Raw genomic sequence first — 135,974 nt, forward strand, 5'->3', positions numbered from 1 at the left:
GTATTGAATTTAATGGTTGACTTGGGAAATTTTTCCAAAAAGGAATGTTTGTCCATTATAACCGGCTGCGTGCTGCATTTATTTTATTTTATTTTGTTTTACTGGCTGGAAGGACGTGGGTACTTAAATATCCTCTCTTTCTCAAAATATTGTGGTTTGGCTGAGTGTTTCAGACTAAACTGAGGGGTTATATTGGTACTACAGATGAGTGTTTGCTTTGGTCCTTTCACCTGGGTGTTTCAGGCTGGTTAACGTGAGTGTTGGGGCTCACTGCCTGTTCCTCTGCCCAGACCCAAAATCATCCACAAGAGCTGTCACGGGGGGAAATTTGGAGATTGGTATTTCTGTGCTGCTTCTGCATTGTGCCTGGTGATCTCCTTTCCCCCCTTCCCAAGTTCTCAACGTGCACGTGTTCATCCTATGCAATAGGTTTAACATTTTATACCTGGCTCATGATCCTAACATCTGAACTAGTGCGCACTTAATCCTGAAGCAATACCTGTAGGTATGAATAAGAGATGCATAGTTCCAGGATATATATCAAACGTAGAGGTGTCTTCTCTCTCTACCTGCCTGAGCTGTATGAGATGTATCTGAAGTTTATGGTCCTGTTTTATAGCAGATATATTTTATCTCCTCAGATTCAGTAAAAATGAATACAGCAATCAGTAATCATATTTGATTAATCATTTATATTCCAAATGGCAGCACTGCATCATATGGAATAGGAGGCAACATAACTAAAAAAAAAGAAAAGCCAAAGTAAATTGCTTCTTGTATATATACTATTTCTTCTAAGTCTGTCCTAGTGCGAACATCCCTCTTGAACGCTTTCCTTTATCAGACATACTGATTACATTGTTCATTCAGCAAGCAGTAAATGAATGGAAGTGTTATTAAACTCATTTGTTATATCAAAGCATTTGGATGGGGATATATCTTCTCTAAAAAATGAACCCCAGGAAGAACATTTCTCGAGTAGCAGCGAACAGATGAATTTTGCAGGAGAAGTTTGACTTTCCAGCTGGACGCAGACACGATGCTCTGGCACTCTGGGGCTCCTTAAATACCTGGGATGAGGCTGGGATGCCTGCTTGGCGGGGTCAGGGCATTGCAGGGGCAAAGCAAGCCGCAAGCAAGCAGATGGGTAGGGTTACTGCCTGCTTCCCCTCATTCCCAGAATTAGGGTCAGCCACGTTCCACTGACTTATTTGTAGGAGAGGAGTTAGGGAAATTCATTTGCTAATCCTGCCCTCAGCCTCCCTCTTCTCTGGCTGCAATCTTCCCATAATTTCCAGATATAGGCTCTACCTCCCTCTCTACAGCTGTTTTTTGTATTTTTTATTTTTGCTAACAAAATGCTGCTCCCAAAGGTTAATGCTCAGACTATTGTTTCTTCATTAGATCCACTTCCACCTGTAGTAGATAAAGAATTTGTTCCTAATACACGAGAATCTGTAAAATAAGACTCTTGTGCTAGATTTTTCCTTGTCTAAATACAACTGTCAATTTAATCTGAAGAAATTAGACAGCTGCTCAAATAGCACACCAAATGTTCGAGAAAACTAGGGGGAATAGGAAGGTTGATTCTCCAGTTACTCGTGAATCACAGACATGCACCTTACCTTCCAGTCCCTGTGAAACAGTTGGCAGAAGTCATTTTTGGACAGGTTGGCTCACCATGCCCTCACAGGTAATCACGAGGGACAAAGTGGGGGCAGTGACTCTACAGGACATTGCTTTGGCTTCCTGATTGCATGAATGGAGCTTAATGACATGCTTAGGGCTGGACCCAATGAAAGGCTTAAGTGACTAACAAAAGACTCGTGTGTTATTAAGGTGCCTACACTCAGCATCCAAATCCACGCCTTGCTGTCTGACTCCAGGACACTGCCAGCTCCATGCCCAGGATGTCCCTGATGCTTTGTCTCTGAAGGCAAAGGCAAGATTTATGGGGCCAGAGTATGGGTGTGTGGTGTCATCGTTTAATGTACCAGGCCCTCACGTGGAAAAGAGTCAATCAAATCCATGTGAAACCAAAGATGGATCCAAAGATGCCCATCTGCTTGTCTGCAAAGCAAGTTTGTTCTCCCTTCATTTTGGCTGGAGGAGCAGGGGTGGGATCTCCAGGAGATCCCCATGCCTCCAGGAGCTTCCTGCAGACAGTGCTGGCTGAGGACATCCTTACTGTCACCCTTTTCCCCAAGGATTTGCTTTCTCAAGTCCTGGGGAGCCAAAAAACTGCTTGGTGACCCCAAAGCTGGAGGTCCCACCCATGGCCACCGTACGGTCCCACTCTGCATCATGCAGTGACGCTGGCGCTCATGTGTCGGCTCTGCACTTGAACCACTTCAGTTCAACAGCCCCGAAGAAAACAAAACAAACAGCAGCAAATCCCATGCAGAATTATGCCTTGCAAGTGAGTTAACGAGGAAGGGTAAGGATGATGAACCAGAGGGACGGAGATGCCAGTCCTCTCCCCTCTCTCCCAAGCCAAGCATTTTGGTGGCTGCATCCACAGGCTCGCACGAGGCTCTAACGAGTGACGAATGTTGGTATAACTTTATTAAAAAAAGATGAACGAGCATTTTCCTGAATGTAGGCAGCTGTCCAAGGAGTGACATACGGCCTAGATGGTGGCTGCTGGGGGATATGTCCGTACTGGATACGTTCCCTCCTAGCTTCAAATAAACTTTTCATCCCAGAGTATAAACATTTATGATTTAATCTAGGAATTAGCCCTAGGGAAACCACAAATGTCTAGTGTAAAGTCTGCATTTGTTTCAAATAATCAATTGTTGTTGGTCAGCAAATAATTAATCTGAATTAAAGAGGACTCGGTCTATTTGGGCCGAATGCACAGCTTTGCACTGCTGCACGAAAAGGATTAAGACCAAAATACAGCTCTGAACAGGGCAGGCTGTTTGGAAAAAAAAAAGAAAAAGAAAAAGAAAAAGAAAAAGAAAAAGAAAAAGAAAAAGAAAAAGAAAAAGAAAAAAAAAGAAAAAGAAAAAGAAAAAGAAAAAAAAGAAAAAGAAAAAGAAAAAGAAAAAGAAAAAGAAAAAGAAAAAGAAAAAGAAAAAGAAAAAGAAAAAGAAAAAGAAAAAGAAAAAAAAAAGAAAAAAAAGAAAAAGAAAAAAAAAAGAAAAAGAAAAAAAGAAAAAAGTCAGTTGTGAGTTAATTCTTCAGCCATTTTCCTCTCTTTTCTGAGCTGGCACTCCCTGATAGCATTTCCATTATGTGCTGTCCCTGGTGTATTGCTATCAAAGCACACAGAATTTTCCCATTGAGTGGAAAACTGGCAAGGCTTTCTTGTTTACAACTGCAAAGGTAACAACTCTGATAAAGTAATGGTCGTAGTTAGGCCACTTTTAGCCAAATTGTGGGAAAAATAACTTACCCTTCTGTTAGCCTGGCCAGTGGAGCTGAATGTGTTGTTCTCGAAACCGGGATGGATTTTGCTTTTCAGAGGCATCACCGCTCAGAGGGCTGCACTCACTTAGTGACTTCCTGGCTCCGGCATATCAAAAAGCAAAAGGGGTCCCCCCGCAAGCATAGTTCAAGTTTTTCACTGTAATCGGTGCTCTCCGTAGGCTCAGCTTTGGCAGAAGAGCATGAGGCTGACTTCATTTCTGCACCACATGTTGAGGCAGAAAGTGAAACGTTGGGCTAGAGGGTGGCCAGGTGGTGGTAGAGATCTCAGAAGACTCCCACCACAGTCCCTGCTGGCCCTGCTTTCTGTTCCTTCTTCAGACCTAGGCTATTCAGAAGCCTAAGAAGAAACACAGAATTATCATACCAAAGCTTTTCCTTTGTGGATGACAAAGTGCTTCACGAACGAGCCTCAAAACCCCACTGCAAGGGGTTAAAACATCAGTGCTCTAATGATGAGCTAATGCAGTTTCTGAGTCTCCACATGGAGATACTTGGAAATTTCTGAGCAGCCAAACACCCAGACTGTCAACCACCACTATTCGGAGCTCATGACCCCAAATAAGCACTGTTCAAAGTGTGATAGGGGACTTATTTTTACTTATCTCCTAGTAAAAAAAAAAAACAAAAAAAAACAAAGTTCCAGTGATGTCCTGCACCGGGCAAAGAACAGCGTGGGGGCCAGCTGTTTAGGTCTCCATGAACAAAAACATCGAGACCCAAGGCACAATTCATTCCCTCCAGCCTGGCTACCTCCCAGGAATTCCTCTCCCGTGGGTATTTTGGTGGGGAGGGCCCGGTGACTGGGAAGTTTGGGGCAGGAATGGGGAGAATGCAGCCACTCCCCGTTATCGTTTTGCCTGCCCGCCCTCCCACAGCGTGAAGCCTTCCTCCCACAGGAACTCCAGTACCGGCAGCTGGCTACGGCCGTGCTGACAGGGATTTGGGGGATTTGGGGGGGGCTGCAGAGGCAGGGGACCTCCAGCTCTCTGTGGGCTTCCCTGTGGCCTGCAGGGAAACTCCCGTGGTCAATGAACCTACTGCTTTGTGGGGCACGGGGAAAGGACACGGGCTGTTGGCTGATTGATCTGAGAAAGAACCATCAAGGCTTATTGGTATTGATATAAAGTAAACGAGCTGCAATTAAAGTTGCTTCACAATTTGCCCTGCCAGCTAAGGACCTCACCAACCTCGGCTAAAACCCCAGGAGAGCAGAAGGATACTGTGGTGGTGAGCTCTGCAGAAACCCCTCCAGCAGGCCAAGAGGAGAACACCACGTGGATGCTTGTGAGAAACAACTCACTTCACATACATTTAAATGTTAATGGGTTGGTGATTGAAAACTGAGAATAGGCCCAGTCATTAGTATTAGGTCAAATAGATCCTAAATGCATCGGACCATTGCATTTTCTTTCTGGTGATTTGAGTAGTGCAGCACCTGCTCCGTGTCCCTCCTGCCTGATGGCAGAACCCGCAGTCTCTGCTGAAGAGGAGTTTGGCACTGAAAGAGTCGTGATATGTCAAATCGGGAATCTGCAGAACCATGTGCACCATTTGCCCAGAGTTGCCTATTTCTTGCCAGCAGCAGGATTTTGTTCTCAGAAGCGCTGTCAGCTTCTCCTTCTCCTTTGCGAGATGGCACTGGCTTAGATGCAGGTCCAGATTCTTCCTGTTTCATGTGTCCATCTAAGTTCACACACTACGGTTCAACACAGTTTGACTTATATTAATATGACAAAAGTATCTGCCTAATGAGTATCAAAACTATAAATTCAGAAGATCCACCCCATTTTTTTTTTTAAAAAGCACATGATACACATCAGCTGAGTGCAGAAATTTTCAGCTAAATCAGAATTGACTGAGCTGCTGCGAGTCATAACACTACAATATATTACCTGTATACAACACCCGCCGTGCTTTACATCTACAAATTAGCCCTCCATCATCCCAGTGAACTATAATCATATAAAAGAGCGCTCATATATATAATCATATAGGAGGGCTAAACTGCCAAAGCCTTACTGACTAAGCTAAAGCTATACAGCAGTTTGGTGACAGTGACAGATAGAAAACAAAGCCCAAGAACACTGATTTCTGAATTATTTCTCTTGTCTCTAGACAATACCTGTGTGTAATAGAGATCAGCTAAAAGAATTGTAGTGGAGCAGATCTGAGGTTAGATATGCTCAACCATTTGCTGTAGCCAGGTTGCTGTCTTTGCAATAGCTGTTGAAAAATGGATTGGTTTAAAGCTAAAAAAAAAAACACCCACAAACAACAACAGCAAAAAAAGAAGAAACCTGTAACCATATTTTGCAACCTGATTATTTTTTCCAGCTCTTTTGTGACAACTAAAAAATAAATTTGTTCCTTAAAATTAACCATACAGCGCATGAGTTCCATTTAAAATGCAATCAGCATTTAAAATAAATCTTACTTTGTCTTGATTTCAGTTAACAACCTATATTTATCATTTTGTATAGCTTAAAAGTCTCACCATAGCCAATTTAACAATTCAGTGTTTCCAGATTCTTTTATATAATATTTGTATTTGACCAGTGATTTTTACACTGCTGTCTTGTATTCAGTTTTCCTATTATGTATAATCATTCAGCAATTTAAATTATAACTGATGGAGTCACAGGACAATTTCTCCTTCAATCGCGTTAGTTCCTTATACTATTTTTCTTTCAGCTAATTCTAATTTTAATTAGTTACAGCAGCAATTGATTGTGCTGATGTACTATTCAATTAATTCCGCAGTGGTGACTGAGGTTATTTGCTGAGTGACAGCAAAATACCAGAGTACACAGTATTTTACAATAATTATGTACCAGTTCTACTGGAAACAGCAGTATATCATCTTGTATATCCAAATGATGATTTTAAAGTCACACCTAGTTACACTCACTTCCAATGTTTCCCTGAGTAACAAGCCTTGCTTAAAAACATCCTTGACAAAAGATGTGACAGACGTTACATTTGTCACACATTGTCTTCCTCCAATCTTTTAAAACAATTTTCTCATTAGAAAACAAGGATGACTTCATTTGTTAAGTGTGGGAAGCGTAAGCTCTGTAAGATTAAGAAATAACTTTAAAAACTGGCCAAGCAATTCATCTTCAAGTCAAGTTTTTCATCAGAGGCAGGTGCAGTCTTGGTTTGTTACTGCATATCCCTGGTGTTTTAGCTCTTATTACTGTAGATTTTGCAGATGCAGGGAAAATCATTCTTTCCACGATCACCTTACAGTTATGGGCTTTTTGTCTTTTCATCCTAGATTGAAATGTAGAATACAGATTGCAGTTTCCGATTGCCTGAATCAGACAAAGCAGAAATGGCTATGACCTGTGCAGCCCCTAGATGATGTTTGATCTGTGTGGATCGCAGACTAAAACACTGTGTGCCATTCGGTAACAGCCCACATTGCATGCTCAGATACAAAACGTTGCATGAAGCTAAATTTCATAGCCAGCCTGTAAAAGGAGAAAAACACTTTCAGTATCTGACCTGATTCAGAACCACCAACCTCAAATATTCAGAAATGCAGTCAGGACACCAACCACGAGATCAACGTGAAGTCCTCATTTAAAAGCCCATTGATCTTTCTTTTATCTACAGGTTTTTAAGTTCATAGGGATATCAGGCTTCCAGACTTACCCTGTCAGTCATGGAGGGTGAAAAAATTTTTTAAAGTTGAGTTTGTTGCATACCCTTATGCTTCTTGGAGCTGGGGCTTGAGGAGACACCAAATATTATGTATAGCGAAGGCAATACCACAATTGGTGATACAGTTTTCAAAGGCAATTTTTTAATAAAAGACATAGGAAGGCTAAGAAAGAGTATTGGTTTCCTTCTCTGCAGTCTAAAGGTCGTGTCACCTCATGGGACTGCCGAGTTGCCTTCACTCATGACCTGCAGCTGCTTTTCCAACCTCTCGGCCCACACCACTGCCACCATCCCTTTGCTCCGTGTGCTGTGCAATCTCTAAATCAGTCAGGCAGCCTGCTGGGGCTCCGAGTGAGGTGTGACCTGCTCTGTTTCTCTTCTGTTGCTTCTCCCTGCCTGTTTTTCCCCTCGAGAAGGGACTACCAGCCTCCGGCCCCAAGAAAAGTCCAGCGTGGGTCCAGCATCTCACCAACATCACCCACCTTGGTGGCAGGGCTCCACGTCCCGCGCAGCTCACTCTCGACTCCTGCAAGGTGCTGCCATGTGTCGGGGTTCTTCTCCCTTGAGAGATGGCTGGAAGATGCAGCACCCAGGTCGCTGCAGCCTGATGAGCAGCCAGCTCCGGATAGGACTCGGTATTTAAATGCGAAGTGGAGATTACGCTGCAGAGTCAAACCATTTAGCAGCAGTATTTTGAATTTCAGAGCTATATGAAAGATCAGTTTTAACCTTTGAGAGGAGTTCAAAAGGCGTCCCTCAGCGCGCTTCCACTTTTAAATAAACAGCGGAATCAAGGGCCCTGACATTTCCAAAGCCCACAACACGGGTTTGTTTTCCTTGCAGAAATACACTGAATCTTAGCAACTGTCTACAAAAGATAACGACAGAATTTGTCATAATAAAATGTGATCCGCTGATAGATTTAGCTTGCAGTTTTACAGCACCTTTGGGTAGCTCTGGTCCATTGAATAGAAGAATTTGGATGTATGTGGAGCTCTGAGGACGCGTTCTCCCCCTCAATGTTTTTTGTAAATGTCATTGAAGATGCAGCAGTCATGCAGCAACTGCGAAAAGCAGCCGTGTTACTGTCAGGCTGAATTAGAATCATTGTGCAAATATACTTAAGTGACTCAGCAGTAACTAATTGAGTATTTGGGATCTATTCTCCCTTGGTAGTGGTCTTGTAATTCCTCATCATGTACGGGGAATCAAGCAGATGCTTCAAGTAGAAACTACATGATGTGTAGCAATGCAAACCCTTTAAGGAGATTTTTCTTTCTTTTTTTTTTTTTTTTTTTTTTTTTTTTTTTTTTTTTTTTTTTAGGGAGAGAAAACATACTGACACTGCTTTCAGTGTTTTAAAATTTACTTAATTGTAAGCTGGTATTTTTTCTCAAAGGTGTTATTAAAATTAACCTTTTTTTCTTTTCAGATTACAGAGAATTAGAAGCCCACCTGTGTGTTTTTTTTTTTTTCCAGAGTACCTTTTTTTCCTTCACTTCTCCATCATAGTATTACAACACTGCATGTATATATGGAGTTTACTAAAATATTGTTGCCTTTAAAAGGCAGTTTTGAAAAGCAGGAGTAACAGTTTTTAAAAGAGGTATACTTGGATTTAGGTATATTTTCCCTGCAGTGAACTAACACAGAGGGGCAAAATGCCTTTGCTGTCCATATCTGATCTGGGCTATGCCGTTTTCCAGATTTTAACAGAAAGATCTTCCTTCTGACATCCTCGCAGGAACTTCTCACATCACCCTTCAGGTACCTGTATTACCTCAGAGTCTAGATTGGGCAGCTGAGAACTGAAGTATCTGGGTAAAGGTGAGCGACTTGTGCAGAATGAGGAAGGAGACTTATCTCGGAGATGGCAATCCCATTCATGTCGCTCTGAATTGTAAACGTATGACATCTGCAGGACTGGAGTTTGTGGCAGAGATTACAGCTGCGTCACAGTCCTGGGGAACCTATGGCTCTGCTGGGCAATACACCACAGGTAGCATTACACAGGGAATGCAAACGGGTGGTCAAAAAGATAAGAAAGGTAAAGAAAAAATAAAGAAATAAAAACAAAAAGGTAAGAACATAGTTCTCCAGTGTTTTGTGCAAATCACTGCCATTAAGTAGTCACCTTTAGATTTGTAGTTTGCATGTAACCCTATTCTGAGTAGTGTGAGGCAGACTGCTTCTTCTACCAAGATGGAGAGATATCTTCCTATTGCTTAACCACTTTTTCTTTTATTTTTACTATACAGTTATAGCCTTAGGCTGGGAGAAATATTCATGCTGTTCTCTCCTGTGTATATAGTTTCTAAGGACTGCGCCACTCTTATGCATATGCAAAAGTATATGCTTTGCATATTTACTTTCTTTATACAAAATAGCATGCCCACCGCATCACGCACTGCTTTCACTTCTGTGCACATTCCCCCAAATTTATCATCTTCTCATATATAGAACATAATTCTCATTCGAATCACAAGCAGTCAGATCTTTTTAATAACAGTTATTCCAGAGATAACAGCTAATTATGATATTTCAAAAAGTGTACATTAATATTTCAGTAGGCTCAACATTTTGAAATACTACTCAAAGCAACATTATGGTCTTTTTTGTTGGCGAAACAAAAGGATACTTCCAGCAGGCAATCTGAGCACCCTTCAACATATCACTCCAATCCCTTTCTACGGTGTCCTCTGTTTGTCACAAGCCACAGTATGGCAAAACCAGCTTTAATGGATCATTTCTTAATGTAATTAGATATATTTAACAACAGTATGCTTCAGAGTCCTCAAATTAGTCCTTCGCCTGAAGACAATGTCTTCATTCAAATCCTGTCTCAGAACATTTTTCGTCCATAAATCCTATTAGCATTAATCTGCCTGAGCTAGGTGTGCTTCATCATTTTTATTTTTTATTTTTTTTCCTTCGGGTACCTGAGAAGCTTTGAGCTCTGCTGCCCATTTGGTGTGTTACGCTGGTAACATTTTTGGAGGTCTCTTTTGGACTGGAGACTTGGCACTGTCCTGCCACCCTCCCCTGCACAGCCTCAGCTCAGTGGCATCGTAGAAAAAAAAATGACAAGAAAGGAGATTCTTGCATGATGAAATTAGAAAATTGTGGTAAGGAGGGACAAAACCTTAAAAAAAAAAAAAAAAAAAAAAAAATGGATTGTGCATTATAAATGTGAACTAGAGCTGGGTTATTCACCTCTCTACTATTGCCCCTAGAGTGTGTTTTATTCCGGGAACAAAAGACTTGTTTCCAAAAGTCCTTCAGCAGCTGGTCTCATCTGAATTTGGTGTAATCCTTCGCAGGCTGAAGCCTGGAGGGAGGCTGGAGTGAGGCCTCACCTTGCGGTGAGGTGGAGGCTGTGGAGCAGGGTGCTATTCCCCTTCCTGGGACCCCAAATATTTCCCAGCTCTGAAAAAGCAGGGTGAGATTATTGTTCAGAGGGGGAGCTTAACAACCCTCTGAGTCAGTCAAATCTGTGCACACAAGGACTTGAGTCTTTCTGTTCCTCCCTGAGGTGCTCACTAAGTCTTGGAAGAAACAAGAGGCCGCGCTTTTCTTTCGGTTTTATCTAGCAGGCATGTGAAAGGCAACTGGGGCTGCCGAAACCGTCAATTAAACGCTGTAAGAACACATAAAAGTTAAGAAGGGGAAGAGGGAATTATTCAAAGACTTCTGAACTATTTCAAACAGAAACACAGGCCAGTCTCGGGACATGTGTTTCTGTAACTGGTATGTGCAAAGAGTTGAAAATCTGCGTGAGGTTATCCCCACTGTTTTTTCCCTCAGCTGGGGAAAGCAGGACAGCAGTTTCTCGGCACTGATGAGTTTATTTTGGATTTGCATGTGGCTTTCTACCTACTGGACCCTGTTGTCGCTTCTACAAGGCCAAACCTTTTGTAGCTCACCACCTCAGCGAGCCACCCAGGGGTGGAGGCGCCCCATCTTGGAGGTGTCCAAGGCCAGGCTGGATGGGGCTTTGGGCAACCTGGTGGGGTGGGAGGTGTCCCTACAGAGGCAGAGGGTTGGAGTTGGGGTATTTTGGGGTCCCTTCCAACCCAAACTATGGATCTGTGGGGGTGGGATGGGGCTGGCAGTATGACAGAGGCTGTGCCTGGCACCGCCACCTCATCCCTCCCCACCACCTTTTGGACATCCCACACTCGGCCACGGGTGGCTGACCCACCGCGTGGCGTGGGGCAGCTTTTGGGACAAAAGCATGCGGCTGGGGCTTTTATTTATTTCTTATTTTTTGTGACTCCACTTCGAGAGGGGCGTCGGGGCGTCAACTTCAACACAACGAGGGGACGGCTGAGGGGGGGAGGGTGCTGAGGTGCCCCCCTCAACTCGATCACTGCCGGGGGGGGCACGGAGCCGCCCTGCCCGGCTCGGCACGGCTCAGCTCGGCTCGGCTCGGCCGGGCCTTCCTGCGGGGGGAGGAAGGGCGGCGCTCCCGCAGCGCCAGGGGGAGCCCGGGGAGCTCCTCCCGCGCCATCCCGGCAGCGGCAGCGGCAGGAAGGGCCGGGCGGGGGCGGGGGCTGGGGCCGGGGCCGTGCCTCTGCCGGGGCTGGAGGAGGAGGAGGAGGAGGAGGAGGAGGAGGAGAAGGGGGGGGGGGCGGCTGCCGGAGGAGGGGCCGGGGCTGGGGCCGCCGCCGCTGCCGCCGCCGGGCGCTGCGGGCTGAGGGCGGGCGGGGAGCGGAGGAGCCGCCGAGGCCTTGGACGCGTCCGGAGGAGGAAGAAGAAGGGAAAGGAGGGGGGAGGGAGCCGGCCCCCAGCCGAGCACGCAGCCCGCATCCGCTCCGGGGAAGGGAAGAGGGAAGCGGAGGAAAGAGGAGGAGGAGGAGGAGGGGGGGGAGCGAGCGGGCACCGCCGCCGCCGAGGAGACAAAGAAGCGGAGCCCGCCCGGGCTGGGAGCCTCCTCCCCGCCCCGCTCCGCTCCGCTCCGCTCCCCGCCGGCCCGGCCGAGGTAAGCGCGGTGGCGGCGGTGCGGGACGGGCCCCGCGCCGCAAACTTGTGGCCAACGGGGTATGGGGGGGTGGGGTGTGGGGGGGTGTCTCCTGGGGGGGGGCACCGCCCTCTTGCCCCCCCCCCCCCCCCCAGTCTAATCCCAGTCCCAATCTTAATCGCAATCCCGGTCTGCATCCGGCGGCAGCCGCCGCTTTGTGCCCGCGGAGGGGTGTGGGGGGTCCGTGGGGTGCGGGGTGCCCAAAAGTTGCCGTGAGGGGGGACCCCGCTGGGGCCGCGTCCTCGTCCCACAAGGGGTGAAAGGCGGCGGGGTGCGGGGAATATTCTGGTACACCCCCCCCCCCTCCCCCCCAAACACCATAGCCCTCTCTCCATCCCTGAGCTCCCACTTCAGAAGCCCGAAAAAGCGATGAGCAGGACCACGTCAGACCCCGAACCGTGGGGTTTCGCCATCAGCAGGACGACAGAAAGCTTCAAAACCCCAAAAGTTAACAGCTCCCCCCCCTCAAACACACGCTCAGGGCAAGGGTGCCCCACCACCTCGCTGGGTTTCGGGGTGCCTCCACAGACTAAATGTGGCCCCCGCTCGCCGCCCTCCTGTTCTTTTGTTAGTTTCCAACTTGGTCGCGTCCCAGCCTGCCTCCCCGAGCCGGACCCCGCTCCTTTTGTGTGCCGGGAGGCAACATTTGCTCCCCGGGATCACGCTGCTGCCATCGTGGCCAGCCAACGGAGGAGAGCTGGGCTCGGAGGAGAGCCGGGCTCATCGTCCACCAGCGTCCTCGACAGCCACGGAGCTCCCCGGCCTAGCCACGCGTGCCTGGTGTCACGGAGAGCCGGGGCCGGGAGCTTAACATGGAGGAGTTGGGAAGGGCTGGCAGGGCAGGAGCGCGGCAGGAATGTCTCCCGAGAGCGCTGCTCGCTTCTCTTCTCCTCCTGCTTTTGAGGAATCCTCAGCAGCCAGCACCGTGGCAGTGGCACCGTGTGAGCCCGAGGGGGGATCGTGGCTTCTGCAGGAAGATTGCTTTGTAGCTTCTCAGAAATAGCCAGGTTTACAGCTGGGGAAATTGGAAGTCTCAGGGCTGGCCCCGGTCGATTCAAGCAGCCTCGTCCTCATAGCTGACTTTCTTGAAACTTTGACAGAAGATGTCGCTTTTGGGAGCAGTGAGTGAACGTAGAGACAGAAGGCACCTGTACTGCTAAGATCAAGCCTGTAATTAGCAAATATTTTAATATAGGCCATGAAACAGATACAGACTCATTGCAACGTTAGCTCTCCTTGCAGCTTTTCTGTCGCTGTGCTGCTGTCTTTCATAGTAGCCTTTTACCTCTGCTAGATGGTATTTCTGATGTCTGTTGTGGTACAGTGGGACTCAGGATCTCTTGTGCTGTTTTTCTCCAAAACCAACAGCAGAGTTAGTCACTGATGGTTGCTTATATTGTGTCCTTGCTGCTGAATATATGATAAATCCCAAACTTCAGCCTTTGCCTAGCTGCTGCGATGGAAAGGGAACTTATCCCTTTTCTGTCCTTCCTCTCTTTTCTCTATAGTTTCCTGCCTAGCTGTGTGGGAGCGTTGAGGAAAGGTGTTTGCTCTCTTATGTGTCACGTCACATCTACTGTGTGCTAAAGAAGAGGGACAAGGTCAGCAGCATCTGCTTTGTTTCCAGCCTTTGTATTTTATTTTTTTAGCGTGGTGTTGCTGTTTACATTTGTAATTCCTTTGCTCGTGGTTCTCATGGCTTTCCTTAGCAGTTACAGTAGTGACTCAAAAGTGATGTTTGGGCAGTATTGTTTGCCGGTCATAGCCTCAAGCAGCAGCAGCAGAACTACCTGAAGTGTCCTTCTTTTTCATGTCATACAAGCATAAAACCTGCTCCAGACTCACAGAGGCAGGTGCTCTATCAATTTACCTGCTGCAGGATCAAAATCAAAACCAAGATGCCTTTGAATCCGATGCTTACGGATGTTCTAGAAAATGATTTCTGCTTGTGTTGAGGGCTTGCGGTTTCTGAACCATGGCTCTTCCCGTCCGCCGTGCTCTCCGAAAGGGGGGTTACTGGCAGGAGTTAGCAGAGATGTTTGAAGGAAGGCACCACCAAACCCCAGATGCTGCCGCATTTTGGTTAGTGTGGTCAGACCTGAGGTGAGGTGCTGGACACACCGCTGAGCTGAAGTAGGTCATCGCACGTGGTCTGCTCTGCCAGTGCTGGGAGCGGAGGTGCGCTGCAGTCAGGCTGCTTTCTACTTCTGCTGAAATAATAAACTTCCAGGCAATACCCTTAGCCTTCTATTTACCAGGAATACAGGAATGTTGCAAAACGATAGCTCCCACAGAGCTGGAGAGTCAAGGATCCCTGGTAGCTCCTGGATTGGAAGGCCCTCACAGGCTACAGGGATGGCGTTTGTCATGTGGCAGATAGGCAGATAGCATTGTTTCTTCCTCCTAAAGCACACAAGTGAGGCCTATACGATGAATTTAACTAGCATACTCTCATATGGTCTTTTGAAATAGATACTGGATGGGATCTGGTGACTTCTGCCTTTCGAAAAACAGCTTTCCTGTTTATTTTGCTTTGTGAGTGCATGAAGGTTGGCCAGCCCAGGTATCCTAAGCTATTTCCTGTTTTAGGGCGCTCCATTTAGTTTTTTCTTACCGATTCAATTAGATCCAGTAGTTTCCTCATCGTAACTTAGCCATCGGTGTTCTGCCCAGTTAAACTGTTGCTCAGTTTCGTGGTGGGTACAGTGATTCTTTCAATTGTTTTTTTTTTTTTTTTCCCTAGAGTAATCATTTTTCCTCCGTCGTGAGGATTCTTAATTATTTCATAAATGCTAATGAAGTGAGTAAATTGGAAGTGCATTGAGATATGAAATACATACTTTTATATCCCATTAAATATATATGACACAACAAATGAATTTGTCTCCCACCGTTAACAAGCCGAGTTCCTGTTTTAAAACCAGCGTAAATAACTTGGTGTGCAGTGAGGTGCCTTGGCGGCGTACGTTCCTAAGCTTTGGGTAGAGTATTGTAAATTTGGGGAGTTCATATGGAGAGAAATAAATCCTGATTAGAGAACAGCAACCCGTTGCATTTTACATTATTACAGGTATTGCACAATAAACCGCTGTCGGTGAAGTTTTAGAAATACTCCTGTTGAGAAAAATGTCTGTTAGAGTGGAAGCTCAGACATGGCAGCGTGCCCAATATCTGTTTGAAGGGGTAGAAACGCGCTGCGTGGCTTAGAGGCTTTTTCCCTCTATAGGTTTGTTGCCCTGCTTTTGGTCCTGATCTCATTAACAAGCGTTAATATGGTGACATGTAACTAATAGTCACTAGTCTGTGAAGCACAGTGGAGTGAACATGCTGGGACTCCTGACAGATACCTGAATGCTGAAAAATGTTGCATCTCTCTTAGTCGTGAGAATACAGATGCAAAATGAACGCAATACAGGTGCACTTTTGATCTGAGCTGATGAAACTTGATCCAGTTTTACTCAACCTTGACTCATTTAAGTTATTGTCTGCAGACAGCTCACAGCTATATAAATAGCTATGGAAATGTGAAAACAGGTGTTGAGAGATACCACAGGTAGAGTGTAGCTGAAACTTTACTATGAAAACCTGCTATATTTAGGACATTCACCAAATCTGATAGTAACGAGAAGCAAAAGTCAAATGAAATACATTTTTAAAATTAAAAATGATTTTGAAATGAAAGTGGTAGCTTATTACCATAGTGTTTCATCAGGTTTCAGAAACACGTTTGATAGGTAAGGCATTTTCTTTGTCTGTCGCTTAGCAGGGACCTAAAGCATCATCTCTGGAGGAGTGTGGATAGTGTTTGCTGTGTCAGGGCTGGAGCGTTTAGCCAAGATGGATTAATAACCAAAAATAAATGAGCAGGCCTGCAGATTTCTTATCCCTTTTGTGGAAAGTCAAATTTTAGCCTTAACCCTGTTACGGTTCTTGAGGTCTAGAGTGTTGAGAGCATTTGTGGGGACTTTGATAAGGAGAAATGTCAGGGATATGGAAGCAGACAGCCCAGTTCACGAGAGGAGGATGCTGAGGCCCCTTGGTGAAGCAGGGGCGCTGAGGCGTGTCCCGTTAGGGTGCGAGGAGCTGCTCCCAGCTGCTCTCAGCCTGCTCGGCTGCCTTTTTCTATGGGTTACGCTAGGTCAGCTTGGTGCACATCTGGGGAAGCAGTCCAACTGCAGGACACAGGGAGCAGGGTTAGCAAAAAGGTCTGGTCTGCGTGGTGGTTTGGCCTTCTTTGTGTGCTTTTTTATTTAAAGAAGATAAAAGCTGTTAAAAGCGAGTCCAGTTCTCTTATGATTTAACTTCGCTGTCCTTATATTAAAGAGTAGTCGCCGAGCAGAGTTTTAGAACTTGCCCTTCAGATTGGGAATAGATCACTGCAGGTTGGGAGTGTTTCAGAAGGGAATTGCATTTATTACGTATGCATAAGATAGGTTAAATCTATGGTTGTAAACATAGGATTCTCAAACTTGTCCAATTTAGGTTGACCAAAGTAATCCTTTTTTGTATACTGTTCAAGTTACTTCACTATGTAGGAAAATAGTAGTCCCTTCTCAGGTTTAGGACAGAAGAAGAAAAGAAGAGAAGGACAGAAGAGGAACACTAAATCCCGACAAAACTTACTGTACACACAGGGAGTTAAATTGTATAACTCCGAATTTCTTTAGGGCATTCTGGACTGAGCAAACATTTCAAGGAACAGCAATAAATTAAGCCTCCTGTTTAGCAAAGCCTGGCACTGATAACAGCAGGGAGGGATCCCAGGTATCGATCGGCGCGACCTCCTGCCTGTAATGAACGGGGGAGCACCCTCAGCACGGTGAGGTGTGGCTGTTTTTCCTTCCTGCCCTTGCAGTAGCCGTGTGTTGATTACCTTCCTTTTCTCCATGCCCATTGTGAATCCTGACGTGCTTCCAGTGCCACCTCGGGCTGCTGCCGCTTGTGATGAAGTTACTTCTGAGCTGACACCCCAACGCTGCTGCGGGTGGAGGCGAGGGAATTATTTTGAACTTTGTAACGTGGAAGGAAAGATAGGCGGCTGCACGATAAGATAGATTCTTGTGGCGGATTGTGAGAGCTGTCACGACAACAAATCGCATGCTCGTTTCTCTGAATGGATGGTGCGCCTCCAAACATACGAAGGGTGTTGCCCAATTTGACAGGTCTGGAAGGATGACGTGCCGGGGATCCTGGAGGCTGGGGCTGGATGAATGTCTGGCTTCACAAAACTTATTGCAGGTTTTCCTTGGTTTTGAGCTCAGGTAGAAAAACGAGTGCCCTTTGGGTTTGTTTGTTTGTTTTGCTTTTTTTTTTGTTTTTTGAATAGATTTAGTATTTGTTGAAAAGTTACTTAGTAATTTTAGTTTGAAAGTTTGCCAGATTAAGAGAAGAGAAAACACATTTGTACCTCATCTGGTCACTTTAAAGATCAGTCTGTTTCAAATGCTTTCAGTGTTTTTATTAAGAACTTCAACAAAACCAGAAGGACAAGCGTCGAGTCCAGAGCAAGCAACTTATTTAATTATCTTTATTTTTTATTTATTTATTTTTTCAGTTAGTGTTCCTGCTGTCTTGCCAGGGAGTGTGCAAACACCCCTGTGAGGTGTGCTGTAGAGAGCAGGGCAGGGAGCTCACACCTGTATAGATGGAGCAGGGACGGTGGCACAGACGTTTGGTGTGGTTTATTTTTGGCCTCGGCTGTTGTTTATTCATAACGCTGAACTTTCAGTTAGACAGCTGGTTTTGGTTTAACCCGACTCCAGAAGTCTTGTAAAGCTCAATACAAACCTGTAAATACTGATTCTGTGGATTTCGGATGGGAATGTTATGCTGGGTTATAGTCCTGAAGGATCTGGCACTCTGGGGTAGCCCTGACTCAACTGATAGGCAAACAGCAGTTTTTAATGACTAGTATTTGACTTTTGTATTATTATTATTATTTTATTTTGAGTAGTGCTTTGTGTTTTTTTTAGCAACACCGTCTGTGCCTGTACCACAAAAGAATTAAAAATAGGCACTATTTAGCTGCTGAAAAAAAGTACCATTTTCGTATCTTTAGTCTTTCCTACCAGAACTGCGTGGAACCCTGTTGATGCAGTAACTTTGGTACTGTAAGCGAAGGCACAGCATTTTTCCCAGTGAGTATTGAAATTTTGTGAAAGTCCTTGCTATTTTTGGAGCTTTGTGGTTTTAATTAAGAGTGTTTTTGTTCCAGTCATAAAAGAAATTGGCTTCGGTATATTTTGCTTAAATTTGTTTTCCTTTAATCATTACATCTTGAATAAAAAAATATGTAGATGGTGTTTGTAGGTATAAAGGCTGAAATTTTTTACATCAAAAGAGAGTGTAAGCCTTTCAGAGCATAAACATATTGAGCTTCACCGTGTCTGTCTTTTAAAAAGGAAAAAAAAACAGGTTGAAAGAAGAACGATGATCAATATCCTTCCTTTATGTTTTCAGTTTGTAGGCACTCTTCCTGCTAGTGCTGTGGGGATAACAGAAATAATTATATTGTGGGCTATTCATAAATTCACACTGTTTTGAATTCCATTTAATTCAAATAGAGAAAGAAGTTAATGCTAATATCCCAAATAATTAATGCTATAATAAAGGATCTGCCTTCCACTTGACACTGAATGACTTATGTTCCATTACATCAAAAGGCTTGAATCATTTTGAGCATTCAATATTAAAAATCTAGTTCATGAATATTAGAAATTTAATCAGATAGCTCAGTGAGGACTGTGCGGATTGTATTGGGTTTAAACACGGGTAATAATAAAGCTTGTGTTTAGCACGAGTATCAAAATATGACACATCGTTTTTATGAGCTCAGAGGCTCTTAAGGGATGCGCCGGGAATCGTAATGAACTGTTACAGGCCTCCTATGACAGGAAACTATTGAAGTCTGTGCAATGTTGTTCTTGGGGCTTTGTGAGCCTTCTGCCGCCAGTACTACCTTGTCATCCTGACGGCTGTACTCCGCTAGGGTCTTTTCCATTTCTGCTGATCAGAGGTCCTGGCTGTTTATTTTGTTCAGATATTCCCTTTGTCGGCCCGGAATACCAGGAAGACAAGTTGTTAGAGCTTAGTCACAATGTTCTTGTTTTTTTTTTTTTTTATTATTATTTTTTATTTTTTATTTTTTGTATCCCAACTTTTCCTGTTGTTACCGCGGCCCTGTGAAAACGGAGGCATGTGCTTAGCTACCGCTAGTGGTCCTATTGAAATGCCTCCCTGTGTTTACAAAACACGAAGCTAAGCCCGTAAGTCTTCTCAAGTCAAGAACCAAAATTGCACTGCTGGTCAACTATTTTTTTTTTTCTTTTAAGCTATACATTCTTTAACTTGCCAAGACACGTATGCTGAATTATGTGCTGAACTTCTGTCGGCAGTGTCACACAGCCAGGCTCAATGCCTATCCACTAACGAATGACATAATCCTAAGCATTTCCATAAAATTAGTGGGGCTGCTGGTAGTTTATCCTTATTTAATGAACAACACAGTATTGAGATAGAAAAACAAGGAGGGATCAGGCAGTGGTTGATGGAGCGCCTGCTGAAGGTGGTGGACAAAGGAAACTCCTCATTGGGAAGGACAAGGAATAGTTTAGCTTGGTGTTTAATTTCAAAATATGGAAACCTAGAATTTAAAACAGAAAAGCAGATTGTATGAAAGCAACTCAAAAAAAAAAAAGGTAAAAAACACAGTACGAGAAAAGCCCTGAAAGGCTTTGAGAATCCTCTCTTCTGGAGGAATTGAGATGTGTGTTAATGCTGATTGGGGAAAGTTTTAAAAACTGGTTATTTCAACATGTTTTAACTATAATATGTTGTTTAATAGTGTAACTAGGCATAGTTGATAAGTCTTTTCATGTTGTCCTTGTGATTTATCTGCTTTGTTCTTTGGTTTTTGTACTTCTGGATGGATAATTTTAGTGGTCAAGTAGTTGGGCATCTGGATTCCTTGGAGGTAATACAAGCTACGTGCTCATGTTATGGTATCTGGCTGAATGGATATTGTCTTACTCTTCTGCAGAAACGGCATTCGTGTGTTAGTAAGTGTGTGTAGCAACAGAAGCAGCTTAGTATCCAGTAGTTGTGCTGTGCTTGCTAAGTAGCTAGTGTCATCTTAAATGCTGCATTCCTCAAAGATGGAAATCCTGAGTCTGATGCCAGAAAATCGTGAACGCAGGTAGTCAAGGTGGAGTTTTACCAGACTAGGTTATTTTTCTGGTAGTTCAGGCTGAGCATCTGTTGCTGTATTATCAAGTCCCTTCAGTTACAAAGAAATGGAGTAGGGGGTTGGTGTGCTGTGGCAACTGCAGCCATAAAAAGTGGTGCATTCATTCAAACTGGCTTATGGTTTTCAATGTGTACGTGTCAAAATACTTCAGCATTTCAAAATAAAATCACTTGAATAGATAAATATAAGGTCAGAATATGGGTACTACAGGTTAACTTTGTTAATACAAATTCTCTAGTCTTTATTAAGCTTTTGTAAAAAATTGAAATCATGTTTTACAGGCAGTCATAAACTGTTTCCATAACTGCCCTATTTAACAGGTAATACCTAAAGATGAGAAGAGTGCTTTTTAGATGCAACTCCTCAAGGTCTTGGCTAGAATCGTGCTTGCGTATTTAAAGAGTCATCTTTCTTTACCTCCACTTTCTGCTTGTGTCTTTAGCTAACTGTAGAAAGAGCACATTTTTGAGATGCCAGTACCAGCCTGGGAAGGAGCGTGCTCTTCAGCAAAATAATTGCCGGCTACCCGGCGGTTGTGAAGTCTCTTTTGCCACTGACTACATAAAGACCAGGTCGGCATTTCGAGTTCCAGCTGCAGCTGGCGGTTTAATGGTTGTTTTCCAGTGTACAGACTGGATGTGTTTGACAAAGGAGGGGTTAGGAATCAGTAACCGTGGGACTGCTGCGTGTCACCTCTGGTCTTCTCTGCTCGTGTGGGAGGTGCCTGTAAAGGTCCAGGTCAGGGCTCGTGAGCTGCCAGCACTTCAGAAACCAAGATCATGAAACGTAGCATCACACAGCTTCAGTCACATCCCCCAGCCAGCTGCCACCCAGCAGCTCTCAGCCCAGCTGGCTTGGGCCGGGGGGAAATAAATCCTATTTTGCCTTTCAGTTTGGGGAGTTTGTGAGTCTCTTCTTTCCTGCTTCTTTTGCGGTGTTTTTGTACGTAGCTGTGAGTGGGAATAGACTTGACAGCGAGTGCATGTATTTTGGGGTTGCCTATAATCCATTCGTATGGCGGAAATATTTTAGCAATTAAAAAAAATCATTAAATGAAACTAAAAACCAACCAACCAAAAAAAACCCCTTTATATCTAGTGTAGCATATTTCTGCTCATTTAAGAAGTAAATCAGCGTGAGCTGACTCAAACGCCACAGTTAAGATTTGTTAAAAATGCAGTGGGTGAGGTTTCTGAACTGAGCACAGCTCATCCACACTTTTGAACCCTCGTTTGCAACATTTCTGTAGAATTGTTTTAAGCTGGCTCTTTCTCCCCTTAATGCCTTCTGGCACTGCATCAGGACGGTGGGATGGGCTCAGCTGGAAGGTGAGTCCCCACGCGCTTCAGTCCACAAGTGGCTTTTTCACCGAATGAAAAGCAGCGCTTTCACACGGAGGAAGAATCGTGAGGTTGTATGTCGGGTTTGTAGCGTTTTCAGCGCAGTTGTTTTAAAATGGCAGTAAATTTGCAGAAGGCTGAATCGGGGAGTGCTGTGTTTTTGTAGCAGTCCCGGGGAGCAGGCTGTGCGGCTCTGCAGCTGCGGTGCGAGCGCCGTGGCAGGACATTGTCTTTCCTCCCACCCCCTGCGGAAATCCCGCAGCCCCCGTGCCCTAACCCCTCTTTCAGAGCATCCGTGTGTGCCTCCTGCCCCCAGCCTCCCTTCTGTTTCCTCCGCAGTCCCGTGTGGGCGCTGGGCATCGCCTTAGAAATGCACGTGTTGGGATTAATTCACTTTCCGAGTGGCTGTCAAGGAGCTGAATGGCATCCTGCTGGCGTGTCAGAAGCCCCTTGTCCAACAGCCCCTCGTAAAGCCTCTGTAGAGGCTGTTACTCGTATATCCTTCACGTCCAGGGAGTCATTCCTTGAAATTAACAGCTGCAAAGGGGATTTGGCTGGAGATATTTTTGTTCTTGCTGTGGTGGCTCACTATGCTGAGCATGTAGTGCCACGCCAGCCACAGAAGCATGGTCGGCTGCTTGCTTCATCTGTTTGGGAGGAAAGTAAGCTAGATGTTCATTTTTTAGTAATATTCCTCAAGAACATTGTTATTATGAAAAGTCTGAAACATAGCCTTAGGTTTTCAGCTTGTAGATGGCCTTTAATATACTTCATGCCAGTTGCTGAGGCTCCTTAGTGCACTCCGAAACTTTACTTCTAAGGGTAGGTACAGGAAAGCGAGTTGGAAAATATAAAACTTGAGCTTAAAGAGACTGAAAAGAGGGATTCATGGTTTACGCTCATTAGTATTAAATCCTTTTGTAGCTTAAAAAAAAATTGAGCATACTTTTAAGGTTGTTTACTTCTATATTTATAAGAGGTGATTCTTGGTGTCTGCCATCTTTCGCTGCAAAGTAGGCACAACGCAGGTGGCTAAGCTGTTGACCCATATAACCAACAACTTATATATCTTCAGCTAGTTTAGCTTCACGAGAAGAAGCAGCAGCAAAGTGATTTTTATATGAAGTCACTAGGTGAATAAACTTGTTCGTGAAGGAAGGGCTTTAATTTTTCTCTGGTATGTCTAATTTTTTATCATTATGTGTGGACTTACAGAATGTGCTCAGCTGAGATTGATCACTGGTGTGTGAAATGACCAAATTATAACAATGGAGAGTTTTCTGAGGTGGGTAATATATTTTCATATGTAGCTTCCAGCAATGAGTTTAATACACCGAAGGCCACATTTTCAGTGCTTCTGTTATTGAAATGTAGTGCTCTGATCGTTTTTCTACTGAACTTCAATTTAGAGCTTGATCTGGAAAACATCCAAGGAGAAAAGCATCAAAGGAAAGTAATAAGAATTGTCTCAGAATGCAGGAAGATCTTTAAGTATAAAATTAAAATATGCAGAAAGCTTTAAAAAAAATTTGCACAGAACACCTTAAAGGCTAAATCTGTAAGTGAGAAAGGAAAATAGCTTTACTGGCTTGTACCTTGAAGTTGTAATAGTTTGCTAACCTTGAGTTCAGGAAGTGAACTTCTACGCTCTTACTGTTTATACCTTCGTTTCCCATCTTGAATCTTCTGGCTTTGCTTCAGCTCAGGGATTGTTACCATTTTAATGATAGATCTCCAAGGAGTATATTATTACTTGCAGAGCTCTGGTTTGGTTCTCTGCTTCAGTTCAAAGCCACCAGTTGAACTCTTCCAAAAATGTAATAAACCGAGTTAGGATACTTAAACCACTTACGCATGAATATATTTAGTTAACTTTGCAGAGACTTAGATTTGGGATTTTGGGAAGAAAAAACACGTGAAGAAGAAAACGGTGGTTAAGAGTATGCATAGCTGAGAATCAGTTCTGTCTTTTTAACCTTTTAGTTGTGGCGTTGTAAGAATTGCTTTTCTAGATACTCCTGTCTAGGAGAGGTCCTTAGGACCCTGGCAGGTCCTGTATTGCTGTCCCAAAGGTAGCCAGGCTAGTATCCTGTCACTGACAGCGGCTGCTAGCTTTTGCTTCAAAGGAAGGAAATCCTACAGACCAAAACCCCATTGTAACGGGAAGACAATAATCTGCCTGCAGCAGAGGGGTATGATACTCGTGTATTTATTACATCTTAATTCTGCACTCAAAGCTGTTGTCTTGCATCTTGTTTTATAAAACTTTGTCCTTCTATCCTGTTGTAGTTACTCTGGAGAGCCTTAGGACAGGCAGCTACCGCAGGCTTGTAGCCACTCGCGTGGCCAGGAGCCAGCCTAGGTGATGGCAGTGTTAAAATTCGGGTCCAGCTGCGTGCCCGTGCCCGTACGGGCAGCTGTAGTTGGAGCAATTCCGCCAACGGTGTGGAAACAGCAGTGGGAGGACGGCAGCGCCTGTGCAGCTTCATTAGCTGGCTTCTCTTCTGCTTCCCACGCCGAGGGTTACAGAATATGATGGATGGCGAATTTCAAACCCATGGCCACCATGTCTTGCTGCAAGAAGATGTCAAGAAGGAATTTCTTCTGTCTTATCCAGAAACACCTCCATGTATCGCACTGAAGTCTCTTTCATTTCAGCTTCCCGAGTGGGATTTTCCTTTCTTTGCAGCAGGTCTGGACGTGTCAGACGCAGTCTTGGGCTCTTCTTGAGTTGTTCTGGCAGCACCAGCAGGTGGTTTCCGTGCAACCTGCAAAACACATAGAAAGGGCTCTAAAGTGCAGGGGGTTTGTTTGTTTTTATTCCACCTTGCAATGAATCTTAAAGTCTTCAGGAAATCTAGCATACTTCGCTTGTCTGCTGGGCACAGGAAAACTTTGCTGTAGCGTGTGGAAACTGCTTTTCATCCCACCCACAGGCTCAGTATGCCTAAAAAGCCCAGATACTGGCTGAGGGGGAGAGGTCTGCTCATCAACCTAAATCTCAGCAGGCACGGTGACTTTTTTTTTTTTCACTTCTTCTTTTATTACAGAGGACTTGTCTGCCTGCTTTAGTTTCAACATTGTCTTTGCAGCTCAGCCCACACCTTTTTCCTGCTTTTCTAGGAATAGGTTCCCTAGATGGCAACATCAGCAGCTGGCAGCTCTGTGCTCATTACGCCTGGGGAAAAAAGCACCAGCTTTCTCAAACCCCACTGCCTCCAGCAGCAGCGAGTAGATGCGCTGTCATGGGGAGGAGATGCAAGTGGCAGCCACGCGGTAACCTCGTCTCTGGGGAGCTGGAGCAGCTGCGTGGATCCTGCTTTGGGACAGACAGGATTGATGAGGGTACTGCAACAGTGGGTGAGCAGTGGTAAATATCCCAGTCGCTGCTGCCATTAGGTGCTTTAGGTGCTCACGAGTGGTTTCTTTGGATAGAATAGAAGCGCTCTGCTTCCAAAACAAATGTTGCTGTGGAATATGCACACAGGAAGCTCTTCAAAGACTAGGATCCACCTGTCTGCAGTAAGATTTTCCTTAATTCAGGTGTGTGTGTTTCAAAAAACTAAGTACCACCCCATAGTACTTCTTGTCAGCAGAGTGACTACTTGCTGTTCATTTTCATCCTTGGGGTAAAAAGGTATTTATTTGCTAAGATAACTTAGTTTCAAAAGGTGACATAAGGAGAAAAAAGAAGGTAAAACTGAATGTGCCAGCAAAAAAAAATAAATAAAAAAATCTTCATTTATGTCTGTTGGAAAATACCATGATTTGTGATTTTGAATTTGCTAAAGAAAGTGAGGAAGAAAGTCATTCCAGTCATGGAATGGGATTTGAATGCAGCTTGCTAATCTATATTTTTTTTTATTTTTTGAAAAAGGATCGTTTAATCACAGATTGCCAATACTGGAAGGCAGGCGTCCCTGCAAAGCAGAAGTTGTAGTACAAGGATGAACTAGTTGCTTCGTACCTACGGCGCAGGACTTGCTCATTTTGGCAACAGCAAGATGTTTAGTTCAGCTCAGCCAATTTTTGGAAACCTCACCCTAAATTGCTTAGCTCGGAGACTATGTGGTTCTTTCAGCCAGCAGGAGATCTTATTTCTTTCTCGGCTTTAAAAAAAAAAATAAAAATAATCAAAATTATATCTGTTTGCTAATTGTTCTGTAATTTTTGAGTGTTACTTCATAACGTGCACCATTAAACTTTGTATGCAGGAAGGGTGAGAAGTAATTATTTCTTCTTCAGTTGCTTCACGCTGAAATAGCCATAAAACTCTTGATCCCAATTCTCCACTCTTCTGTGGCGTGTAAATCATTTACTTGGTGGCACGAGTGCAACGCATTTGTATAATTTGGGTACCAATGTTTATGTATTATTTCTGCTTCAGTCTCACTTAAGGAAAGTGTAAATAACTTCACATCGTTGTAAAACAGTAGGGAAATGAGCCTCCACGAGGTAAGGCATTAGATTTATTTTCTGAGGCGAATGAAGAGGTGCTTTGAAGCCTGATCAAAGCCCGAGCTCTCCGGTTGTGTGCGGGATGAAGTCGCTGGCATTTGGGTAGAATCTGTTGGCTTCAGGAGTTGTGGGCTTTTTTATTATTATTATTGTATTTTTATTTTTTTTATAGGGATTTTATATTTCTGGAACCGCTACTCAACATATTTCTGGAAATGACAAATGCGCTGCCATATGGCACACCAGATTTCGAGCCACTCGGAGGTGCATGTGCGAATTTTAGAGTGCCTGGAAGAAATGAATGAAAACCACATTCTCAATTTTTATCTGTTGCGGAGCTCTGTAGGCAGATGACGGGGGAGGCTTTGAAGTAAATTCAGCTTGAGGGATCGCATGCTTATTTCTGAGCTGCAGCCCTAATGCAGCAAGGTGTAGATGTAATTTATGTGCCAAAATGCACGCTAATTTCGGGAGGGCTGTCGGCTCATGCGAGGCTGTGTTTATTCTCACAGATGCTGAGGAATAGGGAGCCCATGCCCCGTGCTTCTTTTTGCTCCTGGCAGCTCCGTTACCATTTTCAGTCATTAATTTTCAACCATTTCCATGGGTTAACCTTTCTTTCAGGCTTTAATGACTGAACTTAACTCTTACATATGGTCGAACTGTTATTTTTATATCCGCGTCTCCTTCAAAAGTACCCTATTGATTGTTTTTTCCTGAGTCGCTTTCTTAAGCTCTCGTTGGTTAGCAAAAGCTGAGGAAGTTTGTCCGGAGATCTTTGTCCCAGGGTTATTTTTAATCCTGGAGACTCTGTGAAAGCTTCTGAAATGTAGAAAAGATGTTTGGGGAATTTGGTTTAGGTTAGAAAAAGCACCTCAGTTGTATGAAGAGGAAACTAATAAGGGAGTTCATTATTAAGATCAGTTGCACACGTTTTTGACAGAGTTAAAGATGATGAATTTTAACATTTCATTTCTGTGTGAGGAGGGGGAAATCTCGTGGCGTACGTAATTTGAATGATTAGTATTTTGCTTCAGAAGTCACTTAGCTGGTAGAATTTAAATTTAATTCTGTCTTCCTTCAGCAGTAAGAGACGGTTCATTGGGGAAATGGTTCCTCTACTAAATCCTCTCCCCCCATTTTTTTTAGAGCTGTTTTACCTTGCCATGGTGGTTGTTCCTACCAGCTTCCAGCCCTGCTTGTAAGCTCACCGTTGTGTGTTCGACCACCTCCATAGCTGGGTTCAGTGCCGTGTGCCTGCTCACTGCCGTTTCTGACCTTGGGAAGGAAATGTGGTTGTGCATTCCCACCGCAGAAGCAGCATCCGTGTGGAGGGGTGCTGTAAAGTGATTCAGGGCAGTAACCGTGCACGTGTGTGGAGGTACCAGCAGTTCTTCCTTCCGTGGTGTCCCAGGGGAAAAAATGTTTTTCTTATTCCTGGGAAATAATCGATTTGTTAAGCCTATGTTAATTAATACACCCGTTTGGCAGGGATGAAGCTTCTGCTCAGGACTGAGAAGCAGGAAGGTGTGGTGCCTGTAGGAGCACCAGGAGCCTCTTTGGGGCGTACACTGAAGGTTCCCCTAGTGCACCCCAGGGTGCCTTTCCCCACGTACAGGTACAGGTCACTGTTGTCCTTGCTCAGGGCACCTTATTCAGGATGGGCTGCCACTCAGCGTGCTGTTCCTGATGGCTATAAGCAGGTCCCTTTTTGAGATGCAGCTCTCAGGTTTCCCTTTGTGCAGAAAAGCTGGTTGTAAAATAGCTTAAGGGCAATGGTAATACACCATGGGTTCGTTAGGAAGGCGTTTTTCTTTGTATCCTCATCCGAAAACTCTTCTCTCACTTTTTGTAGGAAAGCTGGGCATGTTAACCTTTTAAAAGAAACTCTTAAAATTGCCAAGTGAACATGGATTCAGCCATTGGAAGAATCCCTGTATGCTGAACCTTTTCATCTTGTACCTTTGACTTGGATCAAAATTAACAACAAAAATCTCCACAGCTGTCTTCTGAAAGGCTGGCTTGAATACATTAATATCTTAGTTTGTGTTTCAGGATTAAATTTTAAGCTGTCAAATACAAAACTTCAGCTGAAACCTGTGTTCTTTCAGTGCAGTATTCAGTGTAGGTGGTCTGCATTTTCTGTACTGTTTATAAATGTCTCTAAATTTATTGACTCTTAAACTTAGATGCATCAGAAAGGATGTCCTTCTCTAGGCTCTTACCTTTATTTTCTGTCAGATTGTTCTGAATACTTTTAAAAATTGGTTATAAATAGCATTTAAATGTCATCAGCTTAATTATCAAAACAAAACTGCACAGTGCTTCTGTATGTGCTTTCCTTTCCCTTGTCTGTACAAAGGATTACTAATTGCATAAAATCTTCCTGCATTTTTTTCAATATCTTTTGGCTTACATTTTGACTGTTTTTGTCCTTTTTCTTCCTTAGTTTTTGCACCCCTCGACCTTGTTATTTATTTTCACACCATTATATTTTACGCCAGTCTCTCGCTCTGTACCTTATGCGAGGCGTGGGATCTTTACCAGTCGCTTATTAAAAGCCTAAATCTGCTATCTAAGCACTCATTTCAAAGACATCAGCGAGAAGCAATTTGGCAGATCTCTCTGCAATAAAATTAAGAAATGATTGCATGCCCATTCAAGCTTTAATCTAGATATTGCAGGTAATGACAGTAATGAAGATCGGAGAGTATGGTCTAGCAACCAGAATAGATCCCCTGTAGATTTGGTACTCTGCTTTACTCTTTGGTGCTGTTTGGAAAAGCCCTGGAGACCTGAAGCAGAACTCAGGCTGCCTTCGGGCAATCGATGTACAAATACTTTTAGTTCTGTAAGTTTTCTTGGAAGCAATAGTGTGTGTGTTGTTTTTTTTTTTAATTATCATTTGGTCGTAATTAGCCTGAGTCAGTCTCCCAGATTTTGGGGGAAATTGTGCCCGACTGAGACCTACAAAAGTTCTGTAGTTTTTTGGGTGAGACTCTACAGTCTGTGTTTTTCAGTAATGTATTTATATAGGCATGCAGGATAACTTCAGAGTTTGCAGTTGTGTTCCTTAGTCTGGTGGCTCCCTCCTTCAGTTGACTTCATAAATTTGAGCAATAGGTGCCAAGAACTTTTTAAAGCTTGTGTTTGTCAGCTTGCATACTCCATTTACTCGTTAGCAGCTCTCCTCTTTCAGCAGAAGGCCCAGCAGTTCTCTGAAAGTCGTGGGAAATAATTTTTCTGCTTGTGGATATATTAAAAGGATTGATGGGGAAGCAACGCTGCCCTCCTTTGTGGTGATCCTTCCTTCGAGAATCTGAAGCTTTATTTTGCTGGAAGGAATTTTCTTACTTTCCTTTTAGAGGAAGCCTGCCAGCTTCTAGGTGGCAAATCTGAAATTGGCTTCAGAAACATAATTTATGCCAAGTGTTTAAGGCTTTGCTATATGTTTTATAATTGTCACACAGCTTTCTTCAAAACTACAGCGCTGATCAGTAATAGCCATACACATCCATGGTAGGAAATTTTGGTGGATATGCACTCCTGAGGGTTGCTTTTTTCCTGGTCTCCTATTTCCTTTGTGTTTCACAAAATGAGACTGTAATCTGGCTGTAGTAAAAGTCAGTAATCCGGAATTGCTCTGTTCCAGCTGTATTTCGAAATGCTGAATATGGTCTTACCCTTCTTGAGGTCATTAATATACGTCACCAGCAGGAGGGTTAAGGTAATTGTAGTTGAGCAAATAAGTTTGTGCATGTAAATGTACTACAACTTAGTAAAACGTAAGGTGGGAATTGTTTTTTGGCAAAGGAACAAATTAATGGCATACCTCATAAGGAGGCAGCATTAGGAAAGGTTGGACCTGGTGCTTAGGGACATGGTTTAGTGGGTGACATGGGTTGTAGGGTGATGGTTGGACCAGATGATCGTGGAGGTCTTTTCCAACCTTAATTTTTCTGTGATTCTGTGATGTATCATTCATTTTACACTATTACTTTGTGGTGCTGTGTTTGGCTCTGATTTTTGGACCATCACCAGAATTTTGAATCCCGTTTGTGCAGGGTGTCTGTTCCTGAACTGATATCTTTTATAGTTCTTTGATACCATATGTCAGACGTGTTAAGAACTTGAAGCTTGTTTCACTGCTTTCTTGAGGTATCTGATGCTTCCAAAAATACAGGAACTATAATTTAAGCACTTAGAGCCTAAATACAGACTACAGTGTTACTGTCTTTGAAACTCCCAGAGTTTTACTGGGAACTGTTCCTTTATGTTTGTCAAGAGGAAAAACACTTGTGGCGTCTGTGATATTACTGCTTTAAATGGAAGGTTCCTCCGATTGATTTTTGAGAACCAATTTTTTCTCGAGAGAGAAAGCTCTTGTTACAGGGTCAGTATTTACCAGCATAGCCTACTGAAGGAATGGTAAAATAAAATGAACACAGATGTGATGAACGTTCTCTAGAAACGAGGGGAAATCATTCCGCTTCCTTAGAAGGAAACCAGAATTTTCCCAGTCATTTAAATATGCAACTACCTTAAACTTAATGTTTTCGGTTCCTTATGAGATTTTCAAACTGGGAGATACCCTTAGCTGTGCTTTCAAGCAAGATATTTGAGTCAGGAAGTTGACACCTCCGTATTTTTGTAGGCAAAGCCTATGTTCCTCAAGGGCTGTTACTTGGCCTTTCAGTTCTGCAAAGTGTCCAGATTTGGGCACCGCTTTGGAAAGCGGACGGAATATGTTTACCTGGCGTTCGTGTTTTAACAACAGATTGTGTGTGTAAATGTCAGTGTGACATTTTTATTTCTAGCCTACACGACAAAGACGATTTAGTCAGGTCAGCTGCTAAAGAGTGAGCTGTTCAACAGGGCTCTTAGGCATCCTTCAGAGAGAGCTCTGAGTGTGGCAAGTACTTACTGGTAAATGATGTTGAGATGTTTTTTTGTTTGTTTTTCCCCACTGAATTCCTGAAAAAAAAAGGGTATAGCTCTGAACATGTCTACCTAGTAGTTTGCTGGGTAGTGAGATAAGTTTGGAATGCTGTAATGAAAGTAGAGGGGCACGTGGTAGTAATATATCCATAAAGTAACTCCAGTGAAGTGGCAAAATGTTCAGAGCTTCTGAAATTTCTGCAGATTTACTTTGCAATATTCAGCAATGAGAGATTTTCTTTTTTTTTTTTTTACAGCCAGACAGGGTAAGAGCTTACCTTAAAAAAAAAAAATTAAAATTAAAAAATCATATTACCTTTTTCTGTGGGGTTTTGGCTTGCTCTCCCCTTTTCTACTTCCCAATCTGACGTTTCCCTGCATCGATGTGAGTGCTTACCCAGGGGAGTAGAAAAGTAAATGACAAGCAAAAAAACAACCAAAAACCCAACCAGTCCAAACCAAAGCATGATGCCTTTGAAATACAAGTTGAATTCAGTGGGTTGTGGTTGGTAGGTGTTCTTGAATTCTCCCTGGAACACGTGGCAGACAGAGACAATTTGGAGCTGCCTTTGTTATAAATTAAATTTTATTAAGCCGTGATTGCCACCTATATCATACTGTAAAGATGGCTGAAAAGCATGCTGGCGTTCGTTTTGTGCAGTTTATTGTCGCGCCGTATGGGACTTAAATGAGATCTAATAGAGCAGTAATTGGATTTGCAGTGCATGTATGACAGAGCAGGATTCATGATAGTGCTGCTCTGTGTGCTATGGAGAGCAAACGCAAAAATGAAATCTCTTGTAATAAAGAAGTGGCAACAAATAGATTCCTCGAGTATATTCTTGCTCCCTTAATAAATAAATTGGAAGCTGAAGAAATTTGTTCTCTAGGCTTTGCCTAAATGTGTCTGACAGGCTACCTGGCTGCATGGTTCACTTGGAAGGTATTTTTTGAGTAAACCGTATGGTGGGGTTTTGTCATTGTAAAATGAGAATTGAAGTAAATCATATTATTAGCAATTTTAGTTAAAATTAAAGTCTGATATTCCACGTTATGCTGTGGTATCAGAAAATGTGGCAAGTTTCTGATTTGAATTTGGTCCAAGCTGGTAATACCCCAAATTGTTGGCTTGGAAAGGGCACTCTGCACATGCCTGTAGAAGTCACTTTGAGATTAAACATATTGAGCAGGTGAGGACCATAGCTGGTCTTTACAGGCACTGAGCTCAATTAAGACTGTTTGGAGTTATATAGCACAACCCAATGTTTGTGCATTACCCATTTCTTTGCATTATTTTTTTAAAATTAGCTTCCCTTTCTCCTGAACTTGGTATCATGTTGATAGCAGAAGCACTCACCGTATATACGTGGTGAATTATATTCTTACCTTTCAAAGTGTTTATTCTGGTGATCCAGGATCAGGGTTAGAAATGTGGTCTCAATCAGCCTGGTGTATTTCATCATCATTCACTTTATTTATTTAAATGTTCATTTATCTATTTGTAATTAAGATAAAGGTTTCTGGTTACTTTTTAGTTAGCAACAATTTATATTCCTTCAGTTGTTTGTCACCTGCATTTTTGTTGGTTTAGCAGCCAATCTCTTGGATAGCTTCATTTGAAACCCTGATAAACTTGTACTTACCTATAATTTCAGAAGCAGTTACTTTTATACGCCAAAAAAAAAAAAAGAAAAATTAAAAAATCCTTCCCTTTTCTTTATCAAATTAAAAGGCTATTTGATAGTTGTGTGCTCTAAAACCGCAAATAAACAGAACTCTGCGGTGAAGTTCAGCAAGCTGCAAATGCCACATAATTAAGCAGTAGCAGACACTTCCAAAGGTAGAAGGGAAATCAGTGGCTGGAATATTTAAAGGGGAAGAATATTACTGTTGTTTTGACTGCGTAAGCTTTAGATCAATGTAGTTGGTGTTTTTGGGAAGGTAATTCCAATAGTCAGACATGCAGCCCTGCTGTACCAGAGCTCTCGGTTACTGCCTACCAGTAGCTTTCTAAAAGCCTATGGAAAATGTTGACAATCACTTGTAATTGTGGTTTGTAATAACAGCCTGAAATTGGAGTCTAGAAAAATACATTGGGAGGGGAAAAGAAGTTCTGGAAAAAAATACAGTGATACTGGAGGATGTAGAAGTAAGCAGAAATCTTTGAATTCCTGGAGTCAGTACACCTTATTTCTAAGAAACAAACCTGGAAGCTATTATCATGGGGGGCAAATTTGGACACCGTAATTGGCTTTGACCTTTTGCCAGCTGTCTAGTGGTTCTTTTTGCCTCTCCCTTGTGTCCAGATAAATGTCATGCGTTCAGGTTTCTGTTCCCTTGTTCTGGTTTCGAGTGTGGAGCTGCTTATGTAGCTAATCTGTGCTTACGATTATTTCCACTTCTAACCCCAGTAGGACTCTCTTTTGGGGTATTCAGACAGAAATGACATAATTGGATTTCTGCCCAGATACTGTATATAGATAGCTTTGGAGATGTCGTTCATTTGACAGCTGCCATAGGAAATCTTGGGGTTTTGGCTATTGTTACAAGGCCTGCAAAATTCTCACTGCATTTTCATTTGTTGCCTTTTTTCACTGAAGTGGTGTGAATAAAATGAGTGGAACAAGACACCATCAGATGTGGGCAAGACAAGAAAGGGAGAAAATCAATGCTGAAAACATCAGAAGCAAAGCTGTTGCCAAATTTTATTTGGATATTATGAGATTTGGGAATATCTAGTTATCATTCAAACACCAGTAATAGCAGTGCCCGTGCTGCAGTAGTATCAGAGCTACGTGAAGGATTTTGTTCTTCCTGTCCACCCAAAGTGAAATTTCTCAGTAAGTTCAGATAAAAAATGGTTCAACGGTTTCCGATAACAAATTTGGAAGAATAGAGGTGGTTTTAGGATCTCTGTTCTTGTGAAATAACTAAAAACTCAAGTTTTTGTTTCTTTTCTTGGATCTGATGAACCTCACAGTTTGGTTTTGATCTGCAAATTCGAGGCGCTGACTTTGGTGACTGCCGTTCTGCAACGTCCAGAAAACCACAGAATCACAGAAAGGTTTGGGTTGGAAGGGACCTTAAAGCCCACCCAGTTTCATCCCCCTGCTATGGGCAGGGACACCTCCCACCAGACCAGGTTGCTCCAAGCCCCATCCAGCCTGGCCTTGAACGCCTCCAGGGATTGGGCAGCCACAGCTTCTCTGGGCAGCCTGTGCCAGGGCCTCACCACACTTAAAAGGAAGAATTTCTTCCTGATATCTGATCTAAACCTACCCTCTTTCAGTTGAGAACAAGGCCTGGTCTCAGCACTTCCCCCTTGCTATTAAAGCAGTTGATTGCCTCTTTGCTGGGGTTGTTTGGTTTTTGGCTCTCTCCCATATCCTCCAGGTGCACAGTGACTGTGTGTACAGGGATGCTGGAGGCATTGCTGCCAGAGATCTTTTTTCTGAAGAGTATGCAAGCTCTGCCCTAGTCTATTCAGGCAAACTGAATAAAAATAAAAAGTGCAGGGGTGTAGGACTCGCATCAACAGACAGTAAATGGGAACCTGTTAATGAAACTGGGGAGAGCGGGATCCCATAATTAAATTGTAATATGTTCAAATAGCACCTGGTGGTAAAATCCAGCAATGCACTGATCAAAAGGATCTTTCTTGGGAGGTGCAGGACATTTTTGTCCCAACACAGTCATATATCCAAGGCTGGGAAACACTGACATTCCAGATTTAATATTTTTCCAAATGTCCTTTGATGGCTCAACTGAAGGAAAATTAAAAGCACAAAATCTGCTCTGTGCACTTCCTCTGACTCCCTTCATCTCCCTGGAGGCTTCAAAGACAACCACCGAGCTTGCTGTAGCCCTTCTAACATCGCTGTATCTGTAGCTGTGGCACGGAGAGAGCCATGGCGCTGCTGTCCAAAGGCAGGCAGCTCTGCCATGGCCAGACAAGTGATGTCATTGAAAGCACGCATACAGAGAAAGGAAAGGTTTTCTTTCTGACTAAGAAATAATGAGTAATTTAGCAGAACAGGAGCTCTAATAAGGGCTACAGTTGGACTTTATCATTGAATTGCCACTGAGATGAGCATGCCTTGCTCTGTTCCACCATAATAGTCACCTGAAGGCTCTCTAGAGCCCCTCTTACAGTCCATTTTCTGTTACGTCTCACCCCAGAGCAAATCTTAATCTAATTGCCTAGATGGGAGATTTCTTCGCTTACTTCAAACACGTGTCCCTAGCCAAGAGTGGTAACCAGGAGTGTCTGCTTCGTGTTGCTCTGATAATCTGCCAGTGACTAAGTGTTGCATCCTCCCGTGGTAGCTAATTCATCAGAATCTGTGGTTTTTCACTTCTCCAGAAGGCATCTGTGAATGCCTTTTTTTCAGTGGAGGCAAGCATTTTTACTCAGTTGTGCAGATCACTAGATTACCGTAAAGACAATATCGACGTGCTCTTTGTAGACATCTTCCGCAAACCTGAAATCTGTGAGTATTGAATTAAAAGCTTGAATAGAGGCATTGGGAAGAATTGGTAGATTCAGTCGGTTCTGTATGTATTTTGGTGTGCAGAACATTGAATGGCAAAGTTACAGTAGAAATAGTGGATTTGCTGGGGAGCCGCTTGGGCTGATCGCTTATTAATCACCATGCAAGTCCTGAAAGTTTCTGAAGTGATCTTCATGGAAAAGACTGTCTATGTGTGATTTTTACAATAAATTAAAATTAAAATATTAACCAGAAACAGGCTGAGGTTCCCATGGAGTAAATTGTTATGCCGTTAAGTATAAATACCGCCTTCTAGATTCTAAGGTGCTAAAGAAAGTTAGTTTATCTAGCTGTAAATTCAAAGATGTTTCTTAAAAAGCAAATCTATAGCTTGAATAAAAAGGTATCCAGGTAAGGTAAGGAATCCAGGTAAGGTATCAAGGAAAGCAAATAATTACCTAGTGTTCAAACCACAGCCTGAGAACCTTGCTAAGCTAAGCACTACATAAGGTTTGAAGTCTGATCCTTTCCTTCCTCAAAGATCCTGTGATACAGCGTTTAAGAACATCCTTGATAGGTGTTGTTGGGTTTCTGCTTATCTATCTGCAGCTCTAAGTGATGATTCAGGTCTTTCAGCGCACCTTTGTAAGGGCTTATGAGATGCCTAGAGCTGCCCTAAGCATTAATGGAGACCTTTGTTGCTTCTGTGGGCTTCAGGGATATGGATACGTGCACTTACACAGCAAGACTGCAAACTCTTAAATAAGGAAAATGAGAAAGGTTCTGAGCTCATATTTCGTGGTAGAAAAGAGTAAGTAGCTAGATGGAGATAAAACGGAGTTGGAATTTTTTTCCTTCCACCGATTGCTTTTGAATGGGAATGCTCAGCGAAGCTCTGGCTGTTTTGGTGGCACGCTGCCTTGCTTGTGTGCTTGCCGTGTGTCCTCTCAAAGCATTTGCACCCGAAGTGGGATGAGGCTCTCTGCCCTTGCTTCCGTGAGCTCTCCACTTCTGCTTTGTGGGTTTTTCTTTTTCTTGTGCAAGGACTGTACTGGAAGATTGCAGCTGAGCATAATCAAATTTGAATAAGTTCAATATCAATAAGTATCAAGGTGGAAAATCCTGCTTAAACCAGGATTTTTTTTTTCTTGTAAAGGTTTGCATATTGTAGCGAGTTTGGGTAGTAATTCGATATCAGTATTAGGTTATTTAATAGCTCAAACTTTTGAGGGAAACTACTGGCTGAAATAAACACAAGAAATGCATGGTTCCCTTAATAAAACAATGTGATTCAGTATGCTGTGTATGGTAGACTTGGCAGATAGTCAGTAATAGGCAGATACATCATTCCTCATCATTTCTAGCAAAATTAGAAAGATGCTAGTTATGCATGCACTTTGGATTGCAGCTTCAGAAGAAGCTGATAATGGAAGTTGTTTTTTGAAATATTTAAAATAAATGTCAATATTATTTAGAAAACGAACTGGCTGTGTTTCAGTAGGGGCTTAGGAGTTGGTGGTTGTGCAAGTTAGATGGAAAATATTTTTTTTGGTTTGGTTTGGTTATTGTTTTTGGAAACATACCATATCTGTGCCAGAATATGCAGAGGATAGGGATTTGACTGCAGGATTTAAATGAGAATATAGGTCAGTGCAGCCTCTTTGCTTGTGGTGGGGTCAAGTGTGACCCCACTGCATGCTTTCACTGTCTGTGTTCCTCCCCACACGCACCAAAAAAGAAGAAAAAGTACAGGTATATTATGAAGAAAAAATAATGCTTGAGTGACCAGTGATACTTAAATGCCTAATTGATGCTTCTTCACCACAGAGGGCATGGACAGGAAGGGTACTGCAGCTCTTACATCCCAGAGAGTCTGTGCCCTGTTTGGGAGATAAGCACGTTTCTTAAGCTTACTGTCACGGCCTTTGGTAGTAGCTTCAAACCAGGACCATTAAGAAGACACATTTAAACGCTGAAGCTTGCCTTTGCTTCAAGGGCTAGTCTCATTTTTGCAGCTGGCATACAGGCTTAAATCTTTTCCAGCGTTTTAAGTACCTGGCAATCTTGTCTGCGTGCAAAGCATCGAATCTGTTCTTTTGTCTCATTTTACTTCCTTACATGCATTTTAAGGAGCCACTGTCTTAGAGAAGAAAAGCCTAGCCACACAGAAGACACTAGATTTTGTTTGTTTGCTTGCTTCAGGATGTCTTAGACATTGTTGTGTAACATAGAAACTTATGACATGAATCCAGTCTTGTTTTCTCTCTGTTGTATACCTGATGTAGTGCTCACTACTTGCATTCATTTATCTGAGTTAAAGAATAGTTGCATATTTTAACTTTACCATTATCTTAGTTTCAGAAGGTAATATTAACTGTGTTTTGTGAGGTAGGTTGTTATAATATATGTTATATATTATTATATTTATTATATATTATATAAGTAGGTTGTTAAAATACTAAGGATATACTGGAATGCTGAATACATTTTATGGCTTCCTTTCCCTTCAGTCAAATTCAGGCACTGAGCTTTTGAGTGCTTATTGCTGATCTGTCTGCTCCTGCATGGCACTGGGTTGTGCTTGCCCAATTGTCTGTACAGTTAAAATATTTTGAGCATAGCATATTTTGATGTAACTTCAGTTGAAATATCTGCCTAATGGAGAAGTCTTAATGGAATACTTTAATAGCCCAAAGTGGTTACCTGCAATTGCTCTAGTGTATTTGAGTCAATTACAAAGGAAGGCAATATTTAATGTTGAAGTGGAGCTAGATGGTGTAATGAACTGGCAGATTGCCAGTATGATCTTCTCTGCAGGAGAATTTGTATTAATGTGGTGCTTTTCATTTGTTCTCCAGAAGGTCACCAGCAATACGTCAATTGTTGAATTTTATCATAGTTATCAGAGTCACTTGAATGACTTATCATTTGAGTTAAAATTCCCAGTCTGTGCAGTACAGGTTTATGGTCAGGTCATTTTTGTGTATTAGCATATTAAGTATCAAAGAGATTATTTTAGCTATTTCATGTCAGAATTTAAATAGAAGGTGGCCGGGTATTGGGAAAAGAGCCTGAGAGAATTGTCATTGAAATAGTTATTGTAAGGCTGAATCTGGATTTTAGCCATGGGGATAAAGAAAATGGGGCACATTATAGCACATTAGTGAAAGGAAAGGTGGTTAATAACTTTGGAGGTTGCTTTTAAAATAATCATTATGAGAGTACTAATTTATTCTTAGAGTTGTAATCTTCAAAGATTACACAGATATAAGGTGCTTATTTCATTAAATGCTACTAATTCTTATCTTTTGATCCTTGTTTGGAAGTACTGTCTTCAAACCCATTTTTGACTATTCAGAAGCGCTTCTAATCGTGGGACTTGAATAGTTCATGTGTTTGGAAGATTTTGGTCTAGCAAACAAATGAGTGACTGAGATTGCAGTTCATATCTAGACAGCTTTGGTTTTCTACCTTGTGTCTGTAACCACACCTGGCTCCTCTACTCTGCAGTTCCTGTTCTTAATGTTCATCTTCTGTGCCTCTGTTGTGGACCTCACAGTAAGTGTAGGATGTTGACTGAGTCGTGACCTGTAAGGGACCTTGGTATATTGTGTGTGTGAGTGTTGACAGTCTTGTGATAGTACTGCCATTAGAGAACCACAGCACCGTAGGATGGCAGAGGCTGTCAGGGCCCTGTGGAGGCCACCAGGCCCCAGCCCTGCTCCAGCAGGGCCACCCAGCGCAGGCTGCCCAGGCCCATCTCCAGGCGGCTTTGGAAGGCCTCCAAGGAGGAGACCCCACAGCCTCTCTGGGCAGCCTGTGCCAGGGCTCCTCACCCGCACAGCACAGAGCTCCTGGGGCTCAGGGGGAGCCTCCTGGGGGCCAGGTTGTGCCCAGGGCCTCTGGTCCTGGCACTGGGCACCTCTGACAAGAGTCTGGCTCTGTCCCCTCTGCAGCCTCCCCTCGGGTATTTACAGACATGGATGAGATCCCCCTGAGCCTCCTCTTCCCCAGGCTGGGCAGTTCCAGCTCTCAGCCTCTCCTCATAGGAGAGCTGCTCCAGGCCCTCCATCACCTTGGTGGCCTCCCTTGGACTCTCTCCAGTAGGTCCAAGTCTCTCTTGTACTGGGGGGGGGGAGGCAAAACTGGACCCTGCATTCCAGGCATGTCTTGGAGTTGAACTGAGATAAGACATATGGATGTGGCACACAGATGTGATACCAAAAGGTAGAGAAGAAAGACACTGATGATGTCTATAGAGAAGCCCACCCAGCTCTGTTGGGCAGCTGTGGCGGTGGCTGTCTGCCGTGCATTCATTTCCAAAGTTTCCTCGTGATTCACCAGTATGTCTTGTGGGCGGACAGTGACTTTTCCACATATATTCAAAATCTTTTTGAGTTTTGGGGAGTTTATGTTGTGTTCTCTAAGCTTAAATATTCTCGGTTTTAAATATTCCTGGCTTTATCAGCAGATACAGCCTTCTGCAGTTTGGCTGCTGGAGCACCACCAACCAACCAAAAATCCCTACTCATGGTGCAAAAACTGTGGTTCGGGGGCGAGCCATCTCAAACTGTAACCATTGTTTCCATTCACTGTGTGTGAGAAGGAAGATCTCAGACATCTCTAACTGAAATGCTGTTTCAAGGAACATATTTGGCGTATAAGTGAATTCTCTGTGGTGCAGGTTTCCACCCTTAGTTTGAGTCACTTGGCAAGATGCAGTGTTGCCGATGTAGCTTTCGGCAGGGGAGGTGTGATGGCAATAGATTCGTGTTTTGCGGGAAATGACTTAACAAGAGTCAGAGCAGAAATTTTCCTCTGGCTATTCTGTAATAAAATGAAGATTTTTACCAGGAGAAAACCAGAAAGAGAGGTCAAAATGCAATGGAATTGAGCCCCTAGAGAACAGACCAGTCTGCATCTTCTGTCTGTGCATCCAAATGTTAGTTCAGTCAAAGTGTCAGCAGGAGTGATTTTTTTGGTGTATTTTTCTCCTTTGACTCTTTGTGCTACTGCCATTAATGTGCTGAGGTACTTCTAATGTATGTTAATTGAGCTGTGAAAGTGGAGCCTTTCTTGCTGTAGAAAATAGCTGTTGTATTGAAATACAATCACGACTCTTTTTTCCTTATGTGTTTAGATAAGATTTGAACTTTTATTTTCACCAACTGTACTGCTTTTCCAGTTAACTAATAAATACAAGATTAATTTTTCAGGTATTGGTGATTATCAATCCTGGTTTTTCTGCTCACTTTCAGAGGCAAGCTCTGTACACTGACGTGTATTTGTGAAGTTGGAAGCAGTAATTGAGAAATATTGAGGTTTTTCTTCAGTGAATAGAACCCCAAACCAAGTCAGAAGCCTGGCACAGTATTTTATTTGTAGATGTTGATGGGCAGTAGATGATTTGTGAGGTGGGAGGGGAAGAAAATGATCTTGTAACAGAATGATGTGATTTTTATTTTCTCTCTTTTTTCCCTTGTTATTAACGCTGTTCTTGCCTTATTGGCAGGAAAGGAAACATACTACAAAACATTTAGCCAGCAGGAAAACAGATTTACCCTGCCTCAGGGTTTTAATGATGCTTCATTTATTAAAGTATCTTTTCCCTTTACAATACATCTTGAGATCTGTCCTGTAATTTAGAATATAGGGCAAGTTCTCATGGAGAATAAGAAAACTGTAAGTGGGGAGGAAAATTGATTTGATAAAATGGAGTTGTCTGTGTCTACTGAGAACTCGGTGAAAGCGCCAGGCTGCAGCGTACGAGGCATTTCAGCTCACACTAGTGCACAAAGGAAGAAGGGAGGGCAGGTGGTAGGTCATTCTCTTCTCCCATCTGCTCTCTGCTGTCACAGGTGTATTTTCATTCATGCAGTGAACAGAACTTCATCGCAAATTGGCCTCCTGCATTTTTTTTCCCTTGCATGTCAGGAGGGCGAGCAGCATCCCGCTTGCCTTGCAGCTGCAGTGGAGCTGGAGAGCAGGGACTCTCCTTTTATTCTTCACCCCGTAACAATTCTGACTTCAATGTTTATCAAACTGGGGTTCAGTGGTTCTCTTGCTCCCTTTGTTAAAGGGTGGAAGTCTGAATCTTGCTTTTAAATGTCTGTGGAAGGTATTTATAATACTTCATCAATACTTTTTTTTTACCACTCTTCCATTATGGTGCACTCACGAATTAGATTAATTCAAAACACAAGATGAATTTCTGCTTTTAAGTGAATTTCTTTATAGGATGCTTTTGTAGTGTGGCAACTGATTTGAATCTGTTCAGGGAAGATTTTGAACACAAACATTTGTGCATGCGCAGCCTCCAAGTGAGTCAGAGTTGTAACAGTGTGTCCTTACAAGCCAAGGGTTGAAGCACAGGAAGACATTCAGAATTTTTTCCTTCAGTTTGATTTGGATATTCATGGATTTCCACAGCCTGAATTGGTCAGACATCCTATGGAGTTAGAAGTCTCATTAGAAAATAGAAACAAACCGTTTAAATACTTTGAAGTCTCTCGTGAAATGCTATATTTATGGCTAGAAATAGTTAAAAGAGCAGTCTGGGCCGGAGGGGACCTCTGGAAGTCGTGTGGTCCAGCCTGTGGCTTGTTGGGGTTGCCAGAGCTGCGGCTCCATCGAGGAGAACTTCGAACCTCTCCAGGCAGAAGCTTCCAGAACACCTTGGATTACACGCTGTATAATCAGTGGGGAAACCCTTCTTCTTCATGTCCAGCCAGGGCGTCCCTTAGGGACTTCTCCACCGTCTGGCCAGCTTCCTGACCTCCCTCAGAGCTCGCTCGCTCTTGTCCTGGAGGGCCCCAAAGCATGCAGCCTAGCCCAGGTGCCATCTTGCAGGTGCCCCTTGGCTGGAGGCAGTCCATCCCTCAGGCCGCTGCCTGTGCTCGTGTCCCCTTACTTCGTAATCTCTTAACAGATTTGGATAGTTTGAAAACGAAATCGCCTTGATAATGATCTTCTAAGTTCAGTGCTAAAACTAAGATACGTGTTTGTTGTTTCAGATCCTTGCGTACGTAACTTTGTTGGAGAGTCCTGCCTTTCCCTGCCTGAATCCTTTTAACAGTGTGCCAAAGGTGAGTGATTCAGCTCTTATTTTTGTAACTAAAGATAAGGAGTTAACTAGATGTATTGCTTGGTTGTGCTTTCATGTGGTGTGGTACTTGTAATTTTTTTTCAAACTGCTGGATCATTTATTAAATAGCAGGTCTTTTTTCTTTCAGCAATCTGAGATAAGTCTTATTTAGCTCTTGCTTTTTTTTTTTTTAAAGCAAGATGATTAGAAGATTTTTTTTAAAAAAAGATTAGATTATTAATTAAGCACTAGATATTATTACAGCTGTTTTTGGCTCCTATGTCCTGTTACCTACTAGTTTGACTTCAGAGAGTTTTCCTCTAGAGGAGCTGTAGATGAAATATATTGGTGTGGTCAGTCCTAGCCTATTGCATATAGGCTCAGGCAGTATATAGATCGGTATTTCATTTCTTAAAACTAAGTAATAAATTATATAATACTGAAATGTTTGTATACCCCTGGTAGGCTTTTTGTCCTCTTTTTATGGTAAGAGTAGATCAGAACTGCATTTAAGATATAGAAAGTACCTTCTGGGCAAGCTCTGAGGACCTGAAGTAATGCTATGAAGCTGATATTTTCCATAGGATTCATTTCTGGGGCAATGTCTGGCTTCCTTTTGCTAATTCATGTACCTTGTTATCTGTTTCTAGTAACTGTAGTTGATCTCTGTGGTTTAGCGGAGATTTATTAACAGAAACTTTTATTAAAATGAAACATCATTACAACCGTACCAACAATACAGAAAAGGCAGAACAGTGGATGAACTTTCAGCATTGTACTGGCTGCAGCACAGAACAGGAAACCAGTAATCCTAGTTTTCAGTTCTACTTCATTACTTTAGCAGACAAATTTATTATTTCTTACTCAAGCTCTCTGTTTATAAAATAAAAATAACATTACCTTCTTCAGAAGGAAGTTATGATGGATAATTATTGACATTTTGGAGCCCTTAGATGGAAGGCAATGTATGAAGTCCTTGTGTGTCTTGATTTTGCTTTGAGCTGTGTTAAATGGTTGTTCAGTCAAGTGTTATCAGACATTAAAATTAGACTTAATTTGTTTTATAAAATGCAGTTGAACCAGTTAGAATTAAGAATTTAATCCAGTCTTAAACTTAACATCTACATATATTTTTGGAAATGTTTGGGTTTCCTTCAAGGTAGAAGAGGAAGTTCTGAAATACTTTGAAATTGGTGGGCTTTTACACTATATTTTCAGATCAGTTGATATTTGCCCATTATATTTAAAGATGCATTTATAACTCTAACTTTTGCAGCAGATCAGAGTGTATAGCCTTGAACAATAAATGAATATAACTGAAGATTAATGTTGAGAAGTCTTCTGACTTAATTTTTAGATTAGAAATGCTGGTAAGTTTTTTGTTTGGTTGATTTTGTTTTTGTGCATTATGTAGGTAGCAGACCTACATAGTAAAATTAAAAAACTCTTGAAAAGTCTGTTAATGTAAATAGAAAACAAATATACAATCCCAAAGACAGTGATTTGTTAAACTATGAATTTAGTCATAGTTAAATGACACTAACTTCCACTAAAATTTCAACTCAAAATTAAGCCTTTTAACTATGGTCCAAATCTTGTATTAATTTCAAACGTTTAACATAAAACTATATCTTTCTCGTCTTATTTCTGAGATATTTGGCTTACTGAATATTTTTCCTACTCTTCAAAACAACAACTTAAGAAAACAAACAACAAACAAAACACCACAAATACTCAAATTGAAAATGTATACAGCATATGAAGGTTTTATATACTTCCCAAACAGGCTGTAAGTAGATAATAATTCAGTAAGAGTAGGAGAGGAGGAACTTTGTCTGTCTTTGGACATCTCAATTATTGCTCTGCTCTCTGTCTATCTGTATAGGTACCCAGGACATGTGCAATGTCCAGTCAGGCAATACTTTATTTCTGTAACAAAATTAGATTTAATTTCTGTATTAATATTTAACATCTTATCTGTCCTTTGTGTGCACACGTATAGCAAAGTGTGTGTTTCTGGTGCCCTGTATTCTGCTTGGTAAAGGTGATTGTGCAGAACACAGAGCGTTCTGATACCTTTCCAAAACGGAAATTAATGTTGTAGGTTCAGTAAAGCCTGTACCTGAAGTGCTTTGCAGAATCAGAATATAATTAAGCCTTTGCCCTTTGGTCAGCATTCACAAATTACACTGCAAACGTTCTATAAACTTCACTGAACTGCAGACAATAGTGTGTCCTTACAGAGTTTTGTTGAGTCTGAGAGCTATGGCATAATTTGTATGTGGTTGCTGAATCCGCCGAGTCATCTTTTATCTAGCTGTGCACACTAGCTATTTTCAGCTATTTGTTTCTCTGGTTTTGCTTTTTGAAAAAAAGAGAACTGTATGGAAAGGCACCCTTTATTTTGTTGTTGCTTGTTTGATAAAACGTTCCGTCACTTCTGCAGTTACATTAGTATGAAGTTACCAAGTGTAATGTTCTGGCAATTTATTGCAGTCATTCAACTGCTGCAAATCTGCAACTATCCTAAAAGCATTTAACAATTTCAGAATGTGGTACTGTTTGTAATGGTATTCTGTGCTTTCAAACTTGCTAGACATTCCCTTACAGTGTCTTTAAATATAAAACAAACAAAAAGATTGCATCTTGTATTTCACAATAAAATCCTTTAAAAAGTGATCACAGGTTTAATATGTACCTTTCAGTGGTGATGCTTAGATAACATGTTTTGGGAAATTTTCTTCAATAATACAATTTTTTTGAATAAGCCTGCCTTCATACACCCTCATGGAATGTCCTGTTTGATTATTCAGGGATATATGTGTACACAGAAGGGAGATAGTTTGATGAGATGAGCGCTAAGCAGGTACAAGCAAAGTTTCCTCAGTCTTTCATACTCAGCAGGTTGGCAAACTGAGATCAGATGTCAATGATTACAGTATCATGATGCTTTGTGGAGAGTCAGATTTATATTGCAAGGCTCATAGCATCTGAAAGATCTGTTGTCATCTTCTTGTGATGAGGTAAAAGCACCATACAGATTTCAACTTGATGCGACTATCTGTAATGCTGTATCAAAGTCTTTCTTGGTGTTTTTCTGCGGCTCAGTGTGTTTGTAGTTGTTCATGGATTTTTGAGGAGTTTAAGCCTGAGGAAAAGAGTAGCTGTTCTTAATGACCCATATGAGTTGGTTTCATGGGAAGTTTTTATTCTGACAGTAATTAAGTGATTGAAAACTCTGGACTGATTAGATGTCTAGATTCCTTTTCTTAAGGAAAAAAAATCTCATGTAATTAGGTCTGTTATCCTCAGTTCCTGAAGTGTTGATTTTAAGCCTTCTGATGTAACTTCTAATGTTACTTAAAAACATTTACAGAAGTTTAGCATAGTGATGGAATTCAGGGAACACTGCTGCTTTTCTCGTGCGGGTGGCATAATACTTTCTGATCTGGAGCTGTGGCTGGTAAAGAACACTTCCATTCCATTCCCTTGCCCTTTTAACAACTAATAGACCTCCAGATATCTTGGCTTTGTCAATAAATTGCAGAATAGGTTTTCATTGAATTAAGTCATTTTTTTGTTTTCCAGAGTTTAACTATGTATTTTTTTGTTTCTCTTTGTAATCAGATTGTAGGTTTTTTTTTTTTTTTTGCATTAAAGTATGATAAATACTGAGTATATAGGGAGAAAAGTATGCTTTTATTTACTAATAATATCAAAATAGACTAAGAGGCATTTGTTTATAGGTTTTTCCATTTTTTCTGATAGCTTCAGGTGCAATTTAAAGTTATGGATACCAGCGCTACCTGTTATGACCCCAAAACAGCCTTTGTGTTAGAGTATAACTGTGATATGGATTCCTAGTCAATTCCTACTCACAGAGAACAGTTTCCAGCTTTCATCCGTAAGTGTAAATTCAGTTTAGAAAGAATGGAAAGGTGACAACATTTTCCTTGGTGGAAGTAGCTTTGTGGTCTGATAGCCGGTATGGGCTTTGGCTGTCTTCTCATCCCACGTGTCAGTTTTTTTCTGAGCCAAAAAAAAAGCTTTGCCTGCTGAAAAGAATCTAGCATATTACTTAGCTTATGAACATTGCTGTGAATTAAGCTGTACGTTCTTTATATGCCTATATACATACACTCACACACAAATAAGCTAAGATTAAGTTTGTGCCTGTTCCTGAACTGACAATGAAATACTTGGTGAGCAAACCTGGTGACCTGACCAGTGCTAACTGGAATGCTATTGGAGCGGTCGAGCCCATGTTTCCTGCGTTACTAAATAAACACCTCCCTGCATTAAACCAGTTTCAGTGCAAAGGCTGGAGCACGCACTGCACTTCTGAGGGACAACTGGTGTGGTTTACAATATGATCTATAGAAACCCTTGCTGATAGCTTATGCAGTTAAGCTGCATTAGTGGAAGAGGATTCCAGGGTGCCGAAAGCATTTATTAGTTAGGTAAGTGTTGTATGTGGGGGCATCTGTCAGGAAAAGTCGACTGGAGGGCTTGGGATGTGTGGATTGCTGGTCTGTGTGCCAGCGCTGTGCGGGGTGATAAGGCTGTATCAGCACCGGGGCAGTTCAGTAATCCGCAGCCCTCCTAAAGGAGGAAACAGATTAGCAAGGCAGCCGAGGCTGGCGTTACCAAGTTTGCTCCAAGATCTAGTTACCCAAAGAGCTCTGGCCTGCCCTTGAAGGCACTGCTGTTATCTGCTGCTTGCAAAGTTTTCCTGGAGATGCCCTCCCCTCGGTTTTCTGAGGGATGCCACATATGTTTCGGGGCTCTGCGCTTCGGGAGCTTTGGATTTGGGGCTTCACAGAGCTGGGAACACAGGCCAGCATTGGCATTGGGCCTTGTTATCAAATCAGCTGAAGAATTGTTTCTCCATTTGGTAATTGCTGGAAGACGGTTCTTCTGTTTGCGAGGTTTTGAGGGAACTTTAAGTGATTCATTGTTTGCATTCAAAAAGAAAAAAGCCAGAATAAAAATGCAGCTAAAACTATACAGCGCATGTTTTCAGTAGTGCTCTTAACAGGTTCTGTATCCAAATACATATAAATTTAATATAAAATTCAAATGATATGTTATATTAAATGTATTATGATATTAAAAAACAAGTTTACTTCCTTCTTCCTTTTAATGAATGGGAAGGGACTGTACATGCAGTTCATCTTATTTCACATCTGGTGGACAATCTTTTATGTGTTGAAGAATTCTTGGTAACTGCTAAAGTTGGTAGACTTCAAAAAGCAAAACGTTCAAAAATTGCCGTGATATATTTGCTGTGGAATTCTGTTGCTAATAACTCGGTTAATTAATCTTGGATTACAATTACTGTTTGCACTGCAGTAACAAAGCTGGGATTGTGCTAAGCAGAGGGGACTGAGAAAATGAGCTTGTCCTGTTGTGTATTTTTTTTAAGCCAGTAGTAGTAGTAAGAAGCACAGAATACCATGCATACAGATACAAACCTTTTAAGTTCTATTTTTCTGTCCCTGGTTTTAAGTTTATTGTAGGCTCCTTGCAGTCTCTTGGGTTGTACACTCCTTCCCTTTGTGCATGCCCTTTTGTTTCAGGGATCCCCTGCAGCTCTCATCCTATCCCTCTTTAATTTGGAGGCTGTTTCCCATGTCAGCTGCTCTTAGTTGTTCCTCATAATAGAGCCTCTGTGCAACATAATGCCTACCTGTTCTGCCACCTTTTTTTTTTTTTTTTTCCTCCTCCTTTCTTTTGAATGCTTTTGGAGCATGCAACAGCTGCATGCACAGTCCTTCCAGCCGGCCCCCTGCTACCATCTTTGCTATTTGCATTTTTATTTCCTTGCTGGTCCGAGTCCTTGAGTTTCTTCCTAGCATTTCTTTTTCCCCTCTGACCCCTTGTTCCCACTAACCTAGAAAACCTACCCATAGCCCGATACTTTTTGTGTTACTGGGAAATACTGACATCTTAACCAACACATCCCTATGTGCAAGCTGAGCTTTACCTCTGGTGCAAGTAGGCTGCAGGAGGCAGCGTCAGAGAAATCCTTTACCTGAAGCAGCTGGTAGTTTGGGGATCTGGATTTTCCCAAGAGGCTGATGCTGAGTTCTCTGTCTTGCACCAGAATCATTGAGTCTTTGTCCATGGTGCCTAGAACATGCCCTGGGAAGTTAAGGTGTCTTCTATCATCGGTTCTCAAGTTACCACGTACCCTTCCAAAAATGCTGTTGGGATGAGGCTTAGGCCTCTCTTTACATTTGATTAATGAATTTGTCTTTCAAGATTAAACAGTCAGAGGAAGTATTGGGTTTTGTTCTTAGTTCTCCCTGAAGATTGCTGAACGGCATTTTCTACCAGCCCTAGATTTGTATAGGACCTGGAAAGGTCTGTTCCATTGTTTCTGGACAGAGTACTGCTTTATAATGAAAGACTGAGGTATTTCATGAGGTAAAGCGTTTATCTCAGAATCAAAGGGTGTGACATCCTTAGTTTCACTTAAAAGTTTTCACTGGAACAATAAACCTTTTATTTATACATATGTGTGTGTGTATACATCTATATATAAATGTTTATAAAACTGATTTGGAAAACTACCTTGTAAACGAGATTTTGACAGTTGTGCTCTTTGGAAGTGGAAAGTTGCCATCAGTGGAAGGACGGAAACTTGCCTTCTCACATGCTGACTTGCACTTCAGGCACTCTTTGGGAGCACAGCTGCTACAACCTACTTTGTAAAACTTACACATATCTGGAGAGCCGTAAGGTGTGCTCCTTCTTCCATGTACTGCCGTCATCTTGTGGCCAAAATGGTGGTGGTGGTAGGCTCTGGTCCCATATGTGTGCACGTGTCTTAATTGTGTGAGGAACAGCTGCTGCTATTCTTAGGATAAAAAGGTGGCAGCAGAGCTATCTGTAGGCTGCTGTGGTTTAGGAGAAGCTGAGGAAAATGATAGCACAAAGCAAAACCCAGGTCAAATCCTGGCCTGTAAGTGGTGGCTGGGCATCTCTGCCTCCCGAGCCAGTAACATGACTAATTCTCTCAAATCCTTAAAAATAAGAGCAAGAAACACTGAAGGAGGTGTTTGATGCAATGCACATGACTGCTTACGTTTGTGGAACCAAAACTTGGTTTCAGGGTTGAGAATTTTTGAACCTAAATGTGTTACACACAGGAGGAGCAAAAACATGGTGTCAATTAACACCTTAGGCCAAGAACCATTCCTCAGAGCTTAACTTTCAACAAGGAGCTCAAGAACAAGAGCAAGTAAACTAAAAATGCTTTGCATTAGTCACTGGAAACATTCACAAGCTCTGTGATCCAGGAAAGGAGGTGTTTTCGTACGTGTCCTTAAGTTCTCCCTGATGTCAAGGTGGGCAGGGGGTGCTTTTATCTTCTCCCCACCCACCTTGTGTTCATCACCTTAAGATAAGTTGTGAATTTTTATATGCTTAGAGGTATATTCTTCATATACTTAGCATGCTATTTTCTGGTGAGCCAAGGGCTTGTTGCTTTCCACTCCTTTCAGATGCTTCTCTGTAACTCCAGTATTTGTGTGTGAATTCTCATGAAAAGTTAGTCGTTGAGGCCCCAGACAGATTTGATAACACCACTGGCTTCTTCACGAGGTCAAAGATACGGATAACAAAGAAATGCTCTACTTCTGCTGTAATATTCTTTACAACAGAGTTGTGGTGTTTTACTCTTGCATTTTTAGTGCAAGCAATACTAAAGTACTATAAGAAGCTGTTGAGCACTCAATACTTTATGTGGCTCCCAACTAAATTTATATGTGAAACAATGATGGTATAGTCACTTTTATTGAAATGCAGCAGCAATATAAATTTTTATTTGTATTCATCTAGAAGGAATAAGTCTGTAGCTAAACTTCCAGTTTTCAGAGCTGTGTGATTCTGAACTTGTTTTTCTTCTATTTAACTTTGTTTCTAGCACAGATACTATTCTTCAGAGACTCTCTCATGTTTGGAAATATGGCTACTACTGTTCTCCTTTCACATTTGTTGATGCGTTTTATTGTTATCTGGTGGGAGGAAGGATGAAAATGTGTGGTGAGTGCACAAATATAGGACATCCCATCCATGTAAGAGTATGTGAGATTTCTAAATGAAAGGGAATGCAATGTAGCAGCCAAAGCCAAACGTTTAATTTTGAACTGGTTTCCTTATTGCAGGCGGATTTCACTCAGAAGTGAGCTGAGGAGAAGTTTCTGGCAGAAGATAAAACAGTAGGAGGATATTTAGAGGAGCTTGAGAAGACTCAATTTTGTTCAAGCATGGGCGTTGAGAGTAGGAATAAAGAAGAAAAAAGAGCCCAGCAATGCCAGGCAGTGTTGGTCTCTGTTGGATATATATTTCATTGATAGAAACGTAGGCTCTTTTAATGACTTATTCTTGGTTAACTGTTTGTATGGAACAAGGCAGATACTCCTAGTCTCTGCCTGGTGAAAGTTGGCTTTCAGAATCTCAGCTTCTGGAGCAGTGGAGAATCACATTAGGGCTAACAGCAGAGCACTGACTTTCTATGTTATCTGTGTAAACGGTGTTAGAGCAGCTGACCCTTGAACTGAGAGGTAAGAGTTCAGTATCAAGTGCACTCCTTAGCATGCTCACGCGTTCTCTGGAGCACATTCTACAGAAATGCTTTAATAACGTCCCTGTTCTGTGAACGGTGTTGCTTTTTGGTGCTGCCTTGTAGCCCTCCCCTTTGAGGAATTTACAGAGGCTTCCTGCTGTAGTCATGTGGCAGAGCATTCACAAGTGCTGTTTCTTCTGGAAGAGGAACTCATTCGAACTGGAGGAGGACACGTAAGAAATAATTTTCTTAAATACATGAATGCTGCTGACATTCCAGACCAAGAGCTCTGTCTTGACTTCAAATTTAAATGATTTTAAGATCTGCAGGACAGGTTGGTTTGAAGCCTCTTTTATTGGGAAAAGGGGGATGGCTGGAGTTTCATCTGCATTTGTGTTTTGGGAGTAGTAAGAGTTTTGACTCTGCAAAGTTATTAGCTCAAACGGGAGCAGAGAACTTCAGAGGGAGACTCAGACAGCCCTTTTTCACCTGTGCTTATGCTTTTTGGGTTGTGCAGCATTAGCAAAGTGGTCACTGATTTGACCAGCAAGTGACTTGTGGTGATGTATCAGTGCTTATATCTCACACAACATGCAAGAAGGTCTCTTCATTTAAATCATGCCTTCTCTGTGTACATCTCTTATCAGGAAATTAAAAAGATGGGTTTCTGAGTAACTGTCTTGGGTCTGATTTTCTTCAGAACGAAGCACAAATTTACACAGGAATAAATTTAATGGCATTAGCTGTCTTTTAATGAAATCTAATACAACATCTTTCCAGCTACCTCTTTGATTACACATGGAATAAAGAATGATGATGTCTTATATCTAGTGATTATTTTAACCTGTAGCAGTCAAAGACCTTGATTCTGGAAAGTAGCTTTCTGTCTAGAGAAACTTTGTGCTAGATTTGGGCAATAGGTGTTAGGGTAACCATGAGCTCTGGTGAGATTCTGCACAGAATTGTGCTGTGAGAGTTCACTAAAGAAATATTTGTCTTCCCCCCACCACACACACACCTTTTATATTGGATAAAAATCCTGTTCCAGGCAACTTAGTAAAATAAATAAATAAAACCATAAGCGTAAAAATTGATTCAATATTTGAAATAGCAGCAAACTGGAAAGCTCACAGGATCAGAGGCTGGACAGGGACTTTAAAGTGCTGAGTTCTCTGTGAAACAGAAAGTTAAAAATTGTTTTAATTTACATATTTTTCAAAATATGTCATTAGGTAGATTGAATGAGGGTTTCTGTAAAGTGACAGATAAATTGCTTAAAACTGTAAAAGGAGCATTGCCTAGAAATTAAAAATGTCTTTTTTTTTTTTTTTTTTTTCTTAAACAACTTTTATTGGTGGGAATAAATGCTCTTTTGAACTGAAAAAAACATCTCTTCCTCTTCCTAGTTAGAATATATGATTTTTCTATTGGGGAACAGAAGGTCAGCAGTTCAATTTTATTTTCAGCGTTTTATAGACAGTTTAAAGTGAAATCCCTGGAAAAGTAGGTAGCAGTGTTTCAAGGGATTAGCTGTAAAACGTAGCAATCTACAGTGATTCTGAGCTGTGTCCTTCTGTGTAGGATCAAGGTTAAACTTCTTACATTTGAGGACTGTTCTTTGTTCGTACAGTGCATAAATGTACTAGCCCTTCTAATGAAATATAATTCATACAGATCATTGAATGTTTGAGCTAAGGGAAGAGAAGAAACAATGGAAGCAAATCACTCAAACGCTTCTTTCTGAGTCCTTGAAGGAATTAAAGCGTGTGTCCTTTATAAAATTTCATAACCTTTGCCGTGTCATAGGTGGCTGACTTGAAATTTCAAGGCGAGAGGGAAGCCTTATTGATGGCTGCTGTGAAAGTGAGACCATCAGTGCATGAGCAGCAGCAAGCTTAATTGGTTATTCCACAGAGCGTGTTTCGTCAGTCTGTCGTGTAGGTAGTGCTACCTAAATGTTGACTTGAAAGCAGTGTCTGTTTTTCTGTGACTTTGTGTGTTTGGCTTCCCACACCCCGCTTTTGTAAGGGACCGGGGAGAGGTTTGTTTGGGAAGTGATTTCTCATCTCGTCTCATCTAAACACTTCATGGGTGTTGTGTTCTTCCAGGATATTCCCTTCTTTTCTATCTTTTGGTTTTCGGCTATTTCCAAATTTGCAAGTAGATTTAAGTCTTGTCTGCTGGGAGGAACCAGGAACTAACGGTCTAAACACCAGCAAACATTAAGGTTGTCCATAGCTCTGAGTTTCAGAAACAGCCATAAAATAATTCTGAGATTGGGCCATTCATCGCTGCTGCTGTTTAGAGAACAGAGGCAAGGGCTTGTTGTCCACCTCCAACCCCCAAAAAAGTTTCCTTTAGCTAATAACCAGCTCAGCTGCACTGAGTGGCTTTTCAAGAAGTGCTTTTAAAAGAAATCAGTACAAGGTAAGCTGCTGCTCTTTTCTGTTGCTGTTGCCATATTTACCTAAGAGTAAGGCAGAGGCTGTGGTTCTGGTTGGTTTACTCCGCAGCCAAAAAAGATCTCTCCTTCGCGGTGGCCTCGTGCTGCGTGCAGCTGAAGAGCCTGAAGACCTCCTCTCTGCATGCTGTGGGGTTGCACCATCGCTATCCAGAGTGCAGAAAAGCATTGCTCGTGATGGCAGCCCGTTCAGAACAAAGCCAGAAGCAGCTCCTCGCCTGGTTGCGGAGAAAGTCACAGCACAGCAGCTCAGCTGCAGTAGCTGCAGCTGCACAGGGCTCTGGGGGGGTGGAGGAGAGAGCCCCCAGCCTGAGGAGCAGGGCCTGGCTCTGAAGGCAGGTGGGGCGAGCACGGGGAGCTGGGGGCAGAGGAAGTAATGGGTAAGAAGTGATGCAAGCTGGCTATCTGTGGTTGGAGGTGCTTTAGTGTCAGATGTTGGTTTTTTTGTTTTTTTTTTCTTTTATTTCTTGCAGCAGACTGAGACCAGAGCTAAACTGATGCTCGTTGTGTTCTCTGGTAAGTGTATAATAGAGGGACAGGAAGAGATGCAATTTTGTGTGGTCTTTAAGATACAGAGAAATACCTACTTCCAAAAACGCCATCTGGGTTGGCTGAAGCACTTCTAAAGTCATCTACAAAAATACTCTACAAAAAAACTCCACTTTCTGCCTGGTCTCCAGAAGATTGCTAGGAATGGCTGTTAATAGTTGTTATGAAAGATTAACTAATGAAATAAAAATGCAAGTAATGACAGATTTCTAAAGGAAAAAGAGAGAGAGACAAAACCACCAAGCTGAAATACGGTGTTCTGTTTTTTTTTTTTTTTTGGTTGCTGGATTGGTTTTAAATTCCTGAAGGTTGTCCTTGGGTGATCGCTTAATAGTGATCTCATCGGTAGGGAAGGACTTGAGATTGCTTTTTATTACAAACCCTTTGTCTTGTGCATAGGTGACCATCCTCTGTTAGCTAAGACCTAAGGGAGCGCTTTCTCCATAACTTCTCTTATTTTTATTTTGTTTTAAGCATAGGTAAGTTATAAGGCGCTGAACGTTAACGTGTGTTAATGTGCTCCCAGCTTGATCCTGTAGAATCCCAGCTTTTGTCTTTTGAAATCTGAAATTTAAATCACCTGTCAGAAGCTAAAAATGAACACTGCCTACCTCACAATAGGCGTGCTGTTCCAGGGAGGGTAGAGAAATACCCTTTTCAAGTAAGGCATCAGAAGATTTGTAGAACTTCGCCTTCCCAGAACAGCTCGGTGCTTATCACATAAACAGGAAAAGAAGCGTTTTGCGTTCCGTGTTTTAGAGTGTCGGGTTTGTTATGTGTTTGTGTCTTGAAGTGTCCCAGACCAGGAAATTTTGGGTCATAGCAGTATCGTTAGTTGGAAAAAAAGATAAATGTGAAATCGGGAGGATGGAATGGAGGTTATGACGTGAAGCAGAGTGAACGCCCCATACAATTAGGGCATCCCTGCGTGAATTTATAGGAGGCTGAACTGGGGTTGGTGCTCTTGGTCGCTGCAGAGGCCTCTCTGGTAACTGCCCAGTGTTTTCTCTCTCTACCTTCAGGTAGAGAAGTAACACTTTAACCTGTTGCTTTTTCAAATGAATGGTACCAATTTATTCCCTGCTCCCAGGGGTGGGAGCTGGGGAGCTGGATCCGGCCCCACCGGGCCCAGTCCCCCTGCGGCGGCCGTCCTTAGGGCCTCACCTCACGCTTTGCGGGCCGTGCTGCTCTCCTCAATGGGGAGCCCACGTGTTGAACGAGCCTTTTGGTCTGTCCCTGCTCGCTTCCTCTGGACGGGCTGATTCATGGGGCAGGCTTCACGAGAACATTGTCTGCGAGGCTTCTCTCAAACGCCTTTTTGCAGCGTGTTGTTACATGAACGTGCACGAAGCGAGGCTTCTCGCCGAGTGGTAAAAGGCCGCACGGGCTCCTTGGCAGGAAGGAAGATTTTTCTGGGTGTGTTTCGTTTGTATTCTTCTCTGCTCCTTTATGCAGCTTTTCAAAAGGCTTCTAAACCACTCTTAAGGCAGAAAACAAGCTTAACTTTTGTGCTCTATTGGAGCTAGGCAGAAATTCGTTACCGCCAAACCAGTCTTGAGGTTTCCTGTTTGCAGTTGTTTTGTAACCCAAGATGCAAGGCACCGTGGTGTAGCTCGGCGTATTAGAGATGGGGACACCAGATACACGGTAGGGCAGAGAGGAGCAAGAGCTGGTTAAAAGCTGTCAGAGGCATCCGTTTGAAGAAACAAAAAACAAAACCTCACAGCACTGTGCCATTAAACAATAGATGACAAAAAAGGGGAAGAGGGTTCGAGATGTGTGTGGGCAGGGGTTTTGATAGCATCACGATAATGTTACTTAGCTGGCTTAGTTTTGAATTGCTGCTTGATTAAGACTAATCCTTCACTTTTTTTTGAAGATGCACAGCCCAATTATGCTTCAGTAAGAACTGGCGTCTTAATAATAATAATAAAAAAAAAAAAAGGCACTTTAGTCTTTAGAGTAGACCAGAAATGGATCATTGCAGTGAACAGGCCAAAAAAATCTCAGACGTAATTAACCAGTCCACCAGGTTGTATCGCCCTCCCTCAAGCATTTATCTGCAGTTATTCTTTTTGTTCTCCAGGTGACTCAAAGCTGAGTGCTATTGTGCTGTTGTACCTGAGAGCAAATGGCTCAGGGCCTTCTGGAAGCATTGGCATTTTCTGCTGAGCCTGCCTGGGAAGTTATTCCTTGGAGCTGCCAGTCAGCTCCTGGATGTGGACTTAGGTAGATGCATAGACCTAAACCAGCAGCTGAAATGAAATATATACATTTATATCATTATGCCTGTCTTCCTGAAAACCCTTTTAATAAATACTAACTACACATCTGTAATATGTTGATATTCTATGTGTTTTTTTTGCGGGATTCTTAGTCTCTTCTTTATTTTTCTGGAGTTAGGCTTAAGCTGACTGCTTGGCAGTGTTACCAAAGACATTCAATTTGTGCTTTCGAATTAGTGGCACAGATTTAATTCTCTGGAACTTCTTCACAGCTCCACATTTTCTTCAGAGTTGATACTGAAACTGTAAAAGCTTTGTGGGCAGTTCTGCTATCTTAGGGTGTATTTGAGGATTAAGTGTTTAATTATTCTTACTATTTTTATTACCCTATTTAATGACAGAACAGAAAATAGTTGTCACTGTAGGATAATCCCACAGTGTAGAAATACGTATTGAACACTTTTTTTTTTTTAAATCATGTTTAATTTTTCTTAAATCATGTCTAAGAAACTTAATATTCTAATTTTATGTGAATTCTATTGCTAATGTTAAATTTATGCCAGACACATTTTAAGAATGTTTTGCAGTTCTTAGTTAGATGGGCTGTACTCGTTTTGATACTACAGTTTGCATTTCCAGAAAAGTTTGTGCTGGTTGTTGTCAGGCTTTTCTTTTTAGAAACAAGGAGCAAAGGGGAGGGGACACAGAAAATCTTCAGTGCTTTTGATCTCTTGTTTTTAAAAAATAGGCTGTCCTTTTAACCATATAATAGTTCTTTCATAAATGCAAAATTGTGAGAGTAGTTTAGAGAATGTAATAAAACATTCTTCCTTCAGAGTTAATCAACTTATTTACATCTTTGTTCACATTTGTTCATTACAGTTTCCATTCATCATTGTTTTCAGCTCTTGGAAACTGACCTCCTCCTTAAACCTCCTTCAGCTTCTATGGATTGTGACTGTTTGGCTATCAAATGCACATCAAATTAAATTTAATGATAATCACTTGCACTTACTTAGCTATCACTTTTAGCTCAGTAGTCAGAGCATCCTAATAAGACCTAGCATTGAAATATCCCCAAACTAACTGTCACACTTGTTTTAAAAGTCAGCAACTTTAGGCAGTCTGGGTATGTTTTTATACTCAACCATGCGTTCTGTGCTAGTATTTATCACTATCCTCCGTCCCCAGTCTGAAGCCTCCTTAAATTTCTGTTTTTTTTTTGTTTTGTTTTGTTTTTTTTTTTTTTTGTCTGTTTGCATATTTTATATGTTCTGATAGTGTTCTAGGAACTGTTTCACTGGTTTCCAGTGAGATGTGTACATATTTGTATGTGTGTGAGATATGTATGGGATTATTTGTGTGTGTATATATATGTTTGCAACAGGTATTGGTATCTGTAGTTACATAGTGGTGCTTTCAGTATGTGTATAGATATTTAAGCATTCAAATTCTGCTGTTCCTCAGTCACTAAATTAAAGTGTGAAGAGAGGTCTTTGTTCATTTTCAGCTTTTTCTTAGCTCCCCCTTTGATAAAAACAATGCATCCATTGGTTTTAAATCTCCAGTTGTGAGGTTGTATTTCGATGGCCAGCCACAGTTCTTGAATTTAAAGCTTGAGATTGAGGGCTGCTGAGCTCAAGTCCAACAAAGCATCAAACGTGAGTCTCCATTGTGGTTTCTCTTCTATCCTGTTGCAGATTTTTCTGCTCAGGTATCTGTTTGACACCTCAAAACTGCATAGTCAGATGGTGAATGTTTGGTCACTAAAGCTATTTAATTGAAACTTTCTTTAAAGAAAATGGTGGGGGAAGTATCCTTGCTATAATTTTTGTTGCACTGACCTCTTTCCAAAGGAATAATGTCTCCTGAGGTTGACTGACACACATTACATGCAGTATTAAAGTGTTAAGCTGCGGAAGCAGTTAGAAAAGGTGGCATTTATGTGATCCACCTCCACTTCTCTGAGCTCCACCAAAGAGCTGCCATGATAAAGCATGGAAAGGATTTTATCAGTTTCAGCAAAGGGCTGCTATTTGCTGTAATTTGGGTCAGTTTGTTTACTCTTCCTAAACTTCTGCATTTTGAGACTTTCTTGTAGCAATCATAGAAGTGTGACGTTGTGCTTGTTTTTTGGTAACTTTGGCTTTTGAATGAAGGAGATGGTATTTTTATGTTTTGTTTTGTTTTTCCCCAAACATACATACCTTAAACATCAGAAATGCTACACTCTACTGGAAATAGCTAACAGCATGTCCAAAAAGTGTATTCTTTTCCACAAGTTTTCATTTGAATGTGCTTTTCTGTTCTTAATTCTTTCGGAATTTGGTCTTTGACTTTAGTGCTTTCCTGATCCCCACAAGTGTAGTGAAGCTTATTCTTAATGTAGAACAGCACTTTATTGAACCCCTTCGGTATGGAATGGATAGTTTATCCATCCAGGTGCACATGTAAAACAAACAAACAAAAGAAACCACACATCCAACAGATAAAAACAACCTTAAGTGAAGATGAAGCTTTGAACCTCCTGACACAGTAGGCAGGCTCATGTAGACTGCATCTTCATAAATAGGAAGTCTTCAGTGTAATAGAGTATGTTTCAGATGAAGTGATACAATAAAAGCTATTTTATTAATTACTGAATGCAGCAGGCCCATCCACTTACTGTGAAAGAGTCCCAGTTGGAAGACGGGTTTCGAATGTTTATTTTCCACAGCTGTGTTGCCTTGGAGGACCAAGCATTGCTCATTTGCTGTGGCCTGTGGAAGAGGAAGCGAGGGGTCAGTGGGTGGCTGGGTCTTCAGCAGCACAGGCTGCAGGCTCAAAACCCGGTTTCAAAGTTTCAGGGTAGGAGAAGGGAAGGTTGTTCAGCCCTCAGGTCTCAGGGAAAACTCTGCTGTTTCATTAGTTAGCTTTTCATTCCTCTAAGACCCAAGAGAGTTGACTTAATATTGTATAGTGATTGTCTTATGCACATCAGTGTCACCTAGGAGCCTCAGTATCAGTTCAGCATAATGCCTCTCTTTTCTTAGGAGCACATCCAATTCCAGAACAGCCTGTTATGTGCATTGTCACCGCCTATTAATAGCATTTTTGCTTGTTCCCTTGCTGAGGGATTACATTTCAGCCATTACTGTCAGTCATTTTTCAGTCACGTTCCTTTTTGCAAACTGAATCGTGCACAGGGGGAGAGCAACCGCTCCTTTTCTCAGGGTGCCTTCAGAGCTCAGCCGTGCCTCCTGCGCTTGCTGTCCTCACTAACCCCGTGTGTCCCTGCACAGCCCCTAGCCTTCCTCCTGCAGGCAAGAGAAGGTGATGTTTTGCTGCCTCTTGGGCCCAGGCATTCAGCTGGTGGCTCTCTGTGCCTGTGGCAGGCTCAAGCAGAAGGTTCCTGTTCGAATGGCGCACCAGAGTGGACCCATCCCTATTTATCGCTGTGGAAGAAACCCATTATTCCTGTCTGGGGAGGAAAACAAAGAATCCTGGCCTGGGGAGCTCTGTAGAGAGTGAGATCTGTGTAACAACTTCAGGAAGTCTTGTATTGACGATGCTATCAACTGAGCAAGTAATTTATTTCATATGGCAAATCACTAGCAGCTTTACAAGTTTGTGGGAGCACACTAAGTTTCTCGACGTTGAAGTTCCCATGAATAGTCTTAAATATTGCTTGCATGGTTCAATGCTAAGAGCATTGGTTCCAAAGACCATAAGTGGGTGGTTGTCTTTCTTTTTTTTTTTTTTTTTTTTTTTTCCCAACACTGTTAAATTCTTGAAGCACTGGTAGTTATTGGATGTCACCTCTTTTCCACCTTTTCCTCTGATAAAGTCCGTGCAGGAGCAGCAGATGTTTGCCTTGTCCTACCACAGGGTTAGCTAATGTCCCTCATCTGTTTGAGCAGACTTCAGTACAGTCTATTTAAAACTGGCTTTATCTTGGCTGGGATTTTGTTCACTGCCATCCTAGCCTAGCAGAGTTTCCAGCCTCAGGGGTGTATTTGTGTTAGAACATTTGAATGTGGGCTTCTGGAGTGGTGCAGCTGCCACTGAAGGAGGACCTTGTCTCCTAACCAAGCCATCAGCTGGAGAAAAGAGACACAAAGTGTTTAGAACAGCTGAGCTCGGTCCAATGCTTACAGGCAGGTATTCCGAGTGTTGTTGCAGTTTTTCTGGAAACTGATTCAGAACCATCCAGATTTAGGACCAGAGTGGAAACTCTGGTAGCTGTTGTTTTTATGCATGAATTAGAAATCCATTCTCAATAACTCAGTTTTTTTTTTTCCATCTCACTTTTGCTTGTCTTCCTTCCCCAAGGCGTGTGTTTTTCTGTAGCTGCCAAAAGCTGCTCTTTTACTTCTAGCTAAATAATTTTTTTAAAATAATTTTCTTGTACCCAAAGACATTTTCCATGACATTTATACATCAGTAAGTTCTGTCTTCAGTTCAAAGACTGCAGCTCTTTTAGAATCACACAACATCGTGCTGGTTTGCTGTTGAGGTGTTTTATCTTTGGTTTTATCTGCTAATGGCTGCTTGGGTGAAGCACGGTGCAGATGTTACCTCTCGAGTTAGCTGCTGCCTCAGGAGCCGTAGACACAGAAGTTTGTGGAAGGATACCCTGGAATTTCGATGGTAGCATTGATAGCATTAATGAAATTGTTGTTATAGTGGAGTTGCTTGAGGTCCCCCTGAGAAGACCACTTGTCGTTTCAGTGCAGTACCCACTGCTCAGAGTTTTCTCCTGCAGAGCAGGGCACTGTAATCATCGTTTTCAACTTCTCCATGCTTCATTTTTAACTTCTGGCTGTAATCTCCAGAAAGAAACGTGATGTGTTTTCTAGAGAAATCAGGTTTAAACAGCCTCGTTTTCTGGAAAACAGCTAGCTTTTATTTTTGGGCCTCTTGCAGCTGTGTTGGGGGTATAACCACAGCTTGCCCGGTTGCTCTTGTGTTTCGGTGCTTAAGCCTGAGCAGTGAGGGGTGTGCTCCTGTCCGGTTGGAAGCCTTGCCACTTACCACTCGTTTTTATTGTTAGAGCTGGATGCCATCTCCAAAAGCCCTTGTCTGCTGAACAGGCTTGGCTTTAGCTTTTATAGTCCATGAATATTCAGTGAAAGCACAGAACTTGTGGCTTCCAGCTGATCACTTACAACATTTTGGCAAATACAGCGTTGGTAAAACCGAGTAGCTTACTAGCCCTGCTAACAAGGAAGGCAGAAGAGGGGTTGGGAGTGTTACGTCCTGTAGCTAACACTGAGATCATCTGTTGAAGGTGTGGGTTGTGGATACAGTAAGCTGAAAACCCAAGGCCACACACACGCTTTTTAAAGCAAAACAACCCTTTGTAGTGAGAAGCGGCTGTGTTGCATTCGATGAACTCGGCGCTCCTTGCATAGGTATTTCAAAGCTTTTTATCGGCGCTTTCTGAAGTGCGAGATGCTGTCGTATCTGATGTGAGGAGGAGGTTTGGTCATTCAGTGTTAGGACTTCTGAGCTTTTTGCAGAGGAACGTGCCAGTAGCTTGCACGCTCCTCGCAGCAATGGGTTTTCTTGGTATGAAAGAGTCGTGTTAACATTAGAGTCTACGGGGGCTGTGGTGGTTTTGGTTGTGCAGTCAATAAGCAATATACTGAAGAATTTTTGCCTTCTGAGTGCATGTCAAACTTAGATGGGACACTCAAAGGCTTTGGAAGATTGCATTGTTTTTTGTTCCTTACGTTTTCCCCCAGATCGAGTTATGTCGTTGCTTCTAACCCTTTGTTTGGCACATTGCTGTGCGGCAGAAATATTTCAAAACCATTTATTCTGCAGCCCCCCTCCTGGAGAACAAATGTGGCCTTATTCACGTCCAAGGAAATCTTAGCTCTGCAAATGTCACAGGAAGAACTGGATTGTCCTCGATGGAGCAAGTCGAATGAAGTAACCCTATGAAAGTAACTTTAAGAACTTTAATACTGGTCCCTCACACTTAAAAGAAAAAAGAAAATAGCAAAGCAAACCCCTCCACATGTATGCAGACAGCTTTAAGTGGACAAATGTTTAACTGCAGTTGTATGATTCCTTTTTTATAGAGGGTCAAAATGTGTCATTCCTGTCCCCTGTTGGGCAGAGATGCTTGTGCCATTAACATGAAGCAAAACCCAGATTGCTTGACTGAGTTGGGCTGTGTTTGAGCACGGCACCTGAGCAACGTGGCTATCCTACATGTCTACAGACACAAGGGGTCTGCTTGTGACGTGGTGACAGTTCTCATTCAGAGTGGCAGTCCTGTGTAACACCAAGCTGGAGCTGTGGAAATCCTGTCCCGAGGGAGTTTCCAAGGACCCTATAGTTGACCTTATCAGCCCTGACGCATGTTTTCTTCTTGCACTCTGTTCTTGCCCAATGCTTTGGGGAAAGCTCAGTGACCCTTAGAGCAGCAGACAGCTCAGGAATTTTTTTTTTTTTAGCTTTAGAGGAATGGGAGGAGTTCAATAGTTTTCCATCAATCATTAGTGCAATGTTATACCTAACGTGTTATTTTTAATTATCAGATTGTAATGTAGATAGATAATTTCAACCTGCCTGTGTTGTGAAAATAACCAGTTTAGAAGCAGAACCTGTGTGGGAGCACCAGCAGCCAGCTGCACTGAGAGAGCTTTCTCTCTCTCTCCATGTTCTCCATACCCCCAGGAACAGTGTGGATTGACCATTTTACAATTGCCGAGATAAAACGAATCGATGTAGATTGGGGAGAGAGTTTATATTGACGGCACCGGCATCCAGCACACGCTTGATTGCAGTCTCCCTGTGGCTACATCAGTGCATCGATCCGCAGGCTATCTGCCCCCTGCATGCGAGTCAGAAACCAGGGCGCGTTATGGGAGACGGCGCTCCAGAGCTCAGGCTCTGCTGTCTTTGTCACTGTCAGGCAGCATTGCTGTTTTAGGAAGGGATTTTTTTAAGGGTATAATGATTTTTCTTGTAAATATCACAATTCTATATGCACCACAGTCATTTTGAGCTGGAAGACTTCTGTTTCTTCTTCATTGTTCAAAACATCACAGCTTCCTTTTGAATTCATCTTGGGGCTGTCAGCTGTGAAGACCCGCACTCAAATTGTGTTTGTAACTGCTGTATATTCCTTAGCATTTTCTGTTTGGAAAGGTGAGCGTTCACTTACAAATTGCAGAACAGACGCGATATCACTCCTGAGGAGAAGTGGTGTAACTTACATGCTGAACAGAACAATTTCTGAATGACATGATGGATTTTAAATTCTCTGACAAGTAGACTATTAAAGCGTCCGTGTTTACCACGGGCTAGTGGACTGGTAAGAATTAAGCAACAAAGTCAAATCATGCAAAAAAGATCTTTGGACATGAATAATTTGAAGTACTCAGGAAACTGCTTCTACTAAACTGTTATTTATTGTAAATGCACAGCTTTCGCTTTTTAGAAAAGTAGTCTGCTACACTGATCTTCAAATAAATTCTCATCTCCCACTCTTTCCTGACCTCCTCCTGCACCCCCAAAAGCAAACAAACAAAACCCCAGCAATCAGAGAACTTGAAGTGACTTCTCAGAAGTTTTTCAAAGAATTTCTGGAAAAAATGATTTAACAAGAAGTGGTTGAAGGAATTGGGACTGTTTAGTGGAGAAGAGGAGGCTGACAGGAGACCTGAGAGGAGACTGCACTGAGGAATGTGTCGGTCTCTTCTCTCAAGGCACAAGTGATAGGATATGGGGAAACAGCCTAAAGTTGCATTAGGGGAGGTTTAAATTAGGTATCAGGAAGAATTTTCCATGGAGAGGGTGGTCAGGCACTGGAATGGGCTGCCTGGAGAGGCAGTGGAGTCCCAATCCCTGGAGGTATTTGAGACACGTGGGGACGTGGCACTAAGGGACATGGCTTAGTGATGGGGCTCAGCCTTTCAGGTTGATGGTTGGGCTGGGTGATCCTGAAGGTCTTTTCCAATCCTAGTGATTCTGTGATTCTAATTTAGGGGATAAAAGTAACCCTGTTTTGGTCAGCATTATAAAGTGCTGGCATGTCGGTGGTACTGGCCTGGGACTCCTCTCTTCCTTGCTCGCTATCGTGCTCGCTGATTGTCACGGAGCTGCTCTGTTCCTGGCAATTTCCTGATGTGTAGGAAGATGTGGAGGCATGCAGCTGACAAATAGCTTCTGAAAAGACAGTTCTTGCAACAGATAAGTCAAAAAGACTGCTTGTTTGGGCTTCTCTGGCACTCTGGAGAAGTTTAGGGTAGGGAAGAAATGGCAGTAGGTCCAGGAAAACGCAGTGAGTGCTCCTCTTGGCAGCAAAGCAGAAGCAAAGGCTTCTCCTAAAAGGGCACTCGTGTGCTGCCTTTACGAGGTGAGTTGGACAAAGGCTTACTGCAACAGTACCCTTTTGGTGGCAGAGATTTCCCCACTAAAATACATTACCCAGTGTATTGAATACTGAAATACTCCTAACTTCCTACCTAAAAAAGGATAACTTTAAATGCAGAGAGCTTCTAAGTAATATGTCTGCATGAGTGTGAGTCTAGGATTTGTGTATTAAGTATGAAAACTAGGGTGGAAGGGAATACATCTTTGAAATACTGCTATATTTTTCTCTCAAATCAGGACTTCAAATGCCAGGTTTGGGATAGTCTTATAACTATATTTGCAAAAACTGAATGGGGATTATAACTTACACTATATTAATATGTATCTGAATAATATTTCATATACAGCAAAGAACTTATGACTAAACTTCCTTATCAGGGTGTTGTCATATTTCAGTGGCAGAAAAAGCAAGAAAGGTCAGTGGTACTTTCCTTATTTTTAAAGGAGTTCCCTTCTGAGATTTTTATCTCTCTGTGGCTTTCTTGTTTTTCCCTTCCCTTTTCTGGCCTATTTCAGAAGAACTTGAAAAATTTGAGCAAGACTTGCATGATGTAATGTATTGATAAACATGTTACATTATTTTGTTGCAGAAGGACTCCATGAAAGATGACAGAAGAAGTTATTGTTATTGCAAAGTGGGATTACACTGCACAGCAGGACCAAGAACTTGACATCAAGAAAAATGAACGTCTTTGGCTATTAGATGATTCAAAGACATGGTGGAGGGTAAGAAACGCGGCCAACAAAACGGGATATGTGCCATCAAACTATGTGGAGCGAAAAAACAGCTTGAAGAAAGGTTCTCTGGTTAAAAATCTGAAAGACACATTGGGTAAGTCCTTTTATATTTTGGAATTTTAGTAGGCTTGCTGAGCTTCAGATTGGCAATGTGCGTGCAAATATTTTTAACATGCTTTTTTTTCTTAGGTGACATTGGATGACTGAGGGGGGAAGGAAGGAGAGAGTGTGTGGGGTGGGGGAGAATGATGTGGCCTGTAACTGGTTTTCTCACATCCCATCCAGAAGAATAATGTTTTACTTCTGTTCCAGTTTGTTAGAGGTCATATGTTTTCGGTGGCTGAAGATCAATGTTTTCATTGAGATGCAAACTGCAGAGTCCTCTCCTCTCACGCCAAGTCCTCTCACTCAGAAATACAAGGGTGTAGATGGGTTGTTCAGCATAGCTACCAGAGCAAAGCCAGATCACTTCGTGAATGGGGTTATGTAGTGTGGCCATGCACAGTGTCAGGGGGTTCTGCTTCTGTGGTCTGAGATGACAATCCTTCTGCTTACAAGTTCTTAATACGTGCTCTGTTTTATATTTGCACATATTTTTTTCTTGACAGTGTATCATCTTATGTTATAACATACCTTTCAAACACGTTGAGTGTATTTGGAAGAAATGTACTTGAAAGTCAGGTGAAATGAGTTTTTCTTGGTTTTGCAATGATTTTTTAGTGACTGAAAATTGTAGGGCTTTGCATAGGGCTGTTAACAGTTAAACGCAGTGATAAGTGGTTATTTTACGTACAGAGGCCAAAAATCCTGCTAGTGGTGTTTTAGGATGTAATAAATAAAGCAATGTACCCAGAGGTGTTTTGGAGATGTTTTTGCATGTGTTTGGATTTCTGCCTGTGTTCTGCAAACTCTTGAGTAGGGAAAACTCATTCTGCTGCATTTTTCTGTAGAAAGTATCAGCTCTTTAGTAGAAAAATAGTGTTTGGATTGGACTTCTTAGAAAATGAAAAGGTTCATTAAAACCTTTAAAGTAACATGGCAAGAGCTCATGCAGGTTTACTTCGGGTGTCAAGTGTTAGTGTTGTTGTCCAACAGCTTCGATTTCTTGGTCACTTTGTCCTTACCATGTCTTCCACTGCTGAGCTGCCATGAAGCATGTGGAAATCGAGGACAGAATGGGTTGCAGGCTATCACCAAATGTACAGTGGTAATATTTAAAACAATAGACCTTTCCGCAGTTTTTCTTGTGATAGATTCATTAAAACACCAGAAAATGTGATTATGCCTCTACGAAGAGTTGTACGAATAATAAGCTCCAACAGAAGTTAACTAGTTGAAATCCAAATCCCAGGTGGGATTTGAAGCTCCTTTCTATGGACTTACTTTAAATATATATGTGTGTGTACACGTGTGTGTATATATTTTCTGAAAGTTATGTTATGAACCAGTTGCATTTCCATTGTGATAATGCACCAAAGTGTTAGAGTAAAATGTGCAGAGCATTTACCTGATGAACATGAATGCATTTGTTATTTATACCCAAGAGCAATGTGTTCCTCGGTTCCTTCTCTTTTCTGTGAAGGAACGCAGAAGCATCCTAGCATGCGGTCACGTTTACCACTTTAACCCTAAGGGAGGTGCCCACTGCAGGGCGCTTTGTTGCGTTAAGGCAGTGACCAACAAGATGGTGTGAGAAAGAGCCTTGGTGGTTTCGTGTCTGAACCTGCCCTCGTGTCACGTCTTTAACCCTCAGCACAGACTTTGAAGTTCTGAAGGACCACAACTGCAGTCTGCCGATCCTCCTGTGCCTGTAATTTTATCTGTGTGTTAAGTTTATTCAGTAGAGGCCAAAAGAAAACCATAACAGAGGCCAGGGTTTTTCATTTGGAGTGACCACGTGTACCTGCTAAGTGTACGGAGTGCAGAGCAGCTCTCGTGCTACATCCTGTGATGGTGAGAAACTGCCTTAGCCATGTGTAGCCCACAAATTGGCTCACGTTAAACGTGACATCCCCTCACACACAGAAATGCAGATGCTTGAGTTTTCTTTCTTTATTGTTTTAGTAAAGTGAACTGCTTAGCATAACGAAACTTCAATCTGTGCCACGTACCAGACATCTGTACAATTTTCTTTTTGCCTTTCCTGAGCTGAAGTCCATCAGTAAATCTTACTGTACAGCAAGACGGGCAAGGCCTAAGGACTAATTTCCCATTCAGAACGAGGAGAGTGCGTGTCCTTCCTTAGAGGATCCTTTGTTCTGAGTGAGCAGCAAGAATGTGCTTTTTTTGTGCTTTTCTTTTCTTTTTTTTTAATTGAAGACTAATGTTTGATCTAGTGAAGCAGTTTTGGGAAGTTTTGCTGAGTCCAAGGAAACAAATTCTCAGGTTCTCCTTAGAGGAATATGTTGAATGCCCCTCCTAAGATCACAAGAAAATTCACGTTTAAAAACCCACTGACCAAGCACGGATGGGAACAGTGGTCATGGGTGTCAGTCCTGGCGATCCAGCAAGTGGTTGTGCCCCGGAGATCTGCTTCTCCCTACCTCATCCTTAATTTAGAGCGTGGCTCTGTATTTAAACACAGCGTGTATGAAAGCACTGTTATCACACAAGTGATGCAGTGCCTTGTGCAGTACAGCACAGAACCACAGAAGGGTTTGGGTTGGATGGGACCTTAAAGATCATCTAATTCCAACCCCCTGCCATGGGCAGGGACACCTCCCACCAGAGCAGGTTGCCCAAAGCCCCGTCCAGCCTGGCCCTGAGCACCTCCAGGGATGGGGCAGCCACCTCATATGTTTGCCTGTAACTCTTTGCCAGTCTTACAGTTATCCCCAGCAGTGGCTGATTTATACTTCCCAGTTGTCAGTAAATAAGAAAACGCCAGTCATAGTTCAAATTGTGACAGACCCCATAAGATCTACGGCTGTTTAATTAATAGCCTCCGTAGTTGGCTGTTGAAGATGCATCAGCTAAAGAGTTCTTAATCCGTGTAATGTGTGTTCTGATGAAAGTTTATGGCACCAGTTAATGCATCGGTGTCTCATACAGGAAAAGCCAAGTGCGCAACGAAAGTTTTATTACCTCTATGCAATCGCCTTTATCAGGAAAAAAGATTTAATCTCATCATAGATTTAACTCATGCATGTTTGATGATAAAAACTGATTTTCCTAAAACTGTTGACTGTCATTAATTGGTTTTCAGACCCTTAACACTTTATTAATTGAATCCCATCAGCTTTGCTGTTCGGCGTGGGTTTCAGGGGAGGTTAATGAGCGCATGCATACCTGGGACATGCAGCTTGCTGTTTTAAAATACCTCCCTTTTTTCAGCACTGTAGTAGTCTTCTGGAACTTCCCTTGTACTCCAGCATCTTGCAAAAAGAATAGCAGCAAATAAAACGCCTTCAGAGCCAGCTCTTTTAAATGTATTGGATGCACATTAAAAGGCTGATTAACACTTGTTGGCATACATTCGTTAAATCAGTTACTTCTGGACAGAAAAACCAGCTCACCTCATATCCCCCATGACCCCCAGTAATTTCTGAAAAGATATCCTACTCCTTTTGCGAAACAAGAGCCTTTTATGCACCAGTAACCTTTTTTTTTTCCTCCTCCTAAGGGCTTACTCTGTTATTTTCTGTCTTCTTTCAGTCCCAACATAAGGGAAATTTTCCCAAACTTCTCAGCTTCCTAAAATGACTTTAAGAGATTTCAACACTTGCAATTTTTATGTTGATGGTTGTCTTTTTTCATCTTTTTTTTTCTATCTGATATTACTTCTGTATGCTTAAGTCTCTTTCTCAAGTGAACTCTCCTAGCACGTAGCTACAACTGACCATTTAATTAAGGAAATGTAGAGTATAGGCCACCTACTAAGTATTTTAAATGATTTAACTTCTCATTCCCTTCTCTGTCTTAACTGAGTAATGCTGAAAGTAGAAAGTTAATGGCAATTTAGCCATGTCAAATTACAGTCTTGTGTTTGCTCATATTGAATGAAATCTGGTAATTATTACTATTCTTTAGGCAAAAGCCAGCTTCCAGGCCTGTGATTAAAATTTCATTTTCATTTATTATAACAAAGTTTAAAATAGTTTCCTCGTACAGTATTTATTTTGCGGAGTATTGCGTAAAGTATTTATTTCTTACACATTTCAGTTAAGTCATACTAAGCAAGAGACCTTCAGCAAACATTCTGAACTGAGATCTTCTGTAATAATTATTCCCATGTGTTGGAAAGTTTGAAGGGATCCTGGTTCTGGTTAGATCCGAATGGGTGTTTGCCAGTGCTGCCCCAGAGTTGTCTCCAAGTTCTCCGAATCTACAGCCACAAGATCCCTTTTCTGTGGCATCAGTGATCTGCATCTCCTGGTTCATCTCTGTCATTCTGAATAAAAGCAGTACCTGAAGAAAGCAAAAATATTTAAGAACTTGCTTGTGTAAGCAAAAAAAACCACTTCAGTATTTTTTTTTACGCATTTACAGCTCATTTTCCTAGCACCAGTACAGCTCCTCTTGACAGCAGCCTGCCAAAAGTGAGTGATGAGGGGGGTCAGGAAGCACTGTGCCAGTGTTTCATGTGAATCTGTGATTTCCTGTCCATTGCTTTTGCTGCACAACCAGTACAGTATGCTGGTAGTTTCTAAAGGTGTCTCACCTTGCTTCCTTTAATAAGCAGTCACATTAAAAAGCAAAAGAACTTAGACTTTTTTTTTGGTGGTGTTCTTAATGTTTTGTTTTAACAGATGCCCAACGAAAGAAAACAAAGGTTTATTAAAAGGCAGAGAGATTGGACATCAATGTTTCAGGACAAATGTACGTGGTATGCGTAGGAACAATAGAGACATGCTGGGGAAGAGTATAGATAATGAAGGGCAAGTAAGTCATCTTGTTAAGATGTGATGGAAGTGTTCAAGTTGAGAGACTCCTCAAATTTCTTCTTTTCTCAGCTTATGTGTGTCAGCAGAACGTTTCAGTAACTGTTTTTGATTCAGTTGGCTCAGGATGCCGGATGTTTCACATGGAAAGTAAGAATTGCCAGATGAGATGCAAAGCACAGCAAAGAGTCCGTCCTTGCATCACCGTTCCGTGTGCGTTATTTCAGCGTGTTGGGAGTGTACGGGACGGTTTCCTGTGTTTGTCAACCTCCGGGCTGTGCACCCATGTCAGTCTGGAGATCTGTGCATCAGTTCCCGAGTGCTTATACATCATCACTTCTAGAAATCGTTGGGTTTGCACCTCTCCCCTCCCCAAATTGTTTTCCTTTATGTAATTATATAAAAAGCTTTTTTTTCCACACGTATTCTTAACATTTTCCTATATGAGGGCAAATTAATGCAGCCTTTCTGGAAACTGTCAGGAGAGGTGGTTTGTTTTTTTTTTTCTTTAAAAGACCTCTTTTTTAGTAAAATGAAGAAATACAGAATAGGTCATTTCTAATGCATTGCTTTCTTTAACACTGGAAAGCACTGTTGATTAAGAGGCTTGGCGTACTTCCTTTTTTTAGTACAAATATTTCAACTCAAAGCTAAACCATTGCCATGAAATCTTAATTCCACGAATATGTCATCAGCTTTTAACTTGTGTGGGGGTCAGTCTTTATTTCTTGTTTTGGCTTTGAGGATTTAAAAAACAAACAAACAGGGAAAAAATGAACTCTCAGTGGCCAAACTTGGGTAATTCTGGCATGTTATTCCCTTCTTTTTTTCTTTTCTACCCAGATTCTGACAGATGCCAGCAGCAGCTGAAGGTTTTTTCAACCAGCACATGCCCAAGATTATTTTTTTCTTTTCCTATTTGATTATTCCCAGTTACGCTGCTATGTTTTAGCCAAAATACCTCTCAAAGTTTGACCCTTCTTGACTCAGTTTCTGGTTTCAGAAAACAGCTCCTCCATCTGTAGTTAAACTTCATGTAAAAAATTGTTGCCTTACCTGATTTGTTCCAGCTTCCATTTGGCTGTCACTCTCCATAACTCCTTCCCCTGGATTTAAGAGCTATCTACTAACAGAAAGCTCTTCTTTGTTCAAGGCTGTATTCCGACATTCGTCAAATCACTCCTGAATCTTTTATTGAGTCCTGAAATTAGATAACAACTTAAGTATTTCATTGGTGAAATTCGCTTGCTTGACTTTTCCCTGTTGTGTTTCTTACCTGAACATTTTCCACTTTTTCAACATTATTTTAGAAACTGTAATCGTGAGAAATGCATGCAGTATTTCTGTCACGCGCCTGGCTATAAATTGTCTTCCATAAACTTAGCTTGATAAATTTGTGGTCATTTATCTACAAACTGCCATAGCGCTATTAGCTGTAGTATCATGGAAAATACATTAAATTAGCAATATGACAGGATGGTCAAGTACTGCTTTGAAAATACTTTTATTAGTTCTTAATAAGCTGTTTTCAATTCCAATATTTTCTGGACACCTTCTGGTAAAATTTACTACAGAATAAAAAAAATGATGAGTGTAAGAATAAACACATTCTTATTGTATAATAAATTCATTTGTGTACATCACGGTCTCTTAAACCTTGCAGAGCTCGTTTTAATAAAAACAGCCCTGCCTTATAAGCCAAACATGAGTTATTTTATTCTCTTTAGAACTGAGCTCCCAGTGCTGTTGGACTTCCTTGTTGCAGTCGTGTAAGAAGTGGTAGTCTTTCCACTCAAGAGCAGGCATTTAATAAATCTGATCCTTTAAATCAAAACAACATTCTGATCTTCTCTGCAGAACGGAGCTGGTTGTCAAGTTATTAGTCATCTATAAAGATTTCAAAGAAAGAATGATAGGAAGTCTTTTGTTTAGCCAAGCATGCGATGCTGTTTCCCACAGCCTTCTCCTGGAGAAACCGGCTGCTCATGGCTCGGACGGATGTGCGGCGTGCTGGGGAAGAAGCTGGCTGGATGGCCGGGCTCAGAGGTCGCTGTGAATGAAGTGCAGTCCAGTTGGCAGCCAGTCACAAGTGCTGTTCCCCAGGGCTCGGTACCGAGGCCAGTCTGTTAAAATTTTTATTTGACAAAATAGTCTCAAGTTGTTCCAGGGGAGGTTGAGATTTGGTATTCAGAAGATTTTTTTCCTGGAGAGGGTGGTCAAGTACTGGAACGGGCTGCCCGGGGAGGTGGTGGAGTTGCCATCCTTGGAGGTATTTAAGAGACATGTTCATCAGGTGCTTAAGGATGTGGGTTAGAGGTGGACTTGGTAGCTAGGTGGATGGTTGGACCTGATGATCCTAAGGGTCTTTTCCAACCTAAACGATTCCAGGATTTCTATGGAATTTCTAGGTGGAATTAGCAGTAAAATCCTCCTGTAGGAAAACAACAGGAAGTATTTTTCTTATATCACTTGATAATGCTTCTAAGCTTTCTGGTTTGTCAGAAAATGTAGGCATACAGTGGCAATAGTGGTGTGTTGTTGTGTCTCTGGGAGGACTATGTAAATCAGTGTGTATTGGCACTGCTAAGCAACGGCTGTACAGGAATTTAGGCTCAGATTTAGAGAAAAGCAGCAGTGGAGGTTTTCATATGCAGTACAAGTTCTTGCTAAGCTTCCTTGAACGTGTGGGTTAAAGTCGCTTATTCCATAGCTGCGTTTCCTTAACAGAAGCACTTCTGCTGCTGCACCACATCCTGCTTTGTAGTTGCATTACTCAAAATAAGTGTGCTGGTTTGTGAGTTGGCAAAAGTACTAACTCCCCTGGTGATGAAATTGAGGAACGTGATGTGGTGGTGGTGGCAAAAGCAGATGGAGACTGGCTAGGTGTGGTGTCTTTAGTGCTTTTAAAGAGGAAGCTGGAACAATTGCATTTTTTTTTCTATATTCACAACAATAATAAACCATTGGATGCCAAGAAGGGAGAAATGGGAGTCGCTTGCAATGACTTCACAACGCTGGGAATACGGCTCTTCCATCCCCATCTGTAGCATGCAGGGTTAGGAGCTAGCGGTGCTGATACCACTAGTGGTAGCAGATGATGTGCTGGAAATACGTGTGCCTCATGATCATCATCAAAGCCTAAGTTTGCCTTAAACAGCTATTTTTAGTCCATTGATGACCTTCGAAGGCCTGGAGACAATGAACAGCAGTAGCTCTGTCCACGGGCCATGATACAAGAGGATACTGCTGACATGGTAGGTCTGCTGTCTCAGTGCTTGGTATATACGTAATGGCAGGAGAATGTATTCATTGTGTGCTAGAATGCAAAAGAAAATTAAAAATTCATGGGTAAGGACATACTGTATGCCTGTAAAAAAAAAAAAAAAAATCATATAACTTTTATGCCAAGTAAACTATGTCCAGTAAAAATAGCACTAAACAAACTGAAGTCCATGTTGTGTGGAACTAAACCCAGACTTTCTCAAAAAATACCAGGTTATAATTTCTAAAAGACCGTGTGCTAAGGAGGAAAAACCCCTGAAACTCCAGAGCAGGCTACTGGGGAAAAACCACCAAAAGTGACACTTTTTTGTTACCTGCAACCAAAAGACTTGAAAGTAAAGCAAGCAGGTAACTGGCAGAACTGAAGGCACAGAGCACTGCTGCTCCTCACGCCGGATGCGTGCAGGAGGCCCTTTATCTGATGCGAGGTGTGAAGTTGGAGGTGGTAGCAGCAGAAGCTGAGCCTGCCACTTGTTGCAGTGCCCCTGAGCTCCAGCGTTAGCTGGCATCTGGAGCACAGCTCGGCTGAGCACCCTGTGGTGGCTTCTTCGGCGCTGTCGCTGCCCTAAACTCTCACAGTGCGAGGGCCTTGCTGGTGCCTCTTCGAGCCTCTTAGGTTTCAACACCTGTTTGCCTTTGGCCTTGTAGCAAGCCCCAAAGTGAGACCCCAGCTCGTGGCTCCCCGTGGAGCAGAGGCATCCCAGGCAGTCCCTGGTTTGCCATGCGGAGCTGTGACCCCTGTGCAGCCCGAGGGGCCGTGGCTGACACAAGCCCCGTGTGTGCGAGGTGCATGAGGAGCACTCTCAGGATCACCACTTCCCAGCGCACGCCACTGACTCAAAGGGTGAGCTATTTTTCTCTCTCGCTGGGGCAGTGGCTGCTCTTCATGTTTTTGTAGCATCACGGGAGGATTTCCTCTGATTCAGATACAAGTATTTCCTCCAGCGTGAATCCTCAAGTCATTCTTTCAGTATTATTGGATCTCTTTGGTGATTTTTCTTTTCCTTTTCTTGAGGCCTCAGGCTGCGTTACATTACATCTTCCAGGAGCTCTCAGAGCATCAGTTTTTCTTTTTCTGTGCACGGGCCCACTCAGGTTCCACAGGTCTCTGTCCCTTGGATTTTTTTTTTTGGAAGACTTGGACAATAGGTGCCCATCCACTGATGTACTTTCATGCTGCACAAAGTTTCTAAACTAGCACTCATGCCAAAAAGCAATTGGGTTTTGTCTTAGCACGTACAAGAGAAGATTTCCTTCCTTTTCCGGAGTCTCAGAGATGTTTTGTGCTGTGGAGTGTGCCATTGAGCAACAATCTAAATTCAAGCTACGTGTGCAAGAATACAGCAGATGAAAAACCTGGTATGCACCTCTTGTTTTGAGAAGTAGGATTTCTAGTGACCAGGATGGCTCTCCTTAAAAGTCACTTCAACATTAAATACGACTGTTTGCTTACAAGTATTTTTAGTGTATTTTTAGTTGGTGTCCACATCACAACCAGATTCAGGCAGACACAGCTCTTAATGTGGATGAGCGTTGGCTTTGACTACTGGGTGTTCAGGGTACTGTTCCTGCTAGGTGAGGACTTGTTGCAGAAGCTTGATACAGAAAAATTACTTAGGACTTTGGCTACAGACCATATAAACTACATATAGTCATTGCTGTCAATCCTGTTTAGCAATCTTTGGAACCTTTTAAATGGATGGGGGAAAAAAAAAAAAAAGAAAGAAAACATATTCTCATATAGGGGAAAAATGCCATTCATAGGAAAATACGGAGGAGGAGATGGGCTGTTTTGGTAAGTGAGCCATTTTGCCCTGTGACTTCTCCCTCTGTAACAGGAAGGTTTTGCATATGTAGTAGCAAGAAGCCTGAGAGCCCTTGATTAACGAAGCTGCGGACATTGATGTTCAGAGAGGAAGTTAGTAAAGAAAAGGTGGGATTTACTTTGCTTTCCTTTCATAAAAGGGGCTTTGAATGAAATTGCACTGTCTGTGAGATGCTCCTAAATGGTTTCCAAGGAGAGAGGAAAAAAACGCCTTGGATTTTCTTGTACATTGCTACTTAGTGCTTGCAAATCTTAGTTTATTATAGCATTGTCAGTCTGACCTTCTTGTAAAGTGCTGCGGATTTACATCATGCTTGGTTTTGATTCTTGCACCCTCAGGTGTTGGGTATGGGCCAGATGGACTAAAACATTCTTAACAGGAAGACTTGCTGATCGTGGCAGCTTCACGATGGGCTACCTTATGCTGCTTGATGCTGAGAGTTTCCTCTTATTCAGTCCGTGTTTGCATCATCATCTCCAAACTTTTTTTTTTTTTTTTTTTTTTTTGGGCTGAGGAGCTGTATGATGAGTATCTTGTAATTTATCTTACTAGATTTGGGCTTGATGATCCAAACTTCAATCTGTATCTGTAACACCTGTTAAGCCTTCCATTTTCACATGTAGAATTGGGAACAAAGTTGAGCTAACAATAGTGAAAGTACCACATTAATACTATATTCACCTGTATCCAAAAAATAATTATTCCCTCTCAGTTGTCTTCAAGAGCCTTCAAGCTGGAGGGTCATCCCATTAAGGCTATTTGTACACCTTTAGCAAATACCTTTCTATTTACAGTACTATTTTAAAAAATAAAGAAAGATTGTGTGTGTTCATGGTAGCAAGTTGGATTTGTATCCAGAGCTATTTCATTTGTATCCGCTTCTACTTCATCTAATAAATGTGAGCTATCTGAATGCAAATCATTTTTACATTAAATGGTGGAGGCAGATGGGAAATGCAATCTATTTTAATCTATTTTATTTTAATACATATATATTAATATATATAAAAGATATATACTGAGGGATAGGCACATGTATTGGGGTAGACACACTGGAGCACCTCCTGCATACTTGTTTTTGTTGGTTTTGGAGGGAGGTCTGTCAATATTCAGTGAATATTTGTGAAGGAGAGACAAATCTGCAGCTCTCATTCTCTACATCAAGGGAAGAGAAGGTGCTTGGAAGCCCTATGGGGCTACCGTGCCTTCTTCCCATACCTTACAAATCCTTTTCTCTTCACCTATTCTTAGAATTATAGGGTTAAGGTAGTCCTGGTTATTTTTTTCTTATCAGGGCATCCTACAAAAACCAGTGGGGCACCCTCAATCAGATTACAAAGGAGGTGGAAACATTTTAAAACGATCCTATTGGAAAGCGAAGACTCTGTTTTAAAGTAGGCTGTCTTTGAGTTCGTAGGCAGAAATGGGAACCACAGACATTGGTGACTTTGACAAAGCCCATTCATTTTATGTGCCTTTTTTTGGTTCCACAGGGAATTTAAGATCCCAAGGCCCTTTCGAGTTTCCCCAGTAAGACTTAATCCACTCCACTTCTGCACTGGAGTAAGAACAGACACGAGGCCGTTGATGGAAGCCTTTTAACCTAAACGAAAAGAATTAAAGTAGTTGTTTTTCATGCAGTTGTCGGGTTGATTTCTCGTGGAAAGCTCCGTAGCACACAGCGTTTGATATGTGGGAAACTTTGACAATGCCTCTTCCTGTATTTGGAGGGGAGGGTGGGGGTGGGCAGCCAGCAATAAAGCAGCCGGGCTGTAGAAATGTCAGAACTTGGCGCTGACATTTAAAGAAGAGTTTCCATTTTCTGATTTGTCCTAGCGAGACTTTTCTTGATATTGAGCTTCTTAAAGAGCACAGAAAAAAAAAAATCGTTACTAGAGCTGTGAGACTTCGTTTCTGTAGCACAAATTCAGCTGAAGATTTGTGGGAGGGAATTTACAGCAGTGAATTCCTTTTAAAAGTATGCTGTTGATGGAGATCATCTGAAATACCGCCTGTCCCGTATGGACACTTGGCCTTCGAGCGTTGCTTCAGGAGCTGGAGGGGGAGAAGAAGGTGGGAGGTTGCAGATTGGACATGTGCAGAAACTTTTTTCTTCCCCTTCAATGTAAGAAACTTCAGTCTACCGAATGCCTTTTTAATAATGAAGCAAAGTTAATTTACAGTTTTAAAGATAATAACCACTAGTATAAAGCTCCAGGAACGTGTGATCTGCACGTTCCGGCTGTCAAAGAGTTATATATTTACCTCTGTAGTGGCTGAGTTCATTTAAGCAGTTACATTAAATTGGTTTATGTATTTCTGAAGAATTGTCCTGAAAAGTTAATTACTTCTTTCTTGAAATAATTCGGGTTTTGTTTAAGAAAGGCACTGTACATTTTGCATAATTATTAGCTGTATGCATTAATATGCACTTATTCAGAGCCGTAGTCAAAGGAAATGAATAACTTATTTGGTAAACAGAAAGGGGGAATTGTTTTAGCTCCGTGTGTGTGAAGCCACACAGAATTGCAATTCTGTTTAAATGCAAAAAAAAAAAAAAAAAAAAAAATCTTGATTTTAAGTACCTTTAAAATTAGCTAAAATGCTGATTAAATAAATGTGTTTTTTGACGAACTTGCTCATTCCTGCTGCATCTAACGCCAAAGAAATAATTAGAAAATTGCACGGGAATCTCTGGTTGCCCTGCCTTATAGGATTTTAGAAGTAGAAGATCTGTTCTGTATATATGGTTTTATGTTTGGGGGAAAGAAAACTTTATTTCCATTTCAGCTGAAATTAATTTCTTAACTTTTTATGTAAGTCACTGAAATCGATGGAAATGTTTTCCCAAACAATATTTCACTAACTCGTTCAGAGATTACTGTTGCTATTAAGGATTTAAATGAGCTCTTGCTCTAGGTATTTATACCAGGATTTCTGCTAGCTCATTTGGCTTCCTTAAGTTTTTCAGCCTCAAACATGTTTTGCTTGAACATAAATATAAGTTGTCTTAATAGATTATGTAACACTACATTGTTCAGCTCTGGAGTGCCTGGTTTCAATTTGATTTATAATGGGTTTACTTTCAAGACGAAAAATAATATTTAAAAAAAAAAATCAGATTAAAATGAAAATAGTTTCATGAAAAAGTAGTACTCTGCTCATGTTTTTTGTGATGGTTTCTGTGCTGAATTTTGAACTGTAAAGCAAATAGTACTGTTTAAAGCCTTTTATTCTAAAAGGAGAGCACACAAATTGAAATGTATTAAAAGATGTATGAAAAAATTTGCAAGAAAGTTTACTTTTTTAATTCAGAAAATTACCAGTGATATAAAGAAATTTCAGTTATTATTTGCAACTCCAGTGGGAGATCCTTTTATTTAAATTATATTTTTTCCCCATAAATATATTTTAAATCATCATTGATGTTTAAAATCTGAGTTTTGCATGAGTTGTGGTGGAGTGGGTAAGATTTAAGGCAGTAGTTGAAGACATCATTGTTTTCCCATCTCTTTTCATACTTTCCTTTTCATGCGTTAGTCCTTTTGTTATTGACCAGCAGTGTTGAAATGAAGCATCTTTCTGAAAGGCGTTGTCACCGAGCCCAAATTGGGAAGTTGGGCAATAGCTCTAATCACATGAAATCACTGAGTCACCCAGCCCTGCAGACCACAAGGCTCAAGTCCCAAGACCAGGACTGGCGACAGTGGAGAACCGAAGAAGATTTCGGTGTTTGGCTGATGCATCAAGATTGGGGGGGTTGTGTTATCTCACTACAATCAGGCCAGTTTTTGACAGAGCCTTGCATAATGTGTTGATTTGGGTTACTAACCTGGTTACAGAAGTCTCTTTGGGTGAGGAGCCCTGGCACAGGCTGCCCAGAGAGGCTGTGGGGTCTCCTCCTTGGAGGCCCTCCAAAGCCGCCTGGAGATGGGCCTGGGCAGCCGGCGCTGGGTGGCCCTGCTGGGGCAGGGCTGGGGCCTGGTGGCCTCCAGAGGGCCCTGACAGCCTCAGCCATTCCTTGTGACTGGTACAGGATATCTGAAGGACACCATTTAGTAGAAATCTAGTCGCTTAAAGAGGAAGTCATTTCCAAGAACTCTGTTGTTTTGAGGCACTTCTGTTGTTGTTGCAGTGTTTTTAAGAGTTTAAAGTTCACTCACTTGAGGAACGGGGGAGGCCAATGGAAAAAAAATGTCTTTAATTGTTCTTGATATTTTAATAATAAGTTTTTGGCAGTTTCTTAAGTAATCATACGTAGCATATTTAGTGGCATGGTCTCTTTCAATGAGTTCTCGATTGAGAAATTCTGGTTAGGAAACGGTTTAGCATTGCCTTGATGACTTCTCAAAGCAATACAGTTTTTCTCTGTTACAGCTTTTTTTATTCAAGGTCGTCTTTTTTTTTCTTTTCTGTACTGTAAAGTTGATAAGTTGATTTGGTATACAGTAAGCCACAGAATATATTTTTGTCTGTGCTTTATGTATTAAAGTCAGAGAATGTTTTAGAAAGAATAGGTTGTAAGAATTCATATGACACTAGTTTCACTAGCCAAATATGTTTCAGAAATGGGCTTTGGGAGCTGTCTGGCTTGATACACATAAGATGGGAGGAATGGATAAGTCGGTATCTGCGGTATGAAACAGCCTTCAAATTCCTTTGGAAAAGAAATGCAGCTGTATTTGGTCTATTTAAAGTTAAGCTAGATGAGAGCCGTAGTAAAACTTAGGGAGCAGTCTTGGCACCCCAAGACTGGGATGCTGGGCAATTTGACTGCAAATACCTCCAGTGTGCAGCGCACGTTGTTCTTCAAGAGAACTCAATAAAATAAATGGAAGTATTGATAAGCCAGCGGAGATGCATTACGCAGCCACATCAGTGAATCTGGGCTTTTCACCTCTGGGGACAAGGAGAAGCAGTTACGATGCAGAACGTGGCTGCTCATCACTTTCAGGCAAAGGCGGCAGCGTGCAGGAGCATGAAAAGCCTTTGCAAATAACTCTTACTGAAATGAAGCAAATAGATCTGCGTTGTAAATGGGCGTTTGTCTGGCAAAGACAGTGAGTAATATAAACCACGATTAGCAAGTGGAATAGAAGTTTTCAGAAAGGGCTTTTTTTCTGCCACTAGTATACAAGCGTTGTGTGTACATTTGGTAAAGTAGGATGCAATTTTAAGCCAGTTCAACCTTTTACCCTAAGCAGCAGTTTTCAGAACAGCGTGTAGCCAAGCAGCCTTGCTTTAGTGCCTTCACTGGAGGCAGGAGGAGGAAAGAAATATCCTCTTTTTGGTTTCTAGGCTGGACTGATCAGGTAAGGAGCATCTCTACTGACTGTCTGCCAGTCAGCAAAGCCAAAGGCATGTTGTGTGGCCAGGGGCAGCAGATGAGGGTTGGGGAATTGACAGTGCCACAGCGCTGGGTCTGAGAGGTGATGGGGAGGAAATTCCCCTTTTGTGAAGTTCATGATAGGGCTGCAGGACCCCAAGGTGCCACAGCAGGGACAAGCTGGTAGTGAAAGGGTGCAAAGTTGGGCTTTCCCAATGAGGCAGGGGAGACAGGAAGCAAATTCAAAGGAAGGAGGTCTTCCTCCGTGCTGCCGCTCAGAAAACAGCCTGCTCTGTAAAGCTGTGACAGAGAGGAAAGGAAAGAGGGTAGGTGAGGTGGGAGGCACACGTCTGGGTCTCCCAAGGTGTGTTGGGGCCAGATGGCTTGATCCTTCTGTAGAGAGAAGAAAGATTTGCAGCGGATCCCTTCTGTGGATGGAAACATACTCTGAAAACAGTGCTAGCCAGTTTGGGTTTTGTTTTGTTTTATCTCAGCAATATATCCACCTAAACATTAAAGCTGTTCACAGTACTTGGCAACTTGTTCGTAAGAAATAAAAATGAATTAGTTTAGCATGGGGCGACTGTAAGTTACGGGCAGTGTTATTTCCTGCTAGGCACCCTAACACGACAGGGGCTCTCTGCTGTGCCCCCACTCGTTTTCCCCTCATGTGAAAGCCAATGCATCGTTCTGGATTTCTCTTCACAACAATCAGTTGTGTTACCCAGGATTGTCGTTTCAGGTGAGCTGCGACCAGTGAGTTGGTCTGTGCAAATACCATTGTGTTTTAATGCCAGCACATCTGCTAGTGCAACAAGGACAGGAAGAAGACCAAAATGATGGCTGCACTCACAAGAGTACTCAGGTCATCCAGATGTGACTCCTGAAGTGCCCAAATGTTCAGTTTGCCATGAAATTTCCTCACATGGGCTTCATTCAGTTTGGAGGCAGGAATAGGGGAACCCTTATAAATAGCTATAAATGAAGATTTCTGATAGTAACAAGCAATTGCAGTGTTGATTCTTCTACAGATTACACTTAGAGTGTGCTTTTTTAATGGTGTTGTGATTTCTGTTATGGGTGTATGTGAGATTTACACTGGCCCTAACTTCATTCTTGCTCGGCCACCCTACTGAGTGGTATTTTTAGTCTCGTTTCCCAAGGAAGCGAGGCTTGCGCTCGTCATGCTGTCACACAGTCAGCTGTCACTGGCCATCCATCTGCCTGCCCTCGATAACTCCGCCAGTTTCAAGCAAACCTGACGGACTGGTGGAGCCAAAGGAGGGACTTCTGCACAGCTCAGAGGCTGGGAGGGTCGCTGTGGTGTCCCCTCTTGACACCAGCAAGCCCAGCCCCAGCAAGTCCAGCTCGTGGCTCTGCTGGGGGAGCCACAGCGAGCCATGCACAGCGTGTGGCCAGCCGGCAAAACCCCAAGTGGGGAGATGGAGGCGGCTTTGGATGCAGTTTGGAGGCTGCAGCAGGGGGTGCAGGTGTCAGCAGGACGCGGGGAAGCCAAGGCAGCCGGCTGGTAAGGGGGCTGTGGCTGAGAGACGGGGCAGGCAGCTGGGAATGGTGCAGCAGGCGGTGCGAGGAGAAAAACAGGAGCAGATTTCCTGCACTCTGCTCGCAGAACAACCTGCTTCCTCTTCTGCCATAGACGTGGCTACGGGTGGTACAGCCTCGCATTAAGAATAGCAGCGGATAACGCCACGTGTGCCTCCGCTGTGCTTGGCTGCCGATGGGGCTCGGGGTGGTCCTCACCTTAACCAGGCTGGTTGGAAGCCAAGGCTTCGCTGCACCTCGCTGCTATTGCAGAGGGCGTGTTGTTAGCCTTAAAATGCTTGGCTATGTTAGAGCTCAAACTGAAAAACTCTCTTTGCCCTAACTTTTAAAGAAAACCAGCAAAATTCCTGTGTTTTTTTTTTTCTTTCCTACACGGTCATGGTTTGTTTTGAATGGGGAGGATGGAAAGGCATCTTTATAATGTCAGGCACAGCACTGGAAAGTTTGTGGAAAAAGATGCAGCTTATGAAACTCCAAGGAAGTGCGCGGATAATAACCTTTTCCTGAACATTTAGCCACCTTTATTAGACTTCAGGTTGATGATTTTTTTTTTTTGACAATGTTTTTCTAACTGTTTACGTTTTGTTTGTTTGTTTTCTGTAGATACAATGCTCATGGCATCATGTATCTACATTTTCATGTAGATACAATGCTCATGGCATTCTCTTATCACACTGCATCCCTGTATTTTCTAGTTATCTCTGTACTCTGACTTTTAAGTAGTCATATTTTGGCCAGCCACTCCATCATCCGCTCCCTTTTTTCACTTTATTAGTTCTGCCGTAACCCAAGGTGTGGTGCTGCACATCTCCCTTACAAAGCTCATCAAAGCCTAAGCTTTTAATTGAAAAGGTTCAATGTTAGCACAGGGCTTTGTGTGGGATGGATCTGTTGAGATGCAGTTGCTTGTTTTGCATGAGGTTGTGACAAGGATTTCCTAACTAAACACCCCTCAAGTTATGTTTGATTATGTTACCCCAACTTAATGCCCCGTAGTTGTGCTATTACACCTCCTTGCCTTTTGGTTGAAAATGCTCTCTGAACTGATGAAAAATTTCACTCTTGGCAGAGGTCTGCCCCTGGCCAATTTCCGATTAGGGCTCGCTTGGAGTAAAGGCGCCGTTTTCCTGCGATTGTCTCCCCCAGCACAATAAGTGGGTCGCTGTCATTTTGCCCGAAAGGGCAGCCACCGGCTCTCAGCTCCAATTATCTGCTCAGAATTACATTAGGATGTAAGCAGGCTCCAACAGGAAGCAAGGAACTGCTCGGGAAGGTCAGGAAACTCTTTAGGATCATCGTCATTTTCTGCCGTCTTCCGAGATGTTAAGGCTGGGAGTTAACATGGTTAGCACTTACAGCAGGCACTACGTTTGTGGTCACGTCTCCGATGTTGGTGTGTGGTGTTTGGCTAAACCTGTGAAATATGCCTGATAGTTTCAATTGCACTAAACAAAACCAAAAAAAATAGTTTTGCAGAATTTATTTATTGAATGCCAGCTCCAAAGTGATCTGGCAGTTGGACTTGGATCTCCGTAGGTCCCTTCCAAATGAGCTATTCTGCTCTGTAAGTGTGGACGTGTATATATAGAAATATAAAATGCACACACTCTTCAGCAGTGGCATGGCCCGATTCAACTGGCCCTGAATTGCTAAAACAAAATTGCATGCATCTTCTTCCAATGAGGTTATTTAAAGAAACAAAAGTCCTGTCCTTTTCATGCAGTCTTCCATAATCAGTTTGCATTCATCGCCTCTCAAGTGAGTCTCTCTTCTCCCGGCAAGGATCTCGAAGCACGAAGAAAAGTACAAAAGCCCTGATTTCTGTGTTGATTTTTTTTGTTGCGTTCTGTCCAAGGCATGACATTTTGGGTGTTGCTTGGTTTGTGATATAATGAGATTTCATCTTTTGTATTTATCTTCTCAACTTTTAGAGCTGGGTTTCAGGCTGCTTTACTCACTTTATCTCTCTGTTTATATATAAGCTGTTAAGCAGTCCTTGCTGCAAAAGTTGGGAAGTGAATCGTGCAGCCCTCCTTCCGTATGTAAACTTACATTAGCGTGGCCCCTAAAGAAAAGTTACGTGTTTAATGATACTGGTGTTTATCCTGTGTGTTATATTTCATGCTGTAATTGAAGCCACGAGAGTTATGGGGGAACTTGCATATTGTAGGAGGAGCGTACCCAAATAGTCACCTTCACTGTGAGGTCTGCACTTCTACCATACGTGGCTGGGCTTTGAAGGAGGATGCGAAGGACTCACAAGAGGGCTTGCAGCTGGACATGGTCGCAGCTGTAGCTGCCTGGGGACTGAAGCAAAGAATGAAGAAAGCAGAATGTAATCTGTAGAGAAACGAAAGTTTTATCGCTTTCCTCGTTTATTTTTGCAGAGGGTTTTTGTTTTCCTGTTTTGCTTAAGCCAGATTAAAGCTATCACTGAAATGAAAAGGCATGATCAGTTGACTGGGTTGTTAGATATAACACCAAGCTATGCAAAGCTTCCAGTGATTCATAATGTTCATAATGAAGAAAGTATGCGTTTTAAAGTGTGTGTTAAAGCTCTGGTGCTGTCGGGAAGGGAAGAGAGCGATTTTAATGCCAGTTGCACCATGCCTAATGGTGTGTAAGCTTGATGTTAAAGATTATCTCTCAAACGTGTTGACGTTTCCTGACTATCTGCAGGGTTGGAAATGAGCTCTCCGATACCGAGATGAGATGCGGAGTGACGCAGGAGCCGTCTGCGGCATGGGGAGGACGCTGAGTGACCGCTTCACGCTTCTGTCTTTTCTTTAACAGGCTTGGGAAAAACGAAGAGGAAGACGAGCGCGCGCGACGCCTCGCCCACTCCCAGCACCGATGCGGAGTACCCGTCCAACGGCAGCAGCGCGGACCGCATCTACGACCTCAACATTCCCGCCTACGTCAAGTTCGCCTACGTGGCGGAGAGAGAGGATGAACTGTCCCTCGTCAAGGGGTCCCGGGTCATCGTCATGGAGAAGTGCAGCGACGGCTGGTGGAGAGGGAGCTACAACGGGCAGATCGGCTGGTTTCCTTCGAACTATGTGGTGGAGGAAGTTGAGGAGGCCACTGCAGATTCACCGAGCTTCCTGAGCTTGAGGAAAGGCGCTTCCATGAGTAACGGCCAGGGCACCAAAGTTCTCCACGTTGTTCAGACACTGTACCCATTCAGCTCCGTCACAGAAGAAGAGCTCAATTTTGAAAAAGGGGAAACAATGGAAGTCATTGAAAAGCCAGAAAACGACCCAGAATGGTGGAAATGTAAAAATTCCAGAGGGCAAATTGGTCTTGTTCCTAAAAACTATGTAGTAATCGTTAGCGATGGTCCCACCATTAACACTTCCCATCCACCTCAGATAAGCTACACGGGACCATCTTCCACCGGACGATTTGCTGGAAGAGAGTGGTATTATGGGAATGTTACCCGACATCAAGCAGAATGTGCCCTAAATGAGAGGGGAGTGGAAGGAGACTTCCTTGTTAGAGATAGTGAATCCTCGGTAAGTGCTGTTCAGTGCCGCGGTCTTTGTAAGACATAATTTTTGGCTTAACAGCTGTGGAAGCTCATAATGACCATTTCCCTAAAAAAAAAAAAAAAAGGGCTTTTAATCCATAAAGAAACAAGCAATGCTTCAGTGCTATAAACTGATAACGTGTACTGAGTGCAAGAATCAGTCTCTTACAGAAATTCAGTGACATTTACACTGAAATTTAACAGCTACGGACTGTATTATCCAGGGCTTCTTAATTAGCAGACAAGAAACTAGATATTTAAAGCTTCCATCCGACTTTTCCTGTGTTCCTTATATGCAGTCCTTCTGAAATTTACAGCATTCCCAAGGGAAAAAATAAGATCTTGCAAAGTGCAAATTTAGTCTTTAATTTGGATTTAAAGCTAATTTAAAATGGGATGTTTGCGTTGATCAGTTTTGTTTTGCCTTTAATTAACATAGGTTAATAGTGTAGGTTATATAAACTATCGATTAAAAACATTTTCATGTGTTTCTGCTCTACTTAGATGATTTAGGTTGTAATAGGATAAAATTATTATTGTATCTAACTGTTAAGATTATGATGCACAACAAAAGTGAGTAGCTCGTATTACTTGGAAGTTGAGCCTTGATGACATCAGAGGGATGTAAGTAATGCTGATTAGGGATTAGTATAATTCTGAAAGTTCAAATTTAAAGTTAGACTGAAAGGCCTTTCATGTACGCTGAAGCCAGGGAAAGCATAGTTAAAGCACCCACAATTTAATTATCCCTTTGCTGTGATTTTTAAAAGATGACAGGTTTTGACAATTCCCAAACAAACACCTTTCTAACACTCCATTTATCTTCAAAATAATCTATTTTTGTAATCTTAATTTGGGATCTGGGCTTCTCAGCATTCATCGCTTCAACTGTAGGACCATTATTCCATGAGGACAGATTGTTTCATACCTAAGTATTTAGCTGCTTCAGGTCTAAAAATTCGAAATCAATACAGTTATATCCGCTCAGCCTTTTAATTTGAGGGGATACAGCTGCCAAAATATAGGAGGCTACAGACATCTATCTTTATGCTATAGTTGTTGCAGGTTTCCCCCCTATTGTGGGTTGTGCTGGTTGGCAGCGCGGGTTGCAAATAAAAATTAAAGCAGCGTCAACTGCCTTGAACTTAATTTAAAGCGGAGTCAACTTCTTGGCTCCGCTGTGTCTTCAGGAGGCTGTATTGATTGCATAAATCACCTGTGGTTAGAACTGGTGGTAGTCTTTATCATAATTGCCTGTGAACGGAGGAGAAGCTGCTCCCGTGGAGTGTTCCTCACAGAAGTGATTTCATTAACCAGTCAATAGGACGCGGTGGCATGGCTGCGGTGTGAAATGAAGAACAGGCTCTGAGTAACAGGGAGAAAGATGCTTGAGCTCAAATCTACAAGTAAAGATCCTTTTGGTTCTCGATATATTCTGAAGCATATTTCAGATCTTTCACTCACTGATTTTGCTCTTAAATTATAACTTCTACTACTCCGAAAAGGTCCCAGGATGAAGTCAAAATTTCAGGTAGTACTTAGGCAGGTTGAGGCAGGTAGCACACATTTCATCCCCTCATAATAAGACTTCTTTCCCCTCCTTAAATAAACTAAAAGGCAGCTTTCTAGTCCAGCGGAATATCTTCTGAATTAACAGAGCCTGTATTTTTAATATAACGACTAAAATTTGGAATTGGCTGGCGTGTTGGCTCCTGGCGAGAGAGATGAACAGAGGCTTCTAGTGATGGTAGAAAAACAAACAGCTTAAAGACAAAGAAATTGTTAATTCTGTAGAATATTCTAAATCCAAATGAAACAAAGCTTTCTGATTTCAGAAAAACATTGGTATTTCACCATTACTGTTTCTTTATTCCCTGAAATTTTGACATTGTATTGATGAAAATAGAAATCTGTAACATTCCAGTTTTTCTGGACAGAGAAAACTGTCTGAGTAAGTTTCAGGCATCATTTCTCAATTGATTTTCTCTGCAGCAGACAGGTAGCTGTCAGACTACTTTCTTTTGAAGCTCTCTTGTTGAGTTCCTATTAGTTAACTGTAATCACAAAATGAAGACAAATGCAAGTAAATCAGGGGAGACTGGGGGAAAAACAGGTTAAATGAAAATAAATCAGAGGAGACCCAGAAGGAAGGGAAAAAAAGAAATTTAGAAAACATGACTTATGAACAGAGGCTGACAGAACTGAGTTTGTTTAGCCAACAAGAGTGAGAAAGGGCACGGAGTTTTCCAAACTGGCAAGCTACTGGAGGATGCTGGTGAGCATAAATTGCTCTGCAGCGGTCCTGATGTCCCTTCAGCCCAGCACCCTGGCTGCCAGGTCTGCCTATCCAGCAGATGGAGACCGACTTTCAGATCCAGATGCTGCATTTTGGGTTATCCTGGCTGGTAGTAGTCAATGCTCTTGGGTAGTTTGAAGATGGATGCGTTGCTTAAAATACAGAAATGCTCACCCATTTCTTGGTGCATGCTGTGTCACACTGGCCACTACGTTACACCTCATTTCCTTGTGCGTAGCAGCCTACATCCTGAGTAAACTAATTTCCTTGAAAGGACACGGCAACCTTTTAATTTAACATGGCATCGTAACACTGAACACACTGGTGTTCAAAGCATTTCCAGACTTGTTCTCTTCATTGTTACTGGGGAAATCGTTGCTTTGTGAGGCAAAAGATTCATTCAGACTGCGGTGTTCCCAGCATCTAACACCTCTGGGAATCCCAGAGAGTTTACTCCGTTCACGTTACAGCAAGGTTTTTTACACAAAGTAAGAAATAATCTGATTTGAAGAACTCGTCTTTTTTCTTTTTCCAATCTTGATCTGGTCTTGCAGATCCTGTACGTGGCTCTTTTAAGCAATGAGAGGCTTTGTAGTTAGGCATGATACTGGCTGCTTTCTTGTGATGTTGCTTGGGACTTTCAATTTTTGTTAGGTTTAAAGAAATATTTTACTGTATCCCAAGATTTTTTCTGCCCTAATCTTTTATGTATGTTATATTATCATGTCATTTCTTAATGTACATTAATTAGAAAAGTCTGCCAGATTTTCATTTTTCCATAAGTACCAGGAATCATCTAATAAGCTAATGGATGCACTCGATAGCATCAGGGGAAATCTCACTGAGAAGGACAGGGCTGAGCAGAGGGAAGTTGTTGTCTCTCCCTTTGCTCCATCTTCTACCAGATCAGTGCTTCCCCTGACATTAAAGCTGAAGGTATAGGGTTTTTCCCTTTCTGAAGAGGCCTAAAGATAAACGTGAGTCATCCTGGTGTTCTTGTGCCTGATCTTTATAATAACATAACATAATTACAGGAAGTCTTTCTTAGATTTTTTTTTTGAGTTCTGTGCTTGCTGCTAGCTATGAGGAGCTGTTTGGATAGGCGAGGGTTTATGTTCTTCTGCATTCCCCTGAATGAGCAGGAGACTGTCATTTTTTTTCCATTTAAAACTTGACTCTATGCAATATTTTACAATATTTCTCTAGATTTGACTTACCAGGTGTTTGTTTCCCAGCCAGATTCCTTTAGCCAAAACTGTCCTCAGTTGTGCTCACATCTAAGGGGTGCTGCTGCACTGGAGAATACCCTGAGATGAGCTCTTGGGCAGTCTGATTATCTTCATTAATTACGAAATGCTATTATTAGAATCACAAACCTGTTTGAACCATTTAAGCCCGCAGTTTATGTAACAGGCACAGTTACCTGCTGCTGAGATTTCTGCCAGCTCTGGTACACGGAGTTAATGTCACCTTAGCTTTTGGTGTGGAGACTGAAGCAGGGCACAGAAGATGGCTTTATTTGTGCTTCCTGTTGCAGGCTGCTCAGCCGATTTAAGAAAATAAAAGGTTTGTCTCTTTTAAGTAGCACTCTTGAACAACTAAGGCAGATTTAATCTCTGCAGAGTCTCTGTAGAGCCACTTTTTACCCATTCTGAATTGCAAGGAGTCAGGTTTGTGCTTTCACTGCAGCACGTGCACAAGACAACATCTGGGCTGATCCTTTTGGATGGGTGATAGCTGTGGTTTGAAGATCCAGGACTTGGGTTCTGCTGGGAGAGGAGCAAATCTGGAAGGAAGATCCTGCTGCTGCCCTGAGGTCCAAAAGGAGCTTCTGCCAGCACCTGCGGGCTCCTTGCGCTCTGCTGTGGCTGGGCCTGAAATTATGCAGGGCCCCCAGAGGGGCAGGGCTGCTTCCTAGCGACAGCAGAGGACCGAGGCGTTGGCTGGGAGCTTGTATGCTTTTTTAGGTGCTAATTTGGTAGCATTCGGGGTGTCCCGTGTTATTATTCTGGAGTCTGAATCCTGCAAGTGTCAGGTAGAAGCGAGGAAACGCGGCAGCTGTTCAAAACCTGCAGCACTTGCCGTGCTCCGTGACATGCTGTGATTGACAACTGCAGCAGAGAGACGGAGGGAGTCTAGCTTTAAAACAGGCTTGAGGATATATCCCAGTGGTTTATTTCAGTGAAAGAGCAGGAATTTTATTAGGACTGCGTTTGAAACCGATGGAGCTGGTTCACATTTCTTACCTGTGTAACGTTTACTTGAGACTGTGGTGGATGTTACAGAAAGAAGAAAGGTATTTGCGTATATCTGAATAGGATGGGAGGGGTAGATAAGCAAAGTCTAAACCCTCCCAGATTGTTTTTTCCAGCCTTGCCACAGACCTTTGAGCTATGACTTGCTTTTTTTTTTTTTTTTTTTTTTAATATCTATGTGACTGAATTAGGAGGAGGAGCGAGGGAAACCTGGGCTTGTAACGTGAAGGAGCTGGGGAGCAGGCTCACAGATTAACCTGCAAAATGAGAAAATCTTCCATGGAGGGAAAGGTGGTGCTAGGTGAAAATGGACTGAATGGGAAAGTTAAGGGATGGGATCAGTAAAAGGCTTTCAGAACGGGGTATTTTCCCAGCATCGCCACTTAAGATAAAAGCGTCTTGTTTGATTCTCAAATGGAGATTTTACAATCTCCTGGTTTGCTTTATTTTCCCTTGTAAGACCAACGAAGTAAAATAAAGGAACATTTTCCTGCCTGATGCCTCCCACGTGCACCAGCAGCCTGTTGTTGCCTTAATCCTTAAGCAAGAGTTAAAATAAAGGTTTCTGAAAGAACATGAGAAATTTTACACCTGGACTGAGGAGCTGCAAACGCGTAACAGCTGATCTTCAACAGTCTGTGGTAGGAATCGATTTAACTTCAGGTTTAGGTCTCCCCAGTGATGACAGTTCAACAATATTCCCAGGTTCCCTGCCACGGGGCTGTGCTCTGCACTTCTGTTGCATTGTCATCAGGAGCCCCGTAGATCGCAGGGATTGAAGCTTAACTTCTGATGCGCCTTTGTTCAGCGTGCGTGAGGCTTTTAGCCCTGGAAAAGTTCGTGTGCAAACATCCGAATGGAGCAATTAATTGAAGAGGGAGAAGGGAGAAAAAAATTGGCCAGCAGTTGAAACAAAATAGCTTAAACAGTAAATAAAATAAACAGGCTTGGAGCAGATCCAAGGAGGACAGCAGGGAACCGATTCAAGCTGCATCGAACCAGCATACTTTGGAACAGCAGTGTTAAAAGCACTACTTGATCTGCAGATTTTTTTTTTTTTTTTTTGAGATAATCTTTTTAATCATTTTGCATATTTGTTACAGTGGGAAAGTACCAAAATAAAAGGAAACGCAAGGCCCGGGTGCTTTTGCTGTTTGTTCTCGTATCCTAATTGGAGGCCAAGAAGGGGTTTCGGGGCTTTTGCAACAGCTGTTCAGGCTCCTCCATCTCCTCACACCGGATGATGACTCTCAAAAGAGTTAGATCAGCCTTTCCGCTATTTTAAAAATTAAATTAGGGGATGAAAAGAGCAACTTTGTAACATATATTCCGGGAAAAAAAATCAGCAATAACGATATCTTCTCTTTATGCACCAATCTAATTAGCAGCTCAGAGGCTGGGAAGAATGGACAGCAGTTCGGGAGGACATTCATTCATTAAAGTGCACAACCAAAATGGCAGGAAATGGGTTTAACATGTTGTGCAGGCCACCTCACAAAGATGCAAGCCTGGGAGAAAGGTCTAGGGGCTGCTCCAGCACCTCTCTGTTTGTCAGTGCTGCGACCTTGCTGGGCTAAAGGCTACGATTCGTAGCGAGTGCAAGGAAGTTGGAGAACCCCATACTGTTAGCATACTGGAAACAACTGCTTGGTTAGAAAACATCACAGATTTGTGAAGCACAAAGTGATTATTTCGGTTTTTAACCTTTGTCGTAAAGACTTTTCCTGTTTCTAACACCAAACAAAGCATGGTTTTGGTTCAGGTTATGAACTTCCATTTTAAACGAGGGCCCTCCAGCTGCTGGTTTTCCTCTGACATAGGATTACCGTCAGAAGCACCAGCATCCCAGGGCTTGCTCAGAGCTTCGTGTGTGTGCACACCTCTGCTTCAGCCCTGAGCAGCAGTGCTGAGAGCCTCACGGGTCTCTTTCTGCCTGGGCGAGGGTGCTGAGCAGGGTGGGAGCCGGGGACCTGTCACCTTCCTCCCCTTCTGCCTCTGAGTGTGGTGCAGCAAGGGGAAGGGTCTCGTCCCTTCTCCTCCTTAAAGCAACCTGTTGTGAAGACCTAAGAAATTTACCGTGTGAAATTACTCCGTTCTGGATAATTTAATTAGTGCTGAAACTTTGTCTTCTGTGGGTGGGGGCTTGACAGTGCGTTTCGTGTTTTAATTCTGGAGCTTTATCGTCTTAAGAAAAAGGTGTGCTCAGTAGGAGAAATTATTTCTCATACATGTGGTGATGAAGATAAAAGGTGCCTTTTTTTAATTCTTTTGCAATACAAAGCAAGAATGGCCCTCTAGTGGTCACGGATTTAAAAAAAAAATAAAAAATAAGAAGTGATAGTGGGATTTTCTTCACCTCACCCAAGCAATATTGCAATAATTGGTCTCTCCAGGGCACTCTAACTAGCAAAGAAACCAAAATGATGAAAGTTTTTTCTCTTCTGCTTGACATTCTCATGCTTCTAGATGGAGGAACTAAGATAATTTTTGCAATTTAGTCAGGTAATTGGCAACTTCAGACTGTGCATCTGGGGAGCTTTCACTTAACTGACTTAACTGTGCATGTTAATAACAATGGCAATTATTTATTGAATAATAGACTATTGGGTTTCTTAAGTAGCTAAAGCACTGAGCTGTGGAGCACAAAGGCTAGCATAAATTACACCATCAGCTATATTACACGGTTTGTTCCTGAAACAGCAAAATCGTGCCTTCTTTTTGTTGACTTTTGTGTAATCCTCTGTTTCTTTTCTTTTTTTTGAATTCTTCTCAACAGCCCAGTGACTTCTCGGTATCTCTAAAGGCATCGGGGAAGAACAAACATTTCAAGGTGCAGCTCGTGGACAATGTCTATTGTATTGGGCAGCGTCGCTTTAATACTATGGATGAGTTGGTGGAACACTACAAAAAGGCTCCCATCTTCACCAGTGAACACGGGGAAAAGCTATATCTTGTGAAAGCACTTCAGTGACGTTGAAGATGGACTCGGCCGCCCAGGCCTCTTCTAACTTCCAAGCCTTAGGTCCTAAATTCACTTTTATAGAGCAGAGCAATATCTGAAGCAGGCTTAAGGAGTAGGCTCTTTCCAACGTGTTTGCTCTGTTGGTTGTTATTTGTCCTTTTTCGTTTGCCTACCTTTGTGTTTCAGTTCTGTCCATCTCAGATCCCCTCCTTTCAGGTCGAGCCCTTCACCAGGTGGCTGTTGCCAGCGCTCGCCTCCGGGAGCGAGTTCTGAACCCCCCTCCTCTGCCTGTGTACGTTTACGGAGGTAGCTCGGATGAAGGAGGGGGGTTTGCAATTCAACCCAGTGTTACCCCCTTCCAGCGGCTCCCGCAGACAGAACTCTTCGCTGAGAGACACCGGGCACAGCTTGAATGCACTGAGGCTGCAGCTGAGTGAGTGAGACGCAGTAGACATGACAGTTGTGGCTGTGAGTTCTGTAGCTCTTTTGCTTCCCATATTACAGAAACTCCTAGCTCCTAGAAGCACTCTTTACACTGTACTCTGCTATTACATTGCCTCTCTGACTCTTCGCAAAGAGTACACTAATTAAAAGCGTTTTGTAATAGTACTTCCTAAACTACTATGGTAAGATTGTAGTAAAAGAAAACTATCTAGTGTATTTTGGTCTGTAATTGCAACAAAGAGAAATTTTATTTGAAAGTTGATTACTAGAGAAAGAATCATTGAAATGTAAAGACTGAATGTTTTGGTAATCTACAACCAAATGTGCCATCCACATAATGCTTTTTCCTCTTGCCCTTCTGCTTGTTTGAATTAAACAATTATGTATTTAATTCTCAAAGTAATATGTATCTGTAGCTGATTGTTGACACTAATACAGAAGATTAATAAAAAAAATGATCTTGGGCTGGGTGGGGCGGGCTACCAACACTATATATATATTTGCTTTACAGAAAGAAATCTTCAGGTTTTACAGAGGATGGTGTGATTGGTAGGAAGAGACACACAGAATGTTTATGAAGAAAATGCATTTCTCTCTTTTCTTTACATTTAAACTCCTTTATGGTTTAAATATACAGTCTTTAGATGGCACACTCCTGAGACTGAAGAAGGGGATCTTAGGATCTCCTAAATCTTGCATACTCAGTTTTTTGGATATTGTAATAAAAAAGGTATTATGTCACGATGGAGTACTGCATTTATCCTTGGGTGGTAGTCCCGATATTCCTTTAGTAAGGTGAACTGGAGTAAAGTCTGAGTTTGTTTCTCTTGGAATTTGTGTGACATAAAACAAAAAAAATTGCCACCGTGGAGTACAGTTTGACACAAGGCAGCGTCTAATGACCTCCATGCTCATTCTTTCTGTGACAAGTCTGTTCATAGCTTTAATGAAAACTGCAAGAGGGAGATGTTTTCTAGTACATTTTCTCGATTAAAACACGTTCCTTACAGATTTTATATTTCAGCCAGTAATGTTATGTGCACAGCTGCAGCATAGGCAGAGCAGACACCGGTCTGCTGTGGTGCAAACCATGCCATTGCCAGGAGGCTGCCCTGGTACCTCTGGGAGTGCCATCACCCTCTTGCTCAGCCCTGGCAGGCAGGTACAATTTGTCAAGTTCTACATGCATATTATTTTACCCAATGCTCTTGAAATCTTGTTGCTGTAAGATTATCCAAATTAACAACTGTAGTTTTCTGTATGTGTCTTAACTATAAAAAATGGACACTGAAACTCCTGCTTGGTCCAGCCTCGTGAAGGAAAGCAGAGATTCAGGGCAGCCCAGAACAGCCGTGTGTTATTCTGGCAAGCACTACCTATGGCCATGTTCTGGGAACAGAGCAGCTTTCCTTGGGGAGCTGGGGAGAAGCGCAAGTTGTTTACAGTCTGCTTGCAGAAGGACAGCACAGTGGCTTCCTTCTGAATCTTCACAAGTGAATTCTGCAGAGAAGGTAGTTTTTTTTGCTATCTAACATCTAGTTCTTTATTTAGGTAAATCTAAGCGTGTACCTTGAGCATGGCAGTGATGTTATGAAAGTCAATTATACACTTGCTATGTTGTTGGTTTTTAAACAAACAAAAAATCCACTTTTTTTTTGTAGCTTCTTTATACAAGCTCTGGTAGTTCCTAACTCCTTTCTAGTCTTGCTAACTTAGAACTAAATCAAATAGACTTCCAAGTGAAGCTTTTAGCATATGCTTTATGCTTTGAGGGTTTTTTAATCTTGTTGAATTTTGTTTGTTTTTTTTCACCTGGTGCCTTGTGAAGAGCTTCTGTGTATAGAGGTGCAAATTGTTGAAGTATTTTGTTTTGGAAGCAGTTAGTTAATTTATGACCCAGCACTGTGAACGACTAGCTTGAATTATTATTTTTTTTTGAAACAAGCTTCATCTTGTTTTTGCCCACGCTGTATTTAATCAGCATGCTGTCTATTCAGCGAGCTCATTAATAGGTCTTCAGTCGTTCCCAGTCTTTGCTAATTAAGATAGGTTTCTGCAAGTTTTGCTGCCTTTTTGACCTCATTCGCTGGATTGGGCCTTAAGCATTAAAAATCTTCAGTGGTAACAGCTTAATAAAGGTGTAGTATGATGTGGATTTTTTCCCCCCTCATTTTCTACCTCCCTTTCTTATCTTTTGACAAAACTGCACTCCTGGTTTTTGACTACTTAAAGCCTCTTTGCCAAAACTTAGGGCCTGGTTTTGGTAGATTATAGGAATTGTGGTTACCTGAGTTTCTTCAACTGCAGTTTTCATTAAAGGCTCAAATAATTTCTGACGACAAAAAAAATGGTCAAATCCTGTCACCTCTGAACTTGCACATCCTTGCTCTTCAATTCTGTAGCACTCTTTTCCTAAGGATGTTATATTTAAAGGATGCTGTGGTTACTGTTCTTGCTAAATATCTTAGTCCTTGGTCTAAGCTTTTATGCTGTCGAGTCTTACAAAAGTATGTGTATACACAAAGTTTCCAGATGGGTGTGGAGTAGGGCCTGGCTATCACCAGTGCTTTGTTTTATTTTTGGAGGGAAGACAAAGAGATGTTTTGCTTCCGTTTTCTGGCCATTTTGGAGCCGTGTGTGTAGCTCAGAGCTGGTGCTGGTTGTCAAAGTGCCTCCGCTGCCATGCTGCTGTTACCGATGGTGGTATTTGGCCAAAGAGCTGGGAGAGTTTCAGGATTTACCCTGTTTTGCAGATGAATGCACACAAGCTTCTCCTTAGACCCCAAGCCAGGCAGTTTCCAGCCAGCTCCAAACTGGAAGAAGCGTGAGCCTGGAGCACGCCGCTGAGTCTCAGCCCACAAGGCTGAGAAGTACAGCAGAAACTGTTTTAAGACAGCTCTGCAGCTTTCAGCTGATTTAGGGTGTGTCAGCAAAATACGACACAGTTCGGTTCCAGATAGCCACGGCTGACCTGATTCAGTTCTGAGGTAGTCACACAGCAGTTGCAGGCAGATTACTGAAGGATTAAGCGAAGGAGGAACCAAGAGCATGCCAGGTAAACTGACTTTGGTCCCACTGTACTGTAAAAGCAAAGGGTTTGCTTAGCCTTCCCTTTTGGGAGAGAAGAGGTGGTTGGGTAATTAACATGAATATGGACTGTATGAATGGACTATAAAGTCATGGTCTTTAATAATTCTATTTAGTGTTTTCTCAGATTTATTTATCTTACAAATTTGTCTGGAATTTTAGGTTTACAGCTGTCCTTCCAAGCCTTTATTGTAGCTTTCCTGTATTGTAAAGCTCACTGCCTGGTTTAATGGTTTCACCAAGGGCAAATTGAGATCTACACTTAAATGATGAGTTTTGGTATATCAAAGCTGAAACATTATAAAACCACTGTACAATTTTTCTTAAAAAAAAAAAGACCAGGTTTTGCCTAAATTCTAAATAAATAAAACCAGAAAAGGGACCACGCTTCTTTTGGGATTAAGTCTGGCATTTTGCTTGGCAAAACCTGCTAAGTAATTGGAAGGACATTTGTTTCTTCTTGGTCTTAAACAAGTTCAGTTCAGTAATTTGGAAGTAAGAGAAACCTGTGCAATCTCTCCGGAGTCTGAATCTGATGAGTTCTGTGTTCTTACTCCAGGAGGGTAGGCTGACTCATTTTTAAATGGAAACTTGTTAACACATTCATCCTGATAAGCTGTGAAAGATAAATTGCTGAAGTAACTCTCAGCTCTTGAAAATTGCACTGTGAGCCTTCCTACTCCTTTCTCTTCAGTCCTAACAAAGTGTGCTGCTGGTTTTTAAGTGGAAAAGTGTAGAGCACCAAGAGCGCAGGATGCACAGGCCTTGGTAGCACTATAGATCACCTGGACCACATGAATAAAGGGTCTCGGGATGAAAGGAAGATTGTCTGCTATTGTCTGGTTTAGTTGGGTATTCATATCTGCAGCAGTTGGATATAATATATAAATACAGAGAATGTTTATGGACCAGAAATGACCTAATGTGGAAGATTATAGCCTAAGCCATATTATATAGAGGTTATATTTTCTGGTCCTTTGCTGCTTTAACGTTTTAAAACACCAGTTTCTCTTCCATGTTTTCTTGATGCTTCTTTTTATTTTCATAAAACAGATTTTTGTCTCCTCTGTTGTTTGAGGTACCTACCCAAGCTCCTATGCAGAAGCTGACTAAGAGAAGTGGCATTTAACCGTTCACATATTAGACAAGTTTTTCTTTGCTTTTTCTTTCCTATGTGGTAATACTAAGTGGTTTAGGAGTGGGAGGTTTAAAAGAAAAAAAGGTCTTTAAATTGACAGATTATCTTCAGTAGTGGGAGTCCACAGTTATGAGGAAAAAGTTACAGGTAAGAAATGTTCTCTTCTATTTCCTTGAGTGAATTCAGTTTGGAATTCAGCTTGATATCATATGGCACTGATGCATGAAGCATTAGAAAGGTTCACAAATTAATGTGTCACATGTTAAACCTCGCTGCTGTATCTCTTACTGATGAAACAAAGCATTGTGTGGTTTTTGAACACCTTGAAAGGTGGTTTTGCCCTGAGAGTGACCATGAGCTGTATTTCACAGATAAAATCATAGTAAGTTTAAAAAAAAAAAAAGTTAATCTCAATGTCATACTCAGAAAACAATGCTGATCTTCAAAAGGGAACAACTTCAATTTTGATTTTTTTTGGGGGGGGGAGGGTGGAGGGAAACACTTGTGGAAGGAAGGCCTATGAAGATGTGTTTTGCTTCAGTTTTCAAACCAAATTCTGCATCTGAAGAAATTTTCTGTTGCCTTCTGAGAAGCATCTCTTCAGGTGTGAGCCAGTTCACAGATAAAAACTGAATTAGCCTCCCAGCTGTAATGGAAACTGTGATAGTGAATAATGGGTTACATTATTATTATTTTTTTATTTTGATTTCCATCAGATAGGATACATATTTCTATATGGTAATTGATCAGTGGATACCGTGGGTTACTGACTTAGCTTTTCACCTGAGTTCAACTCGGTAAAGTTGAAATAAGCTTGGTAATGATTATTTTTTTTTGTTCCTTTTTATGTTGCAGAACCAGTAGTGCATTCAGAGCAATTACAATTTGTAATGCAAAGAAGTCCTTCAGTTGTGGTGGCTGGTATGTTTAGAATACTAAGTCTGTAGATGATGATAATACAGCAAAGAAGGAGTCAAGGGTAAGGGCACCAGCAGACAGGCAGCATGAACAGGCTCCTGGGATCATGAAGCAAGTATCTGAAGGTTTCTGTAGAACGTTTATTTCCATCTGAATATACACAGCTAGTGTCTGAAAGTGAATATGAGTACTGATTTTTTTTTTTTTTTTTTTTGTGCCAGCTTTCCTACTGAAAATCCTTTTAGGTTTATATCCCAGTAAAAAGTGGGATACTCGGTGTTTACCTGACTTTGCACCGGTGTCAGCCTGACCTCGTGCTGGCATAACCTGTCTCCATTAAGACAAAGTGATTGTCTTAGAGCAAATTGCCATAATGCAGTCGCGGTGCTTGTACAACTGGCTAGGCACAGAGTTGAGGTGAAGAGCAAGCTGATAAATGAATGTTCACCAGTAATAGATGGGTACCATGGAGGAGTCTTTTAATCAGGTTACTTTTCAGTCCTTTACCCTGGCTAACTGAACAAGTTAGCCAATGCTGTCAGTATTGTCATTTCTGATGCAATATATCACACGCCTACCTTGTCAGCCTTCTGATGCTGTTTGGTCTTACCTCTTCTGCAAAAGGGAGAGGTCTGAAGGTGTTTCAGACGTTAGCCGTCTTAGCTCAGTCCTCTGCCACGTGGTGAATGTTTGTCAGAGTGCCAATCATCAATCATGGTCCCCTTGATGGTAATAACATCTGTTTTTAACTGTGGTCCTGGAGACTCATGTCTCTAAATTAACATTAGATTTTTTTGTTTGTTTGTTTTGTTTGTTTTTTTCTCCCTATTCTGTTTCCTCTTCATTCCTCTCTCTTTTCTTTTCATCCCCCCTGACACTTTTTCCTTGAAAATGCACATGCATTTGTCTTTGGCATTCCTCTTGCTCCCTGGAAAGTCGTCTTGTCGGTTCTGAAACTTTGTAAACCACCTGCAGTGACGGAGTTTTCATTGAATGGCGGCTTAAGAAGTAATGCCATTCTTGCTGAATGGCACAATCCTCTGGTGAGGTAAGTAAGAACTGGCAGTGCTTTCCTACTAAATGCTCGTCCTTTGAAGCACTTCATGCTAATGGAATGAACTCTGGCCATTTTTCAAAAAAAAAAAAAAAAGGGGGGGGGGAACGAGTTCAGTTCTAGTTTAAGTTGATTTGTTTTCTTATTTTTCTGTTAGTGCAGTGGTTTTATTTTGATGATTAGTCAGATGAATGATTTTGTTTGTGTGTTTTCTAACGCAGTTCCATGTGGACTGACACTGCTTCCATTCAAGTGGTTGAGTTTCCAGAAATCCTGCTTCTCCTGTGCTTAGCTCTTCTCTACTGACTTCCTGCCCCATTGCACGTGGTCTCCAAGACCACCTTCTTTCCTTCCCTCTATTTAATCTATTAATCTTGAAATATTAATCTATTTAAATGGGCCAAGTGGCTGCAACTCTGCAACAGGGAGGGAGAAAAGACATGGTCAGTATTTGTGTGTTTACCCCAAAAGTCTCACATCACACTCATCAAAACGGGCTGTGAAATTCTGGCATTGTGCTGGTATTTTAGGGGAGGAGGAGTACAGCTACATTCGGTTTGTTATAAAGAAAGGAATTTAGTGCCCATCCCTCCTTTTCTGCTTGCCTAAGCTTCTTCTCCCTAACCTACTGGACGGTATTTGCTGGCACTGGGGAGAGGAAATGCAAAGGAGTCCTCCAAGAGAGCTGCAATTCAGCAGTAGCTAGTTTTGTGAGATCCGGTTTGCTTGAAGTGCATTGATGCATGGTTAGCCTGACATAGTGGAGATGTTCTCCTGGCATATAAATAACTTTTAACACTGTGCTGTAGCTGTAAATGATAGTCCGTGCAGTTTATTGGGACTATTATAATTATGGGGCCTGCTATAAATCCTCAGTCAAGAACCATATACGGAAAACAAAACCCTTTAATTAAAAAAAAAAAAAAAGAAAAAAAAATGCCCTCAGCCCACGTACAAAAGGAAGGAACAACTCAAACTGAAGAGAGCAGCCAAAATAATTGCAGCGTACGGTATAATAATGATGGAAAGCAGACAAAGAGCATGCACCGAGGAGCCGTGGAGATGAAGTATCATCAAGGGCTGGTGACAGATAGCGCTATTAGGAGCGCGCTGGCCCACCCCAACGCGCTGGTACGTGCATTGGCACCGCAGAGCAGGAGGGAAGCTGCGGGCGATTGCACAAGGCGTTTGCTAAGAGCGCAGACGCCGTGGGCCCAAGCGGGAGGAAATGCAGTTTTGTTCTGAAGCGGTTCTTGCTTTCTCTCTTGAGATGCAGAGACTGGCTATAAACAACAGCAGGCTTGAATAAGCAGTCAGTCTCGGCTTCTGCAGCAGGAAATGAAGACATCTAAGAAATCCCCTTTGTCCCAGATAGATGCGTGCACGCAGGCTTACTTTTCGCCCATTTCAAAGCCTTCTTCAGATTTGAATCGCTCCAGAATTAACTTGCTTCTCCTTGCAGAGTCCGTACACACCTTCCTGCGGCAGCGCGATCGCTGGGGAAAGGTTTGATTGCATTTGGACATGTGTGCAGGCTTGCCCTGGGCTGCAGCGGGGTGACTAATTCTGGATGAGCTCAGTGCTCTCTGAAGGGAGGGCCAGCGTTGGAACAAATGCAGTTGTGCCCACAATTGCCTTCAAAGTCCTCTCTTCTTCCACCTTCCCAACCACCCTGGTTGCTTTGGGAAGCATATCCCTTCGGCTTTTCTGATCTGTTTGGCAGCCCTGCTGCTTGTCCAAATTTATCCCGACTTTTAAGTCTGCTGCCTGGAAGTAAACCTTGATCCTGCTTCTCTTCACACCAGCCTTTCCCACTGGATATGGAAAATTACCGGCTTTGTAGTCGTACACGTGCCAGCCACAGAGCCTGGTTTGCCACTGCTGTAACCAGGTGGACGTGCGATGCGATGCCTGAAAAGCACCAAAATTCACTGCGGTGCTTTTGGTAAAGCTGGAGAACATAATTGTGAATCTTCTTCTTACCTTCAGTAGGTTGGATTTCTTTTTCTTTTTCTTTTTTTTTTTTTTTCATTTTATCATCTCCTTCACTTGTGAACCTAAATACACCTTTCTTGTTACTCGTATTGACCAGACCTGTCTCTTTGCTGGTTCCCCATCAGTTCTGGTCCTACATGCTGGTCCTACTACAATCTTAAGGTAAATGCTTCCAATTTGCACTCACCACATGTACTGAATATGCAAACAGGTTAACATCAGCGAGACTCTTCTCTTGTACAGCCATTCAAGCGCAGACACAAAACTGCTGACCCCCAGTGCTGCTGTCTACGCTGGTACGGACACAGGTTCCTCTGCATATTATTTTCTGAACACTTTTCTTTCAGGTGTTAGAACATGATAGCGTTTACTTAATCTTCGGAGTGTTTTTATAGACTTCTACCTGAACCTTTGTGTATGTCGCTGTTTTCCACACCTAGGTGCTGCCTGCAGATTCATGTCCTTCGGCTGGTACCAAAACATTGGTCATGTTTTAGTTTTAATAGACAGCGGACGTGAACTGAGACACAAAACCAGAAACCAATTTGTAAAGAGAATCACAGCATTCATGCGGTACCCTCAGAGAGCACCAACATTCACCGTGCGTGTTTTCCAAGGACTTACACCAAGGCAGGTTGAAATTTAATGGAAAGATCAAAGGGACTACAGTTGGCTTGGGATCAAACTCCAGTACAATTTGTTTCTTACTGACTTCGGTTTGATATCAGAAAAGTACTAAGGCGTTCACCTTTATGATTTTAAGAGGCCTAATTTTAGGGGATAGAGGGCATCAGAAGTGTAAACTTCTGTTCTGAGAATCTGACTGAATCATGTTTTCTAAACTATTATCCAGGAAGTATATTTCTTTTATCAATGGGGCAAAAAGGGTAAAAAGTGGAGACGGTGCCAAACTGGCAAAGAAAATGTCCTATGAAAGAGGATTTCATGCTTGCTTTGCTATGAACTGTTGCAGTGTTCTTTTACTGAACCTGACTTTCTGGGGTTTCTGTTGTACAATCGCTATGGCCTTTTCCAGATTTTCCAGGTATTAAAATTCAGCCCTCCAGCTCCAGAGCTCCCTTTTTTGATGCTGTTTTATCCTTGCTAGAGGAGAGTGTTCTAAATGATAGATATGTTTTTATCAGACAAAACCTTCTTCCTAGTAAGAATTTAAAGAGTATCACACTTCTGGACATACAGACCTCAGATTGGAGGAAAAAAAGGATGCTATTGCTTTCATGTTTTATTTATTTCAAATTTCAAATGAAGGAATGCCTGTGTGTTATCATGCCTGCACTCTTGAACCTTACATTCACATCCCATAGGGAATTTGCACATCTTGTTCACCTATTAAAAAAAAAAAAAAAAAGAAACCTATTTCCATCAATTCTACTGGAATTATACAGCAGACAGTCCCAGCTTCAGGCCTCGTGTTCGAGGTAATCATTTGTTACGTTACTGTAGTGAAAACTTCATGGATATGTGAATCAGCTACAAAAGCCGATTATGAGCGATGGGTTTCAATTTGTTTATCTCCTGGGTTTTGATTTTTGTCTTTGTTATGAGCTAGTGATAGAGCATAAAGCTTAGACGAAGTCTGGCAGTTTCAGGGTTGTCCCTCTGGGTTTCTCTTTGTTTCCCCTTCACAGTTCTTGCTGCTTAGCAATGCTCTTTTCTTCTCTGCTGGTTGGGTCTGACTGGATTCACACCTTTATGCTGCAGTATTCAGTCCAGAATTCATTATAGGATTTTTAGTATCAGAGCTTGGCTACCTAAAGAGAAGAACAGTGAGTTTTTTGTGCAGAGATCAGGTTCTGGTGACCTCTTGCAGAAGGATCTAGCTGGTTTACACCTGTTTATCTGTTGCAAACCAGTCTTCTTTTTCCTTCCTTTTGCTGCTACTTTCCCACGTCTTCAGTGACTCACAGCCTCCTACACTGAGGTCTACTGGGACTGCCAGAGATGGCTTTGTTATTAGATGATGTTTCTTGATGACCTAAGTTTTCCTTGTAATCCAATTCCAGCAAGGCGCTGGTGTCAGGCCTCTGGGTCCCTGGGGACTGGCTGGAGTTGCACACACTTAAGAGAAGCTTGTTCAAAGTGACCTAAAAGCTCAGAAGTCTCAAAGCAATCGTCGGTTGTCAGTTCTGGGCCCCAAAACACGAGTTACTGGAGCACTGCTCTTACATGCCCAGGCTCTTCTGGACGTGTCATCTCGCCCTGTGCTCTGCAGCTCTGTTTGCCTGTGCACGAGCTTGATGCTTCCTCTTTGTGTGCAGGGTCACCATCTCGTTTGGAACGGGCATTTGTGTTGGTTAACCTCAAATGTCCACACCACCCCTGATGTATCCGATATCATGGCCTTCTCTAGTGTCTGTGCAAAAAAAAACATGACTTTGGGGGCCTGTGGGTGAGATACCACTACAAAACCTCCGAAGACTTTTGCTTGCATCAGGTAGATGAACATTCACCTTCCTGAAAGAGTGGTGTGTTTCCATTAGTTACGATAATGAATAAAAATATCCAAGATTGCTTCTGTACAGTGTAAGCTTCTTACAGAGAAGCCAACACACATAACCTAAAAACAAACAAACAAACAAACAAAAAAAAAACAAAAAAAAAAAACAAAAAACAAAAAAAAAAAAGAGAAAATTAAAAATGGAATTATAAAGCTAAGTGGCACTATGTATCTTCTGGTACCTGCTGTTAGAGCTTGCATTTCATCCACATGTTTTACAGCACGACGTATGGATACTGTTGGTCTCTGTTTTTCACCACTGCATAGCTGGTGTGTTCCTCCATTGCGAGAGCGGCCTTCAAAGTGATGAATTGCAATACAGAATGGACCTGAAATTGCACCGATGCAGAATTGCTTCATATAGCTTGCTGATTTGCTGTCATTCAGTTAATTAGCAGAGCTATTAATCATGTGGTTTTGCTGCTGATCTGAGCCCCGCTTTAGAAGGTGAAGAAGGATGCAGAGGCTGTTCAAGATGAATCTGAACCATGCAGTTCCCTCTTTAGGTGCATACTGTAAAGATGCAAGGGAATTAATTCCCTTGCTGATTCTGGCACAAACTGGATTTAGAGCAAATTGAGAAACTTCGGCTGATGCTCAGTGTTTTATTGTGTGTCAGACAAACCCAGAAATTTTCTCCATGACAACTGTGTGTGCTGTTGACTGATGAAATATTTTACCCACTTCTACAGTGGGAGGTTTTTTAATTAAAGAGAATAGGTAGCATGTACTATATCAAATGCTTTAATTCTGAAAACTTGGAAATGAGAATTAATAGATCTGCGCAGAAGTGTGCTTACAGGGGATTAATGACTTCTGTTAAGCTGGTGATTATTCATTTCTATTTGAATACATTGCTCAGAGATTGCACTCAGAATCCCAAAATAATAATGGGAATGTGGGGGCTCAAAGGTAGGAAAGTCAAGACTGAATTGCTTTTCCCTCCAAAGGCATGGAATTAAAAACCCTTGGCTGTTGCTTTGGATAATGGTTACTGCCATTTCAGCCCTGTGCTTGGGGCAGATCAAACCCACCTTACACCCCACAATACAGAGATAGGGCTTAAAGAGAGTGGTAAAAATAAGAGGTGACAAACAGAACAGCCCTATTTCATTTGGGTAGTCGGAGGAAATGCACAATGAAGATTTGCCTGAGGTTCCCATGGGCTTTGGTGTCATCCAGCTCTGTTCAGAGTTGTCCCACGGGTTCAGGGAGCTGGGTCAGACCTAGTTCAGCTGGGTGGTTGGCACAACCCCTTTTCTTGTGTCTTGCATCATCCAGAATGAAAGAAATTGCCCTCCCTGTTTTAGGATTGGGATTGAAAACAAATTGGCTGTAGTAAGCGATACAAGTAAGCCCTTTGAAGGAGGTGCTCTGTAGAATAGTATTTGAAGAAGAGCAGAGCATGGGGTAAGGATAAGGGAAAACCAAGGTTTTTGAGGCAGCTGAGACATTAATGCTGAGGGGTTGCTCAATGTAGAGTATGTAACTGAGGCAGTGCCATATTCTCAACTACATTAAGGCAGATTTTGTTTTTCCTAGTGTATTTTTTGCTCTGTCAAATAAAACGTTCCCATCCGCTAACCATCCATCTCAGCCCTCGTTAAAGTTGGTGGGAGCCTTTCCGCTGACTGAAACGCCTGTTGGCTCAGCCCCGAGCCTCCATGCTGGGCGTAGCGGGCGCATCCTTTCTGCTCAGAGGTGAGCAGGACTAATTTGATGGCTGCAGGGTCTGAGTGAAATCCCAGCCCTGCAGCATCCAAGGGTGAGACTCCCATTAACTTCAGTAGTGCCGGGATTTTGCCACGAGACTCGGCAGGGAACAAAATCACTGCAGTGAGAGGCAGCAGGCTGTTTGACAGAGATGCGAGGTATGCTTTATCTGGGGCCGGGATGCCGAAGCCTAAATCCTTTTTGCTGATGAAATTTCACGCTGCCGTTTCCTCTGATGCATGGAAGCAATGGAAACACGAGTGAATTACGCACCGCTGGAGCTGCTTGTTTTCTACAGAGAGAATTTCTGGAATGGTACGTGGTGTGGGTTTTATTTCCAAAACACGCTCCCTCTGCAGTTTTCCCCTTTATCCAGAGGTGGCTGTATATAATGCGCAGCGGATAGCTGGAATATGCTACTCCTCTATTCAGCTTCCAGCAGTAGAGACCGTGTCCCAGATCCATGCACAGATGGAAGGAATAACAAAGCAAGAGTTAAAATAAAAAAATAAGAAATTTGGAAGAAAATAAACTTCTGAGAAAGTAATGAGCTGTACCCCTCCAGCTGTGCTATCTGCAGGGAAATGATGTATTTTCGAATTGGAAAGAGATGTGTGTGTAAGAAGGAGGTTAAAAAAAAAAAAAATAATGATTGGAAACACATGCGAGTGGAAAGGGTTTTCACCAAAGTCTCCCCCAGCCTGAACAGAAAGCTGTCCATTATAATAATTGCAGTGTAAGCCCCAGAAATGTGCTGTGCTGGAAGGTCAGATCCCTCCCCGGAGAGAGCGCCCGGCAGAGACGAATGTAAAAAGGAGGCGCAGCAGTTCAGGGGCAGGTCAGCGCAGAGCTCCCAGCTTTTAAGCAACTCGTGTAGGATTTTCTAGAAAGGGCTGAAAATCTATCTCCCTTAAGCACTTGGAGTTGAACTCCAAAGCCCAAGGGGGCTTTGTTTCGAAGCTGCTTTGTGGTCATCGATATCTCCTCCCGGCCTGCTTGCCAGCCTGGGCCTCACTGCTGAGAGGGGCTCCTCTGCTCTGGACCCCTCCCAAAACAGGAGGGGCTCTGACTGTGTTGAGTCCCCTTATTTCAACGTGGTCTTAAAGGAAATGGTGTCCTCTGTAGCCACCAAGATTGCCATCCCTTGGGAAGAGCGTGTAGGCCCAGCTACCCCATTGCAGGGCCTGTGTTTGGCCTTCCGGCCTGGGTCCTCCTGTGTTAAATGGCTCATCCCTTCAAGTACTTTTCCGTCAGCAGCCCCAGCTGTGGTGTTTGCGTGTAGGATTGGTAAAAGGGGAAGGTTTTTCCCCCTCCTTTTCCGTGTGGTAACGCTGAACGCGTTCCTCCCCCCCTTCCCTACTGGCACCATCCATTTTCCCTCCTGCAGCACCCGGACAGCATGACTTCATCCGCTTGATTATCTCGAGTCCCGGGAATGCTGGCTTCGTCCCAAAACCACGGGAATGTGCTGAGCAAACACCCCTCCTCGGCAGCCGGCAGCGGGGCTCGCGGCTGAAAGCCTCCTCTGCAGGCAAACTTCCCCGGAGCTGCTTTTCTCTGAGATCATCCGTACTGACACGGGCTCGCCTCATCTCTCTGCCGAGCCGCACCGAACACCACGAGGGCAGCGTCACGGCCAGACAAAAGGGCTGTTGTTCGGGAGCGTGTTTGTGTAGCTTTCTAGGACAGCCCGCTGACACAAAAGCGGGCATTTGCTCTGCCTTAAAGTGCAGCTCCCTCTTCTACACCAGCGGCGTGCTTTCTGGCCCTGCCAGCAGATCCACTGAAGGCTGTGGCTGACTTAAAAATGTTACGAGGGAAGAGGGGGTGCCTGTTCTCCGAGAGCTTTGGCAATGTGAGCTTCTCCTTCAGCAGAGCCGAGCCTTTCCCTCAGCTCCTTCCTGTAGGGCAACAGGGAAGGGAAGGGAAGGGAAGGGAAGGGAAGGGAAGGGAAGGGAAGGGAAGGGAAGGGAAGGGAAGGGAAGGGAAGGGAAGGGAAGGGAAGGGAAGGGAAGGGAAGGGAAGGGAAGGGAAGGGAAGGGAAGGGAAGGGAAGGGAAGGGAAGGAAGTTTTTACAGCGTGCCCTGACCCTCAACCTGTGAAGAGCATCTTGATTTTCCTCCCCTAATATTCCAGAAACACAGGCCTGCTGCTCTCCTTACCATAGCGGAGGTGAATAATGCAGATGGCAATTGCAAATGCTTTCCAAATCTCAGTCGAGCATGTGCTTATTAGTCTGAGCAGTGTCAAGGTCCTGTCAGGCAGCGAAACCCCTGCAGGGTTAGGAGCTGCCAGTGCATGTGAGGACATTTGCTGCTTTCTGCCACAATTCTCAGGGTGTGTGTGAAGCTGAGCATTGCCCTGGTGTCACAGGGATCGCTGCCAGCAAAGCTTTTTGGGGGTGAATAAATCAGCCTGCTCAAATTAGGAAGGGATCTAAGGTCTTGCTCGTAACCCAAATCAAGTAAAACAAAGCTTTTATTTTGGTCTAATTTAGAAGAGGTTTAACTCTGTTTGGCATGAAGCCCTCTAAGCTCCCTCCTAGTCCGTCATGCAAGTGTCAAAGAAATTTCTATAGCTCAGCCAGAAAAGCTTTCAGCTGTTCTCAACCAGCAGTTATTCCTGTGGAGCCGAGAGGATGAGTTTGGGCAGCACCAAAACCCACCTTTATGGTGGAAATGTTGAACAAACCCTTAGGGATTGCTCTTGAGACTCATATTGAAGCCAATGCTTCAAGTCCAGGGCTTTGTATGCTCTAGAAAATAGGAGACAGAGCTGTAACACAGAAGACGAAAGTCAAGTATTTTTCCATCGAGACAGCAAGGTTACACAGGACAGCTGCTGTCTAACGTTTTACAATCATCAAATGTAAGGAATTTGTATTAAGGAGCTGGAGAGAAGTGCTCTTTGGAGCTCTGAACCCTGCATTTTAGTTACCGAGTGGAAAAAAAGCTTTTTGTTAACATTTTATGAAAATGGAGTGATGGCGGTCGATACAAGTCTTGACATTGATCCAAAACAAAATAATGGAATGACTGAAATAAGACTGAATAAAGAGCTAAAGGAGGACCACTTGGTTAATGTCAGTCTATCTACCTGAGCTTCAGGAAAACAGATTTTGTCAAAAAATGGTGCATTTTACTGAGATTGCAAGCTTTCCTGATAAAAGGCTCAGTAGAATTGGAGCACGACTCCTTTGCATCTTGATCAAGAAACAAAACGAACAACATCCAACAGAAAGTGGTTTCGACACCGACAGGCCTCCGCGCGGAGATGGATGGAGGGAATCATCTCCGAGCTGGTGTGTGTTTAGCATGGGTCCCCAGGGGTCATTTGTTGGCGTTTCACTATTTAACACTTGCGTCGATAGCTCGCTGGAAAACAAAGCCATTACCGATAATGCTTGCAGATGTGCACGCAGGCTGGAGACTGCTGAGGTAACGAATAACTCGGCTCGCTGAGGAGCCATCTGGATTATTCAATAAGCTAGGAGAATGCAGGAAGGGCTCATTGATGGTTTGCCCAGTGAAGGGGCTCGTATTTAGCGATTGGGGCAGCAGGTCTTGTGGGGCCAGAGGCTTTGGTCCTGGAGAGGAGTGACTGGGGGATCCTGACATAGAAAAGGGGATTTAAATCCTGATGCTTCACCAACACGTAGCGTTTGATAAGGCACGGTTGCAGATGTGAAGGGAACCATTAGAAAGCTCAGCACAGTCTTGGTAAAAGGAAGTAGATTGTTTACAGAGCCACTGCACGTTGGATAAAATCCACTTTTGTGCAGGGGACTAGCGCAGATAACATCTCGGCTTTGAATGAGATTTTCATCTTAGGCTGCCTCTCAGTGCAGGGGTGGAGTTTATCCTTTGAGCCTGTGTGTGTAATGGTGCTACAGCAGGATTTCAACTCTGTATTTGCTGTTTTCCTGGCAAACATTTAGGTAAATGTTGCATTAAGTAGACGTTTATTTTTAATAACATCGACATTTATCTTGCTTCTCTCCTGACATTTTTAGCATCTTCCCAGATATCTGCATAGCTATTTCTGTTCTAAAATTTGCACTAATTAATTGCTTTTCTGTGTATCTAAGGGAACAGCTATCAGCAAAGAGAAAGGAAAGCACTACAGTTACGCATTTTGATTAAAGATAAATTGAAATACTTAAAGACGTGGTATTTAACTTAGATGCTTCAGGGCTGAAAACCTACATCCTGGTACCTGTTAAGAAATACCTCGCTCCCTAAATGATCTCTATTCCAGGCATTTCTGACATGAGTAAGGACAGTCGTGGAATGTGGCCCGCGGTAATTACTGTTTTGAGACAAGGGGGACGCTTTCTGCTCACCCAGAAATAAATCATTTTGATCACTCTTCTCCTGTTGCAGAGCTCTGTTTGTATAATTTAAGATGCACAGCACAGTAGGGAAGCCTTTTAGGGTTGGACCATGCCAACAGCCAGCAGCAAGACAGCTAATGCGAGCGATGGGCGATCAGAGCAGCAGCGATGGCTTCTGGAGCCGACTAGCCTTGGGGATGCTGCGCGGTGCCGCACGCCCTGCATTGTTCAGGAACCAGCACTGATCCTTCTGGAGGTGAGAGCCACCTTGCCCCCATGTGAGTGGGTTCCTGAAGCATCTCAGGATCGTGGCCCCTGGAGTGGTCTGGGAGCATTGAGAGGAACCACGGTCTCGTTGAGGGAAACCGCCTGTTGTGTCAAGTGCCAATAACGGGAATTAAGTCATTCTGCGAGCACAGTTTTGAAGTATGAACATGTGTAATCAGTTCGGTGTCTCTTAACAGGCCTGTATGCCATGACTGAGTGCTGCTGGAGAGGCTTTTGGAGAGGAAGGAGAGAATGCCCCCTTTGAGAGCACATTTGCTGAAAGCTGTGGATGGATCCGCTCCATACACCCATGGGGTAGGCTCATGAGCAGAGAGCTTCTTGCTGAGGTATTAACCACCCCCTTGGGAAGGGTTTCTAAAAACAGCTTTTTTTTTTATTACACAGAGAGCATTTGAAACAAACCGTTTAAGGCAAAAATTGCTGATGTGCTTGTATCGATTCCCTTTCTGGGGCTGTTTCTTCTTTCATTAGTCTTGACACTGAAATGCTCTGGGAAATCTGAGGGCTTTTTCCTTCCTGCCTTGATACAAAGGAGTCAAGTGGGCACCCAGCATCTGCCACAGGCAGGATTACTTCATCCTCTTCTCTGTGTCCATTTGAAAAAGCAAACGTGTTTTGTAGGTAGTTTGCATGTCTAATGCAACTAAAGCAGGCAGAAAGAAAAGATCAAAAAAGGTGTCTTTCATTTCTGTTTCATTTTTGGAGCTAGTCTGCTATTGTGTAAAACTGTGTGATTGAGGCATTCTTATTGTAATTTTGCAGATACGTGTCTGTAATGTGAGGCATTCTACACCTTTTTTTTTTTTTTCCCCTCTTATAAAATTTTTTGCTTTCAGTTCTGAAGTAAATTAAAGGTTTCAGATTGACAGTTCCCGATTTAGATGCTGTCTGTTTGTAACACAGGCGCTGTACAGTAGCAGAATTGAGCTGCCAGTTTAATTTCACTTGAGCATCTCTCCCCTGATCCAAAGAAACCTTCATGTCAGCAGAGGATGTTAGCAATTGTGCTTTCAGCGTGAGCATGAACTTTTATGAAGCAGAAGTTGTGCAGCTGACTGAAGCGAACTAACTGGTAGCATTGCTCTCCTTCCATCACTTGCTGGTCATAAAAACCTGCTTCTTACCCCTCTTCATAGCAGTTTTCCAAATTTCTCGATCTGGCTTCAGTAACACACGAAAGTCTGAAAATTTTGTGTTGTCTAATTCTTAAGGCTCATGCATTTTATGCATTTCTTGGTTTTGGCATTAAAAAAGAGGGCAGGGAAAAAGAAGAAGAGAAGAAGAAGGAAGAAGGAGGAGAAGGAGAAGGAAAATCATCATCATCATCATCTTGGATCCTAACAGAAAGGTTTAAGCTGTGAGTGTAACTTGGGGGCTAAACCAAACCTTTTGCTTTTGAACCATTCCATGGGTGGTGCTGCTTCTGTTCAAGCACATTCTGCTTTAAGTGCACTTATAATGCAAAATTATTTCTAGCAAGAAGAGTGCAAATAGGGCCAATAAACAGTGCTCGTTTCTAGGCTCTTTCTGTCTTCCCATGGGGGAAAAGAAAATCTTTCCAGAGTCCTTTTGAAGCTGAGCATGATGGAAAAATCAGGCAGACCTTCTTTCTGTCCTGACACTGGCCATCTTCTGTGCTGGAGCATGGGGACAGTGGCACGTGTCCAGCATGCGGACCAAGGTTTCTGCATGCAGGGCCTCAAGTCCTGCCATCCCTGGGTACCGGCTGGCACCAGGTCACGTGCAGAAATCTTGGTCTAGACCAGAGGAGAGAAAAAAAATGCCTCCTTTAAGGAAACCTGGAGCTAGAAGAGACCAGCATGGTATCTCTGCTCCCCACCCTGAGGCTGGCTAGACACCAGGCAGGCTTGCTGCATGGGGTCCCCCTGACTCCTTGCTGGGTCACTGTCAGCACCCCTGTGCCACCCACTGGAAATGTGCTGGGTCACGAGCAGAAATAACAACTTTTGAGTTAAAAAAAAAAAAAAAAAAAGCATGTGTTCGATCAGATTAGGCAGGAACCATGCGCTGTCTTCAGAGTCATTTAAAACCGAATTAATGGAGTGCACTTGTAAGCTGAGGCGCAGGGAGGCAAGAAAATCCTTTTTCCCCAGTCTCAGAGGAGCTGCTGTTTCCCTGAAGCATGTAGTGCCTCGTGAGTGCCTAAAATGTCCTGGATCAGTCACAGAGCTGCTGTTCAGATGGCACCATGGTAAGCGTACGGGTTTCATCCCTCTTTACCTAGTGATGTGTGCTCCCTGTCATCGTCACATGCATTTTGGTTTAATAGGGACTAGGTTACGCCAGCAGCATGATAATTTGTTTCACAGAGGTTTCCACTTATCTGATGAAGACATTTAGAAAAAAACTGGGGTTGGATTGACAGAGGAGAAACTACTAGAGGAGGGTCTGGCCTAGCCCATCTAGCCATCAACACTAGTGCTGCTGCTGCTTTTTAGGATCAATATCTGGCAGATGCTGCAGGCTGGAATGGAAAGAGAGCGAATGGAAATGAGGTATAGGGGGTTCCAAGGGAAGGCAAAAATAAAAGCAATTTCATTGTGAAGTGAACGTTTGTGTTGCAGAAGTAACTAACGTGTTTCAAGCAACTGTGCTTTTAGGATATAAACTGGAAGAATGAACTGTTTTATGGAATGAAAAGATTTTTGATAGATTCTGAGTGTGAGACTTTATGCTAGAATAAATTTGTACCATCTGTTTTGTTCAGAAAATGAGATTTTTGTGAAGGAACCAATAGCAGGACATTGTCTCTTAGAGACCGTGATGAAGGAGGGACTTTCTCTCACCCTGGGTTTACATCCAGATATTATTTTTTTTTCCCCAGCAAGTATCTTGACTGAAAACCAAAACATTTTTAAGGCATGCTCTGCACACTGCTCTGCAGTATGCTGCACGGAGTAGGGGTAGCTGACTGAAGTAGACCGATGGGGAAAGCATAAAAGTTATTGTACAAAGAGAGACTGTTTAGATATCTTTATTTAGCAAGTGGAGGACGTTGCCAATAGGAAGGAGAAAAGTGGAGACTCAGCTGTGTTTACAAAGGCGAAAGAAATTTTCCTGAAGCGAGGCCAACTCTGATATGAGCTATTAAGTTTGCTTGATTCTGTGGGGCTAATTCCGAATAGGATCCCGATGTTGTGTTTTTGAGCAAGGGCATAACCGACAGACCTGCGGCTCGTGTTGGCTTTGCACCCGGGCTTCTAAGAAACTCCTCTTGGTTTGGTACCTGCGGGGCAGCCCCGATGACTGCAGTACAGCCCAAGACAGGTCGCTCCCTGCGTGGGATGCACCCATTCTGCATGCTTTGGGGAAAAGCTGAGGTTGTGTGGCTGCAAAACATGCTCGGTGCTAACCCTGCAAGTGCCAAATGCCTCGCTTTGATCACCTGCTTTTCCTCCTTCTCCTCTCCCATCCCAGCGAATGCTTTCCTTGTGGCCTCGATCCAACAAACCGTTTAAGTGCACGCAGGTGCAAGTACAAGGTGGGATTACTAGCACATCTTACTGTGTAATAAACTGTATTTCCAACGAAGAACAACCTACAAAACAATCCCTGTGCCCACCTGCCCCTGCCATCCCCATCCTTTTTTAGTGCTGAGCTGTGAACACCTTCCCAAAGCACCACGCTCAAAGAGGCAAACGAGGAAATACTAATTTAAGGTACAAGTCCCTACAGTGCTACCTCTGACATCTGAAGGTGGTTATGGCTGTTGGGAATCACCTGCAGCACTTTGGCTTTCTCCATGAGGATGGCTTTACCAGGTGCTAGAGGAGGCAGACCTGTTCCTGGGCCTCATCGTGCCATGAGCACGGCTGTCCAAGCACAGTTGGGCTGGTCATGCAAGGCCACCTGCGATGCTTGCACCATCGGTGATCCGCATTGTGGAGGTTGTCAGCAGCAGGCACAGGTGGCGGTGACTTGAAGATTGCCATCCATGAAAAGCTAGATGAGGGTGAGTAATTTTTTTCACAGGGTTTCCTATTAATCACATTTTTTTTCCTGTTACCTAGGATCATGTAGGCTGTTGCTGACCTTATGTAGGTGTGTGTGTGAGATACTGCAGCGGTATGGTGAAGATAAAGGATGCTACATGTTTCTGAGTGAATTGTAACACTGCTTGTGCTCAGCCTTCTAAATGTTTTGAGTATGCAGCGTCTGATAAAGAATTCATCTGCCATGTTATCTGCCATGAAAACCTGGCAAGTTGTTACCCAATGGCTTAGATATCTTCAAACCCATAGGAGAGACCAAATCTATTTTTGCCTCCAGCCTGCCTCAGGTAAGTGCCAGACATGAGCATCCTAATCTTGTCACTCACACTTTTGACCCATTTGCTATTAGCTTGGGAGCCTTGTACTTTGGCTCCTTTCCTACTGCAGATGCAGGTGAGGAGCAGCAGTGGTTCTGAGGGGTCTCCTCTGTCTCACACTCACTCTAATCAAAGCACCATAGAAAGGTTTGGGTTGAAAGGCACCTTAGACATAGCTAAGTACTATCCCTTTCCTTAAACATGAGCCCTTGGCCTTCTTGTTTCCCATTACTGATTCCTTTCCTAATAATTTCACCCTCTGTATTATTCCCTCATTTCTCCTTATTCCAAAATTTTCTGCCAGGGAAAATTTATTTAGCTTCAAGAGCTTTTTGGATCTCTTGCAGCACTCAAATTATAGCTCCCTGAAGTAAGCCCTGCCCCTCCTCACCACCTTTGCAGTAGTGCCAGACTGTAAGAGCACACTATTAATTTTTTTACTTCCTTCCACTCCCTGCTTGAACACGCAGCAAATACTGTTTAGGTTTCAGGGCTATTGAAACCTCCCAATAAAAGAAAAAAGTGGAAGGCTTCTCATGACCTGCTCGAGTACATGTACTGTGGCCTGTTTGGTTGAAAGTCTTGCACGTATGACTGCCCTAGAGTGCTGTGAGCTATAACCCAGATCAAGAAGCTATCAGGGGGAAATATTTTTGCAGCCTCCCTCTTCAGCCCTGACCCAACTGGACTTCCAGGATTTGTCCCTCTCCTAACCCTAAATGCTGGCCTAGCCTTCAATGTCATCGAGGAAGACAAGCCACAGCAGAGATGACAGAGTTGCCAGTGGCAAAATCCTAATGAGGCCAGTCCCTCCTCCTGAGGGAGTGCCTTGGCACCCCATACCACGTGGAGCTTTAGGCTTTCACCTGGTCCCAAAATTAACCCCAAATCTGAGCATTTGCCGAGGAGACCAAGCCATTGCCAGGATAAAGAAGTCATCAGGAGAGAAAGCTCTTTGCAGCCTCCCCCTTCCTTCTGAAGTGCATTGACAATCCCATGCCAGCTGGAGCTGTAGATCTTGTAGGTGTCCCAACTCCAACCTCAAGCTGAGGTGTGGGCTGCCCTGTAGATGTGAACACTCAGCCATAACAGACAAAAATTTACCAAGCGAGTAAGTTCCTCACTGTTTAATCCAGTCTTTTTCCAAACCGTTTGCAGACCCATGCCAGCTGGAGCTCTAGACTTCATCCCTCCTCCATCCCTAGCCCCATTCTAGCCCTAAAGCCCGAGCAAGGCTCATCCATAGCCAGGCACCCTGAGGCAAAGTTCCAGATGAAAAAGCAATCAGAGGATGTCTTTTTGCTCTTGCTTTCAAAAGCCTTTTAGCCTTTCTGAGCTAAATGGAGCTTTAAACTTTGCCCCTTTCCCTACCTTTATCCCAACTCTAATGCTGTGGCGATGAGCCCTTTACCAAGGACCCAAACCAAGAAGCTGTCAAAGGAATGGAAGAACCTTTTGGAAGAACATCACTTCTTCGGCAGCATGTGAGAAACCCAGCATCAACTGAAGTTTTAGGGTTTCCCTCTCCTAAAGCAAAAGCCCGACTGTGATTTGACTGTAGCTAGGACAACCAGCCATGGTCATGATGAAGATGTCAGATGCACAGTCTTTTAGAAGTCTAACTCATACCTTAACCCTAACACCAGACATGGAATGAACCCTGGGCCAAGACTCTCAGCCATCATTTAAAGGAACAAAAATTCAGGACAGAAATATTTTTGTTGCCTGCTCTTTACTTTAGAAGACCCATGGCAGCCCCGTGCCTACTGGAGCTCCTCTCCCAAACCTACTCCAACCCCATGCTCTTACCTGAGCTTATCTACAGCCAAAGGCCTGCATGCATGGCCCAGATGAGAAAGTTGTCAGCAGATACATTTTTTTCAGCCTACACATTGCTTCAGCAGTCCAGTGCCAGCTGCATCTGTAGGCTTTGTCCCTCTCCAAATCGTTAGTGTTACAGTAACCCAAATTTTGACTTTAACCCTATTCTAGTGCTGAGATACTGACAATTTCGAGCCTTCATACTAGTTATGAGGTGACACCCTTTTACGTTTTAAGGCCCGTCTTCCTTTTGACTCTGTTTTAGTACCTTAGCTATGCTATAAAAGTTATAGGTTATTAACAGAGCTGGGTGTTGGCAGTGTTTTTGTGACTGCTGTTTATGGTTCATTCTCTCTAATTAAAAAAAAAAAAAAAAAAAAAAGAAAGCCATCTGCCAGGTAGCACTGTTGTGTCTGTGATTAATTGTAGGGAGGATGAGAGACCGGGTAGCAAGGATCATCCTGCCTTTTCGGGTGTGGGGTGAGCATCACTCACCCCCTCTTGAAGACCCTCTCCTGGCATTCAACTGGGCAGAACAGAAGGATCTAACCAGCTTCATGTCCTTTTTTATCAATCTCTCGTTTTTCCTACTGTTAGAGCCGAGAGGAACAGCCTGTTTATTTACACATGGTGTCTCCCACCCATCAGCTGGAGCAAGCCACGGATCCCTGCCATCTGAATCCTGAGAGCAATTTCCCTTTCTCCCTCTTGGACTCTGTGTGCCCGTGTTGGAAAGTAACTTAAAAATAATAATAATAAAAGAGAAGGCTTCCCATATTTGGAGAGAATAATTATTCTCTGCAGCTCCTGGTACAACATGTTCCAACAGGCTGAAGGCACAGGAGTTCAACAGGGGGCCTCTAGATTGAGCTCACTATTTCCTCTGCTGTGTTTTAATGCTGGGAAAGCTGGGACATCCATCCCAATGTGATGTACTGAAGCCTCAGCACCTGTCTGCCCCAGGTGGTAGCCACACAGGAGGGCTAGCAGGAGGTGACACCAGTGAGTCATCCGTGAACGAACACCCAAATCTCCCCCCTGCCCATCAGGAACAGGGCTGTGGAGAAGTTTGGGCCTTTTTGAGGTCTATTTATGAGCTGTGATCCCTATCACCAGATGAGATGACTGCTTTCCTCCACAACCACAGAGGTCTTCTCTCCCGTGCAAGCAAATCACCAAATCCTATGTACTTCTGCAAGCAAAGTCATTCATTCCCAGGATGAAACTTGTAGGGCCATGAGTTACCTGTTATTCTGAAAAAAAGGGAACCCAGGAGATGGTGTTGGGCAGCCAGAAGGCAAAAGTAAGCATTAAGAGAATTAGTTTCCAGCAGGAAAATGAATGCATCACATGTAGAAAGTGGAACAGCAAATGTTAACAAACCCTTGCCCTGTTGGTGTGCCCGGTGGAGATTATTGTTTCATGTTTCTCCAAGTAAGGGTTATCTCCTGTGGCTTCTCAGATCCTTATCAAAACAAGGAAACCTGGTTCTCCAGATCCACCCAGCTGTATTTAAAGCTCTGAGTCCCTAAATCTGAGCCATGACGCAAGCCTTGAGGACTGAACCTAGACCAACACGATGGAAATCAGCATAAGCCTGCAGCAAATGCAACTGCTTTTTAAGAAAGCTTGAGGGTGTGAGGCTAGGAAGGGAAAATGAATCTGGAAGTTGGAGGAAAAATGGAAAAATTCATAGTCATGAAAGAAAAGTGCTTCATCAAGGGTTCCTGTAGGCAAATGCCAAGTCAAGCAGTGATGAACGGTAACTGCCCACACCTCACTCACGGGCTGTGGTGGGATGGAAATTAATAGACTACACGGAGCGCCCTCATTCAGCAAGGAGAGCCCTGCTGCACTTTCACTAGGCACACAAGGGCTTGCCTGAGTGGTTTCGGTGGTGCCTTACATACATCTGTGATAAGTGAAGCAGGACAGCCCTCTGGCACGGGTGCAGTCACACTGGCAGCACCCAATTCCCATGTGCCTAGCAGAGGAAGCTACATGGACACGAACAGCTCCCAGCTGATCCAGCTACAACCCGCACGAAGGCTCGTACCGCAGCGGTGACACCGGCAGTAAATCACTGCTCCCTACCCAAAGGTAGTAAAACTGTTCAAACAACAAAGCAAACACAAACAACCCATGTATCACGGTTTGAAAAAAAAAAAAAAAGGAAAAAAAGCAATCCTTGTTTTGTTGCATTTTTTTATCTTTTCAGTTCCTTGGAGCCAAGAGCCAGACTGATGCATGGATCCACACATGCCGTGGGAAAAGCGTAGGGTGTGAGGCAGGGTTGGAAGAGGCCGGAGGTGCTGCAGGGCTGGCTGTAAGAGGCAGCGATGGGAAAGGCAGGGAGGGGAGTGATGTGTGATGGAGCGGGCATGCAGGTAGAGCAGCCGGCAGGGTATTGGAAAGCAGTAAATCTTCAGCCCCAGCACGTGTCTGACTGTTTCATTTGCTTGCTAGGTCGATGGCGAAAGGCTTATTCATCAGGCGGTTGCATCCTGAAATGTGCTGCGTTTTAATAGAAATAAGACTTTGGAGCAAGATACATTATTTACTCCCAGTCCTTTCACCGCAGCCAGAACAATTTTTTGTATGATGGAAGTGAATTAACAAGCAGGCTGTGATCTGGTGAAGCGGTGATTGCATCCAGGGACGAGGTTCTCCTGTCCCAGGGCAGCTTGACACCACCTCTGTTGTGCTGACCCCACTGCTGGGGTAAGGGAAGGGAAGGGAAGGGAAGGGAAGGGAAGGGAAGGGAAGGGAAGGGAAGGGAAGGGAAGGGAAGGGAAGGGAAGGGAAGGGAAGGGAAGGGAAGGGAAGGGAAGGGAAGGGAAGGGAAGGGAAGGGAAGGGAAGGGAAGGGAAGGGAAGGGAAGGGAAGGGAAGGGAAGGGAAGGGAAGGGAAGGGAAGGGAAGGGAAGGGAAGGGAAGGGAAGTTTCTTTTATGGGTGTTGAGATGGTGTGAATGGGCAGGCTGGGGTGGGAGCTTTAGCTGGTATTGCCAGGAAGCCCATGACATTGTCAAAACTGAGTAAGCAATCACACGGAGGAGAGAGAAATAGATGAGGCCACAGCAGGAATAACATTTTGCTAGTAGTTGGCACGACAGATTTCAGTTGTCAGCATTTGCAAATGCTCACAAAAGATCACAGCCTACTCATCAGACCAAATCAGCTGAGGAACATTTTGTCTAGAAGAGCAGAAAGGCTGAGGGGAGTGGCTGATAAACCCACAGCAAGCAACACGCCTGTTGTCAGTGCAGAGGTCAGGTGTATGTCCGGAGGTCCTGCTGTATTGCTTTTAATTGTTAAAAAGTTTATGAATTGCACGAAGGACTGATGACCACCACTGATAGTACAAGTTGAAAATGTGGTAACCATCGGCTTTCCACAGCCTGTTGAAATGGGGCTTGCACTTCATGCTGCGGCAGCACCACATTGCATGCCCTGTTCCCCAGCGGGGTATTCAGGGTCCCCCCTGCAACACAGAGAGCAAGGAGCCCCCAGAATGAGATTAGCTGGAGGATGGGGCACAGTTTACATCCTGCTGCCTTCACCCAGGCTACAAGAAAGTGTCATGCTCTGCTTCACAGCCCTGGCTCTGGATCGAAAGCATTTACCCAGCCACCCTGCTGGGAAGGTGGGCTCCCTTCCTCCTCCCTCCCTGTCAAAGCTGCTCCACTTTTGGCTTCACAGCAGCAGCACTGCAACCACCAACAGCTGCAGGGGTCACGCTGTCATCTGACTGCTTTTCTGATGTTTTTTCTTTTCTCTGAGGGAGAAGGAGATTTGACAGTCCAACAGCGATGGGTCCCCCAACTCCCTTCTTCTTCCTTTCCATCAGAAATAGAAGTGAATGAGGAGAGCCTGTCCAGCCCTGCCTGGGAGAGAGCAAAGCCGATGCTCACAGAATCACAGCATCAGCGAGGCTGGAAAAGACCTCTGGGATCACCCAGCCCAACCATCACCCTGACCAAGTCAGTGCCAACTCTAAGCCATGTCCCTTAGTGCTATGTCTACATGTCTCTTAAATACCCCCAGGGATGGGGACTCTGACACAAATTTCAAATGTAGGGAAATGAGCAGAAGGGAATAATATGGAAAGGTGCTGGAAATGATCAGCGTTTTCAGGCACAGAAGTTTCCTGGAAGGTAAATGTTTGGGCTAAGAAGGACGCTGAGCTGACACAGCACTGGGAGTGAATGTTTTTCCAGCTTCGCACGCCACCACCCTGGATTTGAGGAGGGAGCAGATAGGGAACATTGGCAGCAGTGGCTCTTACAGCCAAAAGCAAAACCAAAAGAAACCTCTTACAGAAGCCGAATCTTGGTCCTGCTCTCCCCCTGCCCTCACTCCGAGATCGCTAACCATCGGTCTCGGCCGCTCGATGTTCAAAGGGGAAAACGCTGAACTCAGGCGACTCTTGTCCCTGGAGATTTATTAAAATAACATCTCTATCATTCAAAATATTTGAACAAGTGGCAGGGTGGTTACCTCCCTCTCTCGGAGGCCTGCTGGTGCCAGCCATAACACACGAGAACAAAGCAGAGGCTTTCGCCCAGCACAACATTTCTTCCCTCTGGTGTTTCCTCCTGTGAGAAACGACCTCCGATCAAGGGCAGGTGAAGGCCGGAGCTTCAAAATAGATTATTTTGTTCGCCGCTGGAATTGAAAGCAAACACTCCTGATTCCCCTTTGATGCCAGCTGACCTGAATCAAAGCCCGGAGACCTCTAGCTGATAATGTTTACCAGATGCCGCAGTGAAGGAGGATTTCCAATTTGGCTTCTGGCTCGCTGGACACCCCTGCTGAAAAGCCAAGTGCCCAAGGACACGGGTGGGAGTTCGGCGTTTGGCTGCTGCCACGCGAAATTCGCACGGGAGAGAGAGCAAGTGCAAAACGAAGCGTTGATCCTTCTGCACAGCCCAGCACCTCTGGGTACCTGGTTAATCCCTGCAATAGTGGGGGAGAGTGCAAAAGTCCTTGTGACGGATTTTGCAGCAATCGAGTTTACACTAAAATGTAGTTTGCCATTTCGGGGAGGGGGGAGCTCTGTGCAGCAAACAGGAATCGGCAAGAAAGGCAGAGCTGAGTGAGGGAAAGGAACAGCAAGAGCAGCACGAATGTTTCTGCTGACGGCAGCACAAGGAAATGGGAAGCGGCACCTGCGGGATGCTCAGGCACGGGCAGGGCAGGCCCTGGAGGAGCTGGGGTATCGACATCTCCATCTTCTGCTGCAGGGAGCAGGTGGTGACAGCCCCACGACTGCCACCGCCTGCTGAACAAAGCCACCCGGGGCAGAGGTGGCTTCACAGCCAGCAGCTGCCTTCCCTGCTGCTGGGAGGAACAGCAAGACGGAGATTTTGGGGTAGCAGGAGAAAGCTGAGTGCTGCTCAAGGGGATGAGGCTGCTGCCAGGATGGCTTCTTGTGGAAAAAGGCTTCACACGAGCAAAGCACCCGTGCCCCTCTGCTCCTGTGTGTCCATGTCCCCTGAGGCTGTGCCTGTGCCCCAGGACATGAGGACTTGCCATCCCCAAAGCCACCTCTGTCCCCAGGCTCTTGGGGCAGAGATGCTTGGCCCCAAAACTGCCCTCCCCCAAAAAGCAGCCATGTGAGGGCTGCTTGTCATCCGGTGCTGCTGGATGTCACACAGCTGGGGACAGGGAGTGTGACTCAGGGCTGATGCCCTCCCATCCTCCTCCTCCCCGGGGCTTTTTTCCTTTTTTTTTTTTTTTTTTTTTTAAGTGCGTGTGCACCAATTACAGATTAATTGTCATTCCCCAGAGAGCGTGTCAGGCTAGTTTGACCCAGGATACGACCTCTCATCTATCTTTGCTTTTTAAAGATTCGACGCCTAACCAGCTCATGCAGCCGGAGGGCTTTACGCTGCCCTCCTTTCCCCTGCGCTTTGCTGTTTGGAAAATCATTAACTCGCTACAGCTGCTGGGGCACCCCATATCCCCTCTTGCACCACTGATATGCAGGAGCTCGTATCAGTGTCCTCGTCCCCTGCACTGGTCCCAGGTGGGTCCTGGTGCCACCTCCCCACAGAGGTGCTTTTCCCTCGTGCCGTCCTTTTGCCTGAGCAGGATCCTGATGCTTTGGGATTGAAGCAAAAATGGCACATCAGTTAGAAACCACACACGACCTTGTCCATCGCAGGCTGTAAATCCATTCCTTACAAGTGCCAGGTGGCCAGACCCACTTCTCCTCTCCCAGGAGCCCACTCCTCTCACCCTCTGCAGTGAGTGTACTTCGTGATCCCTAGCATGCCGGTGGAAGGCAGAGGCTCTCCCTGATCCTGGAGACCTAAACCAAATCACAGATGAAAGGAAAAGCCAGGTGTCCTCGCCACCAGTGAGCAGTAGCACATCTGCTTTGACAGGGACTCTTAAAGGCCCCCAGTGAGCACACCCTTGCTCAAATTCCGATCAAAGGGAAATTCAGTCTCAGGAGGATTTTTTTTTTCCCAAGAATTTTTCCAGCCATATGTTTCAAGTCTCAAAAAATCAGGTCTGAATCATTTATTTTTAATAGGCAAATATCTTCCTTCTGCCTCTCCCTCATTCTCGCTTCCTCAGAGGGAGCAGAACAAAACGGTAATACAAGTTTCTTTCTGAAGCAGGAAAGACAGCGAGCCTCCCTCCCTGCCCCCTGCGGATGTGTGGATGGTTTCCACGAACATCTCCCCAGAGGGGGAAGGTGGCCGTGCTCTTCCCATCCCCGGGTGCTGCTGGAGGAAGCTGCTCCTGGCTGCCCTGGTGTGGAGGAAATCAGAAGTGGTGAGTGGTCGGGGGAGTGCAGGAGAAGCGATCTGGGGCTGCCAACCATGGTGCCCCACTCCTTCGACATAAGCAAGGAGAACAGCAGGCCCGCATGTTGTTTTTCCCCTCTTTCCTCAGCTCACTTTTGTCCTACATCATTCTTGAGTGTGGGGTAAGTCCCTCAAAAATTACATTTAAGAAATAACATACTTATACCACAATATATATCATTGCACTGTGTCCAGCTCGTGCAAAGTTTGGTGTGGTTTCTGCTGGCTGTGTTGCAGCACCTTTGGCAAACATGCTTCATCCCTTCGGGAAACGTGCTTCATCACTCCAGCGAGCCTATCTGTTCTCAAAGTTGCCTGCAATCTTCTCTTGCTAGCTGGATGTGAAACTGTCCTTTCTATCTCTCCATTTATCTCGTGGAAGCCAATGATGGAGACATGTATGTGCTGGATGGGTGTGGTGGTGTAAAATGCATTGCTCCTGAAGCAGCTGAGCAAGACAACCAGCACCGTGGCTGTTCTGCCCCTGCCCTTCTAACCAGGCTCTGACATTTGTCCCTAAAACACCCTGCTGTTGGGGGATTGATGGGAAGGGGCTGTTCATTCAACCTCGCGCACTTCATCCAAGGCTGACAAGCTCCGTGGAGTTTCGTACAGTGCCCACTTTTGAGAACAAATCACCTAAACTGCATGTGTATCCGAATAACGTGCTGGAATTGGGTCGTCCTCTGCAGCAATTAGGTGTGCAGCAGCATGTGTAAGCAAGCGGATGCGTCCAACCTCGGAAAAGATTTTTAATAGGCAGTTGAGGCAAAGTTCTCTGGCTTTCTCTTGACATCAGGATTTTCTGCTTTACTGGTTTATTTTTAGAAATGCACACTGCAGAAAAGGGAATTTTGCTAATAGTGGCTTGCGGTCTCATTTGTGAAAGTAACTTTTCAGAAGTATGAGAGAAGATTGTGCAGTTATATTTAAATCTATACATGTTTTGCTGACTTGGAAGTTGGTACCATTTTTTTCAAAGACTTGCTCACTAAGCCTGATTTGTGCCCTTTATCTTTTGATGTTTAAGAAGCTTTTCTTCCCAAAGTCTCCTTTTCTTTCAAGGCACTTCAATGAAAGTCTTCTTTTGCCCACCTTCAGAACTCCACACAGGATCTTTCTATCCTCCCTGATTTATCTTATGTATTCTCTTGACTAGAGGCAAATCATAAATTTGTCCTCATTTCATAGCTTCTGTTCTTCTTTTTTTTTTTTTTTCCCTAGTTCTTCCATTTTCTGAGACATATGTTTCACACTAATGAAATACTTGGGTGTAATCATTGCTCTGAAAGCAAACTACGGTGGTCTTTCTGCTACAGTAAGGACATTAAATCATTAAATGCATCAACATGAATCAGAATCAATGGATTCCTTGCTTTTTTCTTTTTTTTTCTCTTTCCTTTAAACTATTACAACTTACATGTTCAAATGCAAAAAAGGGTGTTTAAAAATAAAGTGAAGGGTCAGACTCTGACCTTGTCTTCTGTGGGAACTGTACTGATGTGGTGTTTAAGTCCATGGGCTGCTCAGAATTCCACAGTAGAGAGCGGAATATTAATTGTTTTGGTGTGTTTTTGTTGTTGCTGGTGGTGTTCTGTTTTTGTTGTTGTTGCTGGTTTTTTGTTTTGTTTTGTTTTGTTTTGTTTTTTTGGAAAGGGTTGAGGCAGTGATAGCTGCAGGGTAAAAGACCCACTTATGTCTTCTTTGGAGGCTTTAAAACAAACCAAGTGTTCAGTGACAGTTCTGGGACTTGTATATTGTTTCATTTCTCTATTTCTCTTCTAGCTTTATGTTGGCAGAGGTATTTTCAGGAAAGGAGATTTTATCATTATTATTATGAATTATTAATTATTATTTTAAAGAGAGAATCTGATCCTGCTTCATCTTCCTCTTTCTCCTGGAATCATTATTTTCTCTTTGTGACATCAAAATCATTGCTTTGGAAGTGTTTGTCATCTCAAAAATAGAAGAACATGACATCATTCACGAAAATAACAACAGGAACTGAGAAACTTTTAAAGGTGCCCTGATTTTAAAATCTGATGTAAACTGTTCTCCTCTCAATAAATTAATTTGGTGGGCAATAGGCCTCCTACCTACTCTGTCTCTTGCTAATGTGTATGACCTCTTAAAGCTTCCATGGTTAAAACTTTAGATGATCATTAATGACTTAAGACTTAAACTTCCAAATCAGGGTTAATTACAAAAATGCAACTAGATCCTCAGCAACAAATTCCCTGGTAAAAAAAAAATAAAAAAAATGTTCCTTTGATTATGACTCCTGCCAAGTTGGAATAAAGAAGAATTTACTTCCTGCTCCTTATGGTCCTTTGTGGGACCCAGGGCACATCGTGGCTTCCCTTGACGCTCGATTTATCTGGGGGGAATAAGAAAGGTTTGGACAAAAGGCCATATTCAATGTTTCTCCTCATTCTGGAGGTCAGAGACTGGCTACAGCAGGAGGGGATGAGGGGGGTGGAAGGCAAACTTCTCCATGCAGGACCAAGCAGTCTCTTGAGTGGCTGGGTCACCTCTCTGGTCCTCAGACTCAAAACTGAGATGATCACAAGGTAAGAAACGGAAATCAAATGGAAAAACAGTGGGGCTTTTGCTTACAAAGGTAATATAAAATACAGTCCGCCTTGGACCATCATCTGGTTTTGTTTTGTTTTGTTTTCCCCCTGACAGACTTCATCTGGGATGGTCCTAGAACATTAAGACCCTTTTTTCTCTCCTCCTCCCTCTTGGTGGTAATTCAAATTGGCTGTCATATGTTTTATTTTTGCACCAAAGATCCTAAGTTTTCCATGGATTCATGAAATGTTTTGTGGCAAAGCACAAAAAGGGTGTGGATCCTTTCATTATATGGTTGCTTGTGACTGGCAAAGACTGGATTTATTGGTTTCTTCCAGTTGTATTACTGATACTGGTTGTTCAGGCTGAGCCTGTAAAATAATCTGGACAATTGCCCTGACAATGTTTTACTTGCATTTAGGTCTGGGTTCAGTAGGGCTCTTGTAATGAGCTCTGAAAGTTGAGAGTTGGCCCAGGAGAGCATTCTACTTTCTGAAGTCAGCAGCCTTAATTTATTTGAAGACTCTTGACTTTAAATCTGGTGTTCTTCTTCTGAATTTGCTTTTTTAGAGAAAAGCTTTATCATTCTCCATGCAGCAATGAAGTCCTTTTGCATATCACAATCCTAAACTTGCCTGAGGCCTTTGGATGCTTTAACAATCAAGCAATAGTTCAAGATCCAACAGGAAAGGCTCTTGGCAGCCACCACAACCCTGCAGACCAGGTCCTCTCCTCATTTGGTGTACCTGCTTGCTGCAGAGTTTGGCTGAAATTGTTGTAGGACAACTCTGTCATGCCTGTTTTCCTTCTGGGGTTTTGGAGGCCTGCACAGAGTTTGTGTCTCAACTCCACCTCGAGCTTGGCTCATCTGTTCCACCAGGTGGGATCTTGTGGTCTCTAAGGCAATGGACGTGCAGGAGTTGTGTGAGAAGCAAGATGCTTATGTCCTCACCCAACAGGCTTTTAATGAACCTGCATGGCTGCATCACTCTCGTGACTAAGCTATCAGAAAATTCATACCTGGTCACCTGGGCTCCGTGGCCTTTCTAACACCAAAAGCACAGGGGATCATGGTGCAGACTTCTCACAGCAGAGAGTTTCCATAGATGGCCTAAGGGAGACAGAAAAACCCACTCTGGTCCCGCAGCAAACAGCCTTACTTGGCTTCTTGAATGATTTATAAGCAAGGAAGCCAGCCCTGCCTACCAAACAAGAGAAGAAAATACAAGGTAAAATGTTGTCACAGCAGTTTTAGGGGGCTGCCTTACAGAAATCTTGATAGAAAAAGCAGTAAATAAATACACACAGGATAAGGGGAAATAGAAGATTTAGAAAATAACCACTGTTATGAAGAGATAAGGAGATGCCAGCAGACATGATTTAACAATGGGAACTTTATCCTCATCTTTTTATTTAATAGAAAGCTGATTACCTTTTCTTACGTATGAGAAATAAAACAAACAACCGAATAGGAGCGAGCAGTAAATTGTTAGCTGCCTATTTAAAATCACGAGAGCTGCAAAGAGGTTTTCCAAACACATTTTCTTTGTGTGGCTCACTAACCCAACTCAAGAGGAATAGCTAATGAATTTGAGGCATTCTGAAATGTGCAAGCACGCTTCACAGCATCTCTTATAATTGACCGCTCTATAGGGAGATGATTAATTTATCAAAATTAGAAGTTCTTGATAGGGCTGTTTCACATTTCCTCTACCTGTAGAGAGAAAAATAAAACAATGAATTTAACAAAAAAGAGAGTTTTTTTTTTTTTTTTTTTTTTTTTAAGAAGACTCCCCAGCCAAGTAAGATCGAACCCATCATAATAATGAATTTATCTTGGCATTGGTAAGGAAGCTGGTGAGCTCAGAAGTAAAGCACCATACGTAAACACCAGTGCCTAGAAAGTCTTAGGCTACACTGGTATTACACTGCTGATGCTAGGTCTCAGCATTTCACCTCAAGCCATCCAGCAGCACTTTGAAGCACCTGCTCACTTCTAAACGTATTGACTCCCTGATTAACCACTGAGGTGGATCTGCACAGAACTTGTGGCCACAGGTACTGGAAATGTGACCATCCGACCAATTTGCAGGTTGGCATTCACCCCAGGATGTCCTGGTGGTCCCAGTCCCTGCAGCAACCCCTGTGGCTTTCCTCCTTGCCCCAGTGGAGTGGGAGCCACCAGGTCCGAGGCCACCCACATGTGGCTGGAGCACCACACCCAACATTTTGGAGACTCCTGCAACCAGTAGGTGATTGTTTGCTGACAAAACCTGATGTCTTCGTGCATGCTTGTACTGAGGTAAGCATGGTGGGATCCTGATCTGGAGGCTTCTGAGTGTTACTACAGCTCAAACTCAGAATAATAATTCCTAAAAGTAAGAATAGGAAAATGAGCTAAACAAAAGCTTGGTTCAAACTGTTGACATCAGTAGGGCCTTTCTGTTGAACCCAGTAGGACTTCAGTCTGGCTCTTTAGAAAAATTATACTTTCGCATGAAAGAAAAACTGTAAGTATATTTTTGTGGTCAGACTATGGGACTACCCCATGTTTTCTCTGCATAATGAAGAATTACAGACTTATTCCTTATGAGTTAACAGCAAAGAGTAAAGCAGAGATTCTACTCACTAGATACGATCAGAGAGATAATGAAACCCAGGTGACATTTCAGGAAGAACTTTGAAATCCCATTTCCTTAGATAAACTATCTGCTCTGTAAGCAAAACTGTTGTGATTGTTTTTTCCCCTTTGGTTTTCATCAACAGAGCCATTTGCATAAAAACCAAGACTCTTATTTCTGAAAAGTTCATATTCTCTTGCTGTTGTTCCCCCCTCCCCAAAGTTTTCATTCTCTGTTAACAACCTGATAAATCACTCCCACTAAACTCAATTACGGTATCACCAACGAGACTTTATCAGTTTGGGTGATAAAGAATAAGCAGCAAGCACAGCCACAAAACCTGCAAGAATACAGATTATGTTTCCATGTCATTTGTTCCATTAACAGCTTGTATGGCATGTTTAAAAAATAGGAACAAAAAAGAAGACATGATAGAAAGAGATTATATTCTTTACATATCTCAGATGCTTGCAGCCGAGGTAATGCATAGATTATGAGCCTCAAGTTAGGCCTTCTGAGACCAGTGGAAGGCCTTTCATCAGCTTCAGTGAGTTTCAAATACGGCTCTGCATTTAGAGTGAGGCAGAGTGCCACTGTGTAATCAACACTGACAAAAATTGAAAAGGAAAAAAAAAAAAAGGCAAGCAAGAATAGAAAAGAAAAAAAGGCTGCAGGCACTTTTGCTGACTTGGATATGAAAGTTCACGGTGGAATCCATTGAAGCCTAAATAGATCTATATCTAAATGGAAATAAGGAAACCACTACTTCTGAATGAGATTTTGCTGATCCTGTCTAATTAACCTGGTAAATGTTCAGGTACTTCGGTAATTAAACTTTAACTTTAGAAGCTAAATTGCTTCTAAATAAGCTACTAGGATTTACCTTTGGCAGGGAGATCAACAGTCTTCTCGTCTTCCACACTACAGGAGCCTGGAGCATCATTATGACAGCCAGCATTATAAACCACCACCAAAAACAGATTTTAAGGAGACAAGGCTCATATTAACTGCAGTCAAGAAGGCCTGTGAAATAAAAATCAAGAAGTTTAATCAGCAAAATTTCATCTAAGATTCAAATCATAGAGTGTTACAATCAACCATGCTGCAAAATGAAATGTGCTGTGGGAAACTTAGTGGACGAAACTGTGATGATAATGACAGGTTAGGGAGAAAGAATGATGTCTGGTTAAATAATCACCATCCAAAACACGTTTAAATATTTCTAAAACAGAGGCAAAATGCAGACTGATAAAATATAAGGAATACAAGTAAGAGAGGAGAAAGGCTGCCAGCATCATTATGAATAACCTTCTTGACACGACTTCCCGAGGCGAGGCTGTGGAAAGCCCCCGCTGCGTGGAAGGGGTGCATCACACAGCCACAGCCACATCACCCTGCCTCTGTACAGCACTGGCAAAACCCTTCAGGGGTCAGACACCCAGTCTGGGGGCCCACACTGCATAGAGGATGAGGAAACACCAGTCAGGGTCTGCAGGAGGGTGGCCAGAGTGAGACACCGAGCCTTTACAGGTGTGATTTCAGGTACACGGACTGTCTTTTCTATTGAGGAGGCAGCTGAGAGGTGACTTATGTTCCTAATCATACATATAAAGTATATCTGTACATATTCGTTCATACACTCTGTATAAAGTATAAGTCTAAACTTGCAGACAAGGGCATAAGAGGAGCTGGTGAGTAGAAGCTGAAGTCAGAATAATTCAACCTTGACAAAAGATGTAATTTCCTACTGCTAAAGTTAATGGGATGTCAGAGGACCTGAGGAGGGGAGGGGGGAGTTTAGTAAGTTTAGGATAACACGTGCCCCCTCCAAAACACTGCTCTTCTGAAATCAGCACCAGTTAATCTGCACAAAGTCATTGAGGGGCAAAAGAGGCGAGAGGGAGCAAGCTGCAGGGAATCAGGTGCAGAGAAGGAATCGGGGCAGAGGAGGTCCTGGCACTGACATGTGCATACGATCTGCACTGCTGTGGGTGGCTGCAGCCACCAAACCGTGACATTTCCCCTCTTTTCTCTCTCCCTCTTGCTCCACAGAGGGGCTGGGGTGAGCTCCCATGCACCAGGAACTGCCCTGGTGCTGCCATCAGCACCAGGAACTCCCCTGCCTCCTGGCTTCACACAGTTGCCTGAGGGGCTCTGGAGGGGTATTATTTTTCCTGCCAACATGTGACTACGAGATATAGAGTTCACGTGAAGGCAGAAAGAAGAAATATAACTGTAAGTGGGCGCAAGGAAGGACGACAGCACACCAATGCCAGGAGGTGGTACGGAGAACAGCTTTTGCACCGACGGCAGTTCATCTGAATTAAACCAGGAGAAACCTTTGGGCAGCTTCTGCACCCCACCTGCCTCCTGCTGCCCACACCAGGAGGCCTGGGCTTTGTTCACGGCTCAAAACGGGGTGGGAGAGGCAATTCAGTGCCCTGAAGGGTCGCACCAGGCCTGGTGCCTTCAGCTGCCTGAAAGCTGAACCGAAATGAAAAGCTGCTGGTTAAGGACAGAGCTCCTCAGGCTTCCTGCTGAGCCTGGTTGCAGCCCTTTAATTAGAGTAGGCTAATTATGCTTGACGGAGGAAAAGAGGCTGTCAAGTAGCATGGGAGGAATGCTTTCTGATTCGGCAGAAAACATTTTAACCGGAGGTGTCCTGCAGGCCGATGGGAAGCCGCCGGGTCTGGGATGCGTTGTCTCCTCAAGAACATTTCCTCCCCGCTGGGGACACGTTGGGCAGTGGCCGAAGGACAGATGAAAGGCTGGTCAGGCCTAGGGCTCAGACCAACCTCTTCCCAGCTCCTCAGTTCCTCGGGCATCCTTGGCAATCCCGAACCTCCTCACCCCTCCTGCAGCTGGGGAGCGGGGACTGGCTCTGGCTACCTGCTCGTGAATTATTTCCTAGCACGGTTAAATAGTTGTGGTGCCGCAGAAACCCCCTCAAAGCCCAACGATGCAGGATCTGAAGGGCTGGCGATCATAAATGGTTAACTAACGAGTGTTTACAGTTCCTGATGATAGTTGCTGGCACTAGGACAAGGGCAGTAAAAAGTGGATTAGATGAAGATAAATGTGAGACACAGGCAGAAACAAGTACTCCAGCAGATGTGTGTGGAAATTAATGGGGTGGTGATAATAACAAATTCTGATTCGCCACACAGTAAATGTGTCTCCTGATGATCAGTTTCCAGTACAATACCAAGTGGGTATGCATGGAACAGGAATCCGAGCGGGATGACATCTCAGCATTGCAAATGCACGGGGTAGACGCTGAGGAGCTTAACGAAGACAGCTGGGAAAGTGGTGCTTATTTCGTCCCCTGCAGTCTTTTCCCCCCTCAGCATTTTATCTTTGATGAGAGCAGATCCATGATCCGGCCTCCTCACAAGCAGATCTGCTGGGCGGTAAGGAAAGACACCTTCTCACTCCAGCAGAAGGCTGATGGTCAGGAGATCTTGGTCATGGTCCAAGTGCTGCCAAAGAGAGCCCATCTCAAGTCCTTACTGTCCCCACGTGCTTGCTCATCCACCAAACTGGGACGGGAAAGCTCCCTCACGGCACAACGCTTTGCCAGATGTGTTGTTGAACTTAATATGTTTATGTTTGCAAAGAGAAAATAGGATGAAAGGCATGACAGAAATGCAAGGGATGATTTGTTATGATTTAAAAGCCATTTCTTTTTAGCAGTGCTACTTTAAAATATTTGCACCCTGGAGGCATTTCCAGATAAGGACGGGAACCCATCTTCTCCTTTCCAGTCCCATTTTTTAAAGAAACAGAGAGGTTTGCAACCCTTGGAAAATGGCTCTTTGCCTGCTGCAGCCCATGGGACAGCGCAGCACAGGCTGTGGCCCCAAGCCATGATGTGCACTCCAACGAGGTCAATGCCAGAGGACATTTCCCATCAGTCAGGGAAAATGACCCAGGACTGAAAAAGATTGCTGGACTTTCTGCTTGTTTTTAATCCAGACCCTTTTACTTGTCCCACACTAAGAGCATAAGCTGCACGCCTGCAGTGCAGTGTGAGGATGTAGGTCTGTGATGCAGTTTTCTTGGCAAGGAAACCATTCGAAACAGACCCGTTGGTCCATCTTTTATGTCTTGCTCACTGTTATCGTGTCCTGAATCACAGCTGTTTCTGCCTGCACAGTGGGGATAAAAAGTGGGCCTGTGCACCAAGACCTTGAGAATCTCCATCATTGCAATAGAAAACGGAGGTGGTTTTTTTTGTTTGTTTGTTTGTTTTTTCTTTTTTCTTTTTTCTTTTTTTATTTTTTTATGTTATTGTTGGAGTCATGTGGGTGAAGCTGTTCACAGAACAATGCCCTAAACACCTTCCCCAGTGGTGCAGTGGAGGCTGGGGAGATGAAATTCAGCTTGCAAAGGCCACCAGGGCTGCCCATATGCTCATTTTGCCAATTTGTCTGGAGCTCAGTCAGTATTTGGACAGGGACAGGAGGACAGGAAGATATGAGACCAGTGTTACCACTGAGGTAGCCGTGAGAAGGACCAACCTCATCACCTGTGTTTGGTGTTTCTGCCCTGGTCCCCAGAGTGAGATTGGGTGGGTTGAGAATAACCCCCACAGGCATCACTGAGCGCCTGCTAGAAGCCAGTGATTTGGAAAAGCAGGGGGCTCTAGAGACATTTATGAATTAAGAATTAATTAATTTAAGAATTTTTGGACTTCTGTCTTCTGTCCTGAAAGAAACGTGATGCTTTCAGACCCCAGAGGCATCCAGCAGATGCCCCACTCTTCCCTGCTAGCCCTCAGGCCAGGTGGGACAGTGCTGCTCAGATGCTCTGTGCCCTGGCCCCTCTCCATCTCTCCACCCTCAACTCTCCAGCCCAGCTCCCTTGCCTCTCCCCATTTCAGAGGCAGTTAGACCCCAGGATCAGGCATCGAGGATGATTTTTCCTCCAGGACATGGCTCTAGAAGAGGGCAGAGGGTATCTCCCGCGGAGCCCCCGAAAGCAGCAAGCAGGGACCTGCCAGGGCCGGGTGAGGGACGACTGAGCCCAGCTGAACGTGTCTCATTTCTCAGTCCCCGCTTCATGTGCACATGACCTGTTAAAAGGATTAAATTAAAGGAATTCCCAGAGCTAATCTAGTGATGATATTATGAGAGACAGGAGCTCAAGTGCGTCCCGGGGATGGCTGATCGGGTTGCCTGGGATGTATTATTTATGGGGCCATCTGTTTTAGACAAAGATTGAAGTCTGAAGGGGAGGAAGGTTTTGATGGAATTCAGGCATTTAATTGAGGCAGGGGGGTAGCAGCTCCCCCCAAATAAATAAATAAATAAATAAATAAAATAGATCTGATGTAGTTACTTAGGGAATAAAGCTGGCAGCAGTGTACCTGTGTGTTGATCTCTTCCCAAAAAAATACTTCTTGGCTCTGAGAGCCCTCAAGTGTCTCCACAGAAGGGGCATTCACAGTATGGTGTGTCAGTGCAGGGCAGAGAGGTGTGTAAAGGGGCTCCAGCCTGAGTTCCTGGTACACAGGCTGTGAAAGGCAGAGGTAGAAACAGATCTGCAACTGGAATGTGAGGAGGCAGCAGGGGGGCAGCCAAAAGAGGCAGTGGCTGCAGGCAAACAGGAAGAATTTCCCCAAATAGCCAGTTCAGTTACTGGATAGCTCTGTAAACGTAGGATCTGTGCCCAGCTATTAGGGGCAACACAAAGCCAAATCACAACTGTGAGAAATAAAACGTCTCTCTTTCTGATTTAGGGTGACATCCTATTTAAATAATATGGGTCAGGAAATATGAAATAAAATATCTCAATGAACAGGTTTCGTGTCCTTTCCCTTCTTGCCCGTCTCCCATGGTGCCAGAAGCAGACACGTTCGTCTGAGTTTTCCCCATTGCAGTTGCCTCGTCAGATTTCTAAATATCAGCATTTCCTCGGGCTAATGTCTAAGCCCATCCTAGCGATCAGGAATGAAACTCATCTCAAAGCTTTGTTTGGAAAGGATCTGCTAAGCCTTTCTGTGGAAATTTGCTGGAAGCTACCTGTCAGTTTTCTGCCTGTTTTCCAGTAATTCAGACTAATGACTCGTCAGCCTCTTTTTTGCTTCCTTCTGAATCTGTCTAGAAGGAGGTTTCTGCTCCAGTTACTGGTTTAATAACACAATGCTATACACCGAGGCAAAATTCTCACCCAGTCTTACTCGATTTGTCTCATGGCTGTGTTCATAATCCTTATTTTATTAGTTATTACAAAAATAAATAAATAAATCTATCTGAGGAACTGGTTTTAGTGCTCAAAAATGTGTGCCTCTGAGCTGGAACAATGCTTAAGACTTGTTGTTCTGCACAGGAAACTTTGCTTATGAAAACACAGAAGCTGGTCACAGACTGTAAGAAAGACTGACGAGTACAAAATCATAAATCCTTTCATACACATTTTCATTTAGCTGAAATTTCAGTTTCTGTATTACAGAAGATACTGTCTGTGTTTTATCGTTCAGGGGAGGGATTAGGTTTCTGTCTGAGGTGCGACTTGTCCCATGACCCACATGCCAAAAGTTCAGGCACCAGGCAGGGAGACCCATCCCACAGGAGGAGACCGACTGGGAGGATGTGCCAGGACTGCTTGCACTCACCAGCTGCACAGTGCAGTGCAGCAAGCTGTGTGCAGTGCAGACCAGATGCAAACCTGCATGAAGATTAGTGCTTGGGGACACAAAGGGGCACGCACCATCTTCTTATCTGAGTTAGCAAGATGATAAAAAGCAACCGAGCCACCAGAGTGCCTTTTTGTCCACTTTGCTGAAAGGCTGACAGCAGCAGCAGGTTTG

The 135,974-nt window shown here is 43.2% G+C and overlaps 1 protein-coding gene across 1 annotated transcript; it reads left to right on the top strand.

Annotated features, from left to right (window-relative positions):
* Positions 1-11,734: 11,734 nt before the first annotated feature.
* NCK2 (NCK adaptor protein 2) lies at positions 11,735-94,695 on the top strand. Its single transcript, XM_027445279.3, has 5 exons — positions 11,735-12,082; positions 42,606-42,677; positions 65,444-65,685; positions 85,262-85,983; positions 93,325-94,695. The coding sequence occupies exons 3-5, from the start codon at positions 65,460-65,462 to the stop codon at positions 93,517-93,519; spliced, it is 1,143 nt and encodes a 380-aa protein (XP_027301080.1). The 5' UTR covers positions 11,735-12,082; positions 42,606-42,677; positions 65,444-65,459; the 3' UTR covers positions 93,520-94,695.
* The last annotated feature ends 41,279 nt before the right edge of the window (positions 94,696-135,974 follow it).

This window comes from Anas platyrhynchos, chromosome 1 (genome assembly GCF_047663525.1).
Source record: "Anas platyrhynchos isolate ZD024472 breed Pekin duck chromosome 1, IASCAAS_PekinDuck_T2T, whole genome shotgun sequence".
NCBI classification, from domain to species: domain Eukaryota; kingdom Metazoa; phylum Chordata; class Aves; order Anseriformes; family Anatidae; genus Anas; species Anas platyrhynchos.

What these genes read in the sequence shown, in the direction of transcription:
- NCK2 (XM_027445279.3), top strand. Translation starts at nt 65,460, where the DNA reads ATGACAGAAGAAGTTATTGTTATTGCAAAGTGGGATTACACTGCACAG. An exon ending in AAATCTGAAAGACACATTGG is followed by an intron (nt 65,686 to 85,261) that starts GTAAGTCCTTTT and finishes TTTCTTTAACAG; the next exon opens with GCTTGGGAAAAACGAAGAGG. An exon ending in TTAGAGATAGTGAATCCTCG is followed by an intron (nt 85,984 to 93,324) that starts GTAAGTGCTGTT and finishes TCTTCTCAACAG; the next exon opens with CCCAGTGACTTCTCGGTATC.